Source organism: Myxocyprinus asiaticus, chromosome 37, assembly GCF_019703515.2.
Source record: "Myxocyprinus asiaticus isolate MX2 ecotype Aquarium Trade chromosome 37, UBuf_Myxa_2, whole genome shotgun sequence".
NCBI classification, from domain to species: Eukaryota; Metazoa; Chordata; class Actinopteri; order Cypriniformes; family Catostomidae; genus Myxocyprinus; species Myxocyprinus asiaticus.
The window spans coordinates 20026496-20170674 of NC_059380.1; the positions used below are offsets into that span (position 1 = coordinate 20026496).

General features: G+C 40.4%; 2 protein-coding genes across 3 annotated transcripts in view; one reads left to right on the top strand and one right to left on the bottom strand.

The window, feature by feature from the left end:
- The first annotated feature begins 372 nt into the window (after positions 1–372).
- Positions 373–70834, top strand: LOC127427951 (calcium/calmodulin-dependent protein kinase type 1-like). 2 transcript variants are annotated; one of them, XM_051675925.1, is made up of 12 exons: positions 373–506; positions 13158–13268; positions 40500–40631; positions 51920–51994; positions 60484–60622; positions 61401–61527; positions 63507–63582; positions 63747–63859; positions 64580–64658; positions 65572–65659; positions 65808–65949; positions 69551–70834. In XM_051675925.1, the coding sequence occupies exons 2-12, from the start codon at positions 13183–13185 to the stop codon at positions 69646–69648; spliced, it is 1155 nt and encodes a 384-aa protein (XP_051531885.1). In that variant the 5' UTR covers positions 373–506; positions 13158–13182; the 3' UTR covers positions 69649–70834. The 2 variants fall into 2 exon arrangements, with proteins under 2 accessions (XP_051531885.1, XP_051531886.1); XM_051675926.1 differs by lacking the exon at positions 373–506 and adding an exon at positions 6787–6960.
- A 63341-nt stretch (positions 70835–134175) lies between these two features.
- Positions 134176–144179, bottom strand: part of LOC127427952 (coiled-coil domain-containing protein 3-like) — a 26733-nt gene continuing 16729 nt past the window's right edge. Inside the window, exons 2-3 of the mRNA XM_051675927.1 lie at positions 139464–139638; positions 134176–135928 (exon numbers count right to left, since the gene is read on the bottom strand). Of these exons, the coding sequence (XP_051531887.1) occupies positions 135644–135928; positions 139464–139638 (460 nt within the window). The 3' untranslated portion in view covers positions 134176–135643. The remainder of the gene's footprint in view (positions 135929–139463; positions 139639–144179) is intronic.

Genomic DNA, 144179 nt, shown 5'->3' on the forward strand with positions numbered 1-144179 from the left:
ACTTATCACATCTTTAAAAAGTGTCTTAAAGTAAAATAACGTTTTAATTAATCAATAAAAACGATGGATGGCTATTTTCTAAATTATTTTGTGTTCGCATATGGGCACATGTATATATGGAGTATATCAAAACAGACTTTTACTTCACTGGGCAAAGAGTGAGAATGAGGAAGAATTTATCATAGTCATGGCAGAATCATATGCCTCTTACACAAAATTCTTCCGCACATCCTGAGCTCTGTGGAATAAGGATGTTAGATGACTACTAGAAAATACAATTCTATGAATACCAACTCATTCGTAACCCCGCCCCCATCACCTGAGAGTCAGCGGTCTCTTAGATCTGATTGGCGGAGAGCTTTAGAGGCGCAGTGACGTTAGAGGGGCGCTGAGACTGGTTCAAGCAGATGAACCAGATCGCAGCGGCGGAGGCTACTACTATCGTCCAGCGTTCATATTACACAGACGGCACACGAGACGCGCCTCTGCACCTCTACGATACACAGGTATGAACATCCACCGCATATCAACTTTCACTTTATTTAAAACGAAAATGTGGATGACAGGTGTGCGTGGTCGATTTATTGCTGTTGTTCGCAGGTAACGAAGCGATTATAACCTTGGAATAGCCTATAATGCTGGCATTATATATTAGTGTCCTATGATGTATGATTAATATACATGCAAAATGTACAGAATAACCTACCGGCTCTTGGGAACCTAACTTTTTGTTTATAAATACTGAGTATGCTCTTTGCAAATGTATCCTAGACCCTCAGATTAAGAGATTACAGTCTGTTTTAATTTGCATTAGTGCTGGTTGTCTGTATTATTAGTGGCAATCCCAGTTGATTTTATGACGAGCTATGAAGAACATCTGCGCGTGCTGTTCGGAGGAGTCTTTTTTTGCGTAGTGTAGTGTAGTAAGTGTAGTGCGCGAGGGAAATCTCGTGTCATTCAAGAGGGTGGATGTGGTTTACCACTAAAAATTCTGTAAAGGGTTAGAATACACTGAAAATTTGACAGCTGAGGGGTTGATACAATCTTGAAAGAGTGAGATTAGAAACGAGAGATGTCTTTTATCCAAAAAAATAAAAATAAATAAATAAAATAAAAAAGATGAATGATATGGAACTAAACTACAAAAATGGTTAAAAATATGAACTTCTGCAATTTTGCTAAATAAATATAACTTACTAGTAAATACAAACACATACTGTAATAACTATCCACATTTGTTCAGAAACTTGGCTAGCCTAGTCATGGTGAGGTAATAAGGAGACAGCTGGATAGAAACTATTATTCCTAAACACCAGAAGGACTAATGATAACAGTAAAATAGGGAAAATAAGCCAAAAATTGTGCTGTCCTGGCTGTGTGTAGCACCTGCCACTCTGCATATCCTTCTGAAGAATCCCAACATTAGAAAGGAGTAGCTGAGGTTTTTTCTAAACAAAATCCCTGATCGTTTCAGTGTGATTTGAATAGTTTGAGTGGCACATTTAAGTATGAATTGTTTTGAGAACCTGTCACAAGGTAATCACTGTTTTTTTGAAGGACGGAGCAGTTCTAGATTGTATTGGACTCGAGAGAAAACCAGCAGCTTGCGAGTAAAGTGCCTACATACTAGAGAAAGCTTTGAGGGAGCGCTTGACTAATAGCAACACGTAAGATTCGTTTTTAGGGTGTACACCAAATTGGTTTTCCGAAAGCGCAACTGGACCCACCTCTGAAATCCTCATTGTTTAACGGATGTCTACATCTGAGTGCATTGAAGCAAAAGTTAAAACTGTTGCATTTTCCCTCCATTTCCTTGTGATGCAAGCAGCATCCCCATTAAAATCAATGGATGTGTTCTCAGACGCAACATTAATTCTAGTGTATAGGCCCAAAAAGTGCACCAAAGCACTGTATCTCATTTCACATGCAAAGGAAGTGTTTACATAGACATCTTAAAGACACAGAAGCAGAAAAAAAGCCCTTTTAATTTTAAGGGTCAGAGAGAAAATGGAAAATGGTCAACATTGTTGTTTCTTCAATGTTCTCTTATATCTCCACTTAGCATCTGTTGCTTTTTCAACCAGTCAGTCAAGTTGAATGTGGAACCAATGTGTGCCCAAGTCAATCAGCATTTATTTCTTGCAATCTTGTGCTGTTTCCTGTCTTTCTTTTTATATGCTACTGCTTTTACACACAGACAATGTCATTATTTAGCACACATTGGATGTTTGTATTTGCTGCAACATTTTTTCGAGATGAGACATTTTTAGCAGTTAATAAACTCAGTCATCATGGGATGTAGTTAATAGATGATTGTTTGCTCAGTTAAGCTGGTGGGACTAATATAGATCAAGCTGCAGCCGTTGTGAGCTTTCTGACAGTCAGAATGTGTCAGTGATGTGTAGATAGACAAGTTAATATTAGGGCTGGTTATATGTAGCATGCTTTCAATCTTTCTCATTTGTTTATCATCTAGTTTGTACAGTCATTTGTGCAATTCACTACTGTAGAAGGAAATAATGTTGCAACTGCATTATAAGTGTTCTACAACTGCAACAAAGTAATAACTGGACTTCCTTGTGCTTTCCCGCAGCATTCACTTCCCTCTTGATTCAAGTTGACCGTGCAGTCGTAGGCTTGAATGGAAGCCATTAAAATTGCCATGCAGATTATTTTAAGAGCTATGAAAATGCAAAAAAAAGTACAATATTTTGTCAGTAAACAGTATCAGTCAAAGCCATTATGGTACCGTAATTAAGATCTGAACTTTAAACTGTCAGAAAACAACATGTGGAGGCCGCACTTGATGGGGTGATTGTCGCAAGCAGCCACATGGCATTTGTGTCTTGTAAACATCTTGCCCATGCTTAAGCGATCACTGCGAAAATAGCTCACAACATAAAAAAAAGCTGGTTTAAAAAAGCTGCTAGCTGGCGTATGTGACTCGATTTCTGATTTCAATGTGAATTTATTAGTGTTTGTATGTATTCATTTGCCAAGTGTAGTTCTAGCACACATCCATTTTTGTACATTTGGATAGACACTGACTGATATGTACAATATCAATGTAATGGGCCCTAAACCAAAAACGACTTTTATAAATATCTTTAGAGATTAAAATATGTTTAAGAATTCTTTTAGGTTTATAGTATATTAAATGGATGGAGTTAATTGGTTGATTTTATTGTATTTATAATTAACCCTTTGACGGTTAATAACTGGGCCCTGCAGAGTAGCGTCACACATATGTGTTTCTGCAACAGCCAGTTACGTTACAAGCTGCCAGATTAAAATCGGCTTTCACGCTGACACAGGCTGCGCTGGTCAAGCGTCTGTTATTTATATTCGCTCAAACAGTTACTCATACAGTCTTTTAAACCACAGAGTAAGTTTATTTTACATACATACATACAGCTCGTCACCAAAGTACCATGATAAAAAGTTTACAGCTCTTATAGGCACAGTCAATACATCAAACGTGATCATCCTCTGATATGTGCTGCCATTTGTTTGCATTAGTAGTGGTTGTCAACAAACAGCTACTCAAAGAGTCTTTTCAAGCACATAATATGCTTATTTTATGTAACAAACAGACAAATTGTCACCAAAGTACCACGATAACAGTTCACAGCTTGTATATGCACAGCCATCATATAAACGTGATCTTCCCATGCACCCAGCCACGTCTACTTATTAGGTGCAGATGCGGTTTTCATTAACACAAACAGAAACTCAAACAGTCTTTTCAGGCATATAATACGTTTGTTTTCTTAAAGAGACAGCCAAACTATCACAAATGCACCACGATAACAGTTTAAAACTTGTATACTCAGAGTGAAAACATGCTGATTGAGAGCGATTATCCATGCACGCAGCCAAGTCTATTTACATTAATGCTTGTCACACACACACACACACACACACATACACACACACACACAATATCTGAGATGTCAAACAGTGCATAGGCAAACCGGACAGCTGAAATTATTTGTTCATTTGTTTTTTTACAGCTATAAAAACAAAATAAATAAAACAAAAACAGTACAGCAGACATAACCCATTTGTTCACATTTACTATATTATATACAGTATTTTTTATGACAAGAAATAAAAAATTTAAATGAAATAATAATTTGAAATAATATTTTGACATTTTGATTTCATTCTGTTCTGTTCTGAGCTATGTGATTTCTTAAGACTGGTTGGAACCATTGTGACAAGACACATACACAGATCAGTAAATGAGTGAAACACATGGTAAAGCTCTAAAGTTGTACATAGGTACATTTTACATTTTAAATGCTGCCATTATGTTGATATTGAATATATCAGTGTCCATCCAGTCATTCAGAAACAACTTTATGTAAGAATACCTACAAATTCAAATGAGATCACCCTGCTGATTTAGTTGTGATGAATTGTTATTTTTGGAACAGGACAAGCATTAAGGGTGACAGTCAATCAAAGCCTGTAGTGAAGCTCTTTTTAGGGTGAGAAAAGACTTGCTACATATGGTTACTGTGATGAATACAGGTGCATCTCAATAAATTAGAATGTCGTGGAAAAGTTCATTTATTTCAGTAATTCAACTCAAATTGTGAAACTCGTGTATTAAATAAATTCAATGCACACAGACTGAAGTAGTTTAAGTCTTTTGTTCTTTTAATTGTGATGATTTTGGCTCACATTTAACAAAAACCCACCAATTCACTATCTCAACAAATTAGAATATGGTGACATGCCAATCAGCTAATCAACTCAAAACACCTGCAAAGGTTTCCTGAGCCTTCAAAATGGTCTCTCAGTTTGGTTCACTAGGCTACACAATCATGGGGAAGACTGCTGATCTGACAGTTGTCCAGAAGACAATCATTGACACCCTTCACAAGGAGGGTAAGCCACAAACATTCATTGCCAAAGAAGCTGGCTGTTCACAGAGTGCTGTATCCAAGCATGTTAACAGAAAGTTGAGTGGAAGGAAAAAGTGTGGAAGAAAAAGATGCACAACCAACCGAGAGAACCGCAGCCTTATGAGTATTGTCAAGCAAAATCGATTCAAGAATTTGGGTGAATTTCACAAGGAATGGACTGAGGCTGGGGTCAAGGCATCAAGAGCCACCACACAAAGACGTGTCAAGGTATTTGGCTACAGTGGTCGTATTCCTCTTGTTAAGCCACTCCTGAACCACAGACAACGTCAGAGGTGTCTTACCTGGGCTAAGGAGAAGAAGAACTGGACTGTTGCCCAGTGGTCCAAAGTCCTCTTTTCAGATGAGAGCAAGTTTTGTATTTCATTTGGAAACCAAGGTCCTAGAGTCTGGTGGAAGGGTGGAGAAGCTCATAGCCCAAGTTACTTGAAGTCCAGTGTTAAGTTTCCACAGTCTGTGATGATTTGGGGTGCAATGTCATCTGCTGGTGTTGGTCCATTGTGTTTTTTGAAAACCAAAGTCACTGCACCCGTTTACCAAGAAATTTTGGAGCACTTCATGCTTCCTTCTGCTGACCAGCTTTTTAAAGATGCTGATTTCATTTTCCAGCAGGATTTGGCACCTGCCCACACTGCCAAAAGCACCAAAAGTTGGTTAAATGACCATGGTGTTGGTGTGCTTGACTGGCCAGCAGACTCACCAGACCTGAACCCCATAGATAATCTATGGGGTATTGTCAAGAGGAAAATGAGAAACAAGAGACCAAAAAAATGCAGATGAGCTGAAGGCCACTGTCAAAGAAACCTGGGCTTCCATACCACTTCAGCAGTGCCACAAACTGATCACCTTCATGCCACGCCGAATTGAGGCAGTAATTAAAGCAAAAGGAGCCCCTACCAAGTATTGAGTACATGTACAGTAAATGAACATACTTTCCAGAAGGCCAACAATTCACCAAAAATGTTTTTTTTTATTGGTCTTATGATGTATTCTAATTTGTTGAGATAGTGAATTGGTGGGTTTTTGTTAAATGTGAGCCAAAATCATCACAATTAAAAGAACCAAAGACTTAAACTACTTCAGTCTGTGTGCATTGAATTTATTTAATACACGAGTTTCACAATTTGAGTTGAATTACTGAAATAAATGCACTTTTCCACGACATTCTAATTTATTGAGATGCACCTGTACATAAGCTCACTTCCTGAGTGAGTTGTGTTGTGGTTAAAGCATTCACCTTAAAAGAGGAAGTACAATTTGTGGTTAAAAAAGGCCATGACAAACTCTATCAATATAAGCTGTTCTTTGTGTGACGCTGTTTAAAGTCCAACCTGCCAGAAGGTTTAGCTGTCACTCTATATCTCTTCTGTCCTTTTCTGAGCAGCCATGGGAAACCAGTGAGTATTTCCACCTTCTGTCTGATGAACTCAATCCGTTTTGAATGCTGCATGATGATCTAGATGGTAGCATTGTGTATGGATGTGTCTGTTTTAAATCCTTCAAGCTTGCCTTTTGATTCTCCTCTGTTGGTGGGTTAGTTTAGAGATCTTCTACTCTATTTCCTGACCTTTATGTGGCTCCACTTCAACAAATTATGAATTGAAACCCTTTTTATTGCTGGACCTGCATGCGTAGTTATGCAAATACCTAACAGGCATTTGTTATGATATAAAGTGCCCATGTATACATCTCTTAAAAATTCTTGCCTGATATTTGGGATGCCTTTGGATCTTTGATGTATGTTATATTTTGCTTGCCTTGGTAGCAATGGATCAAGTTTAGTAGCTCAAGGATTTGTATGGATGTTCTGGTGTTTTTCAAACTGAAAATGGGTTTTATCCATAGATGGAATGGGACATAGTGTCTTCCCCGTCCTCTGCATGTGTCCATGTTAGATGTCAGCCCGGGCATCTCATCTACTTTCCTGCACTCTTTCTTGGCTGTTAACAACTGTCTTAAGCTTGCCCAACTGTCTGGACTGAACAAGTTTTAAGTGTACAGTCTTAAGGCAGAATTCCAGCATTTAAAGGTATATTATGGGTTCACTACAAGTTCTCTTGACAGCATCTGTGGAATGCTGTGTATTACCACAGAAAATATATCATGTAGACATTAATTTAACTTGTGTTTGTAAAAACATCAGAAATACTCTGTACAATGAAAGACTGTGGGACAACCGCTATCACTGCATTTATATCTGATTGCAGAGTTTATTGGTTTTTATGGACAGCAGTTTGTAGTTCTTTACAATTGAAGGGAAATATTAGTAGTTAATCTGATTTCTTTGTTTCATTAGGCCCACTAAGTCTTACACAGGAAACGGATCCATTTGTATAATGTTAAGGCAAATGGAAGTGTGATTGTAGCATTTATGAACCAATTTCAGTTATTGTGGCAGTACAGCATACTACATTGAGAAATCAATATTTATTGAGTCAATTTTGCTATGCTATGACAGCAAGTGTATTCTAATACTCCATCTCCAGTGGTCTAGTTTAGTAGTCTCATATTATGCCATCAAAACTGCAATGCCTGCCCTGCACTCAATAAGCATTTACAGCCAAACTGCTTGTCCACATTAGCTGCTTCGTCCACTAAACACAATAAAATGGTCCAGGTTCGGCTATGACTTTGCTGCAACTGAACTTTGATAGCAGCAAACTTTGAAGTCAACATGAAACAGCATTTGCAACCCATTTGACTTCCGTAATGTGTCATATTTCAGTGTGAAACAGAATATTCTATGTGAAAAAGATGTAGGGCAGGACTTGATTGTGTCTACTAAGAGAATGCATAAATAGCTCTTTGGTTAATATTATTATAAATTAATATGAATATTACCCAGTAGGCAGCCCTCATATATGCCCCCAATAATGTGCTCTGATGAATCATGCAAGACCAAATGTGAATGAAGAAAGTAAACAGGGTCTATTTTGATTTAATGTGACTTTAAATGTGCAGATGCCGGCCACTGATTAGTGCAGTATGTTAAATCTGGCTGTTATTCTGGAAAGTGTTGCCACCTCATTTGGCACAACTTCTGCTTTTAAAACAAGGAAATGTGCAGATTAAAGAACAATCAACACAAATGAATGCCAATGGCAGAGTACTCCCAAAATACAAATATTCAGACAAAATGTTTAGAGTGTTTACTCAAACTGTCCACCTAAACCACCCAAAATCCCACCGCAGCTGCTCTGTAAGTTTGCCATTTGGACCTGGACACACCAGAGATCACTGGGTTCCCATGGAAACATTGTCAGAACCAGCATCACATAAAAGAATACAGTAGACCACCAATTGTGTTTTGGTTAGAATAGACAGCCAAATACAACACAGTTGATCATTATGGTAAAGGTTGACATTAGGCAACAGAGTTTGACAAAGCATAAAGGGTCTTTGAGTTCAGAGACAGGCTTGTGCTAAAGGCATAATTCACACAAAAATGAAAATTCTGTCATAATTTACTCACCCTCTTGTTGTTCCGAACACATATGACTTTCTTTCTTCTGTGGAACACAAAAGGAGATGTGAGGCAGAATGTGAGCCTCAGTTTTTCCATTCAGTTAAAGTGAATGGTTACTGATGCTGTCATTCTGCCTAACATCTTTTGTGTTCCAGTAAATACAAGTTTTGAACAACATGAGGTTTAGTAAATGAAGACAGAATTTTTATTTTTGGGTAAACTATACCTTTAAGCTGGTTATTTTAGAATGTGAAGCTTCAACCTGTTTTCACAAGAATTCATCACAATAGTACAAGGTGGCAAATTTGTACAAGTTCGTACAGTTCCAATTTGTACAAGTTATTTCATGCAAAATCATACATATTATTCACCCACCAATGAGGGAGACTTTCCTCGTGTCCTTGTAAGTTACCATTGTGGCATTTGTTACGTGTTAATTCACAACTGTGTTTTTGTAACTTTAACCCCTAACAAAAATCCCATCCCTAAACCTAAGCATTAAGTCAAGGGTTAAATTGGGGTGGAATGGTCCAGAACGGCATTTCGGCACCTCAGATTCAAAAATAAAAAAAATATTGTCAGTTTATTCGTCACTTCATTCTATTTCCTGCAGACAGTCTTTAGTTGAGTTTTGGTGGTGTTAGGGTTTCCCCTCCTCAAATATCCCTATTTAACCTCTGCATTTTACCCTACCCAGAGTATAAACATAACCATGATATTAATGTTAAAAGCCCTGATGTGTTATTAGGAATAAGGCGACACTTCCGGGTTCCAAATGCGTGTTCGTGATGCGTATTTGAGTGGTTCATGTATAAGTTGTACATTATCATACGAATGAAGCCCACGAATTGGTACAAATTCACACCTCGTTATTGTGAAAAATTCTCATGAGACTATGTTGGAAGCCCTTTAATTGTTGTCTATGAGAGACGTACAGTGAGGGGGATTGACTGTGTTAACTCTTAGCACGAAGAAATGCCTCTGCACTCTCTAAAAATAGACACAACAAGCCCCCACACAACAGAGAACAAGTCATGAGGCTAACCTGAAAGTGATTTCAGATGATTTCAGACTTCAAGAGTGACCGAATGTGAAATGCTGCATAAATGTTATTTTTGTATTGATCTTGGAATATCCCTACAGCTGTGTGAAAGGAAAAGTGACATTCACAGCTTAGAGTCAAAACAAATTTATGGCTTGTGAATTAGCGATCGACCGATATGGGTTTTTTAATGGCCGATGCCGATATCCAGAGAGCAGGGTGGCCGATACGATGCTGATGTATCACACAATTTAATATAGTAAATTGCATAAACATAAAATTGCTAAAAAATAAATAAACTCTTATTTAGCACTATATTTACTCAATTTCACACTAAACTTTAACTTTGTAAAAAACTATCTAAAAAAATTATATTGTATTTTAAATGGTAGATAGCAGTTTCTTCTGATTTCTGTTTAGTCATCAAATTTTAATAATTTATATACACATAAAGAAATTGTTAATATATTATGAAGAAGGAAATAACAGTACACACAGTAGTCCAGCAACCATGGATGGCATGTCCACGTTAGCAGTCGCATTTTCTCAAAAAATACAGAATCAAGCCAATTGCACATACAGTGCATAGTGAATAAGACATTTACTTGTAGCACACGTGAAACGCTTTTATTTTGAAGTTGCTCTCATACGCTCGTGCGGATCCAGTGCGAGCAGCAATCTCAAAATCCAAATCCAAATCAAATCACTTTATTGTCACACAGCCATATACACAAGTGCAATGGTGTGTGAAATTCTTGGGTGCAGTTCCAATCAACATAGCAGTCGTGACAGTGATGAGACATATACCAATTTACAATAACATCAAATTAACACAACACAATTTAAACATCTGATATACACATAATTACACTCAGCAATATACAAATAATAACATACACTGTACAGTATACAATATGCTGTTTTTTTGTTTTTTTTTTACTATATAGATACACATTATTCAATAAAAATGAAAAATTAAAATATATATTAAAAAAAAGTATATATATATATAGAATGTACAGTATTGTACTGTATTGACATTCAGGCTGTCGGTTGATAGTCAGTTGTTAAGAGAGACATAATATAATAATAATAATATAATTTATGACAGTCCGGTGTGAGATAAAAGAGTAATAAAGTGCAGGGCTGATGTATTTGATCGTGGGAGATCAAAAGTTCAAAAGTCTGATTGCTTGGGGGAAGAAGCTCTCATGGAGTCGGCTGGTGCGGGTCCTGATGCTGCGATACCGCCTACCTGATGGTAGCAGTGAGAACAGCCCATGGCTCGGGTGGCTGGAGTCTCTGATGATCCTCCGAGCTTTTTTCACACACCGCCTTGTATATATTTCCTGGAGGGAGGGAAGCTCACCTCCGATGATGTGTTTGGCAGTTCGCACCACCCTTTGCAGTGCTTTGCGGTTGTGGGCGGTGCTATTGCCGTACCAGGCGGAGATACAGCCAGTCAGGATGCTCTCCACAGTGCAGGTGTAGAACCGTGTGAGGATGTGGCGGTTCATTCCAAACTTCCTCAGCCATCTCAGGAAGAAGAGGCGCTGATGATCTCAATCTCCTGAGAGTTTAAATGGCCTCAGAATCAGAGGAGCTTTTGATCCTGATCCAGGAGAGGATCCTGATCCACTGTGTTGCACACCGGTCTATTATTGTATTACATGATGGCACATAACAACAAAACGAACCATGACTGGTCATTTACATGTCTCAGTTGCTTCACATGCAAGCGGGCGATTCTCAGTGCCCTCAAGAAACAAATCGGCCAAAGGGGAAAATTTATCGGCTGATAATGAAATGAATAAAATAATGAAAAAATTCAGAATATCGGCCGATTTATCAGCCGTGGCGATATATCGGTCGACCACTATTATGAATTGTTCTATTGATAACCAAATGGCGAAACACTATTATTATTATTAAAGGATTAAAAAAAAATATCACACATTCCAACAATGCGATATTTCTCCTTTTACTATTCTAGACATCTCATAGTGTATCTTTCCAGCATAATATTTTATATTTGAGGTGGTTTATAAACAAATATTCATCATTCTCAGCACCTCTCACAGTGAAAAGTGTTTATGCAATGTTACCAGTGAAGATCAATTGGCTCATTCATTCAGTTATCTCACAGGGATTGTTCCACTTACAAAAAACAAACTTAATGGTGAAATTTTAAATTTGATATATAGTGGCACTAAAAAACATTTTGTTTTGTTGGAAACATCAAGGTATTGAACAGGTAAATGGAACTACACTTTTGGGGAAATTTGTTTTTGATAAACCATAAACCTTATGCTTACATATAGTGATAAACTGATATATTGGCTCGGCCAATTAATAGGCCAGTATTTGGCCATTTTTAGATTATCGGCACCAGCCAATAACATGTCCACTTGGCTGATTAACAGAAGTGGTAATTTCCCCATGTGTCAGGTCTAAAATCCAACAACCTTGTTGATGGATGATAAACAATTTTGGTTTAAATGTTTTTTATTAATTTTTGCTTATTTTGTTTTAGCAAATTTTGTACATTTCGTTTGCTATTATTAAACTGTATTATGTATATATCAGCATTATATTGACCAGCCTGCTCCCTAGATATTGGTATCAGCATCAGCCTCTGCCAACCCATACAGTATAGTCAACCTCTACATAAATAAATACATGCACTGTGCTTGACTCTGATGGGTAATGGTGAGATTTGTTAAACTTAATTTATTAGACTACTTTCACCATCCTAGTTGGCTAAATGCAAACAACTTACAGTAACTGTTTGCATAGAACCAACTGTTCAATTTTTAATGTTAAACTCTCGTACTTGTTCTTGAATTAACCTATAAACCGAGTTATGCAAAGACATTCTGTCTGGAAAAGATTGCCTAAGATACCCATGTGGCCACGCATGTGTTGCAATATTCTTTTGGTACCTGCAGCTGACTGACAGTTCAATTTACACTCTAATGTCTCACTGAAATCTGAGCCGAATGAAACAGGCTTGATTGATTTGAAATATTGTAAGTGTGCAGTTGTCACTTTAGAGAGGGGGATCAAGAACTTGTTCTTATTCGGAAACTGCTCCATTAAAAAAAAAAAAATAATGTGGAGGGCATTAAATGCAATAAAAGATGCATTTCAAGTATTTCTTCCTCAAAAGTAAGAATTGTTAATAGAATTGTTTAGGAATTGGAATCGTTAAGAGGAATCATCATTTACTTAAGATTTCCATCCCTAGTTCACTTCATTTGAAATGCCTAAGAAAGATGTCGAGAGCTTGCTGTGAAATGATGGCGAATTAATAGTAATCACAGTTCACGCACACTAATGTGGGAATTCACTAAGAATGAACTGAAGCCATTGATAGCGTGGTAACGTGCCTGCTGTCTGTGTTTTTTTAGTACTTAATTAACCTAAAAATGTATGCAAATTGTTTTGCAATTGGCCAGTGAATTCGCCCCTGAGTATTTTACAAACACATCATGTGTATCATATATAGAGTTGCTCCATGACACCTGTAAATTATGACACAGCCGTGAAAAATTTCCACATGGTGAGATCAAGGTCCAAGTGAATAGTCCTGCAGGTCAAAGTTTTTTAGAATATAGCCGAACTTCCATTAGTTTCAGAGTGGTTTACATTAAAATGTCAGGTTTGGCCGTAAAATATCACCAATCTGTAACTGACTGGTTTTATTTTTCTCTCCCAGTTTCTCAATCGTTGATCATAGCAAAATGCCATTGGGAGAGGATGAACATTCCTGGAAAAAGAAAACATCCAGCATCAAGGAAATCTATGACTTCAAAGAAGTTTTGGGAACGTAAGTAACGGAACATTTCACCACAGCCACAGCTACTGTTTACATTTCAGCTGATGAAAGTCATTTCTTCCTGACATTCATCATAACTGTCTGCATTGAATTACATAATTATTTTGTACTGAGGATTTGTTTGTGTTGGTCCACATATGCACTTACCTTTGATTAGCACACAGTCATGATGGTTGATAATAATAAATGTAGCTTTTTATGGGAATTTTAATAGGGAATACAGTAGATAAGGAATATACATTTTAATTCTGGAAAGAAGGAGAAAAAAGCAAGCTCATTTTAACTAAACTGCTGTTTTAGGTGTAAGAAACTATTATAAGTAAAAAAAATTAAATGCCACAGAAGTGTAGAGAGTAAGCTCCCTTTAAAACAAACCTGGAGACATTTCCATCTTCCCATGCCCAAAAATGCTCTACTGTGGCCGTCATTCCGATATAAAACTGTCCAGGCAATTGTACACAGTGTGTTTGTTGCTAACACAAAGAGCATTGCTCTCAACTCCTCTAAGAGTTTTGGCAGTCTGTTTTTTAAAAACACTTCAACATGCTTTACTCAGAGCCAGTTTAAAGTCTGGGGGCCAGTCTTAGGGGTGAGTTTTGTGGCTTGCTAAGATTTTGGGTGTGTGAGTTGACCCTTGGTTACTGCTCATACAGTGACAGCAATGGGAATGTTTGGGTTCCATATCCCAGGCCTGGGTTCTGTGAGCACAGCAATATTAATGGAAACTTATGTGACTTCATGTCTGTAGCCAGGGTCAGGGACAGAGGTAGAAGGCGAAATTATGCTTTCATTTATTTAAAGAGGAGATCAGGACGGTCTGGTTTCCTCTGCTCTTATTAGTGTGGTTTAGTAAGAATGCAGAAAGTGTTTGCTACTAGTTCACTGTAGTATAAGCTAGGGATGCACCAGTACAAACTGTATGTGCCGAAGCGATATCCGATTATTTAAAACCAAATCTGCCCTTAACAATAGTTTGGTGGTTCTGCTTTTTTATGTTACCTTGTTTTAAATGACTGATAATTCATTCAACAACTATGAAATAATTTTTAAATAACATTTTTTTTTCTCTATGTCTCTACATGTCTTCCATATTTCAGAGTAACTGGCCTCAGTTTTAAACAAAACATTGAAACAAAAAGCACATTATTATTACATATTAACTGAATTATGAATAGCCTCTTGTTAGGCTCACATTAAATTGGTAAGATCTTTTTTTAATTTTCTTAAGATACAGCAGCTGAATTCTGGATGATGAAGCTTGTCCCTTATTAGCTGAAGTAACCTCCGCTTTAGCTTTAACAAACTAGTCATATTCCTTGCTGCGTCAAGCTTTAAGGAGATTAATCAAATTAGTTATATCAAAAGTTTTTGCAAATTGCAACTCTCCTGTCATTGTCACCAAATTCAAAGTAATTCCACTCAAGAAAATTGTTCTTATTCACTATGTACTGTATGTGCAGTTGGTTTGATTCTGTATTTTTTGAGAAAATGCGACTGCAAATGTGGAAATGCCATCCATGGTTGCTGGACTACTGTGTGTAAAAAAATATGTTTTACACACAACACAAGGTTTTCTGCCCTTTTTTCACAGCAAATAATCTGCTAATTTTTAATAAATCTGATGCAGTCAATACCAATGTTTGGCCGATGTATTAGTGCATTTATAAAGTAAACGTTAAGTTGAAAATAATGTCTTGCAGCATTTTGTGGGACAAGCTATTTAAGGAATAGTTCACCAACAAATGAAAATGTTGGGCCTTATTTTAAGAGTGCAATGTGCATATGTGCTGTATCAAGTGCAATTTAATTTGAAGGTTCTTCTCTGGGTTTTCCACCATCTGCGTCCTATTATATTGTACATACCCTGTCAAGCACCAGTGATATAAACAAAGACAGCACATTCATAAGAAGTTGGTAGTGTAAATGGACTGTATGCAATAAATTAGAAGACTGAAAATTACGTTCTTTTGTGCATTAACTGCATCCTTAATGAATGCCAGGCAGATTTCTATGACAGTGACATGCTCCTTTTATAAGCATAGAAAATGTGATTCTCATCAGAATTTAAATGAATTTAAATTTAAATGATAGAGAATGTAAGTATTATTAATCATTTTCATCTACTGACACACAAATCATGGCTAGTATTAACAGTAATCAATTAGATCACAAATACAATTGTAAATATAGCTGCAAGCATCGATGATGGGCCCAAGCATCATGGGTCCATTTCCACCCAGTGGCTTTCGGAAAACAATGCAAGGTGGACACATGCATTTGACATTATATTAACATAATGTTGTCTAAATGTGGTGACAGTCTCATGAATCCCCTAGGAGTATTATTTAAAAGTTCAGAGCCTGCGATTTTCAGAAAATCCAAAATGGCCGACTTCCTGTTGTTCGGCTTGATGAGAACAATATATGTACCAAGATTGGTGACTCTAGGTGAAAATGGGGGTGCTGCAGAGACCCCGTTACATGCCCATTTTAAAGGATTGCTAAAGAACCCCCCCTACATATCCATGTGTAAACATTTTCCCAGTCCTAATGGCCGACAACTCTGATGTATGAGCAAAATTTCATGAAATTTTAAGCATGCCAAGTGCCTCAAAAACACCCAGATATACGAAGAAAGGAATAGTAACAATGCATTGCCATGGCAACAGTATTTAAGTTATCAAATATTCCTTTACAATTTTACATCAGCAGTGTCTTGACATTATTCTAAAGAATTTTGAAGCAATTCATGTAAACACAAGAGGGCTACTTCAATGTCTTTAAAAGTGCCATACTCACTGCTGCCAGTTGGTGGTGCTATGATCGTGACCCATAATAGCCACATCAATATGATCATCCCCCATTACCAAACACACAGCTGAATTTTGATCAAAATCATACAATGCACACAGAAGATATATGGCACTTCATGTTTGTCATTTTTTGCCATAAATTTATTGCTTTGCCATGGCGACACCGTTCAAAATATCAAAAATCTGTTTGCAATTTAGCATTTGCAATGTCTTGACATGATGTTGCACAAATTTGGTGCCAGTCACATGAATCCCCTTGGAGGAGTATTTAAAAGTTCAGAGCCTACGATTTTCAGATAATCCAAAATGGTCGACTTCCTGTTAGGCATAGCTAATGACTGAGTATGAAAGTTGTTCAGCTTGATGAGTATGATATATGTACCAATTTACATATATATATTACATGTACCACAACTTTGCCCGGCCCTAATGGCCGATGACTCTGATGTGCGTGCAAAATTTCAAGGGTTTTCACGCATGTTAAGTACCCCAAAAATACCGAAAACCTTGAAAATAATAATACTAAGTATAGCTGCAAGCAGCAATGATGGGCCCAAGCACCATGGGTCCATTTTCACCCATCGGCTTTTGGAAAACAATGCATGATGGACACCATAACAACTGAACATTCATGTAAATTTTGACCCTAATCATACAATGCGTAATAGATATATGCCACCATTCCAGTTTGACTACAACACCATGTAATTTAATCCATTGCCATAACAACACTATTAGAGATATCAAGGATACTTCCACAATTTTCCATCAGCAGTGTCTTGCTGCGATTTGGGTAAATGTAAGAGGATTATTTCAAAGTCTGTTTTAGGTGCCACACTTTCTGCTGCCAGTTGGTGGGGTTATGACCGTGACCCACAATAGCCACATCCTTGCGATCATCTCCCATTATCAAACATGCAGCTCAATAGACATTTTTCACAGACTGTGATGGCATGTTTCCGCCTCATTTATCAACGTAAATCTCAAACTTTTTTTATATTATAAATTTTTTTTAAATATTGAGTGTAAATTTATAACATTATGCTTTGTGTTATATTACCCTGGAATTAGTTTTAAAAAACAAATTACGACAGCTGCGAGGGTTTTTTATTGCAGCTGCTGAGAGAGTGACAGTCAATTTGGCATCTTCTCCCACTTTACAGTCTTAATCCACCGCTCTCTATTTTTTTCCTCTTCTGGAAAGTCATTCAAACATAGTAGTGGATTTTTTCTTTTGGTCTTGGAGCAAATGGGTAAGTGAAAATAGTATTTGCTGTGATCTCCCATTCACTCCCATTCACCTCTGTCGAAGTTTACCCTGTAAACCTTTACTTCCGCATTCCAAAACCCTTAGTGTGAAAAAGGTCTATTACATACATCTAAATCACACAATGCACGCAGAAGGTATGCTAATGTTAAATGCCAAATGCATGTGTCCATCTTGCATTGTTTTATGAAAGCCACCGGTTGGAAAAGGACCCATGCACTTGGCATTTAACATTATTCTAAAAAATTTTGAAGTAATTTGGGTAAATACAAGAGTACTATTTTAAAGTCTCTACGGCTGTGTCCCAAAATAGTCATATCTATGTGTTTAGCCCCCAAAACTAAACATACATCTCAATTTTGATCTAAATCACACCTTGCACACAGAAGATTTGAGGCATTTCCTGTTTCCCATTCTCATTCATTTAATGCCCCACCATGGCAACACCATTCGATATATCAAAAATCCATTGCCCACATTTGGTACCTGTAACATGAATCCCCTAGGAGAAGTATTTCAAAATCCAGTGCATGCATTTTTCAAGCAATCAAAAATGGCCGTCTTCCTGTTGGGTGGAGCTTATCACCGTCAACATGAAAGTTGTCTGGCTTGATGAGATCTATATATGTTCAAAGTTTGGTGACTTTAGCTCAAATGGGATGTGCTACAGACACCCCAGAACATGTCTATCTTCTACGTGGTGCTACAGTGCCCCCTCTACACGGCCATGTATGAACTTTTGCCAAGCCCTAATGACCGACGACTCTGACTGGTGTGCAAATTTTCATGAGTTTTTGAGCATGATAAGTGCCCCAAAAGCCCCCGAAACCTTGGAAAAAATAAAATAATAATCCTTAGAAGAACAATAGGGCCTTCGCACTTTCAGTGCTTGGGCCCTAATAATAATAATAATAATAAGAAGAAGAAGAATCTTTAGAAGAACAATAGGGCCTCCACACTTTCAGTGCTTGGGCCCTAATAATAATAATAATCCTTAGAAGAACAATATGGCCTCCACACTTTCTGTGTTTGGGCCCTAAATATAAACACTGGAAGAGGTATTAGGGAGTCCAGCAGAGGGTGCTCACCCTGCGGACTGTGTAGGTCCTAATACCCTAGTATAGTGATGGGGACACTATACTGTAAAAAGGCACCGTCCTTCGGATGAGACGTTAAACTGAGGTCCTGACACTCTATAGTCATTAAAATCCCAGGACACTTCTCGAAAAGAGTAGGGGTGTAACCCCGATGTCCTGGCAGGTAAATGAGTAAATTATTTTCCATTTTCAACTGTTCCTTTAAGACTGTTTACTGTAAATGTCCACAAGATTAATTTGTCTTTCTCATATCTGAAGATTTAAAAAATCCCCCCACACACTCCTTTTTTAAATAAAACAATTACAATTGCAGCTGTTTGTATAATAAATGATTATCAGTAATGGTTGCATTTGATTATATTTTAAGAGGTGCAGTTTTCTTCTTCTTGCATCTTCTGGCAGTTTTATGTCACTTTTTTGTGCAGGCTTTTTCCATACACAACATGAGAGGTGGTGCAAAAGGTGCCTGAACACAATGATGCCAACAACTGCTTCAGCTCAATAGAGAGTGAAACCATGTACCCTATCTCTGAATGAGGCAATTACTGTACATACTGTATTCCAAGTTCAGTATAAGTGATAATTAATAAAACTAAGAAATGTAACTAAATAAAATGGTAAACTTGTAGTACTCCATGAGTGTGTTATTTCTCGATAAAATAGATTAACCACAAATAGAACTAAGCCTAAATATGAAATCGCTTTATGAAAATGATTGTCACGCAATGCACTATATAGGGAACAGGGAGCAATCAGTCAGATCAGACTGTGCTTAAGCGAACTGAATAAGAGCTAAATGCCAGCTGATTAATCTCTGTGAGATGGTCTGAGAAGCAGCAGCAGTGAAAATATCAAATATATATTTTATACGATAAAATATTTTCATCTTGTGCAGTGTGTGCAGTCATGCAAGATCCGTTCTGCAGTCTTGAGACACATTTCTCCGATTGAAAACACAGAACCCGTGGCTACAGAGGAACTATGTAAAACCGCCTCTCATTACTTAAAGATTTTAGAATGACTAGAAAGGAGAGGATTCACACTGAAAAAATAATAAGCTGCTGCTTTCTTTAAAAGAAAAGAAAAGAAAAGAAAAGAAAGGAAAAGAGAGTGTAAAGACACTGCAAAACCTGTCAAGTGCACTTCAACACCAAAGGAAATGAACAGCGGCCGATCAAAACAAAAATTTGATTGACCGTTCCACAGATATCAGACATAGGCCTGGATTTACTGAAGGTTTGCATATATAAAAACATTTGCAAACATGATAGCATGCTAAAAATGGTCCAAGCTGATCTACTAACTAGTCTTTTAAAGATTGCGTCTTTTTAGATGCGCAAAATAGCACGTCTTTGCAATTTTTGCGTGTTTCATCTAAATGAATATACAATTTAGAGGCATGCCTCCAAATGTGCATAATAAAGGGCGGTCGATACACACCTGTACGCTAAACAGGTTTCAGTTATTTGTGCGATTTTTCTTAGTAAATCACCCACAAAGCGCCCACACCGCGCACACGCAATTTCAAAGATTGCACAAGCAAATTAGCACCCGTTCTTTGAGATCTTAGTAAATCTGGGCCATAATTGGCAAACGTTAACTGCACCGAGGTTGATGCAATTAATTCGTTTTTATTACCATAACACTGTGCTTCCCTTGGTGCTAGAATCTCCCCATCATTATGATCTCCAAAGCGGCCACGGGACACTGCCTAAAGTAGAACATGTGACTCAATTGGACTGACAAATTTTTGGCATGTGAATAAAGATTTAATTTACTTATCGAAGGTACAAATACTTTTAATTTTTTTTTTTAATAATCTATTCAAAATCCTCTTGGCTCAAAAATTTAAGGGGGCACGTGCACCCTCAGTCTGAATGGGTATGATGATTCTGCTAGAGATTATTGTTGTATGTTCTCCAGGCTTGTTTAGGGATAGATCAACAGCTCTCTACATCATTCAACTGTGAGTTCATTGTGGGTTGGTTGTCTTGGCAACAGGAGGAGACACTTTTCATATGGACTATAACTGTTGCTATGGAAACAAAGTTTTTATTTTCTATTAATAATCTGGCGGGTAAATGTGTAAGCATTGAGAGACTCAATGTTCAATATAGTGGAAAAGATTTTTGGGAGATTTTGTCTAGCTGTGTTGGTCTGTTAAAATTCCACAGGCTTTCCTGGTTCATGTTGTGTAGCAGTATGTGCACCACGACTCACTCACACTTTGAATAACACAGTTCCCCATTAAGCCTTTGACTAAATAAACTCTTTAATCATATTGGGGGGGATTCACAAATGACTTGTGGCCACTGAAAGCGTCATTTATTTGCACATGCTGACTACGTTTTTGTCTAGTTTCTCAGGCCAGTTCTGAGTGCTATTTTGAGGCGGTTGCAATCTGGCTTACTTTGCTGGGACTGTAAAGTAATGCTGGGTATCTGTACAGATTTTCAGATTAGATTCGATTCTGCTTTTGTTTCATTTGGTTATATTTCATTTATAATGTCCATTTTGCTTAAATATGAAAGAAATGATCTCTCAGCTAATGCCGTTATTTATACAGGGAACCTTCTAACCTCCCAAATTACGAAAATATTAATTAATTATTTTTTTTACAAAAGGGCCTAAACTATGCAGTTCAATTGCTGTTTATTTAACAGATATAATAATCAACAGTGTTGGGTAACGTTACTTTTAAAAGTAACTCATTAGAATGTTGTGTTACTCCCTAAAAGAGTAACTTAATTAAAAGTAAATTTTTATGGAAAGTAAAGCGTTACGTTACTTTTGCATTATTTTTGCGTTAATTTTTTCTCACAGCCACTTTCTCTTCTGCAATGCTAGGCATTCCAAACAAATAAGCCATGCATTGCATACAAGAGACATTACAGGTCATGCTAGCTACTGTACAACACTCATGTCAAAACAACATAGTAAACATACAGATATTTCCAAATTAGGTCTTCACATCATATTTATAATAAAGAATCAATAACATGAATATGCATGATTTTTTTTCCCATCAAAATGGCAGCCAATATGAATAATGAAAAATAACCACTGTCTTAATTAAAGCAGCAAAGTCCAACACTTGAATCTGCATCAGATATGTCATCGTGTGCTGTGCCCATCGACAATGTCAGAGTCAACTTAAGAAGGTTTTCAAAAGTCAGGATAAAATTCAGTGGGGAATGCCAGCCTAACATGTTCAAGGAATGTGTCTGATAATAAAATAATATTTTTCACTTAGGTCATCTTAGTGCACACTTGTTTTGAGTTGATCCACGGTGCATACAGACAGCACTGGTTGATGGCATACACCTTCAAAGGCGCATGTTGATACAACTTGAATGGAATCATTTTTATTGCTACCAAAATGTCATAAAAACGGCTTGTTTCATGAATCAAACTACTTGTTTATTATAAAACAAAAATGGAGAATCTTTTTAGAAACTAAGACATTTTCTCTGCATACACAATCAATGTAGATCGTTGCACAGAGCCACTGATCCAGAGTCAGCTTTTCTCATCCCATTCTCCCAGTTACGGGGAGCTGTAACACAGAGCAGTTTGACTGCATAAGTCAGTGAACTGAGTGAGTATTTCACCCCGTGTATCATGTCGTGGCTAGTGGAAGACTAGTCTTATAATCCCTCGGCCTAAACGCATTTACTGAGTTTTGTATTGTGTGTATTAACACATGAATCAATCTCGTTTCACTCAACTGAATTTTGACCTCATATTATGCTAAAACATGCAATTTTCCAGGCTTTTATAGCTAATGCGCATGCACGTTAGTTAGTTGATTGACAGGCGATGTCTGTGTCTAATTGGTGATTGGCTCTTTTACCTGCAAGGCAGTACTTCCTTTCTACATCCATTGACTGTTGGGTGCTAGAGCTTCTTGGTTGGGTGTTCCAATTTTTCCCATTCATTTAAATAGAAGTGACTCGTCTCTGGCCTCACACTATTTAGAACTACAATACCCATCATGCACTACATCTCCTCCCCGAAGGTTGCACACTTTTACTCCTGATTTCTCGCAATACAGGGAAAGTAGAGATGTACAAAAGCAACGCATTACTTTATTTAAAAAGTAACTAAAAGTAAAAAATATTATGGTCTAAAATAAAAAAATATTGCATTACTTGTTACACGAAAGTAATCTGATTACGTAACGTGTGTTAATTGTAACGCGTTACCCCCCAACACTGATAACGCGTTACCCCCAACACTGATAATCAACAAAACCAAAACTGAAGCTAACTTGTTTAAAGTAATAGTAAAAGATCGATCTTGGGCTTTAAAGGATCAATATAGGGAAATGTTTAAATAAAGATCATGATTAATCTGAAAATCAATATTTATTTTTATATTTTTCCCATTCCTACTGGACAGCATCACTTTAGTACTGTGATTCAGACACCTGATTAGAGTTTTTAAATGGCCAAAAGTGCACTTGTCCACACTGCAAGTCTAGATATTGTCCAGTTATAACACTTTTGCCCATCATTTGACGAATTACTGCAGCCACGATCACTAGAAAAATGTATACAAACTTCTCTTTTTAATAAAATTTGGTGTTCCGCTTGCTTTCTATGGGCAGTAATAGTTCAATGTTAATTGCGGCAGGCAATATTTAGCCAAGCTGTTCAAGCTGGAGAACATGTCGATAAAACACTGTTACTATAAACTGTTAATGTGCTTCACTAAACCTGCTATAGGTTAACTGAGTAAGTGAAATATGTGCAATCGGGAAATGTGTATAGATGCTTCTTTGCAAAACCTAAGTCATTTCCTTTGGCATGGAATGGTACAGCTCAGACACAGCAAGATGCTGAAGCAGTTTTTCAATGGGTGCACCAGAAATTAGATGTGAAAGAGTTTGCTGTCATCATTATTACTAATGCTCATACCTGGGCTTAAAGATTTAAACAAGCCCCTAGCTATAATTATTTATCTTTAGTGCGTAACTCATCCAGCACTGTTTATGCTTTGGACATAAGTGATATGCTTGTTGAAGAGAGGTGTAATTTTTCTCTTTTTTTAAGTGATCAGACTTATTATTTTCCCCTGAAGACTGATTAAACATGTTAAAAAATTCAAAAGACAGAGTGAAGCATGAACCCTGGGGATTATTTGGGAGAAAATCATAGAAACTAAGGGGTAGGCTCTTTTGACTTAGGCCAGTAAGCAACCACCCAAAACATATTAGCAAGTATTGGAAATGCCCTAGCAAGCACATACTGTATATAAGACCTCCTAACTGAGAATGTTGTCTATACAGTACGTGTGTCTCTTATGACCCTAGACCTTGGACAACTGCCTGTAAATTATTTCCATACGATTTCACATACATATGCTGTCACACAGTATATTACAAATATTTCAGTATATTGCAGATAGATTATTGTACTTCATGTATTCTGATGCCAGTGCACACACTGTTGTTGTGTGCTCCTTTTGTATCCAAGAGGAGCAGTCTGTGTATTTAGCTTTTGGGTGGATGCTGTTTGTTCCTTTCTGTTTAACAGTTGTTGATACACTGAAAACTGTCATGCCTCTTCACCCCCACCCAGTCCCCAATCCTCATTTCTGATTTGCTCTTGTGTCGTTATCCCACAAACTAAGTTTATCAACACTATAATGACTTCCTTGAGTAAATGTTTGGCTAAGTGACTCCTGTAGACACTCTTTAGATTAAACAGACTGTTTTTTGAGGACATCTTTAATAGGGCTTTGTAATCTTCTGTATGCATATATATATATTATTGCACTGCTCAGCAAAAGCACATTAGACTTAAACTTGTGACGGCGATGTACACAGTTTATGTCACAGTTACAGACCAAACACTTGTCTTTTGGCACTTTGTGTTTCACAGTGTGCGAAATGATACCTATTATCAATGGTCGATTTGAAAAAAAAATTCAAGGGGGACGCTTATGGGTCATTGACAAATAAGGTTGTCTGAGGTGTTAAAAATAAGAAATCTTTAAAAAATCTAGTTTATTTTTTATAAATAACATGAATTTTCGAGTCAAAAATATCAAGACATTTTCTCAAGGTTACACCACTTGACCTGAACAAAATGTGCCTTTTCATAAAAATGTAAAAATTTTTGGCCATTTTTGCAAGTCCGTGAAACTTTTTAAAACTTGCTTAGTGGCATAAGTTTCATGTGAACAATAGGAAGGACAAGTCAACCCATCGTCGCTAAACTCCGACATATCTTTTTGCTGGTGTTTTCAGAAAACCAGCACCTTTTTGCAGTGAGAGAGTTTGCACACTCAAGGTTGACAGATTGCACAACTAAAGCATCAAACTGGCAGAATATTTCTAAACTGTCAGTGTTGCTAGGGGTGTTCGATTTCGAGTTTTTTGGAGTTGACTCCAATTCCCGACTCAAAATTCCTCTAAATTTCAAAATTTAGAGCCGTCATGCTTGTCAGGCATGAGCGGAAAATCAATACAATTTAAAAAATCATAATTAATTTTCACTCATAAATAGCTTGCTGAAGCCACTGCTTAGTACGTCAAAATGCTGCTTTGTAATTTAAAGTTTTTCTGTAACTCCTGGTCAGTTTGTCCTACCCAAATCATAACCCTAACTGTTAGTGGGACGGGAGAAGCTGACTCTACATGTCATCCATGACTATGGAAAAACAAATCACATTATTTTAGCCAATCACAACATCCTATTCGTAAGTTACGGAGTCGAACAAAAGAGTTGATTCCTGTATTAGAGTCGACTCCGATTCTAGGACGAGTCAGAGTCGACTCCCCATCACTAAGAAATACATTGAGCTCTGTGGAGTGAAGCATCAGCTTCAACGTTAACCCCGCCCCTGCATTGTGCTTCCATCATGCGTTGCGTAACTCAGCGCTCAAAGTTCAAACAGTTTCAGTAATGGACCCAGTTGCTGCTGAACTTTTGAAGCGACAGTAATTGATTACTACGCAATTCTGATAACGTGTTATTGGGTAATGCTAGCACTAAAAACAAAACAAGACTTTTTCTGCAGCTGTTTTCATGTGGAGGTCAAAGCGGCCGTTGATGCTGCACGCGAGTCACGTGGAAGCACCTTTAACATAATGGTTTTTAGGAGCAAATTGTTGCTATGGTTACCTCCTCAAGCCAGTGCAGCATTAGTTTGTGAGCATTAATTAAAACGCTGTTCGCTGCCCATTTTGCTTCTGTATTGTAACATTTTTCTGAGTGAAACGGATTTTCAGTAGGAAAAAATATAAGGCGGGACTTGTTTTTATCCGTCAGGATTGGAATAGGTCAGCCGAAAGTAATTTTAGAAGCATTTTTTATATGCACTTTTGTTAAATAATGAATTCTTCCTCTCTGTTTTTGTCTATTTTCTGCTTGGATTCTGATCTTAAGGCCATTTCCCTGTATCTGATCATGTAATTAACTCTTATCCATATTGTAATGAACACTTATGGGACAAGTGACACAAAAAGTTCTTGCATTGATTTTGTCTGGTATTTACAGCATGCTTTTGTGTTGTTGTTAGCTTGACAGCCTTCTGATATGTGCTGTCCAAAACTTTTTAAAACAGCAATTTGAAATTGATGTTCCAAAATAGAAGATGTGAATTGGAAAACTGTGAATGAAGCAGTTTTGTGTTACCTAAGTGTGAGCTGCTGGCCAGTAGCTTGTGAGCTATTTTAGGTTAATAGGACAGAGTAGGATGGGCAGTTTTTGTATGAGTAATCAAAATATTTATTGACACAGCATTTTTATATAAAGGGATGCTGTCCAGGGCAGATATTTTTATAACCACCTATAGAGTTGGTGATGGAAGCAAAGCAGTAGATCTAATAACTAGATTTTTACTTTTATTTTTAAGAAAATGTGAGTCGTGCCTTCCTGTGCAAAACTCGCCACCACAATACTACGGTGTTGTGGGTGGTTGACAGGGCATTACTATGTGGTTGATAAGGTGTTCTGTGTTGTTGCTAGGTGGTCACTTACCGACCTGCACTACTGTTCAAAAGTTTAGGGTCATTTACTCTTTATTATTTATTTTAGAATAATAGTTTTACATCTGAAAGTCACATGTGGTGCCTGTTTAGTTTCACTTTCCCATCTGAAAGTGAATGTGAAAGTGGAGATTTATAGTAAAAAAGAACTTAAATATTGTTCTCACCCACACCTATCATAATGCTTCTGAAGATATAGATTTAACCACTGGAGTTTTATGGATTACTTTTATGTTTTCTTTATGTGATTTTTGGAGCTACAAAAGTCTGATCACCATTCACTTGCATTGTATGGACCTAGAGAGATGAGATACTCTTCAAAAAATCTTTGTTTGTGTTCTGCAGAAGAAGGAAATTCATACACATCTAGGATAGCATGGAGTGAGTAAATGATTAGAAAACTGTCATTTTTGGGTGAACTCTCTTTAAGCTTTAAGCTGAACTTTAAGCTTGTTTGCTTAGGAAAATAACAGCACACCTCTCCTTAAAAAGCTGCATACTTTGCACATCATGTCTGTAGCACAATGTAGGCTATAGTTTGTTCAGTTCTCTAACTCTTAGTGTAAGCAATAATAATGACGTTAAAACACCACCAATCCTATAGCTACAACAGTACAACAGCTTTGTAAAACCAGAATATATCATGCTGTATTTTAGTGGGTTAGCTTAATGTATTTGACTTTGTTAGCATGTTTATTTATTTATTTTTTTTTCTCTAGTGTTTCATTCTGTTTCACAACAGATCACAAGCACAACCTCATAAAGTGGCACTGCAAGAACTATTGCACTTCCCAGCAGGCTTTGCCCGGTTGGGTGGGTGGTTTGGAAGCACTGGAATAATCTAAAATCAATGCACAGTATAGATCGCCTGCACACTGATGTATTTACTGCTGATGCATTGTGCTCATTTATACTTTCATTACAGTGATTGATAGACAGTGAGAAGGTAGTTTTCAAAAAAAGTAGAATTTTTGTCAGATCAGCATAGTTGTCAGTACTGGCTAGTTTTATAGGCCTCTGGACAAGTAAGTCTGCAGTTTTCCTATAGAGCTGTCCAAAGCTGGGGCTTCTCAGGAAGATGTGTGACCCTGTTTTCAATAACATGACTTACAATCTAAAAAGTCATTCCAGGGTACAGCAGGAGATGGCCTGTTTATCTTTAGGTCTACAGCTCACAGTGAAGTGTGCTAAAAAGTCTTAAACATGTTGTGACTTTCAGCTCGAATCTATTCAGCTGCTATCCAGTGTCAAAGATCAATTAAAACCCTTTTGAAAAATAATATTTTTTTAGTCAAATATAAATGTTAAATTTAAATGTTAGCAACCCTTGTGTCATATGACAAAATTTATTATTTTATTAATGTATATATCAAACAAATAAAATAATTATCAACACAACCAAAATACAACTTTGATTATACTGAATTATTTGCTTTTTCTTTTCTTTTTTCTTCTTCTTCTTTTTTTTTTTTTTTTTTTAGAAATTTCAGTATTTTATAGACTGTTTAGAATATTGCATTACATATAGCGCAATATAGAGCAAATATAGCACAACTTTAATGGCATGTTCACAAGGTGCTTTACTCATATTGACATTGAGATTATTTCAAGTTCATCAGTGCATTATTTTCATTCAGTGAAAATGATGAAATCATTAATTTGTGTGGGAGTTTGCCACTTTTATTTTTAAGGATGCAGATAGGACAGGAAATGATGGTGAGAAAAGGGGCTCACAGAATCAGGTAATGTTACAATGTAGCAGGATTCAAACTTCGCCTCCATTAGCACTACGGCTTAGTGTGTTGAAGCATGTGCACAGTGTTCTAAGTGGTTTTTAGCATGTTTCTAGCATGCTGTGGTTGCTATTCTGAGTGGTTACTAGGGCATTTATAGGTACTTACTGTATTCGCTAATGTTTTGCTAGGGCGTTGCTTGCTTAAGTTTGCCTAGAAATGTAATCAAGAGTAATCAAGCCTCTCCTCAACCCTCAACAATTTGATGTACTTTCAGTGTCCCTATCATGAATGCTACAAGACATTTGCTACAAGACATTATACACGAGTTTAAAGGGATAGTTCACCCAAAAATGAAAAGTCTCTTATCATTTACTTACCCTCATGCCATCTAAGATGTGTATGATTTTCTTTCTTCTGCAGAACACAAAAAAAGATTTTTAGAAGAATATCTCAGCTCTATAGGACATTCAATGCAATTGAATGGTGGCCAGAACTTTGAAGCTCCTAAAAGCAGATCAAGTCAGCATAAACATAATCCATCAAACTCCAGTGGTTAAATCAATGTCCTCTGAAGTGATCCAGTTGGTTTTGGGTGAAAACAAATAAAAATGTAACTCCTTTTTCACTGAACATCTTGACAGCAGTCTCCTTGGTGATCATGATTTCAAGCTCGATTACACTTTATGTACCATCTAGCGCTCTGTGAATGCGTCAAGCACTAGGAAGTGTAATCAAGCTTGAAATCAAGATCGTGCCTAGAGATTTTGGATGAAGTATCCCTTTAATACTTAGGTTTACGGCTTTGTTCGATGATGTGCTATACTGGAATATCCATTTTGAAACCACTGTTTACTTCAGGTACTTGATTTGATTATAAAGAACCCATTGTAGAGAACCCTCAGTAGAGCCTCCGCTGGACCAAAACAGAGTCCCTTTCAAGGCAATCAGTTCACTCTGCAACCATCTTAGGAATGCTCTTGGGCATGCTGGGCAGCTATTGTCAATGTAAACAAACGGCATAAAAGTACAGCCCCTATCTACTTGAATGGGGAAAGATCGAAATCTCTGAAACGGTTGGTCAAGATTCCGATCAAAGAACATATTTCAAATCAGCAGTAAAATCTGACAATCATAAATTCTTATTCTTTAGCTTAGATCACACTAAAAAGCCCCACTGTTTATAGACTGGTCCAGCTATGTGCGTGCGCGTTCTTGAGTTGACTGACAGACTATGTCTGTATCTAAAATGTGATTGGCTCTTTCACCTGTGAGATGGGACTTCCTTTTCTGGTTTAACCAATGGCAATTCGGGCATGGTGTGTCATCCAAAGTGTTGTCAGAGACGTTTGGGTGGCACCACAAATATTTAAAGTGGAAGCCACATTCTCGCTATTATTGCCAATTTGGTGGTGAGTGATATGGATTATTGTTTGTTTTTCTCTGTACCTACTTGAAAAATCCAGTTTAAGCTGGTAGCTGTGTTTGTAAACATGGTAACTGGTTTCTAGCTGGTCTAAGCTTGTCATTAGCTGGTTCAGGTTGGTAGACCAGCAAGAAACCAGCTAACAGCTGGTCATACAGTATAGCTTCAGGTGGTCAAACTGGTTTTGGGAACTTTGTGGCCAATGACCAGCTTGGACCAGATAATAATCAGTTTGGACCAGCTAGAAACTGTCACCTGTCATGTTCCATAACACAGCTGCCATCTTAAAACTGGATTTTCTAGGATTGTGTTACAAGTTTTTAGTATGGTGTGAAGTATACAAATAGCAAATTTTATTTACTTATATAATTGGGTTTTAATCATTTGTTATTTGCGAGTGGAGTTGTGAGCGGTAGCAGGAAGTGTATGTGTGTATGTGTGAGAGAGCAGGTGTCTCTACCAGGCTGGTAAACACCATGAGGTGTCCCTGTGCATTTATTATTCAGTCACCAATTCTTGTGCACACACACACACACACACACACACACACACACATGTTGGTGCGGCTATCCTTATGAGGACTCTCCATAGACATAATGATTTTTATACTGTATGAACTATAGATTATATCCCCTAACCCTACCCCTAAACCTAACCCTCACAAAAAACTTTCTGCATTTTTACATTTTCAAAAAACATTGTTTTGTATGTTTTTTTTAAGTGATTTGAATTATGGGTACACTAGAAATGTCCTCATAAACCACATTTAATAGCATAGTACCCTTGTAATTTCCAGTTTGTAACCTAAAAAAAATTCCTCATAAACCACCCAAACCCAACCACACACACACACACACACACACACACACATGTACACTCAAAAACACGCAAACACCAGTTTCGTTCACACACTGGAGTGGAATGTAGGAGTGTCTTCTGTTGCAATATTACCTGGAATCTTAAGTTAATCTCTTGATTGCTGTATCTCCCCTTGTATATGACTTTCCTTCTTCAGCAGAACCGAAGTGAAGATTTTTATAAGCAGATTTCAGCTCAGTTTGTCCATACAATGCATGTAAATGGGTGTCATCAGGCTGCTGGCTGTTTGATGGTCCAAAAGGCATATTTAGGCAACATACAAGTAATCAACACAACTCCAGTCGATCAGTTAATGTCTTCTGTAGCAAACCAGTAGGTTGTTGTAAGAAATAAATAGATAATTAAAAAGGTTTTAACTTTAAATCATTGCTTCTGCCCAGCACTGTATTGCTGTTTGAAATGAACTAACTCGCCTGACGTTCGTTCCTCTGTTGTATACAAAGCGCGTGCTTCCGACTTCTCACACGATAGTGCCATTGCGTTTATGTCACTGATGTGTCGACTGCTGGCAGAAGCGATTTTATTAATCGTTAATGAGGTTTTAATTATAAATTTAATTTTTACACAAAACTATTGATTTGCTTCAGAAGACTTTAATTGATCGACTGGAGTCGTGTGGATTACATTTATGCTGCCTAAATATGCCTTTTGGACCGTTAAACAGGCATTGTATGGACAAACTGAGCTGAAATCTGCTTATAAAAATCTTCGCTTTGATTCTGCTGAAGAAGAAAAGTCATACACATCTGGGATGTCTTAAATGTAAGTAAATCATGAGAGGATTTTCATTTCTTGGTGAACTAACTCTTTAACAAATGGGTTTAGCAACGGGATGTGCCAAAAAAATGAAATGCCTATAACTATGATTTACATTTTTTTTTTTTTATGCATTTGGCAGACGCTTTTATCCAAAGTGACTTACAGTGCACTTATTACAGGGACAATCCCCCCAGAGCAACCTGGAGTTAAGTGCCTTGCTCAAGCACACAATGGTGGTGGCTGTGGGGGTCGAACCGGCAACCTTCTGATTATCAGTTATGTGCTTTAGTCCACTACGCCACCACCACTCCACATGACTTGCCTATTCATGTTGACCTGTCGTGATTGCAGGCTAACCTCCGGGCTCAGTCGACAACCAGGTATGAGGTTGCAGCACCTGTTTTGGAAACAGGAATATCCCAGGGGAACAATCAGTGCTGCTGTGTGTGCGTATTTGTGTGTGATCCTGATTGACCACATTCTAAGTGCTCATACACTAGATGGATAACTAGTCTGAATAAGAAATTAATTCACCTATTCAACTATTAATGTCATTTATGTGTTAGAAACATTCATACAGCAACACTAACACAATGACTGAAGGGAATGGGATTAGCATATGAGTGAAGAGGATTTCATAAGAGTCAAAATGATCTTTTTATTGTTCCTCTGGATAGTTTTGCCTTTTGTCAGACTACTTTTGATGAGATTGCTTCAGCTGTCCTTTATTTTTATGTTTTTCAAAGAGTTTAGGACAGAGAAACAGACTAAAGGGTATTCTGTTTTTGCCTATGGATGGAGTTTGTTGGCTTGAATAGGAGATTGCTCCATAGCCTTTGGGTCTTATATAATTGCATTACTCTACCTGCATTATTACAAAATGATTTCTTGCATGGCTTGTATGTATCACAACAGTTTCCTGGTAAAATAAACACTAGACTTTTATACACTTTCACACAAATCACACGTAAAACGGTAGATTATCAGTTCTTAAACACTTACTTTTCAGTCTGTTCCTCACACAATGATATCTTATGACATCAAAACCCGTTTACTATGGTGCATGACTTGTATGATGATACATTTTAATGTTTGCATTACATAGCCAACTTCATGCTTTTTCAGTTTCTATCAAGTTGGACGGTAGCAAAGAATTTGGGTATGAGTCCAGAAGAGCACGCGAGTTGACACGTGAGTCAAAAGTGTAATTGAAGCACCACAAAATGACGTGGTTGCTTTAGCGATAGCATTTTTCAACACACATTCGCTTTTATAACACTATCGGTTAGGTTTAGGTTTAGGGTAGGGAGGTTGGTTTTGTTGATGTAAAACAAAATAGAGCAATAACCTTAAAAGCCTCTGAGTGGGTGAATATTTAACTCTCTTTAAGCACCACACAGTGGACATTTCACCCCAGAACTACCGCGATGTGTGTAATAAACTATGTAAGCATTTTGCAAAAATGTTGCCACAGTCACGTCATTTTCATGAGATCAGGCTGGTCTTTCCCTATAATCCCTCCAGTCACAAAAGCCAGGTTTAGTGTAGTGAAGGACTGATAATACAGCTGGACCGATAATCGTGCCACCTGTTAGGTCTCCCTTGTGTCAGTTTCAAAATCCACGGACAACCTTGTTAATTTCGTTAAATTCATCCTGATTTCAAGTCTTTTATATAAACATTATTATTATTATTATTATTATTAATATTAACATTAATATGAATAAAATTACTATTATTAGTAAATAAAACTATTTATTGAACAAAATAACTGTAATACACACTGCCTTTCATGCCTTACTGCTTTTTTAAATTTCAGCAATATACAGTGTATGCATTATATCTGCCTCCCTGCCTTTAGATATCAGCATCAGGCATAGGACAATATCAGTTGACCACTATTTTGTCAGTTAATAATGTTAAGAAGTGACATGTAATTATAAACTTATGCAGAGAGTCTGATTGGAGCATTCACTGTGAGGTACTAAACTATGACCTTTAAAGACCTTATTCAGATCAGCCGATTAGGGCAGCTTGCACCAACTCTGGAGCAGCTATTAAAGGTAACCTAAGTAAAACTAAGATACTGTATATGGCATCTCTCCAGAGACACTGGCTGTGTCTCATCTGGAAGGCTGCGTCCTCCGGAGGTCGCATTTGTCGGCCACATACATCATCGAGGCTGTCTCGTTTCAGAAAAGCGAGTAGGACAAATGCAGCCTTCGAATGCGACCTTCTTTCACGGGAATACGGAGGATGTGTGAGGTGTATCCTTCGTGGGCACTCACAACCCACAATTCTTTGCTTCAACGGAAATGTCTAAAAACAATTACGCCAATTTGCCCATAAATATGATGTTCATACGCAAGGAATGTTAATTCCCAAGTTGAAGTACCTCAGTAGATGGGTGCAGATTATATAATATGTATAATTATATTAATATATAATTAAAATAAAGTATTAGACTAAAAGTACACTTGTAAAATCTATTTTCTTTTCTCTTTACATCATTATAACTCTCCTAAAATGTACCTCATGCATTCCCTTCCAGAGGGACTTTGTTTCCTTCTCACTCAAAGCATTTGCGCTTGTTAAAGAGTGGCATGCTGTCATAGCAACCATGTTACGTTCCGTTTCCGTTTGTCCTACGAAGGTCATCTTGTTTAAACGAGGCTTGTTTAAAGGAGGACACTCGGTATACTGCACCCTTCAAAGGACGCATCTTACCTAGCACGCAGCCTTCGAAACAAGACACAACCACTGTCTTGATTCACTGGATTCGGTCTCAGTCTGGCCTGCAGCACATGGGCTGCACCTGCTTTTTGTTTATTTTCGGTAGCGTTACATAACCCAATCAGCAGAAATTACGGTTCTGTGACGAGTCTGTGGAACCTGCACTGAACGGAATTTAGGAATGAAGATGTCTTGTGGTGTTGGTCTCTTGAGAGACGAATTATTAAATTGTCTGTAGTATCTAATTACATTGGATTAATTGTTTTCCAAAGAATGTCACACCCCCATATAATTTGTTTGCCTGGTGCAGTTTTTTCAGTGCTCCAATATGAAATGGATGAGTTTAAAGTCAAAGAGAGTCTCTTTTGTGCTGTCTTAACTCCTCTAAAGTGAGATGTTTAAGTTTTACAACACTGACTGCAAGCCTCTCTGCCCTTCTCTGGTCTTGACCTCCACTTCCTCTCAGGAAAACCACAATTTCTTATCAGCTGCTAAACCCAGCAAAACTCATTATAGACTCCCAACAGAATTGGTTTAATGGGATGTGAGAAAGAAAAAGAGATTATGTTAAGAGAATGTTAATGGCAAAAAGTGCTTAATGAAGGGAAAGAAGAGATAAAAAGAAAGGGGGTGACAGGAAAGCGGTTATACACGCTATGAAATAAAGAGAAACATAGTAACTTTGTGTGTGTCTGTTATAACACCTAGTGAGATGCCTACCTAAACAGCATTTTAAGGCATCATAAACAGATTCTAGAGACAAAGGCTGTTCCAAATAGTAGCAACATTATGCTGCAACATTGTACAGAGAAGGCACACAGAAAGCATTGCGGTGAACTAAGGGACAGAATTCATCCAAGATGGCGGTCAGTCGAAATGTCAACTATAAATATACTTTTTTTTTCATTATCGATAAAAATACTTAAGACAAATAAAAAATTGACTGTTTACCAAATATTGTGTGTGCTATGTATTTTTATGCTTATTAAAATACCACATTGTTAGCTTATCAGCTTGCTAACGTAAAATGCAAATCAGGTTTCATTTATGTTAGGATGCTGCCTTAACACGTCAAAGCTTCAGTACACCTATCAACACAAGCGCCACTTTCACCTCCACATGAAAAGCTTTGCAGATAGTGTCACAGAAGGGTGATTTTACAAGGTTGCTATGTAGCAAGAAAGCAGGAAGTGTACACAGTAAATCGTGAAAATAATTAAACAAATTAAAAGAGGTAGGCTAACATTAGAGATTGACTGATATTTTGGAATATGTAACCCCAATGTAAGCCACACTAGTTTTTGGAAAAGATATAGATGCTCGTACTAAATGAGCAAAACAATGAGGAACAGGCAAAGTCCTTTTCAAGGCATGTCAGTCCTCTCAGCAGTCAACTTGGAAAACAAATCCCGAGGCAGATACTTTCTGTGACAACAACTGGCACAAATGTACAGGTCCAAACTACTTGAATGGGGAAAGACCAAAATCCCCAAAACAGTGGGTCAGGATTACGATCAAAGGATTATGATTACGAACATATTTCAAATAAGCAGAAAAAACTGATAACAGTGGTATGATAAATTGTGCATCTGTAGCTCAGATCACGCTGTTTTTCAGGTCAGTCCAGCTAATGTGCATACACGTTCTCAGGTTAACCGACAGGCAATATTTGTATCTAAAAGGTGATTGGCTCTTTTACCTGTAAAATGGGATTTCCTTTTCTATACCCGCCATATTGGGTGCTCCAATTTCTCCCATTCAATTTAATACAAGCGCTCCATCCTGGGCTAAAAAGCCTCAGGAACAGGCGAGAAGAGGAGATGCAAGTGTAAATGAAGATCATGACATGGATCATGGTTAACGTAAACCAAAATTATGATAGTTGGTCAGGGCTGACACTAGCTGATTCCAGATCATGTTTTGGAGTCGGTCTGTGCCCCCTGTAACCCTTTCTCTTTGTCTCTATGTCATTGGGGAAGTGGAGTTTAATCAGGAAGCCACAGCAGACAGGCCTGTGTTGTAATCTAGTCCACATCCCCAGCTTCTACCAGATGGCTGTCCTCTTGTGTTTGTGACCGGACAAGAATGTGCTGCTTTGCTATCTTTCATCCTACAATCCTCTTCTTCAAACCTTCACCCTCACTGAAGTCGTGTGTCAGCATATATTCACTTTTAGCTGTGTTTTCCAAGGCAAGCATCACTATTACTCCTGCTCATATTGTACATACTAAGAATTTGAACAAACAAAAAGTAATAAACTTTGATGCAGAACTCATCCCTCATACACAGACAGACAAGAATAATACCTCAAATCATGTGGCTTGTTGTAGAGAAGTGCACTGTTACTTTTACTTACTGTTACTCAGACTTGAAACCACAACCACATACCACATAACAATGCACTAGCAACCACATAGGAATGCCTTTGCAACCACCCTCAACACCCTAGCATTTTGCACAGGCAGACACCACTCACGTGTTCAGAAAATCTAAAAATCCTTTTTTATCTAAATCTAGTGGGGGTTTTTTATCATATGAAAATATTGTAAAAGTATTTCCTGAATACATGCATTTAAAACAGTACTAATACTTTATATCTTGTGACATCCGTGCATGGGGTTACTATTTTTTGTGAGATAACATTTTTTGTTTTCATTTTCTGTTGTAGTTATGCATTTCCTGTTGTGGTTCTACATGCTTAAAGGTGCACTAAGTAATTTTGGTGTTTTGACTTACACTGACCTCTAGGGGCCTGGATGCTGCATCATTCAAAATCAGTAGTTTTTAGTTACTGATGCCATTGTAAAAATTCACTACTCACATAGAGCCATAATTCATTTAATCCCTGAGTGAAAGTGTCCAATAACAGGGAGTTTACTGAGATTAAGCGAGTAGTATTTGGCTGGTCATGTGATCTTAAAATGGCAGCCCTTGAGGGGACCCTCTCCATGTAGAATAATACTGATTTTATAAGATGACTGAAATGACAGGAGTCTTCATCTTATGTGGGTGTCTTATGATTTTATACATGTTTCAAAATTACAAATAATTTCTTTAAGAGTAAAAAAATGTATTGAGGAAATATTTACTGAGTGCACCTTTAACTGGGCATGTATAAGACTAGCATCTATCAGTGCGTTTACATGCACAGTTATAATCGAGCTACAGCAGTTTTTGTGTATTTGAACTACAGTCTTAATCTGTCTGTCCAAGTATACATAATACAATGCGAAATCTAATATTTGAAGGAAGGTCGTCAAATACGGCGGGTTAAATTTACAATGTGCATTGGTGGCCAACATTCTTCCAAAGAAATAGCTATGGGACATTTTATTTTGCATTCACTTGATTAACAGGACATTCTGAAATGTGAAAAATGCTTAATGTGACTTTAAGTATGACTAAAACAACCTGGCAGAACCCAATTTCTCCCAAACTTACTATCCTTTGCCAAAAGAACGAAAGATGGATAGTGGAGAAAGACAATATTTTTCAGTTAAGCATTTTCTTTTGAGAAAATTAAACATGTTAATCCATTTCTCTTCCATTTTTTTAAAGATTGTCCATTTTTTTATGTTTCAGGTGTTTCAGGGCCACTTTCTTAGCAAACATGCCTTATAATGGGTTTTCATGGGATAGAAAACGCTTATGTAATCTAATCAACATTTTAAGTAACCTAAATATTCCCCCTCTGAAGACTAAAGTGGGGCAGTCACTTTTTTTCAGACTCCAACATTCAGTGCGCTGCACTCTCTGAATGAAAGAGAAATGTATTTATGATGTCAAGTTTGATATTGACAATGGAAATTCGTTTTCTTGGATTTAAAAACAAATCAGAAAAATATCCTAACTTTATATTCACACAATGCCGTGAATGAGAAAATGTCAATTGTATGACAACCGTGTGTTTTATAACCAATGTATACTGTGAAACCATTACATCTCTAGTCTACAATTATAATACTTTCTCCTTCGCATGATAAATAAGTCATCACTACAACGCACACTCTTCCCGTTATTGGCTCTGCCATTGTTTACACAGACACATTCTGGGATTGATCCCAGCAATGTTATTAGGGTCTGAACCCAGAAAAACATTTCTGGCTTTCCGGCTGTATATGCAAAGAAGGCTCCTCAACTAAAAGCATTTACATGACACAAAAAGATGAGTTGTTGTTTTAGTCCGACTGAAAAAAACTTTTAAAGTGCATGTAAGCATATTTGTGTGTGTGTGTGTGTGTGTGTGTGTGTGCAGTGTGCAGTGTGCAGTTCTCCGCAGCGGATTTCAGTTGTTGAGATGCATGAGATTCTCATTTGATGAGATCTCAACACTGCTCACTACATGACTAAAACAAACATGTCTAACATATGCACACTCTGCAGTTTTCCACCGTTCATATCAAGTCAGTGTGCCGCATGTTTAAATGTCATGTTTAGTTGTGCGTATAGGCACTAGTTTGGCATTTCTGTACATGAGTGTGTGCATGGTACAACCACCGGGCTGATAAGATACGTCCCATATCTGTGTCCTCAAGGCTCAGCTTTGCTGGTTTAGCCTGCAGTCTTCTCCTGTCCTCTTGTCATGTGTTGAGGATGGACACACACACACACACACACATGTTGGTGCGGCTATCCTTATGAGGACTCTCCATAGACATAATTATTTTTATACTGTAAGAATTATAGATTCTATACCCTAACCCTACCCCTAAACCTAACCCTCACAAAAAACTTTCTGCATTTTTACATTTTCAAAAAAACATCATTTAGTATGTTGTTTTTAATTATTTGAAATATGGGGACACTAGAAATGTCCACATAAACCTCATTTATAGCATAATACCCTTGTAATTACCAGTTTGTAACCTAAAAAACATGTCCTTGTAAACCACCCAAACCCGCCCACACACACACACACACACAGGCTTAACTATGTATCATATCAGTGTTTGTCCTCTTGTGCTGAGCTCTGTAGGATCAGTCCATCTGCCCGGATCTGTACCACTGAGGAGCTATAATCACATCCTCTTTAATAATGAGTGTATTCTCTCTCTCTCTCTTTCGCTCTGAATATCATTCCATTCTCAAATATTGAACAGACTGGGTGGTTTACTGATGGTATCAAATCTTTCAGAACTTGTTTTATTGGTTTGATTGTGGCCAATTCAGTAGATCATCTTTTTAACTGGTTCAAATAATATTATATATATATATATATATATATATATATATATATATATATATATATATATATATATATATATAGACCATTTCAAGTATGTAAACAATAACAAAGGAAGTTGAACACTACTGATCCTGGAGCACTTCCGGTATTGTTAACGGATCCTTTAAATAATAATCAGAGTAACATATTTTCTCCAAGAACATCAAATGTTTACCTGAATTGACTTATCAAACGTGTTGTTGATATTAAGCATCTACGCGAGAGAGGCGATTAAATTGTATCGTAGCTTAGATGCTCACAATTATTTCCTCAGCAGAGAGATCGGGAATATTGGATCGCTCCTATTATAATCAGTGAAGCCGTTCAATGAAACTGTCTGTATGACCTGTGGGCAAGGTAAGGATTTATTTATTTTAATAAAAAAAAAATACTTTTCTTGTCTCTTTCTTCTGGATAGGAGTGTCTGCTCAATGACTAAATCTAAAAGTAAATAATTTGCTGAACTTAAATAATCTGCTGAGCGATAGTCACTTTTAGAGCTCTACCTATCAAGCGTACTGTTATTTGGCATAAATGTCATTCATCTACCAGAGATCAGGCTTGTGCAACAGTTGTTAATACTGCTCGTATCAAGCTCTCTCTCTTCTGTCTTTCCATTGATGAGAGAGATCAACAGAGAATGGCCAGACTGGTTTGAACTGACAAAGTCTACGGTAACTCAGATAACTGCTCTGTACAACTGTGGTGAGAAGAATAGCATCTCAGGTTGGCACTGTTTTGGCGGCACGAGGGGGTCCTACACAATATTAGGCAGGTGGTTTTAATGTTGTGGCTGATCTGTGTATATATATATATATATATATATATATATATATATATATATATATATATATATATACATATATATATCATTATATCATAATATTCAAATATATACAAATATTAAAGTTGATTGAGAATGTAGGATTTGATTCGTCAGTGCTGTATGTGTGTGGGGGGTCACTGTTGAGCTCTGTTGCCATCATTCCCATTGCATGGTAACAGCACCTTTTCTGATTGGTGGATCTGGCTTCAGGATTATGGGTAGTGTATTTCTGTACCAGAAATTTGGTTGGTGAATAAGTAGAAATCACACTGACTTATGGCTTATATTTTATCGCTATAAATTAATTTATCTGTGGAGAAAATAAAAAAATAAAATAAAAAAAATGTTACATCTGGAGCCATACTGTTGCGCTCTCTTACATATGCCAGTTTCCCCAACCCCCTTTTCTCAGCCAGAAAGAAAAGCAGTGTTTTTAAATTCTCTTAGGTTTTCTGGATCTTGTGTTTCAGGGGGGCTTTCTCTGAAGTGGTGCTTGCTGAAGAGAAGAGGACGAGAAAACTAGTGGCGATAAAATGCATCCCGAAAAAAGCTCTGGAGGGAAAGGAAAACAGCATTGAGAATGAGATTGCTGTGCTCCACAAGTGAGTCATTGAAACAGCTGTTTCTCTTCAATTACGGATGTATGCCACACTCACATTAACAACACCTACAAGCTGTAGTCACAGTGAAGCCCAGAGATTTAAAGTCCACAAAGTTCACAGTATACACTATCTGTAACAGCTGTGTTATCTCAGAGAGAGAGAGTACAGAAAGTGATTTGTGCGTGTGTTAAGAATCTCATGTTTAAACCGCAGAAATCGAAAAGCTCTGTGGGAATGTCAGGGGCCGAAGCAGCCAACGCTATTTTTAGTGTCTGGGTTGCCCGGGTTACCACAGCCAAAGAGGCACAGCATTCAAAGAGAGATTTGAGCAGACATGTGAATGAGGAAGCACTCACAGCCCACTACAAAGTCGCATTTCTCAACAATGCTGCTGTCACCAGTGGCGGGAATTTTAAACTAGGGTGTGCCAATGATTCTACTGCACTGTTTGTATAATTTATTTCTGTTTCTAACCTAGTGAGCTGCCCACCTAGACAGCATTTTAAGGCATCATGTAGGCACACTCCCCATGCGAACACTGTTCATTATGCTAGATTTGACTGTAAGAGACCTAGTTTTGGCCGGAATCTAATGTATCGTTCACAGAGAAAGAAATTCCTGAATTCATTGTGATGAGCAGCACTATAATATTTGTATTTATAAAAATTAAATCTAATTAGAAATTGCCTTTTTTGACCCAAAATCTGTGTGTGACTTAGAAGGCAGCTACCCACGTAGGCAGTAGACATCAAGGCAGCTTTAGGTTTTAGAATAGATCTACAGACTGTTTGCTCTCTAACTGTGAAACAACTCTAACTCAATTGAGCAGATCATCTGTCAAAAACTATGCTTTCATCCAAAGCAATTTACGATAAGTCCACCTCTAGATTAGCCTGGTGTTTTGTGTCTTTGCCACCGACAGATATTGTTCAGCAGCAATGTGATGTCACAACTGCCAGCACTGTGTAAGCAGTTCAGATTGTCATGGTAAATCCTGCAGGCCGTCCTCAAGCAAAGCCATACTCACTGACCTTACCTTGCAACCAGAGTACAGGACACTCAGGACAGTTTAAGGGCCATGCACAAATCTGCTGTCAGCAAGTACTAGATCTGTCAGGCAGGGTTTCACCGAAGGGGGAGATTGTTCTACTTTTGAGTCATGCTATATCTGACTGCCCACAGTTGTGTGGGTCTAGATGCCGTGGAGTTTAGAAAGAAGCAAGGACAAGGCCACCCGCATGCCTGAAAGGGGAGAGAGAGCATGTGCGAGGAGGGGAGTGGGTGGGTAGGTGGACGTGTCACTGAAAGGAAAGAAAGAATGAGAACATGTGGAAGAGAGACTCTCTGAGTACAGATGACTCACTCAGGTGCCTCTTTCGTATCGTATTGCCGTCGAGAGGCGTGTGGGATTCCACCGTTTCGCTGAATTAGAGCCCACGCATGTGATGCACACTCACGCTCGTGCTCACGCTCACACAGCCCATATGCAAGTCAATGTAAACTGGCTGGGCTGTTGATTTCTGTGGGGGCAGTGAGGACCGAGGTGTCACGGAAAAAGATGTGTGACTTTATATATTCTTCTTTAACTCTTCTGTATTATGCAGTCAATTAATACCAAATCCACCCCCTCATAGGGTTTAGTCAGAGACGGCATATTTAATTTGACATGAATGAAAACGAGAATGCATGGGCGGGAAGTACATGTCCATACATGTCATACTGTTGTGTGCCTGGGTTAGAGTAATTGGAAAATATGCATTTTCACAAATCTTAAGTGGACAATAACTCATTGGTTGGGAAAATTATGCCCCATTCACACGGATGGCGATATTATAACTGGATGGCGCTAGGTCACTGTACTGTCAGTCACAAGTAAGCGTCAATTTTTTTATTTCTTTTGACAAAAATTCCCTTTAAATTTAGTCAGTATTTCATCATGTCACAAGAGACGAATCACATCTGCTTGGTTGCTTCACTGGACACGCTCGCATCCCGTCAGCAATCGCCACCTCTCATTGAAAATGAATGATCTCTGGTGCTTGAAGAAATGGTTCACAAGAACCAATGTTTTTTAAAACCTTTGATTTTTTTCAAACACATAAGAGGTTGTTTTAAAGAATGTTCATGCACAGGGTTTGAAATTTACACCCGACAACCCGCCAAATGCGGGTAACTTTTTACTAGCCACTTTGGCGGGTGACGTTTTGAGGGTTTTTCCTGCATTCAGAGGTGGGTAGAGTAGCCAAAAACTGTACTCAAGTAAAATTACAATTACTTAAAAAAATAATCACTCAAGTAGAAGTAAAAGTGCTAACATAAATAATTACTTGAGTAAGAGTAAGAAAGGATCCAATTAAAAGAGTACTCAAGTAGTGATTAACTAGTTACTTTCACAAATTACATAATGGATGTTAACTCCCTACATTCCATTACATAATACACATTTAACATGCATTACAGAATGTGACGAGGAGGAGGGCCGTGAGTGCGCATGGCTGGCCCCCAATCGGGCTAATCAGCCGATGAGAGGGATAGGGCCAAGCTGGATGCTGCAGTTCAGGAGAGAGAGAGCCACACACAGCTGCAGTGTGTGTTTATGTTTGTGTCTTTTTAAGTTTTCATTAAACATTATTTTGACTGTTCAGCCGGTTCCCGCCTCCTCCTTGCCCATCTTTTAATACCAGTTACACAGAATTATTATTATTATTATTATTATTATTAATGGAAATACTGTCATCATTCACCATCATGTTGTTCCAAACCCCTATGACTTTCTTTCTTCCATGCAACACAATAAGGAGATTTTAGACAGAATGTTAGCCTTGGTCACCATTTGCTTTCAGTGAATGTGTTTTTTTTTCCCTCTATATTTTGAAAGTGAATGGTGACTGAGACTGTCAGTCCCTAACATTCTGTCTAACATCTTTTGGGTTCCACAGAATACAGAAGGTCACATGGGTTTAGAACAACATGAGGGTAGGGAGATGATGACGGAATATTAAATTATGGCTGAGCTATCACTTTAAAGGGGTAGTTCACCCAAACTTAATCATTTAATCACCCTCATGCCATCCCAGATGTGTATGCCAAAATTTTTATGCTCCAAAGAGCAAATGCAGGCAACATAAAAGTAATCCATATGACTCCAGTGGTTAAATCCATATCTTCAGAAGTTATATGATAGGTGTGGGTGAGAAACAGATAAATATTTAAGTAATATTTTGCTAGAAGTTCTTCTCCCAGCCCAGCAGGGGGTGATATGTAGAGAAGAATGTGAATCACTCCACTCTCTCCTGAACCCTTGATGATTGGTTCCTGGGCTTTGGGCGCCGCCCACGGCCACACCCTGCCCCGTTTCCTTTCTTTCTGGAAGTGCATGAGGAGCTGACAAGATCGTGGGAGGCTTTACTGCCCGGTCCCGGTCTTTCAGCTCCCCTGCTCTCACTACCCTCGATGGTGCAGCGGCCACGGGGTATCCGGTGATCCCCCAGGTGGATAAGGCGCTCGCAGTGCACTTGTGTCCGCAGAGTGCCGCCACCAGGCAGGGCGCCCAAAGCTCCCGTCCAGGGCTTGTAGGTTTACGTCGTCCCTGACAACTAGGGCATGCAGTGCCGCTGGACAAGCCACCTCCACCCTGCACGCCATGGCAAACCTGCAAGTACACCAAGCCAAGTTGCTAAAAGAGCTGCACAAGGGTAGTTCTGACCCGGGATTGATGCAGGAACTGCGCTCAGCGACTGACCTCGCTCTCCGGGTGACGAAGGTCATGGTGCGGTCTCTCGGGCAGGCGATGTCCACCCTGGTGGTCACGGAGCGCCACCTTTGGCTCAACTTGGTTGAGATGCGAAAGGCTGACAAGGCAAGTTCCTTGACGCCCCCATTTCCCGTGTTAGCCTGTTCGGCGACACTGCCGAGGACTTTGCCCAACAGTTCTTGGCGGTGAAGATGCAGACAGAGGCCATACAACACATCCTGCCCCAGCGCCAAGGGTGTCCTCCTGCAGCAACAGCACCGGCTCCGCCGCAGCCTGCCCCCGTGGCCCGGCCCCGCCGTGGAGCCCAATGCAGGAAGCAGACACCACCCGTCTCACGGCTGCCACCAAGAACCCGAGGAAGGCTTCGAAGCACTCCTGAGACGGGCGACCCATGGGCGAGGAGACCTGCTTCTCTGGAGCTGGTGAACAGACCACTCCATCCCCTCGTGGAGGGCCGGGAGGCTGTGCACACACAGGAACCTTGTGCTCCAGCACCTCAGCCGACTGGGGCTTCGGGTCAACTGGGAAAAGAGCAAGCTCTCCCCGGTTCAGAGCATCTCTTTTCTCGGTTTGGAGTTGGACTCAATCTGGATGACAGCCGCCTCACGAACGAGCACGCACAGTCAGTGCTGAACTGTCTGAAGGCATTCAGACGGAGGACAGCGTTTCCACTGAAACTTTTTTGAGAGGCTCCTGGGGCATATGGCATCATCAGCGGCGGCCACGCCACTCGGGTTGATGCATATGAGACTGCTTCAGCACTGGCTTCAGACTCGAGTCCCAAGATGGACATGGCACCATGGGACACATCGCGTGGCACCGCCTCTTCAGTCCTTGAACCGACCTTGCATTTCTATGGGCAGGGATTCCCCTAGAGCAGGTCTCCAGGCACTTCGTGGTTACAACAGACACCTCCAAGACGGGCTGGGGTGCCATATGCAATGGGCACACAGCCAAAGGCTCCTGGACTGGACCATGGCTGCGTTGGCACATCAACTGCCAAGAGTTGTTGGCAGTACTGCTCGCCCTGCGTAGGTTCCTGCCGTTGATCCAGGGCAAGCACGTATTGGTCCGGATGGACAACACAACGACGGTAGTGTACATCAACTGTCAAGGTGGTCTACGCTCCCGTTGCATGTCACAACTCGCCCGCTGTCACCTCCTCTGGAGTCAGCAGCACCTCAAGTCGCTACGAGCCACTCAAATCCCGGGCGACCTCAACACCGCAGCGGACGCGCTGTCACGACAGGTTACCCTCAGGGGAGAGTGGAGACTCCAGCTGATTTGGAGTCGATTCGGTCGAGCACAGGTAGACCTGTTTGCTTCCCGGGAATCCTCCCACTGCCCGCTTTGGTACGCCCTGACCGAGGCACCCCTCGGTATAGATGCGCTGGCACACAGCTGGCCCCCTGGACTACGCAAATACGTTTCCCCCAGTGAGCCTACTTGCACAGACCCTGTGCAAGGTCAGGGAGGACTAGGAGCAGATCGTCCTAGTAGCACCCTACTGGCCCACCCAGACATGGTTCTTGGATCTCACGCTCCTCGCGACAGACCCCCCCCCCCGGCGAATTCCCCCGAGCAAGGACCTTCTTTCTCAGTGACGGGGCACCATCTGGCACCCGCAACCAGACCTCTGGAATCTCCACGTCTGGCCCTTGGACAGGATGCAGAAGACCTAAGTGGCCTACAACCCGCGGTGGTAGACACGATCACTCAGGCTCCCTTTACGTGGCGCCTGTATGCCTTGAAGTGGCATCTGTTCGCTAAGTGGTGTTCTTCCAGACGCAAAGACCCGCAGAGATATGCAGTCGGATCGGTGCTTTCCTTCCTGCAGGAGAGGCTGGGGGGCGGCTGTCCCCCTCCACCTTGAAGGTGTATGTAGCCGATATTTCCAGGCTATGTGCCCAAGGTGCCCACGACCCCTTTTAGGGATCAAGTGGTGAACCTGCAAGCACTGCCCCAGGAGGAGGCAGACCCAGCCTTGGCATTGCTGTGTCCGGTGTGAGCTTTATGCATCTATTTGGATCGCACACAGAGCTTCAGAAGCTCCGAGCAGCTCTTTGTCTCCAAACAGAGGATCGCCCACTGGGTCATTGACACCATCGTGATGACACCACAGGCTCAGGATGTGCCAACCCCTGCGGGGTTACGAGCCCACTCTACCAGGAGTGTGGTGGCCTGCTGGGCCCTGGCCAGTGGCGCCTCTTTGGCAGACATCTGCAGAGCAGCGGAATGGGCAGCACCCAACACCTTTGCGAGGTTCTACAATCTCCGGGTTGAGCCGGTCTCGTCCCGTGTATTGGCAGGCACGAGCAGGTAAGTTCCGGGACAGCTGGCCGGGTGTACCGCTTGCGCATAGTGCCTTTCCCCTCCCTTGAGATGAAGACGTGCGCTCTTGACTCCCAGTCGTGTTCACAGACCGTGATCCCTGGATGACTTTCCTCCTTAGCCCTCTGGCAGTTGAGTTTGCGGAGAAACTGGCTGCTGTCCCAGTACATGAGCTAATGAGGCCCTGTACTGAAGTAAGTGCTCCACATGTGCTGGTTCCCCGAAGGCGACCCCATGTGATATCTTCTGCAAAATCATTTCCCTGTCGATAAACTGTGTCTTCCTTGGGCAGAGGCCCCTTTGCCCCTGGTCGCCATGCTTTGTAGAAACTCCTCCCCCTTTCGGGTAGGACCTACCATGGGATCTCTCCACATGACATACTTCTGAAAAGACTCGGTAAGACCATGTGACGTATTCCACTCAAAATACTCCCCCCCCCCCCCTTTTGGGCAGGGTGTGGTCTCCGCGGTGTCTTCCCCTTGGGAGGGACACCCCCCCGACGTAGACACTTATGGCTCCCAGTTGGTTAACAAATTCCACTCTATTTGGGGAGAAAAAAGAGGAAAAGAGGCCTCGGCTGGGCTAGGCTGTCCCTATTGTTGGGCAGTCGAATTGTTTCTGAAGGACCGTTCGATGCTCATAAGAGCGTTGGGGGAGGTTATGTGACGGCTTGGTGTCTCGGCTCCTCAGCACAAAACCGGAATGAGTGGTTGCATACCAGCTCCTTTTATACCCGTATGTCTGGGGGAGTGGCATGCAAATTCCACTCACCAATTCCCATTGGCCTTTTTTCAAAAAAGGTTTCACTCCCAAGAGTGACCCCTAGTGTCACTACATCGACACAACGTCTCATTCCCTCCATCAGGGAATGGAGGTTACGAAAGTAACCATGATGTTTTCAGTATCGATAGAATTTAGATTATTAGTTCTGCACTCCCTAAACGCAGAATATGCAGACTGCGTAGAGCACCATGTGTAGAAATGCTGTCTGTTGTCAATAACGCGATCGGCAGAGCAAAAAGCATTTACACTTAACATGGTTGTTTACATGGATTTATACTGTTAAACATCCCGAAGTAGTTTCAATAGTTTCCAGTACACCTACGAGGGTGCGGGTTAAATGTGTAAATACTGCTTATGACATGCAGGATGCAGGACAAAGCGCACTAATATATTGCTGGACTGATTTAAAAATGTACACTTAAAAACTGATGTCTCGAGCCCATATTTACAGAATCAACATGAAAATTACCTTCATCATGTCACAGAAAAGCCTGCGTTATCAATAGAGCCAAAACTTACCTCATCGTGCTGCCTTAAGTCGGAGCTGCAATTTTAATCTTGAAATATCCATAAGTAACCAAAATTTAATTAGAAATTTACTTGAGTGAGAGTAAAAGTACCCACTTTTAAACCTATTCTAAAAGTGAAAGTAAATGTAGCGCATTACTACCCACCTCTGCCTGCATTTAAATTTCTATAAAATTCAGGCGACTTGGAGCCATGCTGCCAAAACAAATGTAATGGTATTCATGCATCTCATAACTTACAAACGCATCTCTGTGGGGCGAATGTGTGTACTTTCGCGTGATCACTGTAGAGCACATTCGGAGTGCTCCAAAGATAAGATTGCCAGAGCTCGGGGACAGCATAGAGCGAAACTTGCATGATTCAGTTCATGCAGGAATTCACTTGATATCGCGGTGGCAGGTGGAGACCACAAAACTTACAGTATGTGACCCATTTGAATTCTACTGAGAGCATTCTAGTATCCACAGATTTCCTGAGCAACCACTGGGTGGCGCCATGATGATTCTAATTGCCTGTTCTATATCTGGTCTCGAGACAAAAAAGTAAAAACTGCCAAAACGAGCAATCCAGAGGAGAACAACAACCATTTAAGTGTTATTTGTAGCAAAAATAAAGTTCAGGCTCAACTTGAGCAGTTGTTGGCTGTCATAATAACTCAGGAAAAGTGTAAGATATCAATGTAACTAATCTCGGACCATTGCTTCATGTCATCTACACACTCTGGTGAGGCACTGTCTTTCAAAAAACAGTCATCTCGACTCTGTGAAGTATCGGCATGTTTTTTTGACAATTTTTACAGATGTAATGCCTTAAACATTACATTACCCACTAAGAATATACGCTGATACGACTGAAAACACCGGAGACCGAAAATTTAAAACAGTGGAATCGTGGAACGCTTCCGCGTTCAGGAAAAAGGTGGATAAATCTCTATGTGGAGAAAGTCAAACTTCTCAAACTGATAGGCAGCCCCTACATAATCAACAGCACTGACGAGGTAAAGAGGAGACAAATACACATCAGTTTTTAAAACAAAGATCATCATCTTTACTTTACTTTTTTTACTGCAATAACACTAACTGGTAACTTGTACAGATTCTTATTAAATCTATTAGAGCAAAACTATAAGACTTTATTTGTATTACAACTGTGAAAGTTGTAGTTAAAGGTTTCTAAATGTGTTTAGACTATTAGTATTATTTTTTTTATAACAAATGAAAAAAAAAACTGTAGTTTATGTTTTTGAAAAGATTATCAACATTAACCTACCACAGTAATGTGGAGCCATCCATGGTCTTACCTTGGGTAATGGCCTTATCATTACAAATACTACTGTTAAACAATATAGAAATATGGTAAATTTAATGAAGGGGTTAAAACGTCCATGAATTATGGACAAATTATTGAACTGTTCTGTCCTACTCCTGTTCTAACTGGCCATGTTTGCCATCAGATATCCTAAAGGTGACTTTAATCATTAGGCCTGTGTCCTGCTAAACTAATATCATTCTTGTTAAAAAAAAAAAAAATAAAAAAAAATGCATGCAGTTACAGTCTCCAGTTAAATTCATCCTTTTTTGTGGGAGGGAGATTTTGGCTAGTGAAAATGCTGAGTGGCTAGTGACCTTAGAAACTACTAGCCACAGTGGCCAGTGAGCCAAAAAATTAATTACAAACCCTGTTCAGTGGACTCTTTTCTATCCAGCTTGTTTGCTATATTGTAAGTCTTTTGAAGTCATAAAATAATTTATACAACAGACTGAAATGTAAGTTATTTTCTCTCCAACATAGCCCTTAAATCACACTGAAATTGGAAACAGTAGGCTGACTTATCTTTAGCTAAAAATCGGTCTGTGCTTAGCGAAATGCGAAACACTGCCCCCAGTGGCCAAAATGTAAGTGTTGTTGGGCGTATGGGTACGTATGTGCTCCAATTTCTGGGTGTAATGCCCAGAGAGAGTTGCTAAAATCAAGTTATTTTCAGCTGTATAGGCAGTAATACATTGAGGAGGAATGCATATTTTATAAACTGTACACCCCAGCCCAAACACCTAACCTGAACCTAACCATCAGTGGAGTAAAACTTTAATGTTAGAGGGGAAAATGCAACCTCCGAAGCATGCTCTTCACTATCCAAATGCGATTTTCTCCGCCTGTCATCCTGCTACAAGTGTCTCTCCATTCCAGACGTTCTGCAAATATCACATTATGCTGTTGTTAGTCACATGTCTTACAGTATGTTTGTTATAGGCATAAGAAATTTGATGGAACCTAGACAGCAAACACACTCTCTCCCTCCTCTCGCTCTCTTCTGTTGGAGTCAATGCACACACACCTGGTTTCATATTTACGTTGCATCTCAGGCTATAAGTTGTAGGAAGCCTGATTCCAGGTCCGCCCCTTTGGTAAATATTTATGAAGCATCTCTGGATCAGTTTAGCAGTCTAGAATATTGTGGCAGAGATTCATCTGGACCAGGAGAGACCTGGTGTCAGATCAGTTCTCATGAAGACAGATTCATTAGGGCTGTTAGAATGAGATGTGAAGTTTCAGTAATACAAACACTAATCCGATGCATCAACACATTTGCACATATTTTGACACTTTTGGCTCCACCCAGCAGGTACTAAAAACTGAATGTTTTTCATTACGGTTCGTTCTGTGGAAAAAAAGTATTTTTTCGTTCTGGTTCAAACGTTCTGCAGCCTCCTTTCCAAATGGTTACTGGTTAGAACAAAATAAAAGTAATAAAAGTAATATTGTTCTTTCTAAAATGACAGTACTCTGCGCTAAGGGGTGGGGGAAATACCAGTTGTAGCGTTGCCAGATCTTACAAGAGAAGCAAGCAATCTCTGGAAAAACAAGCTCAAAGTAAGCCACTTGCCTCAAAATAAACAAAACATTTGCAATTTATCACAAATGAAATCATAACAAGCATACAGTTAATTAACAGTTAAATACATTTTTTATTAAAGATCTACTTCTGAGTCAAAACCTGGCAGCATCAAATCTGTATTAATGCATCATATCTACCAATAATTCAGTAAAGACTTGGAAACAACTGAGAAAAGTAATAATAATGTTTTCCTTGTATCTGAATTAGCCGTGCATGTATATGTAGTATTTATACATAGTTGTTAAAAAAGTCTTCATTCAGAGAATGTGAACGGACAATTAGGCAAAGAAATGTGTGATGCAGCAGTTACCTTTAGGTGCATTTTTTAGGTGAAAAAATTTTGTTTGTTTTCCACATTCCATGAACCATTTTTAGTCCCTGCCACCCAGACAGTTTTGAATGTGCATAACGCTCTAGTGTTTAGGTTCCTTGCCTAAACATGCAACGAGATCACAGGCACAATGATTCTCAGAACTGCTGAGCTCAATGGCACCCTACTTACAATTAAAACTGTTAAATTTTTTGTGTCAAATTAAAATGATAAATTGCATTCTGGATTTTGTTTTATTATATGAGACAGGAGATATATTGTTTGTTTCTGCAAGACCAATAAGAATGCTCTAACGTCTGAAACATCTGAATAAAATGCCACATTGAGATTTTTGGGAACTTGTCAAGTAATGAGTGATAACGCACCAAATCTTTAAGTTATGGATGGATTCATTGAAATTGACAGTTTTAAACACATGAGGAAATAAAATAAAAATGAGTCTATTGATGCAATCCTTAGGAAACATAATGGCCAAATCTAAAGCGCATTAAAATCATCACAATATTCATGATTTTGCTTAATTTTACAATGGACAGCAAAATCATCATAAATATACAGTGAATATGTAATTTGTCCCCCAGCCCTAGTGCTATGCTCAGATATTTTGCCCAGTTCCTGAGCTGACCTGTTTTTTTGTTTTTTTTTTACCTCTCTCTCTTTTCTAGGATTAAACATGCCAACATAGTTTCCCTAGAGGACATCTATGAGAGTAAATCACACCTCTACCTTGTCATGCAACTGTGAGTGATTGTTCTGTTCTCTCTCTTCTATCTCTTTGCATTTTTTTGTGCTTTCCACACAGCGCACACAAGCCTGACCTTCAAAAAATTAAGCTACTGTCTATTGCAGCTGCCGTGTGCTGGATGCCTTTTTTAGACTTTTATCTGAAACTAATTCATTTTCCTACACTTGAAAACTCTCTAAGTTTAGAATGTGGTGTGGCTTTTGCATTGAATGAATGTCAATATGTATCAGTATGGTTAAAAATGGAATTTTACACACTAAAAAGCTGTTTCAGAAAGATTTAAACTATTGTAGTCAGCTTAAGGAGCTGTTTCTACCTGATCTAACCCTTGTTGGTGTAACCTAATGTATTCAGGTTGATTCATTGATGTTATTATTATTATTTATTTTTTTACTTCAATAAAACCAGTTAATTTTTTAGGTTAACATTTTTGTGTATTTGCGAACAGTATGTTTCTAGCCTTTTAGTCACCCCCAAAGCAGCACTGCCCAACCAAATGCAATAATATGACTAGAATTACATGTCAAAGGTGAGTCAATGTAATGAAGCAAGAAGAGTTCTTATCACTTCCTCTGAACTTAAGATCTGCTGATAGACCACATAGAGGCAGAGCAGAATGACCATATATGGGCAAATGCTAGCAGAAGAGAGGTCAGATTTAAAGGTAAAGTGTTTGTTTGTTTGTTTTTTGCACCACTAGAGCCAACAAAGCCACCATAAAGAAATGTCAGAACAGATTCAGATAAAAAAAAAAATAAACCCCATCCCATCTTTTGAAAGTATTCACACTTTTCAGGGATGTCAAACTACAAATGGCTAGTTTACCCCAAAATGAAAATACCATCATTATTTACTCACCCTCAAGTTGTTCCAACCCTCTCTGTCTTTTTTTTATTTTTTTTTTACTTATCTTTCTGTGTAGCATAAAAGCAATCTCTTACATACAATGAAAGTGAATGGTGACCAGGAACTGTCAAACTCCAAAAAGGACAAAAAAGCACTTTAGAAGTATCATAAAAGAAGACACTTGTGCTATATTCCAAGTTTTCTAAAGCCATATGATAGCTTTGTGTGAGGAATACTGTAGATTGATGAAATTTAAATCCAAGTCATTATTCACTGAAAATCTTTCCTTTAGATTCTTGCATGGCAGTTGTGGTCACCAGTCACTTTCATTGTATGGAAAAGAGCAGCTTGGACATTCTGCTATAAATAACTTCTTTTGTGTTCCACTGAAGTCATACAGGGTTCTTTTTTTAAAGGTGCACTTTTGTTCGTGTTGTCTTGGAATTACACTGACACCTAGGGGCATGGATGCAGCATCATTCAAACATGCTTGTTTTCATTTAAAGATGCCGTTGAAGAAATTCACTATTCACAGTCAACCATGATTAATTTAATTCATAAGTGAAAGTGTCCAGTAACAGGTTTGTTACTGAGATTAAGTGAGTAGTATTTGGCTGGTCATGCAATCCTAACATGGCAGCCCCCATGAGGGGGCCCTCTCCATGCAGAATAAAACAGCTTTCATAAGGTTTCTCATATGACTTGAGTCTTCATCTAATTTGAGTCATCATGATTATATTCATATGTTTCATAATTGCATTTAATTTCTTTATTAGTAAAACTTTACTGAGTGCACCTTTAAGCTGGCATAGGAACACAAATCATCTATGTAGTATGACAGACTGGTTAAATTATCATAGGAACCCCATAGATGTTACACGACACAATACTTGGCGCTATCATGTGTCTTTCCAACAGGCCCCATAGAGGTACACAGGAACAGGTAATGCACAAGTGTGTGTGTATGTGCCAGAGGGGCTGGCTATTGTCTACTCCACTGAGAAATCAAGGAATAGGCTAAACAAATGCAGATAAACACACAGATAGGCACTCATAGCCCACTGAGCAGGGCTGGGAAAATATGCTCACACCTACCATCTGAAATGTCAGTGGAGAGAGAGAGGTAGTTGTGGATCTAAAGAAGAGAGACAGGTTATTTTACAAGTTACCAGTGATGAAAAAGCACAAGGTCATTTTCCACAAGAGCTGTGTTAACAGAGATCTAAATGAAACTAAAGATGAAAGAGATGTTCATTGTCATTTTTTGCGTTTGCTGGCAGCTCTCTCTGCTCAGACAGTGGGGCTTCAAGCCTGGCAGGACTTTAAACTCAGCGAGATATAAACTCAGCATGCATGTATGTGCGTGTGTGTGTGTTTTCACCCACAATCTCAATGTTTCAAATACCACAGTCTGTGAAATCCCAACCTCAACGTTCCCTCCTTCCTACATACAGTACACACACAAAGCACAATCTGCTGAACAAAGATTAATTGTTTATAAGCATACAATGTAAAAAAATGTTTTATCTGGAAACCAGAAAATGTACTTCATGTGGTAACATCTAAATTTACTGGTTTTATTCAAGTCAACAATAAAATTTAATTGGACTAAATCAACCTGACAAATTATGTTACACCACCAAAATTCATTTTTATGTGTTTGATCAAATAGAAATAGATCCTTTTACAGGTTACCACTTTTTTAAGTTAAGAAGTTAAAAGGTAGTTGTCGACCGATTTAGGTTTTTCAATGGCTGATATAATTGTGATAAATACATAGTAAAATTTGTGATGGTAAATTATATGTATTAGAAATAGCTGAAATTAAATGTTTGTAGTTACTCGAAATTCACAAAAAATGGGGGCCTGGGTAGCTCAGTGAGTAAAGACGCTGACTACCACCCTTGGAGTCACGAGTTCGAATCCAGTGCGTGCTGAGTGACTCCAACCAGGTCTCCTAAGCAAACAAATTGGCCCGGTTGCTAGGGAGGGTAGGGTCACATGGGGTAACCTCCTCGTGGTCGCTATAATGTGGTTCTCGCTCTCAGTGGGGCATGGGGTGAGTTGTGCGTGGATGTCGCGGTGGATGGTGTGAAGCCTGCACACACGCTAGGTCTCCACGGTAACGCGCTCAACAAGCCACATAAGTTGTGTGGATTGACGGTCTAAGACACGGAGGCAACTGAGATTCAACCTCCACCACCCAGATTTAGGCAAGTCACTACACCATCACGAGGACTTAGAATGCATTGGGAATTGGGCAGTTCAAATTGGGGAGAAAAGCAAAAAAATAAAATAGAAAAATAGAAACTAATTGTTTATTTTACAATTGAAAGGCTATCAGTAGATTTTAATACTTACAGCCTTATCTCAAAATGACTAAATATCGGCAATTTAATCAGTCTGGGCAAAATATTGGTTTATCACTGTTAGGAGTCAACAGAGATTTCAAATAAACAGATGTTGTCTCGTCCAACTGCAAATGGGTGAATCTGATGATGAAATGAGTCATATTTCACCATAAAATCAAAAGAAAAAGTAAAAAAGAAATTAGCATACATGTTTTGCATAAAGAAAACCATTAAGATTTTTTACTTTGTGACATTGTTTTCATAACATTTTAAAACAGTTCTGCCCAAATTCTCATTACTTTAGTGCAAAAAAAACAAAAAGAGAGAGATGCTATCAAATGGTAATAGTACAACATGTTAATGCCATGGTACTTTGGTATCCTGTACACCACAGTACTTTTTATACTTTAATTGGTAATACTTTACAATAAGGTTGTATTTGTTAATGATAAAGTTAATGCATTAGGTGTTATGAACTAACAATGAACAATATATTTTTTTTACATTATTAATGTTATTCAATGTTAGTTAATAAAAATACAATTGTTAGTTCATGTTAGTTCTTAGTGCATTAACTAATGTTAACAAATGGAACCTTATTGTAAAGTGTTACCCTTTCATTTAAAATAGTATATACAGTTGTAAAGGTTGCAACAGGAAGGAAGTGGGAAGCGGGTTGACAGTCCAGGTAAATCAGCTTTTATTCAAGCGTTCAGCTTCACAGACAAAGTATATGCTTTTCAGCTTCATAAACAAAGAGCAGGTTTTTCAGCTTCATAAACAAAGAGCAGTCTTTTCAGCTTCACGCAACACAAAACAGTCTTTCGGATACAGATGTGGCTTTTCAGCTTCACGCAACTCTCTCTGCCTCACTGGCGTTCTCGGCAGCCTTTTCAAGCACATCTCCGTTGTTACTGTAACGAGAAACAGGTGTTACGCATCATTAATCACCAGGTGATGGCCCTTACCGCTTCCTCTCTCCCCAGTGACAGACACACAACCATGTCCCGCTCCACGTACCCCCACCACCCGACTCATGCCTGGGCCACGTCTGGCCTGCCAACTCCCCCCCCCCCATTCCTGGAGAGGAAATCAGCCACAACCATCTGCGGCCCTGGCCTGTGGACCACCTTAAATTTGAAGGGCTGAAGTGCCAAGTACCAACGAGTGATCCGCGCGTTGGCATCCTTCATGCGGTGGAGCCACTGAAGCGGGGCGTGATCTGAATGGAGGATGAAGACCCGCCCCAGCAGGTAGTAGCGGAGGGTTAGGACCTCCCACTTGATAGCAAGATACTCTTTCTTGATGGTGCTGTACTTAGTCTCTCTCTCAAAGAGAGCTTACGACTAATGTACAGCACGGGGCACTCCACACCCTCCACCTCCTGTGAGAGCATGTCCCCCAACCCCTTCTCTGATGCATCCGTCTCTAAAACAAAGGGGAGAGAGAAGTTAGGAGCATGTAAAAGCGGCCCACCACAGAGTGCAGATTTCACTCTCGTGAAAGCTTGTTGGCATGCCTCCGTCCACTGGACCGGATCTGGTGCCCCCTTTTTAGTGAGATCAGTCAAGGGGCTGGTGACATCAGAAAAATTAGGAACAAACCTTCTGTAATAGCCAGCCAGCCCCATGAACTGTCTCACCTCCTTTTTGGACTTAGGGTGTGGGCAGGCCGCTATCGCTGCGGTCTTATCAATCTGGGGACGTACCTGCCTATGACCCAAGTGGAAGCCCAGATACCATATTTCCACCCGCCCAATTGCGCACTTTTTCGTGTTTGCCATGAGCCCCGCCTGCCTCAGCGACCTCAGGAAGGCTCTCAGATGCTGCATATGCCTCTACCAATCATTACTGTATATAATGATATCATCTAAGTAGGCAGCGGCATACGGAGCGTGTGGCCGGAGCATCTTATCCATGAGGCACTTGAATGTGGCAGGAGCCCCGAACAAACCGAACGGAAGAGTGACGAATTGGTGTAATCCGAACGGTGTGGAAAAGGCCGTTTTTTTCTCAGGATAATGGAGTTAAGGGGATCTGCCAATATCCCTTAGTTAAATCCAATGTCGAATAAAATTGAGCCGCACCCAACCGATTGAGCAGTTCGTCAATTCGGGGCATTGAGTACATGTCAAATTTAGACACTGCGTTGACTTTCCGGTAATCAACACAAAACCGGACTGACCCGTCACTCTTAGGTACAAGAACAACCGGGCTCGCCCAATCGTTGAGCGAATCTTCTATTACCCCAATCTCGAGCATTGCCTCTAATTCGTTCTGAATCACCTTTTTCTTGTGTTCAGGTGATTGCAAATGGGCGGCCACCTCACTCAGCGTAATGGAGCGGAACCACTGGCGATGTTGTTCGGGGGTGCGGCCCACACTTTACAGGACAGCGGTCTTCAGTTTCACATAGTCCAGGCGGTCCGCAGCTGGCAGTTGTTGCGCCGTGAGTTGGGCCTCCCCGGAAAGCAGCAGTAGCAAGTGGAGTGCCCACTGGGCTTGAGGCCAGCCGGAGGCAGTGGCTGAGTGCTCAAAGAGGCCCAGGAATGCCTCTGAGACGCCCTGAGGGCCCATCTTCGTCAGGAGGAGGTGCGGCTTCATCGCTGCCTCCGGGGTCACGGCGGAGGATCCACCTGGAGCTAACCAGCTCCGAAGAGCCTGCCGATCCTCAGACTGGATTGGAGGAGCTCCTGGAAATGACGCTCCTGTGCGAGCAGGGCTTGGTGAGAGGCTCGAGGAGCGGAGCAATGGAAGGTGTAGCAGTGAGAGGCTCAAGGGGCAGAACTGGGGATCTTAGTGCCCGGAGTGTAGCCGAAGGCTCGAGGGACCATGGTTGAGCCGGGGGCTCGGAGGTCCAAGGTGGAGCTGGGTGATTGGAGGACTGAGGCGGAGCCGGTGGGACTGAGGACCAAGTGAATCTGGAGGGGAGGAGGTCCCTGGTGGAGCCAGGTGACCGACGGACCAAGGCAGAGCTGGAGGGACGAGGGACCCCGGTGACACTGAATGGCTGATGGCCCACGGTGGAGATGAGGGGATGTAGAACCGAGGTGTTGATAAGGGATCGGAGGGCCATGGTGGAGTCCAGGGCTCAGAGGGCCAAGGCGGAGTCAGAGGGTCGACAGATCCCCTTGCCTGTGAAATCTCAGGGGCCGATGGTCGAGCCGGTGACTTGGGGGGACCCAGCTGTCCAGGAGGAGGAGGAGGAGGTGTCTTGAGTGGAACCAGCGGACAAGGAAGGGCCAGGGTACTGGATCGAACCAGAGTGTCCATTAAGCTGGCTGGAACCAGCGGATGATGAAGGGTAGTCAGGGTGGGAACCAGGGCGGGGAGCAATTCCAGGTCTATTAACCTGGCAAGAACTGGCTCAGGGGCGGTAGAGGCAACAGGTATTGGCACTGGGATGGTCAAGGCTACAGGCAATGGCTCTGGGACGGTCGAGGCTACAGGCACTGGCTCTGGGATGGTCGAGGCTACAGGCACTGGCTCTGGCTCCTTGACCATGGCAGGCGTGGGCACTGGCTCATTGATTGTGGCAGGCGTGGGTGCTGGCTCCTTGACCGTGGCAGGCGTGGGCGCTGGCTCGTTGACCATGGCAGGCTTGGAAGGAGGAGTCGTGGAAGGTTTGGAAGGAGGAGCCGTGGAAGGCATAGAGCAAGGAGCCGTGGAAGGTGTGGAGAAAGCTGGGAGAGGAGTTACTGTGGTAATAGAAGATTGCTGGGGATAATGTATGTTCAGTTTAGCTAGGATATAATCTGCTAGAGAAAGATTCTCTGCCTCCGGAAGCGCTGTACGGTCCTTTTGTATAAATATCCTCTAGTTTTGCCCATTCCTTTGTCAGTCCTTGAAGTGTTATACCATAAATGGTTTTGAGGTACATGTCTGATATGGGGGTTGAAGCAGCAAGTTGGATGAACTTGGTGGAATATTCCAAGAGGGGAAGATCCTGCCTGAACAGTTCCATATATACACCTGTTAGCTCCATGCTCTGTGATGTGCTCGTAGAGGTCCGGCTTTCTAGGAGAGTGGGATCGCTGGAGTAGAGGAGGAAGTTAGGATGAGCAGGTAAGTGAATCCGTATTCTTTGTAGGTCAGTCCTTCTGTAACGCTGGGTACGTGGAGTGGAAGAGGAAGAGAGGCAGGAGTAGATACTTTAAGTCTTTTTAATAACAAACGCTGGAGTGGAACAAAACAATAAAGCTAAACATTATACCACAACATAACACTTCAACACAACGTAACACTTCAAGGACTGACAAAGGAATGGGCAAAACTAGATATTTATACAAAAGGAGCTAAATGAGGGAATGGAAGACAGGTGAGGATAATAAGGAACAGATGGAAGTGATGAGGGCCGTGAAACATGGGAGATGTTGTCCGCAGGACAACTTCAAAATAAGAGTCCTTGAAGACGTGAGGGAGACAGCTGTGACAGTGTGCAGCATCTACCTGGATGATGCGATGACAGCCATAGTGCACCAGTACACTCACCACACACCAGCTACTGGTGGAGAGGAGTGAGTATATATGTATATAGATACTTTAATTTATTCATTATTATATTTTTATATTATGGTATTTACATGGTACTCTAAATGTATTTTATTTTGTGTAATTTTTTTCAACCAAGCACATTTCTGCCCAAATTTTCATTACTGTCATGCAGGAAAATAGTATCAAATGGTAAGGGAATCATATGGTAATACAACATGGTACTTTTCATACTATAATAAAAATGTGGTACTTATTTTTTTTTATTAGCTATTATATTCCTGTATTCATATACTATGGTTTTTAAATGGTACTCCAAAGAATACCATGGCATTACCATACTAAACCACCCAAAAACATTTTATTACCATTCTACATGCCCGAAAACCTTGCTATTCTCATGATGCATGTCCTAAAACAATATTACCATTGTACTGTTAGGTTAATTCATGAGAATAACAATTAATGTATTGGTATATGTAGGTAGTGTCACCATTTCTGAGGAATAATATTGTCTTACTTCTACAGAATGAGGATGAGTCACCTTTGAAGTTTACTTAACCACAATCTGTGTGTGGATATGTGTGAAAAAGAGAATGAAATACTGTACTACCAAGTCCTTGAGCATTAAATGAGTAAAAGAGCTTCATCTGGTGATAATGACACGGTACAGCATCACCATGTGGTTCTGCTGTGATCCTGCTGTGCACCAGTCTGTCTGGAGAAAAATGAGAAAGAGAGAGCATGGGTGATGGTGTGTGTGAAAGACACTCATCTCTCTGTTTTTCCATTGGCAGGGTTTCCGGTGGTGAACTCTTTGACAGGATTGTGGAAAAAGGATTTTACACAGAGAAAGACGCCAGTAAGCTCATCCAACAGATCTTGGACGCTGTGAAATACCTACATGACATGGGCATCGTGCACAGAGATCTGAAGGTGAGACTTGGTGGGCCTGGAGGGAGACAGGTCTGAATGAGCAGATTAAAGGAGCTGATTTCAAATGAAGATATTAATAGTAGAGTCTGTGTCCCTAGAGTTCATGAAAGTAGTTCTAGGTAAATGGATCAATCAAAGGCTCCGGTCCCATTTTTAAAGTTTAAAATAAAATCAAGGTGAAGAGTTGTTCATTTTTGCTTTTAAGTTTTGCCACAATTTTTATTTAAAAGATTTATTAATTCTAAATAATATAGATATAGATATTCTTTTGATAAAAAAAATGCATAAACTTATTTGTATAAACCATATTAATTCATTATTTTAGAATTTTAAATTGAATTAAATAATTGTAAATAATAAAAAAAAGTATTTATTATTTATTATTTTGCTCAAGCTGTGTTAGTGTACGCAAGAAGTCATCACTCACACAGTATAATACACACATATTTTAGCCATCCATCAGAGCAGTTAATCAGCACATTAAATAATGCTACAGAGTTACTGATTATTGTACATCAACAAATTGTCCAGCTTACGGCTAATGTGAGTTCTGTCAGTCTCTTTGCCATGTTTGTTTATAGCCAGGAATGGATGATCAATCCAATTCTTGCTCGGACTAATTATGTATGTCTGCTGACACACGAATAGAGACAATCAATGTGTGTGTGTGTGTGTGTGTGTGTGTGTGTGGTAGTTCACTTAACCCATTGTTTAAGAGAACATCTTTGGCCATAGTCTCATAGTAAAGTTGTTTTGTGTGTCTGTATTTGTGCTGCAGCCAGAGAACCTGCTGTATTACAGTATGGATGAAGACTCCAAAATAATGATCAGTGATTTCGGCCTGTCAAAGATCGAAGGTTCGGGCAGCGTGATGAGTACAGCGTGTGGCACACCAGGATATGTGGGTAAGATACGCCTCCATGCACAAATAAAACACATCTTTCCTTAGTGTGACATACTATACACAACTAAAACTAGGGTTGTCATGATACCAAAATTTCAGTAGCCGGTACCAAACCAGTAAAATGTCACGATTCTTGATACCAGTTTTGATAACACAAAAAACAAAACAAATACATTATATGCTATTGAACACACTCCTTTTGCATATTTAACAAAGTTAAATGTATCAATGTAATTAATTAATTAAAACAATTACATGTGTCCTTGAAGAGTTTCTTAATTATGTGAGCATTGTTTCAGGTTGTTTTTAAGAAGGACCCTGTGAAATCAATTTAATTTTTATTCTAAATTCCATCCAAATTGTTTTCTGTTCCATGTTTTAAAGTCTTTCAATTTCATCATCAAAACAGTGTCTAATCAAATGAATTAATCACACTTTAATCTAGTGAAAATAGAACAATTACTTTTCAACAACCATTGAATTTTTTAATCAAATTAAGTGCTTCTGTGAAGATCCTCACAGCATAATCCACAACACAAAATTGGTCTTTTTGTTTTTTTTTTTTTTTGTAAAAAACTAAAGTGCTGCACAACAGAGCATCACAGTATAAATGAAAACATTGATTAAAACTTCTGTTCAGTACAACAGCACTCATGCTTGTGAACTATTGCTTAAATAATATTATTACTATTACAGTAAATACTACATTATACTGTACAATAGTTATATATTTCTGTACCAATTCTCATTTCAAGCCTATATTTTTAATTGAACTTTTAATTTGACATGAAGGCTTTTCCATCTGTTTTTGATGGTGGTTTCACATTTCTAGTTAAGGAGGTGGTTATATGGCCCAATGTGATTATTAAAGTGCAAAATGCTGTGATTTAATCATATAAATATATACTGTGCAGGTGCTGCGCGCTTTACAGTAAATGTGCGCTTTCTGTGTTTTCAGCTTATAATCAGCTTCACACATTCACGTGTGTGCTGAAGCGTGCAGCACATACAGACTGTATTTAATTAAATTGCCGGTTTAATAATCACTGTTTAATAATCACACTTGGACATATAATTATTTTAATTTGATGAATTGTCTATTTCAGTGTTAAAGGAGTAACGGCACGCGTTAATAAGCGTGTGAGCATTTAAAAGCTTCCAGCAGTCTGTCAGTCAGATAGCGTGCGGGTGTCGTTTTGAGTCGGTGCTCGGTACTGGCGGTAATGCTGAAACAATGGTATCGTTACATCTTTTTTATTTTTGTAACAACTTGATATCGAAGTACCGGTAATTTTGCCTTCACTAACTAAAACTATTTAAAATGCCATTTTTCTAAATCTAATGTTGATTCAAATTGGTCGGTCAAATTGCCAAAAAACATTAAAGGGTGACCAGTCAGGGTCACCTTAAATAAACACTTTTCCTATAAATATTCCTTATATATAGATTTGAATCTAAAATCTCGATGTAGACACAAACAGTTCATGTCCATTTTATTTGTTAACTACCCATAAACATAAAGAGTATATTATATGTTTTGTTGCAGCAATGTTTTCTGATTTTCTAACATTTTTCAGGTTTTCAGAATATGTGTGTGTTTTGGAACTTTTTGTATACCATTGGATGTACTTTTCACTTGGAAGATTTTATGTTAAGCACTAACTGCACACTGCAGTTTTCATGAAGCATGTTCTGTGTGTGTCAGGGAGTTTAGATATGGGTTATTCTGAAAGAGAAGTGAAGCTTGGTATAAAAGTATCATAATCCCTGAATATGTAGATTCATACTTAAATACTCATAGCATGAGTTTATGTCTGGACATATTTGAAAATCCATTCAAATTACCATAAATTAAATAAACAAGATGTGATTGAGAATGGGATGTGGAATTTGTTTCTGTGACAGTACTTGATGTTTTGTACTTGATGAAGGGAGATGGCAGCTGTATTCATTTACGTTTATTTGTGTTCTGATCTTCAGCTCCTGAGGTTCTGGCACAGAAGCCGTACAGTAAAGCAGTGGACTGCTGGTCAATCGGAGTCATCGCATACATCCTGTGAGTATAGCGATCACTGCTGCTTATAGTTGTGTGTATATTTTTCCATCTTCTTTCCATCTTCTCTCTGTATCCTGTATCTTCTGTATGCCTGAACTAAATGAATTCTCAATAACTCAACTGACAAGCATGTAACGAGTTACCATTTCTCTGTCTCCTCACAGTTTATGTGGATATCCGCCATTTTACGATGAAAATGATGCAAAGCTCTTTGAACAGATTCTGAAGGCAGAGTATGAGTTTGATTCACCATACTGGGATGATATCTCTGACTCAGGTAAGTTTCCTCCCAAGGGGGTCTATAATATGTATAGAAAACTATCTGTTAGCATTCCCATTCTCAAGGGCAGCCTCAATTATATTTGCTCAGCTGGTGCATGAATTCTGCTATCTTTGCTCATGGGGACTCAATTCTGGGCACAGCTGTTTTTTAGCCAGTCACCTGATCCATAAATGACATGTGACTAATCACTTTGGAGCCACAGGGAAATGGACACTTAATCATTAATCTTACAGTTCATACGCCATCCTTTATTTTTAAACATTGCCCACCAACATTACTTACATAAAACAAGTACTAGACATAGATAACTAATATTGGCATCATAATTAATGCTGTATAGCTAGAGGAAAACTGGCTTGGGTAAAGCAATGGAATGCTCCGGAAGGAGTTTGAAGATGGCATCAGAGTGACATTTAAAATATGGACCAAGGGCAACATTTTAGTGGTGAAGACAAAAATTCCCCCCAGTGACATTTTTTGTCACTGGCTTGCAAGACATGTCAATGTGTCTGTCTTCTTCTTTTTTTTTTTTTTTTTTTTGCTAAAGAGTACTGATCAAGACTCCTTAAAAGCACATTACTTTACATTATGTCTGGTCATCGCTAATGAAATCTAGATTTAAGCCAAGTTTCTTTCTTTCATTTTTTCTTTTCTAAAGACACTATGGAAAGAGTTATGTCATGCAACTTTAACAATGTGCTGCTCTTTTCTCAGCCAAAGATTTCATCGTGCATTTAATGGAGAAAGATCCCAGCCTGCGTTACACATGCGAACAGGCTCTTCAGCACCCCTGGTAGGAATTCAGATGCAAACACTTAGACTGATCTTTAACAATTCTACTGTAAATCTCACATATAGCAATTTAATGCCTTTAGCAATATAGTCTTTCATGCTGCAATTTAATGCATTACAGCTCACATACAGAAATGTATTGCTGTGAGTATTACTGTAACCAAATGTCGTGGTTTTACTACTTGAAAAGGGCTACAAACATTGTGTCATAAGCCATCACCTTTCAACATTTCAAACATCTGTCAAAGGATGTAAGAATATTATGAGTAAATTTCACATGTAAGTTTCAGATGATGTTAAGGTTAAAATGATAATTCTGTCATAATTTACATATCCTCATGTTTTTACAAACACATATGATTTTCTTTCTTCTGTGGAACACAAAAGGTAAAATTTTAAAGATTGTTCATAGTGTTCTTTTTCATACAATGTCAAGGACAACAAATCCTAAAGACATTACTGTAAAGTAGGCTTCAGAAGACTTAAAATATATAGCACACGATTTGTGTGGACTGTTTTTATGGTACTTTTATGGTGCTGCTATTTTGTCTCGAAAGCCCTATTGAATAGAAAATTGCAGCGCAAATATTCTGCTTAACTTCTATTTTTGTGTGCCACAGAAGAAAGAAAGTCACACAGGTTTGAAATGATAAGATAGTAAGTTAATGATGACAGTATTTTCATTTTGGGTGAAGTATTGTTTTAAACTGAATTCTTACCAACAACATCTGAGGCTAAGTAAGCCTAAAAAAGTTTAGACAAAAACTAAATCCAGAACCAGGCATTTAAGAGCTCATTGAAAATTTAGATTAGCTAAAAAGAATGTATGTGCTGTTGCTTTCATTGACCCAGATATAATCAGATAAGACATCAGAAAAGGAAACTGTATCATGAAAATCTTTTTTATGCCTCAGGATCGCTGGAGACACAGCACTGGACAAGAACATCCATGAATCTGTCAGCGCCCAGATCAAAAAGAACTTTGCCAAAAGCAAGTGGAAGGTAAAGCCGTGCATATGAAGCAAATCTGTTGTTTGACATCAGTGAGAGGACTTCAAATAAGAAATTTCATACTTTCAAATACTGCAATATTTCAGGTGAAAAGCATGTTTGCTGATTTTAATGACCTCTTTATTTCTCTCATACACAGCAAGCATTTAACGCCACAGCAGTAGTTCGTCACATGCGCAGGCTGCAGTTGGGAACCAGTCAAGAAGGCCAGATGCAGTCCACCCTGCCCAGCCCCTGCCATGGACACCTGCTGCTGGCCGAAGGAGATGAGGAAGAGAGCTGTCAGTCTTGAAACATTTCACATTTACATTTCCTCTTGTAATTTAGCATATCCTTTCACTCAGACACACACTATTGTAAACATTAAGTTATGTTTAAGCAAAGCAAATATTTACGCGTTCTGAAGTTGTAACCACAGTGGTGAACAAACTGTGTATCTACATCTACATTGTGTGTGTGTGTGTGTGTGTGTGTGTGTGTGTGTGTATATATATATATATATATATATATATATATATATATATATTCTTAGTACGGTAATGCAAAACATAACGATTCAATAATTTTTTTAAATATTTGCATACATTAATTTAGCAGCCAGACTATAACACTGTACAGTATGTAGTACTATATAAGTGTACCGCATATATATCAAAATACTGGTCATTAGAAAGGTATACATTATAATCAAGGTACAATATATAGGCAAATATATACAGTATTACCTTAAATTCACCAATTTGAAAGTAAATGTTATAGACAAGAGTAAACATTGTATGACCATTTACACTATGTACAGTGATCACAACATTATCTATTGCACTTTTGTTATATCAAGAATCAGAACCCCTTGTAATGGAATTACACAGAAATGTAAACTGTACAAATGTATTTCAAATGTGTAGTTCATCCAAAAATGAAAATTCTGTCATCATTTTACTCACACTCATGTGTCTTCCATCTTCTTCAGTGGAACACAAAAGAAAGTGCAGTGAAAGTGACTGAGGTTGTCAGTCCTTAACATTCTGCCTAACGTCTCCTTTTATGTACTGTAAATGATAACAGAATTTTCATTTGTGGGTGATCTGTCCCATTAAGTATCAAGTGAGCAAAGAAATCTCATTACAGTAATGAGAACTGGGAGGGGGTGCTTAATCGGCATATGTCACAATGCAATATTAAAGGTGCACACAGTAATTTTTTCCTCATAAAAAAGTTTTACTCCTAAAGAAATGAATTGTAATTTAGAAATGTATTTATAAAATCATGAACACTCACATAAGATAAAGACTCCAGTCATATCAGTTACCTTATAAAAGCTGTTTTATTCTACATGGAAAGGGGTCCATTATGGGGGCTGCCATGATAGAATCACAAGACCAGTCAAATACTACTGCTTTTATTTCAGTAACCGCGCTGTTATTGGGCACTTTCACTCTTGGATTAAATTAATCATGGCTTACTGTAATAGTAAATTTCTACATTAGTATCAGTAGCTGAAAACGATTGTTTTTGAATGGTGCTGCATCCACACCACTAGGTTTTAATGTATATCCAAGATGACAGAAACAAAAAGGTTACTGATTGCACCTTTAAATATTAAAAATAGGCTTCATTTTCTTTATACAAAATATAATTTATTTATATTTTGGGTTAAAAATGACTTGGACGTGCTCGACTGGTTTTGTGTGTACTGTGTCCGCCAAAGCGTTTTTTCCTGAGGCCAGCGTATTTTTTCAGTTGTTTGCAATGGGAGAGCCGCCTATTTAAAAAAGCCAGCAAAGTGACGAGGCACTTAGCGTCTATTTCACATTGCGCACTTGCCGTTTTTTTTTTTTTTTTTTTTTTTTTTTTCTGGTCGCGAGAGTTGGCTCGTCACTGTCACTTTTTACCCAGCAGTCCAATCACAGTGGAGGAGGGGCGAGACAAATACCACACCGACCAACCGCCATATCCTACTTGTACAACGACTGAACAACAATGGAGAAGTTTGCTGGTCTCAGTATTCATGTCTGTAACAGATGACATTCCCCGACTACCACAATATTAATATGAAAGAATAATGCTTAAGCCTTCCCTTCATCCAGAGCAAGGGCCAGAGCAAGTACTCTTCCTTGTGCCGACATTTTTACATTCAGTACTTAACACAAACTATCTGCGAAATTAGGTACTTGCAACACATTACTTCCGCGGATATTCCGTATCATAGCAACCAAAGCGTCTCAGCTGACAAAACGCTGCGCCTTTCAAGCGCTCCCAGCTGGACGTTTCAGCTGGCAAAAAAACGCTTTGGTGGACACAGCCTTATGGAGAAACTCCCCAGTAATCTCTCTCTCTCTCTCTCTCTCTCTCTCTCTCTCTCTCAATAAAATTAAATTCAGCTTTATTGGCATGACAGTTGGAGTATAGTATTACCAAAGCATTTTAATCTTATGTAAATACAAACTGTTTTAAATAAGATAATAATACAATAATAAATACAACATTAGTAGTAATGATGGATTCATTGTTTCAAATTTGAGGAAAAACATGTCACTCACAGTGTGGTACTTGGGACAGATGAGAAGAAAGTTTCTCATCCTCTATTTGCTTTGGGTCACAGTATCTGCATATTCTCTGCTCTCTCTCGTTGTCCAGGCTTTCTTATATCTTCCTCTCTCTATTTCTAGATGATGATCACTTAATCTGTATTTTGAGAGGAGTTTTCTCTCTTTAAATTGTTTAATTGATAGGTCAAATTGAGTTTTTAATGTTTTATCATGAGTATCTTTTAGATTTGTTTCAATGTCTTTAATAATGATTTTAGAGTGGTACCTGGAGTCAATCACGGGTTGAGTTTCATTAACTAGTTTAAGAGCCAGTGTAAAAACAAAGAGGATGAGACACTGGTGGGATCTCATTGGCGAGGAGGGCTTTATATTTTATAGACTCGGGCTCAGACTGATGGAGGTGATGCCAGAATTGAACAGATCTCTTCTGTATTTCAATGATTAGGGGATACAAGCCTAATTCAGTCCTGCAGCTGGTATTGGAAGTGCCTCCATGTACCCCCAAAATATTTCTTGCAAATTTCAACTGAATTTTTTCTATAGCAGTTTTATCCCAATTTTGAAAATGTAAGACCGGCCCCCAAATTTCACATCCATATAATAGAATTGCTTTAATGATTGAGTTGTATAATTTAATCCATGTTTTAATTGGTAATTTCATATGGCCAAATTGAGATTTAATTGCATAAAATGCCCTCTGCCTTTTCACTCAATGCATTTACAGCCAGAACGAAACCCCCAGATGCACTGATCGCAGTGCCCAGGTAATTGTAGCTGGTGCTGTGCTGTAGGACCTCTCCTCTGTAGGTGAACTGGTATTTGTTTCCCTGAGATCTGGTCTTCTTCTGGAATACCATGTCTCTGGTTTTGTCCAGGTTGACTGTAAGGGCCCACTCCTGACAGTACTCCTCCAGCAGGGACAAGCTCTGCTGAAGACCCTCTGCTGTGGGAGACAGCAGGATTAAATCATCTGCATACAGCAGACATTTGACCTCAGTGTCATGTAGAGTGAGGCCAGGGATACTGGGCTGCTCCAGAGCTGCTGCAAAAATATATTATATAGATGTTAAATAGGGTTGGACTCAGACTGCATCCCTGTCTCACTCCGTGTCCCTGGTGGAAGAACACTGTTCTGTGATTTCTCATTTTGATTGCACATTTACTGTTTGCATATAGGGATTGTATAATATCAAATGTTTTTCCGCCAATGCCAATTTGAAGAACTTTGTAAAATAAACCAACGTGCCAAATTGAGTCGAATGCTTTTTTAAAACATGCAAATATTTTTCTTTGTTTGTCTCTCTATCTTTCTCTCTCTCTCTCCCCCTCTCAGCCCTGCAGAGGGAAAATAGTGGCTGTTCCGAGGATGTCAGTGAAGGAAACGACACCCAAAACTGCACCTACCACGTCCATCCCACCAGTCGGGTCTGAGTGTCAATTATCCTACAGTAACCAATGACTGACTGTCCTGTTTTTCCATTGGTGTCCTGCCACACCCCAGTCTGACCAGGAATACTGAGTAACTCCAGCTTCCTGCCACAAGGAGGCACGGCAGTGTAAAGAACCTAGGTGGGAACAGGGTCACTACTATTCCAATGAAAGGATTCTGTTTAATGAAAGGAGAGTTCAAAAAGAAAAGAGACAAGAAGATTGCCAGAGGTGCTTTATGCGTAATATATGCTATTGTGGGAGCTGGATAGTGTTTGGACAGTGTTTTAACTAATTTTTAAAACATCTATTTTTATGTAATTTCCTGAACTAGGAGTATAGTGGGCCTATATCTGTCTATGTCTGTCTTCTTTAAAAAAATGAGTGCCACGTTTTGCCTAAAGGTTGTTTTCTATGGCTGTTGGTATGTGGCCTAATTCAGTCCACACAATAGTTTTAGATCTGTCAAGATTTTACAAGGTTGCAGAAATATTGAATTTTGCAGGGCACACTTCACAACAGGTTTCACAGCCATGAGATTTTACAAGATTCCACATCTCGATTGCTCTGCACTTCCATAAGAGGCACTAATTAAGTCTAAATTACATTTTGATTTGTCTTTGGTTCACTTTTTAAGGTTGTGTTACACCATGTCTACTCAACAAATCTTTAACTCATTGTCAGTATGCTTAAGAGCCTTTTTGTGGCATCGGATGTTTTCTGTCGTGCCTTCATGGATTCAGTATCAATGTTGTATTTTTTTATTTGTTCACAAATTTCTTTGTTCTATTTTTGTCTTATTAGTTGGGAATGTTGTAAGCTGTACATGTTAAAACGGTTGTTTACTGTCAAGTTTACCTACAAGGCTATAGCTTTACTATGTCGGTAGACCCTTTGTAAATGTGTAATGTGTGCTGCCATCCTTGTAAATACTGCAGAGCTTTTGTTTCATCTTCATATTTTGTAAACCCCTTTCTATTACAGCGTTAAAGTACTCAGGGGAGGAATAGAAATCAGAGGATTTTGATATATTGAGTGGTCGTTTTACAAGGGAAAAAAGCTATAGGAAACTGAAATACACATCACTACAAGGCTATGCTTCTAACTATATTTGACATTCTGGATTCTTTTCGATGTTGGAACCTGTATGAAACTAACCTCCATTAAAGGATGTGAATGTGTGACTTTATTGTTTTGTTTGTTTCCATTACTTCCAGACAGAAGTTGTTAAAAAATGTTAATGATGGAATTTGTTTTTTTTTTTGTTTTTTTTTTAATAGTTACATAATAGGATTCTCCAGATGTTTGCAAAAAGTGCTGTAGTTTCCACAAATGTGTTGGAAGTCATTGTGTTTTCCACAAGGATTTTTCCATTAACACAAGCACAAAAGGCTTTTTTCACATTTTTCTTTTTGGGTAAACTTACATTTTTTTATGCTATTAAGGGTGAAGTGAGTCATTTTTGTACCACTATGTCAGATTTCACAAAATTATGTCTGTTTCCAAACAAAATTCCCAAACACAACCCCTATCTGCCATTTGGTCAGACAAATATTTAAGTCTCATACCAACACTTTACAAGCAGTTTAATAGGTCATTTAGTCATTACATAGTCCAAAATGGTTGCTGGAAGATTCTTGCGTACAATACATCATAATGCAGATAGAATCGTTGAGTTAAACTCTTAAAGGAATTCCGGGTGCAATACAAGTTAAGCTCAATCGACAGCATTTGTGGCATAATGTTGGTTACCAGAAAAATTAATTTAGACTTGTCCCTCCTTTTCTTTAAAAAAAGCAAAAATGGAGGTTACAGTGAGGCACTTGCGATGAAAGTGAATGTGCAATTTTTAGAGGATTTAAAGATTAAAAATGTTAACATGATGTTGATTCTGTGTGAGAAGGTCATTATGTAAGAGGATGTCCTACTTTAAAAATGATGCCCAATGAGTGACGTGACAGAGCTTTTGCTTCAATGGAAAATCAAACCCCCACCCCTGAAAAAAAAATAAGAAATGCTAAAAAGGAAATGGACACAAACTGGTGCTAAATTGAAATACAAGGAACATGTATAGATTTTTGGGGTTCCCTTTCGATTCAGTCCACTCAGCATTGTTATGGGGAAAATACTTTCCTCGACAACCTAATTGAAACCCTTGTAAAATAACGCCAATCTTCTGATTCACAATGATGTTTGAGCCCCGCCCATTGAGGCATGCAGTAGGCATATATAAGCTGGTGCGCAAGCATTATTAAATTTTTCCTTCACAACTACGAACATTTGACTTCCACTAGGATACCCTCTACTGCTTCGCCATCGGGATACACAATTCAGCGGACAATTCTTCTCAGCGAGATGCCAGCAGGATGACTCATCACCTGTGCTCCTAGCACATTCAGTGAGAAAGTTTACTGCTCCCCTGTGTGTTCCGGTGAAGTTTTGTCCACCTCGCCATCGAGGACACTTATCGGTAACGGGTTCTTCGCTTCAGAGGCTTGCTGTCAAACATCGCAGCGCTTCAGCGAGACACCCGCTTCCTACAGTGCTCCGGCAGGAGTTAAATGTATCCTTACAATATCCTTTATATATATATATATATATATATATATATATATATATATATATATATATAAAACCCTAATTCTGAAAAAGTTGGGACAGTATCAAAAATGCTAATAAAAACAAAAAGGATTGATTTGTAAATTATATTCACCCTTTGCTATATTGAAAGCGCTACAACTAAACATTATATGATGTTTTACCTTGTGAATTGCATTGTTTTTTTTTTTATGTACAATAATTTCAAATCAGATGATTGCAACACACTCCAAAAAAGTTGGGACAGTCGAGAGTTTACCACTGTGAAACATCACCGTTTCTTCTAATAACACTTATTAAGCATTTAGGCACTGAAGACATAAGTTTAAAAAGTGGAATTTTCCCCCATTCATCCATTATGCAGGTCTTCAGCTGCACAATTGTATGGGGTCTTCATTGCCGTATTATGCGCTTCATAATGCACCACACTTTCTCAATTGGAGATGGTCAGGACTGCAGACAGGCCAATCTAGCACCCGGACTCTCTGCTTATTTGGCCAGTATGTGGTTTGAAGTTGTCCTGCTGAAAATGCTGGGACATCTCAGGAAATGAAGGTGCTTGATGGCAGTATATGCTGCTCCAAAATTTGTACTTATCTGTCTGCATTAATGGTGCCCTCACAGATGTGCGAGTTACCCATGCCATGGGCACTGACGCACCCATGGCCCATACAAACACTGGCTTTTGGAAATGTAAGTGCAGTGTAGTTCTAGTGGGAAGACTAGCAGCTGTACATCATCGCACCATTAGCTAGGTAACTCCTAGACAATCACATGGAAGCCACTGCCTTATAAGTCTGCTCACAATCTATCACATTGCTGCACGGCAACCTCCACCACCCCACCACCACCAGTTGAATCCTGTCCTGCATGGAGGTGGGCTCCTCGCCCCTGCCTGCTATCTCCGGCAGGATCTGATGGTTCCAAGTACAACAACTTCGGACTGCCAGACGGGGCTTACGCCAAAGAGAGACATTGCATTTCCTGTTTTATATTCATCAAATAAATGTAATCTAAAACTTTACTCAAATCTGTGAGTCTTCCTGATAGAACTGATGCTGATAAGAGCTTGGATGGTCCTTTTCCTCTTTGGCCCAGAGAACACAACGCCTATGTTTCTCAAAAACTATTTGAAATGTGGACTCATAGGACCAAAAACATGGTTCCTCTGTTCTACTTTCCATCTAAGATGAGACCGAGCCTAGAGAAGTCAGCAGCACTTCTGGACAGTGTTGATGTAGGACTTCTGCTTTGCATAGTAAAGTCTTGCATCTGTGGATGCAGCGACGAATGGTGTTGACTAACAAAGGTTTAATAAAGTAATCCCAAGCCCATGTTCATGATATCTATTACAGATGAATGTTTTTTAAGACAGTGATGTCTGAGGGTTCAGAGATCACGTGCATTCAGAAGTGGTTTTCATCTTGCCCTTTACGCACCAAGATTTGACCAGATTCTTTGAATCTTTTAACTATATTGTGCACTGCAGTGGGTGAAATGCCCAAAATTCTTCATCTGTTGGCAAATTGACAAGTCTTGAATGATTCTTGCTCTTGAAGGACTAGGCTGTTTTTGGAGGCTCCTTATATACTATGACATGATTGCCTCACCTGTTTAACATATCCTGTTTCACATTGCCTGGTTATTTTAACTTGTCAAATTGTTATTAATCTTAAATTGCACATCTCAGCTTTTTTGGAGCGTGTTGCAGTCATCTGATTTGAAATTACTGTACATAAAAAAAAAATAATGAAATTCATGAGGTAAAACATCTTATGTTAAGTTGTAGTGCTTTCAACATAGCAAAGGGTGAATATAATTTACAAATCACTCCTTTTTGTTTTATTAGCTTTTTGTATACGGTCCCAACTTTTTTGGAACTGGGGTTGTATATATATATATATATATTGTGACAAGGCAGGCGAGGAATATACGAGGGAGCAGGGAGCAGAAGATACAGGTTTTGGCCCGGGGTTCCCACCATAATCCACTGTGTAAAGGGATCCGCAAAGTTCCAGAGCCTTCTCCACGTATTCGCAGAGCGTCCAGTGAGGATCAGCTGGAGGCATCAGTTCCTTCAGTGCACTACTCAGACCGGTCCGGAAGAAAACCACCAGAGAGCGGTCTGGATAGCGCACTAAATTTGCTAGTTCTAAAAACTCACGGACGTGATTGTCAACTGGACGGTCCCCTTGCTTAAGAGGCAAAATTCTTACAGCTGCTAGATCCATTTTTTGGTAATTCTTTCTGTGACGAGGCAGGCGAGGAATGAGGATCTAAATGCGGCTTTAATGAAAGCAAAAGATGAACAAAGTAACTCCGAATGAAATGAAACAAAAACACGGGAACCCAGGCACAGAACATGACAACACATGTCAAGACTGACGAAACCAGGGGAAACAAGGGCTTAAATACACATGGGCAAACAAGGAAACGAGGAACACCTGGGGAAAACAATCAGAGGAAAACCAATCATGAAAAGAAACTACAAAGGACTACAAAACGAACAGGAAACAGGAATGAGGAACTAAACAGAACACAGGGAATACGTGACAATTGGCATTATATTCATGATGTTAGCCAGAGGGGAACTGGCCCCCACAGTGAGCCTGGTTTCTCCCAAGGTTATTTTTAACCAACATCTTATGGAGTTTTGTGTTCCTTGCCACAGTCGCCTTCGGCTTGCTCACTGGGTTTCTAAATACAATTATTATTTAATTACATATTTTTAAACACAATTCATAATCGTATTTGACCAAACTACACAATGATGACTCTAAGACATTATAGATATTACAGTTTCATTTTCTGTTAATGCAAGATTTTCTGTAAAGTTGCTTTGAAACAATGTGTGTTGTGAAAGGCGACATACAAATAAAAATGACCTTGTTTAAATATTTTTACTTAAAAACAAGACAAAAATACTCCATAAGAAAAATATTTTTTTGCAGTGTGGTAAAACTAGTTGTATTTGTATTAATTAGCATACCTGGAACCAGCGTTCAAATACCAATCTGAATGGAGAAAATATAACTGAGCTTGACATCAGTTTTCATGTACTTTTGTTGTATGGAAAAGAGCATCACATATTGCAGAATAACTCCTTTTGTGTTCGGCAGCCTAAGTCCCCATTCGCTTTCATAATTGAAAAGACTGGCCAGTACATTCTTTAATATTCCTCCTTTTATGTTCCATGCAAGAAAGAAAGTCAAATGGGTTTGGAACGACAGAATTTTCCTTTTTTGTATGAAGTAGTACTTTAAGTGTGGCTTAAGTGTCCAAAAACTTTTTGGGGCCTTTGTAAATTACTTAAATTTGTATAGCTTTAGTAATATAAAGCTGTATTCTGTTAGCATTTAGCAGACTCAATTTAACAAGAGTTCAAAACTTCTTCTTCTGTTGTATGTGGGATTGTAGAACTCAAGTTGAGCCTATATACACAGTACAGTCTGGTTGCGACAGTGCACAACCCTACACCAGCAATTCTGTTCCGTTTTGTGTCTGTCAACACCTGCTACAAGAGGGTGATGAATACTTTTCGGCCATATTTCTTCCAATCGACTCGTTCCCTCCTTCCCTGCTCAGTGTCGTTCCCAGGAGGCTACAGCCGGTGTTTCTAACAGTTATTTGAGGCTACCAGACCTCTGCACAACCGCTTATCTTCATGTTTTACAAAGGGAAGAGAAGCCCACTCTGTCTGAATGGAGACCACCCTGTAATGACCATAACATATTACAAGCGTTCTAGATCACTGGAACACATCAGCCCACTTTCTAATTCAATTCAATGCTCTACACTGTAAAAACAACTTCTTGTTTTGTGTTTGCAATCTTCCCCCTTGTCACCACTGTTCTAATCTTAAACAAACTTAAAGTTATTTGTCAAAAAAATACCTTGCTGTAAATAATAATCATAACAATTTTAAAATAATAATAATAATAAAAAAATAAAAAAAGCACATTGTTTTTCTTAGATTCAAAGTAAATTCAAAGTCATTAATATGTCTTAATATCTGGGATTAAAAAAAAAAAAGATAATTGACAATGTTATATATATAATTTTATGTATTTATTTATTTTGTACCTTTTTTTTTTTGTTGTTGTTTTTTTTTGGAGAACATTTATAAAAAAAAAATTAATTTTTTTTTTTTACAGTGCTCCCTCTCTCAATTTCTCATACAGTTTCCTTACGTTTCTTTTCTTAAATCACTCTCTCACTGCTCTCTCCTAAACCACTGAACTCTCAGTTTCCTGTTAGAACAGACCACTAATATGTTCTGTGATGCAGGCAAGCTGAAAAAATGAAAGACTGAAAAAATGTCTTTGGTCTCAAGACTTCCACCTCTCCAACCACTGCTGCAGGGACAGTGAGCCAGTCTGCAAGAAAACATTCTGCCTGCACCAGCATAATAAACATTTCAAGAGTAGTTAAGCAAAAAATAATTTACTCACCCCTCATGTCGTTCCAAACCCAAATGTTTTTCTTTCATGAAAAACAAAAGGAGAATTTAAACAGAATGTACTGACTGCTGTTTTCCACATAATGTAGGTGAATTGGAACTGGGGCTGTTGAGCAATAAAATGATACAAAGGCACCAGAAAAGTATCAAAAAAGTAGCCCATACAACTTGTTATATTACAAGTATTTTTGAGCCATAAAAAAGGTTTGGGTGAGGAACAGACCGAAATATTGTGCATATGCAAACATGGCGTGATTGTTCACAGGACAAACAAGAACTAATGGCATTTGGCATCATTAACGTTAGACCTGATGCAATGCAACTTCAAGCAGCAAGATTGAATATTCGAAAGCACAAATCAGATTTGAGAGCCACAACAAAGGGGCTGAATTTAAGATTAAAATATTCTTCTCAGCTATAGCTCTCAGATCTCATTCACACTTCTGCATTTATCTTTAAAGCTGTTGTAACCATTACACTTTAAAGGAATAGTTCACCCCATTTTTTCTATGTTTTACTCACCCTTATGCCATCCCAGATGTTTATGACTTTCTTTCTTCTGTAAAACACAAACAATGTTTTTTTGAAGAATATCTCAGCTCTGCAGGTCCATACAATGCAAGCAAATGGTGACCAAAATGTTGATGCTTCAAAAAGTATATAAGGGCAGCATAAAAGTAATCCATATGACTCCAGTGGTTAAATCCAAGTCTTCAGAAGTGATATAATCGGTGTGGTTTTTAAAAAAAAATTTTTTTACTATAAATCTCCACTTTTGTATTTTTGGTGATTTGCATTTTTTGTGCATGTGGCCATCTATCTACTGGTCAGGGGTGGTCAAAGGTCGAAATTTATAGAAAAAAAAGGACATAAATATAAAAGTTTAAATTGAACTTTCCTTTTTAGCATAATCTAATTGTTTTAGCAGACACAGCACTGTATTCAGATATGATTGTGTTTGTAGGTGTATTTTGCAGGTGTTCGGCCACAGAATAAAAGAGTGTATATGTAGATCTGTCTGGATTCTTTCCATAGTCCTCTGTCTTCAGTGTTTCATAGCGTACTGCGGTGAATGTTTCCAGAATTAATGAACGTGCACAACACACACACATAAAGCACATTAACCTTTCAACAGCAGCACATTGTGTGTCAGTCATCAAGAGTCAGTGCGGATACCACATCCATCAACATGGAGGTGAAAACAGTCTAACACATGGACCAGTGCCCTCAGTCAAGAGGTTGCATCTCACATGAGAGTCTGAAAAAAAAGGCTTTATTACTGTGTTTCTGTTCCCATATAAGTGAGAGAGAGAGACCTGCAGGTGAGATTTTGAGATCAATAATGAGGTAAGAGAATCAGAATCAGAATGAGCTTTATTGCCAAGTGTTCACACGTACACAAGGATTTTGTTTTTCTTTTTTTCTTTTTTTTTTGGTGATAGGAGAAACAAGTGCAAACAACATTACAGTGAGACACAGAATATAAAACAAGGTAAGAGTATTAATAGACAGACAAATAATAGGACATATAACAGTGTGGCGTATGTACACGTGCAAGTGGTTATGTATGTGCAAGGTAGGGGTATGTACAGTTATTGAATTAAATATGTGTATTTACATATGTACATGAGATAGGTATTTACATTATTGCACTATGGGGGAGTCCTGAGGCAGTTTAATTGTTCATGAGGAAAGTGGCCTGAGGGTAAAAACTGTTCTTGTGCCTGGATGTCCTGGCGCTCAGTGCTCTGTAGCGCTGGCCAGAGGGCAACAGTTCAAAGAGGGAGTGGGCAGGGTGTGTGGGGTCCAGAGTGATTCTGCCTGCACGTTTCCTCAATCTGGAGACATACAGGTCTTGGAGGGTGGGCAGGGGGGCACCAATAATCCTCTCAGCAGTCCTGACTGTCCGTTGTAGTTTCCTTCTGTCTGATTTGGTGGCTGAACTAAACCAGACAGTTATAGATGTACACAGGAAAGACTCAGTGACAGCCGAGTAGAACTGTGTAAGCAGCTCCTGTGGCAGGTTGAACTTCCTCAGCTGGCAAAGGAAGTACAACCTCTGCTAAGCCTTCATCACAATGGAGTCTATATGGGTGTCCCACTTCAGGTCCTGAGAGATGGAAGAGCCCAGGAACCTGAATGACTCCACTGAAGTGGGGATTTCTCTTGAAGTCCACTATCATCTCCACTTTTTTGAGCATGTTCAGCTCAAGGTTGTTGTGACCGCAACAGACAGCCAGCTGATCAACCTCCCATCTGTATGCAGACTCGTCACCATTGCGGATGAGGCAGTTGACCGTGGTGTCATCTGCAAACTTCAGGAGCTTGACAGAGGAGTCCTTTGCAGTTTAGTCATTCATGTACAGGGAGAAGAGCAGTGGAGAGAGTACGTATCCCTGAGGAGCACCAGTGCTAATAGTGAGGGTCCCAGTCTCACTAGCTGCTGCCTATTGGTCGGAAAGCTGATGATCCATTGACAGACTGGGGTGGGCACAGAGATCTTGGTCAGTTTGGTTGAGAGAAGATCAGGCATGATGTTATTGAAGGCTGAACTGAAGTCCACAAATAGGACCCTTGCATAAGTCCCAGGTCTGTCGAGGTGTTGCAGGATATAATGCAGTCCCATACTGACAGCATCACCCACAGACCTGTTTGCTCAGTAAGCATGGGTCCAATGATGTCCTTCAGGTAGGCCAAAACCAGTTTCTCAAATGACTTCATGACCACAGATGTGAGAGCGACAGGTCTGTAGTCATTAAGTCCTGTAATTTTTTTTTTTAATTATTTTTTTTTTTTTGTGGACCGGAATGATGGTGGAGCACACTTGAAGCAGCAGGGAACTTCACACTGCTCCAGTGATCTACTGAAGATCTGTGTGAAGATGGTGGCCAGTTGGTCAGTGCAGACTTTCAGACAGGCAGGTGAAATATCATCTGGCCTGAAGCTTTCCTACTCTTTTATTTCCGAAACACCTGGCACACATCCTCCTCACAGATCATAAGTGCAGATTGAGTAACAGGAGGGGGGAGGAGGTGGGTTCCAGGAGGTGTTGGTGTGTGTGTGAAGTGAAGATCAGAGCGGGGGAGGGGTGTGAGAATAGGCTTTTCAAACCTGCAGTAAAGCACATTCAGTCCATCAGCCATTAGTTGACTCTCTACAGAGTGAGGTATCTTGTGCTTGGTGATGCTTTTCAGGCCTTTCCACACAGATGCAGGATCATTGGCTGAAAATGTTCCTATAAACCATGGTTTATCGTTATTGAATGATAAAAATGTCCTAGTAGGGATGCACATATCCTCACAGAAACTGATATATGATGTCACAGTATCTGTGAGCTCGTCCAGGTCTGTGGCTGCAGCCTCAAAAACACTCTAATCAGTGCAGTCAAAGCAGGCTTGTAGTTCCAGCTGTGCTTCATTGGTCCATCTCTTTACAGTCCTTACTACAGGCTTAGCTGATTTTAGTTTCTGCTGGTAGGTCAGGAGAAGATGAACCAGACATTGATCAGAGAGTCACAAAGCTGCTCGAAGGACAGAGCGATATGCATCCTTTACAGTGGTGTAGCAGTGGTCCAGTATATTTCTGTCTCTGGTGGGGCGTGATGTGTTGTTTGTATTTTGTGCAGTTCACGGGTGAAATTAGCTTTATTAAAATCTCCCAAAATAATCATAAGTGAGTCCGGGTGTTGTTGCTCCATGTCTGTGATGTGATCAGCCAGCTGTTGCAATGCTGCGATCATGCATACTTGTGGCAGAATATAAACACTCACTAGAATGAACGAGGAAAACTCCTGCGGTGTGTAGAAAGGCTTACAGTTGATGAAGAGCACTTCTAAATTAGGACAGCACATCTTCTTCAATGCTGTTACATCCGTACACCAAATTTCATTGATGTAAAAGCATGTTCCACCACTTCTCGCTTTCCCCAATGATTCCACAATGCGATCCGCTCTGAACAGCTGGAAGCCCAGCAGATGAAACGCGTTGTCCAGGATGGCTTCATTCAGCCAGGTTTCCATAAAACACAGAGCAGCAGAGTTAGAAAAGTCCTTATTTGCTTGAGTGAGCAGAAGCAGTTTGTCCGTTTTGTTGGCGAGGGAGCGGACATTCGCCAGATGAATACTCAGCAGCAGAGTCCTAAAGCCACGTTGACGAAGCTTGACAAGTGCGCCGGCTTGCTTCCCTCGCGTGTGTATTTTGGATCACTTTGAATCCAACTAAGATATCTAATAAAATGTCAAAATAATCAAATACCGGCAAAAAATTATCAGGTATGCTTCGCCGAATATTCAGCAGTTCATCCCTGGTGAAACTGATCGGGAAAGAGTGACAAAAAACATGACAAACAAACAAAAGTAACAAAAATGCTAGAGAGCTCCACACCGAAACAGCCAGCCATGGCGCCATCTTGAGAAACGCCATTGGTCAACTGTCAATGGTACATGTACAGTACATGTGTGTAAAAACATGTGCAACCTGACTCTCACAAAAGTCAGCCAGTAAGATTTTGAGAACTCTCTTGCCATTTTTGTTAGCAATATGCATCAGATAGTCTGTGGGTGTTCCTTGGAAATTTAGGGGTTGGAACTCCAGGGCAAGGTACAAATTGCAACCAGGTCATATCTCATACAGATTTATGCTAATTGGTGACTGCTGACATACAGTGATAAGTTTAAAAAGTAGTAAATCAGTCTTGTTTTGTTTTGGCCAGAAAAAAGGCAGACTAATTGAGTTGACACATGCAAAAGTATATTTGTGTAAACATAGCACCATTAAAATGTTCTATGCAATATATTTTCTATGCTATAAAACAGCAAGTGTTCTTGAACATAAAGCCTCACTGGAGTATTCTTTTAGAAGCTTATTTCATATGTCCAGTCACTTAAAGTCTCCAAAAAGCCAAGAGGTATTTTGAAGGGTCACAGGGTACTGGGTTACAGTCCAAAATTTTAGATGAATCTCAAAAAGACTGTGAGCCCAATGGGGTGATTATTGCTGTTAGAGGAAGGACTGGTTGCGGGAGAGAGGTTAGTGATTACCTTTGTGCTTTCTCCTCTTTTTCATCCCCCAAAATACTTATACATCAGCTCTCAAGCACCCTTCACCCCCCAAAAAAAGGTTCCATATTTGAAAACACATTACAAAATTTGGAAGTGAAAAAAGATATCATTCTTTCATTCTCTGATCTGTTTGTGCCTGTTTAGGTGCTTTTGTGTGCCCTAGATATTTGTTTGTGGTGTATACTGTGTATGTTGGATAAGGAGCAGGGAATTATGAGTGTGAGCACTGTATGCAAGCCAACACTTTACAGTTACATAGGGCGGTCAGCAGTCTGGGTCTATCTGGAACTGCTTAGTGATACTGTCTTAGGTTTGTTTCTGTTGTATTTTTATATGTCCTATAAAATTATGTCAGAAAGATCCCTGATGATGGTTGGTCACAAAGCCAGAAGGAAATCATGGATATTCACAATGAGATCGAATTAAGAATTAAAGGCTTTTCCACACTCCTGACTCTCCAGTATATTTCGTGAATTTTTTTTTCTTCCAGAATGCTCTGAACAATCGATCAAAGGGGATTTCTGCGGCTATCTGGTTCCAGGGCGTTATGAGGCCATAAAAATATGGCACAGTCTATACAGACCACAAGAGGATTCTTCCTTTGACTGAACATGCATTAAATACAGCAGCCAAAGCCACTAAGACACTCATATTTAGATAGCAGCTCACTTAAGGCTTTTTCACGTGAGCAGTATTGCATACTTTGAAAATGTATCTTCCCAAGCCACAAGCTGCTTTTAAGTTAAATTACATTCAAGCTACTAAAAATTGTAGTTGGCTTCACAACATGCTACTAACAAAAAGTAGCTATTGCAACTACACTGAAGCTATTTAGTAGGGCAATATCTTTAAAAAAAAAAAAAAAACACATCAGAAGATCCGAATTAATAAAATTCTGAAGATTTCATTTATTTTCTGCAATATTTAGCAGTGTTACACAGCTCTTGTCTCTACAAGTCCCTGTTTCTGGTGGGCTCCTCCCACCTCTTAATATTTATGTCCAGCGTATGTACCGCTTAGAGACATCTTTGAAGCAGAGTTGGGTTCATCCACATGCTCGCTTTCCAAGGACAACCTCCACAAACAACAGGTACTTTGGGATCCTTCCGTCCTGCATGTAGTAGACATGGCCAAGCCAATAAAGTCTGCACTGCTGGAGCAGTGTGTAGATGCTGGTGGTTTGGACACAGGCAAGGACAGGGTCCATGACTTGCTGCCATATATCAAGGTGCTAAGAACACAGACTGTATAGACAGCCACCTTGGTATGTGTTGTCAGTTTGCTGTTATCCTAAACTCCCTTCATGTCTGTGTGGAATAACTGGACCATGCAGAGGAGTTTTGGTGGACATTCAATCTTCACAAGAACTTTAAAGAGGCCATCTCGTCTGACAAGGTCGAAACCCTTGGTCAGGTCTGCAAAACTGATGTACAGTGAAAGCCTCTGCTCTCTGCATTTTTCCTATAGCTGTTGTTGTGAGAAGATTATGTCAATCATAGAGCGTTCTGATCTGATAACGCACTGAGATTTGGGATAGACCCTGTCTGCTAGTTGTTGCAGTCTGTTCAGAAGCACACTGGCGAAAATCTTGCCAATAGTACTCAGCAGTGATATGCCCCAATAGTTGTTGCTGTCACTTGATCCCCTTTGCTCTTATACAGAGTTACTATGTTGCAATCTCTCATTTCCTCGGGTACTTTTCCCTCCTCCCAGCACTGGCAGAGGAGCTAAAACAGGTAGCTCAGCAGAACACCCCTAGCACAACTGATGACTTCTGATGGTATTCGGTGCTTTCTGAGTTGTTATTCTGTCGATAACTTTGCTCAACTCATGTAAGGTGGGTCTCTCGCCCAGTTCTTCCATTATGGGCAGGTGCTTGATGGGGTCTAGCGCAGATTCAGAGATAGCATTGACTCTGCCGTACATCTCGGAGTAGTATTCCAACTACCTTTGCATCTGTCTTCTTTTTTTCTGTGCTTGTTTCACCGGTTACATACTTAATTGGTGCTGTTTTGTTCTGTGTCGGATCAATGGCTTTCTTAATTCCATTGTACATCCCACGAGTACTGCCGATGTCTGCAGTTAACTAAATGCCCTCACATAATTCTAGCCAGAAATCATAAGCACCGTGTCTAGCTATTTTCCAGACTTTGCTTCTCGCTAACCTCAGAGCTTGCAGTGTTGACTGGGTTGGATGTCTTTTGTGTTTCAGCAGCGCTGCATGCTTTTCCTCCATGACAGTTGTTAGCATAGCTGAGTTGATCTCAAACCAGTCTTGAGTTCCACCCTGCTCCTTGCCAAAGATTGTGAAGGCAGTACTGTAGATTGTGTCCCTCAGGTAGTTCCATCATTGCTGGCTTTCCCTTTCTGGGGCGCTACAAGGAGTTCATCATCATTAATGTTCATTATACTAAATTAAAATGCAAACAAAGCTAAAAATTATTATTTTTATAATAAACTTAGTAATCTCCAACCATAGTGCATTATCCAACAGGATACAGCTATAACATGACTCAATGAATCAAAAGAGCAACTTTTGATAACATAGGGTGTGTTCACACTTGTAGTGATACATTTGGTCCTGGTTTGCTTAGCGTTCACACTGGCATGGTTCACACCGAACCTAATGATATAAAACAAAAGGCATAAGGATAAGGTCACAACCTGACTGGACAGCTTTTATGACGTATATTTTGTGACAGAACTTGCTGAACCTGCTGGGCTAAATGCGCTCATTGGATTTATGTATATATGGTGGTATTTTTACAAGCTGAGAACAAATGAAGAGCTAATAAAATGTCAAAACATCTCCTCGCCTGTACAAACAAGGACTTTTCAAACTCTGCTGCCTTGTGCTTCACAGAAACCTGGCTGAGTGAAGCCATTCCGGACAGTGCGTTACATCTGCCGGGCTTTCAGCTGTTCAGAGCGTATTGCATCGCGGAGTTAACGGGGAAAACGAGAGGCGGTGGAACATGCTTTTATATCATTGAAAGTTGGTGTACAGATGTAACGACGTTAAAGAGTATGTGCTGTCCTAATTTGGAAGCGCTCTTTATTAACTGTAAGCCATTCTATTCGCCGTGGGAGTTTTTCTCGTTTATTCTGGCGAGTGTGTATATCGCGCCAAACATGTGTTTGAACACAGCGCTGCAACAGCTGGCTGATCAAATCACAGACACAGAACAACAATACCCGGACTCAAATGCCCAAATACAAACAGCACATTACATGCCCCACCAGAGACAGGAACATACTGGATCATTGCTACACAACAATAAAGGATGCATATCGCCCTGTCCCTAGAGCAGCTTTGGTACTCTCTGATCACTGTCTGGTTCATCTTCTTCCAACCTACAGGCAAAAATTTAAATCAACCAAGCCAGTAGTAAGGACTGTAAAGAGATGGACCAATGAAGCAGAGCGAGAACTACAAGCCTGCTTCGATTGCACTGACTGGAGTGTTTTTGAGGCTGCAGCCACAGACCTGGAAGAGCTCACAGATACTGTTACATCATATATCAGTTTCTGTGAGGATATGTGCATTCCTACTAGGATTTATTTAAAGTTCAACAATGACAAACCGTGGTTTACAGCAGAGCTCAGGCAGCTTCATCAGGCCAAAGAGGATGCTTACAGGGGTGGGGATAAAGTCTTGTACAATCAGGCCAGGAACACACTGAACAGGGAAATCAGAGTGGCTAAAAGAAGATACTCTGAGAAGCTGAAAAACAAGTTTTCAGCTAACGACCCTGCATCAGTGTGGAGTAGCATGAAACAACTCACAAATTACAGGACTCCTACCCCCAACTCTGTGGTGGACCAACAACAGGCTGACGACCTGAATGTGTTCTACTCCAGATTTGAAAGGCCCAATCTCACACCCCACACCCACTCTGACCTTCACACAAACATCAACACCTCCTGCAACACCCCTCCTCCCCCCTCCTGCTACTCAACCTGCACTTAAGATCTGTGAAGATGATGTGAGCTGCGTCTTTTGGAAACAAAAGACGAGGAAGGCTTCAGGCTCAGATGACGTCTCACCAGCGTGTCTTCGATCCTGTGCTAACCAGCTGGCCCCCATCTTCACACAGATCTTCAATAGATCATTGGAGCAGTGTGAAGTCCCATGCTGCTTCAAATGCTCAATCATTATTCCTGTCCCAAAGAAACCAAAAATCACATGACTTAATGACTACAGACCTGTTGCCCTGACGTCTGTGGTCATGAAATCATTTGAGAGACCGGTGTTGGCCCACCTGAAGAACATCACTGGACCCTTTCTAGATCCCCTTCAATTTGCTTATCGAGCAAACAGGTCTGTGGATGATGCAGTCAACATAAGATTGCATCATATCCTGCAACATCTGGACAGACCAGGGACATACGCAAGGATCCTTTTTGTGGACTTCAGTTCAGCTTTCAACACCATCATCCCAGCTAAACTCCAGACTAAATTACACCAACTCTCTGTTCCCATGTCTATCTGTCAGTGGATTACCAGCTTTCTGACGGACAGGCAGCAGCTTGTGAGACAGGGGAAATTCACTTCTAGCACCTGTACAATCAGCACTGATGCCCCCCAGGGATGTGTGCTCTCCCCACTACTCTTCTCCCTCTACACCAATGACTGCATCGCCAAGGACCCCTCTGTCAAGCTCCTGAAGTTTGCAGATGACACCACTGTCATCGGCCTCATCCGAGATGACGATGAGTCTGCATACAGAAAGGAGGTTGAACAGCTGGCTGTCTGGTGCAGTCAAAACAACCTTGAGCTGAACACGCTCAAAACGGTGGAGATCATTGTGGACATTAGGAGAAACACCCCAACACTGACCCCCCTCACCATTCTAAACAGCACTGTGGCAGCAGTGGAGTCATTCAGGTTCCTGGGCACTTCCATCTCACAGCACCTGAAGTGGGAGACCCACATTGACTCCATTGCGAAAAAGGCCCAGCAGAGGTTGTACTTCCTTCGCCAGCTGAGGAAATTCAACCTGCCACAGGCGCTGCTGATACAGTTTTACTCAGCAGTCACTGAGTCTGTCCTCTGCTCTTCAATAACTGTCTGGTTTGGTTCAGCTAGGAAATCAGACATCAGAAGACTACAAAGGACAGTTCGGACTGCTGAGAGGATTATTGGTTGCCCCCTGCCCCCCCTTCAAGAACTATGCACTTCCAGAGTGAGGAAAAAGGCTGGAAAAATCACTCTGGACCCCACTCACCCTGCCCACTACCTTTTTGAACTGTTGCCTTCTGGCCGACGCTTCAGAGCTCTGAGCACCAGAACCGTCAGGCACAGGAACAGTTTTTTCCCTCAGGCTATCCATGTCATGAACAGTTAAAACTGCCCATTGAGCAATAACTATGTGCAATACACAGTTTAGTCTTTCTTATATTTATCCAACACATCCAACCTCTTCTGCCATTTCATTCCTCTGAAAAAAAAAAAATAAATAAAAAATTTGCACTGTAAATAACAGATTTGTATTTGCACTGTACATAACAGATTGTATTAGATTTGCACTACCCATGTGTATGTGAGTATGTATGTATGTGTGTGTCTGTACGTATGTGTATAATTAGTTTTATTTTTTATTATTATCTATGTCTTGCTGCTGTTTTTGTATTGTTTTTGTATTGTTGTACACTGGAAGCTCCCGTCACCAAGACAAATTCCTTGTATGTGTAAGCATACTTGGCAATAAAGCTGATTCTGATTCTGATTCTGAAACCACACCAAAGTTCGTTTGGAAGCGGACCAAGACCCACTATTCAGGGGGTCTCGGTCCGCTTGTTTGGTGTGCTCCAAGGTTCGGATGGCAGTATTCACACTTGTTCAAATGAACTTGTTTTAATCGAACCAAACCTGCCAAGTGTGAACACACCCTTACAATTTACTAATGATCTTTCCTTTTCAGTGTTGGATGACAACATTAAACCTGAACAGGTATTTTACACTAAATGCAGCTAATAAAACTAGAAAATGGCATAATTTATTTAACTTAGCTGAAAAATTGTGATGGCCTTTGGAAAGGAGCTTTAAGCCATCAAAGTTAGTAGCATCACAACTTTTAGTTATGTTCCAACACTGGAGAGAAAAAGATTCACGTAGCGAGAGAGTGAGAAAAGGTGTTTGTGAGAGACAGACAAGGTCTGGACAGAGACAAAGAAAGACAGATACAGACAGGGAAAATGTCCCCATCTCTCAAACAGGCTGAGTCCTTTCCCTCTGGGCACAGCAACAGAGATGGGAAAGACCTCTCTCAGCTCGAGTCGTCTGCCAACCCTTACAGAAGGGACAATTTATTTTCCATTCAGGCCCCATAAAATCACACACATACACGCATTCACTGAAGGTGAAACAGAGAAGTTCTGTAATGCAGAAAACAGGAATCAGGGAGAAAGAATGTGTATATTTGTGTTTTTAGGAACTAGCAGCAGAAATGAGGGCTCAGTGATTCTGAAAGAGAAATGTTTCATAGGAGCTTATATTATGATATTACCTGATAATGTGGGCCCTAACCTCTTTTACCAAAATATCTCCTTTCTTTTCATTTTCTTAGTATCTTTTTCTACCTTACACAAGTACACACAGGTTTATTTGCATTGTGAAGACCTCCCATTGACTCTTATTGTTCTTAAGGTTGAGGTGTTTTATTTTTGTACCGTTATCATTACCAAATGTATTTACAAAAATATGTACTGTTGATAGGAATTGATTGCTTGGATTTTAAAATAGTTAGCATTTGATATCCATAGTGAATATGTGCTTTTAGTGTGAACAAACCTTTATGCATTTTTAAATGATTTAAGATTAATTAAGAATAAAGAATTAGTATTAAAGATGCAATTTCACTTTTTTAACTTGTGAGAACCATCCTCAAAAGCTGAGGAAATTTTCAGAAATGTGGCCTTCAAAAGTATAAAACAAGTACACACACAATTTTGTATTCTCTTTTTCTTTTGCACAGTCCTTTTCTTTCTGTCCTTCTCCTTGACTCACACAAATTCACTCATTCTTCTTTCCTTCACTGCTTGAATAACTTTCCACATCTTAAGTTCCAGTTCTCTTTTGAGCCAGAATGACTCATTGAAATTTGCTATCACCATTAGGAACTCTATAACAAAGGGTGTTTTGTGTCAAACAACAACTTTGATTTCATCTCAACTTCTTTTTGCCTCCTTCCCGTGAGATCAACAATTTAGAGGGATCAAAATGCACGCACACACGCACGCACACACACGCACGCACGCACGCACGCACGCACGCACGCACGCACGCACACACACACACACACACACACACAGATATACATTAAATGTCTTTTTGTCATTTCCTCTCATGTCCAGAATGGATCTTACTCTTTCCATAACAGCTATATGACTAAGTGACATAAGTGACCGGATGTTCTGGTCAGGTTCATTGGGTCGGCTTTAGGTACTTAGTTGTATTTAAAACATTATAAGGATTTGATTAATGATGACTTCATCTTGGTCTAAAGGATAAAGTAACTGGGTTGAATGAGGCCTCCATTGGATTTTGCACATTTGTGGGACTCCTTTTGATAACTGCAGACAAATGTGAAGTTTTTTGGCTTTCAGTATATGTCTAGTTTTATGGTCATCTCTAGGGTAGTGTTCACTTAAAAGTTTGCAAAATAACTATGACTTGCACAAATATGCAATTAAAACAGTATTTCAGTTAGGACATTTGACCAAATACATTGATGACTTATAAAATGCTCACTAGAACAATAGAGAGTCCCACTCCCCCTAATCCCACCTGCCACATACTAGCACTATCAAGCAGCAAACAGGGTTCAGGGTTTAGCACCTGCGGGTAAATTGTGTAACTACACCATTGTGTGGGCAAAAATAAAATTTCTCCATTGACTGCTATTCAAAAGTAGCCATGTTTTCTGAATATACTTTATATACTGACAGCATGCAGGTCGTGTACTTCAAGGGCTGAATGCGCCAACCAAGCAACTGCAATGGAACTAATTTGATGACCAGAATTTCAGTGACAAGATTGGAACAGTTAAAAAAGATACTTGAAGAATGTTGATGCTGCTCTTCTTTCCATACAATGTAAGTAAATGGGGACTAAGATTTAGATTGTCAGTCTCAGGCAAAAAAATAAATGTGGTAATAAAAGCAATACTAAGAAACAAGGAATGGAGAGACAAGCTGACTTTAAAATGTTAGGAAAATACAGATAACAAGCAGTGCATGCAGGCTACCTTATTAAGTCCAACTGGTAGCAATTAAAAGGCGGACAAAAACAAAGTGTTCCTAGGGCCTGTTATTCGACTGTGATTTATCAGACTCAAAGTGTTGACTGGAACACATATTTGGCACACACAACTTTCATATAAATCTTTAGAAAGTTTATACATTACTTTATGTTTATACATTGTCTTGTGTGTTGGAACTTTCATTATATGGGCTATGTTCAGAGTGGAATACTAGCTTACTGCATACTGCACAGTATATCCTACACTGAATACTGCCGACTATTTTTTAAAGGATATATGAAACAGTATTATGTAGTGAAAACATTTCCAACAGTAATATGCAACATTGTTGTAACATAACTTTATATGTTTGTCACATGACCTCATTACACACATTTTAAATTCCATAAGGAAATTTAGTTTCTAGTTATCATTGGATACATCTTTTTGCTTACTGATCAAATAATGAGTCAAGGAAGAGATGTTAAAAATCACACCAGATATTACTATGGATACTTACAGGCCTGTTTTGTTCACCCACTGATTAATGGTGCATGTGAGATGTGTATGTATTCTGGCGTAAATCATGTAGTGGGTTGAAAATTTAAATGCAAAGGATTTAAATGCCTCGATTTTTTTGTTTGTTTGATGAATTCATTAATTACTTTCATTTATTTCATTGATACATCAATTGATTACTTTGTTATTATTAAGGATATGGGTACAAGTATCTGATTTGTTCTTAAGTGCAAGTTGAATTGCTGTTAATAATGCCTCCTGTAGAGGGCGCTTAGCACTGCTGGGAATTAGGTGCTGCGCAGGTCTGACCAAAGTCAATTAAACACTCTCAGAGCTTGCACCCACATCCCTTGTCTCACTGCATTTGTTCTACAGTTTATGTAAATATTCCACATTTAAACTACCCACTCTGGCCTGCTTGGTCTAAGGTGGGTAACAACTTGGGGGCTCTTCCAGAATTAGCGCCTCCTGATGGTCAGGTGCAAATCAGCAAAGAACTACAGTAAATAAACTTAAGTAATCCTAGACTAGCACCAGCATTCCAGTCATGGATACTCTTTGAGAACTCTGTTGGAACATTGAGAAACAACTCCGCCTGTTGGTATTATGCCCCTTCTATGGGGTAAGTGTGCAATAATAGGTTTTGGGTGGATTCCTGCCCCAGACTTCAGACCAAAAGAGATAACACAGGGTTATAGAGAAGTTTTGAATTTATTGATTTAAAAGAATTAACGGAGCAATGGCTTCAGGGTGGCCAAAGGCCAAAATAATAAACAGAAACAACTCAACCAAAACTCAGAATATAAATAATTTATTTTAAATGAAAATAAAAATACAAAAGGCCTTCCCTCACAAATCAAGTTTAGCAAAAATAAACGGCAGGTCACCCCTTCACTCCTACTTCTCTAATTAAGTTTTAGTAGTAGTTGCAGAGAACACACAAGTCAAGAAATAAAAAGTATCAACACAGGCTTGACACTTAACACATTTCTCCTGACGACTGGAGGGAGAATCCATGAAGCTCTCAGACACGTGGCCCGAATCTGGAGCGAGCTCCCCATCTAGTGATGACCTAGCCTTTTTAAAAGCACACGCTGACTGATCCACCCATCCCGTGCTTGCAGGCAGGCAATCTGGAACACACCTGCACAAAGAGAGAGAGAAAGAGAGAGACGGCTCAGGCAGAACACAAAATACAGAACCACATGCAGGATGTAACACCCCAACCCTCCGAAATCTGTTATATGTTGATTACTTGAAACAAAATGAATGAGACAAGGCATCTGCTAAAATGCTGTCTTTCCCCTTTTTATAACAAATTTCAAGATTGAAATCCTGAACAAATAAAGACCACCGCTTAATATGCTGATTGGAATGGCTCATTCTGGACAGAAAAATCAAAGGGTTATAGTCGGTGTATATGACAACGGGCAACGAGCTGGAGTCAACATACATTTTGAAATGTTGTAAAGCCAATAACAGAGCCAACGCTTCCTTTTCAATTGTGCTGTAATTAAAAAAAAATTTTTCAGGAACATTTTCAAAAAATAATTTATAGGATGTTCAACAACATGAGAATCATCCTGTATGAGAACAGCACCAGCACCAGTAGCACTTGCATAAACATCAAGTTTGAAAGGATGCGAATCATCAGGAGCAGACAAAACTGGAGTGCTACACAGAAGTATTTTTACAGACTCAAAAGCGATCTGACAATCATCAGTCCACACAAACTCTTGGGAGGAATAGAGCAAATTAATCAAAGTGAGAACTACATCTGAGAAATTCTTGCTGAATCCCCTGTAAAAACTTGCCAACCCCAGGAATCATCTAAGATCAAGTTTGGTTTGAGGCGCTGAAAATTCAGCAATAGTCCTTTAAAGCCTCAGCCCAAAATTCCGAAAATTCCATTCTGTGCCAGAATATGATATTCATATCCATATTCATATTACATTCATATTCATATAACATCACACACCTGAATTGTATACACCATATTAAAGAGAAGAACTAGGGCTTTCAAATTATATAAATATATGTATAATTATTTAAGGCTAATCATACTTTATCAATAAGATTTCACACAGCAATTTTTACAAAAATCTTCTCCGGCCACCATACTTCATCAGACAACTGCATTTTCAACCATTTTATTTACAAGCTAGAGGGAAACTTAGAGTGTATGAAATATACATAGTTTTGTGGGCAATGTAAAATAGCAGACAGATTAGAAATATAACCGTCAAGGTTACTTGTGTAACCTCCGTTCCCTGATGGAGGGAACGAGATGTGTCGATGTAGTGACACTAGGGGTCACTCTTGGGAGCCCGAGACACCTCTGGTCTTTGATAAAAGGCCAATGAAAATTGGCGAGTGGTATTTGCATGCCACTCCCCCAGACATTCGGGTATAAAAGGAGCTGGTATGCAACCACTCATTCAGGTTTTATGCTGAGGAGCCGATACAAGGTCCGGCCATTTCAGCGGGTAGTTCAGCGTTGTGGAACGGAGGTTACACAAGTAACCATGACGTTCCCTATCTGTCACTCACTCGACGTTGTGTCGATGTAGTGACACTAGGGGTCCCTATACGAAACGTCACAACTGGCTGAACTGTGTTACGTGAACTGGCAGTGTGTGGTGGGCAGACTACTGTGTGCCTCATAGCCAGCACACCAGGTCGACACGTAACCTCCCCCAACATAGTTATGAGTGTCGAACGGCCCTTTTTGGGGACAAGTCGACTACCTAAAAGCTAGAGACAGGCTTAACCCAGTCGGGTTCCACTCTAGCCAACGCTTGCGGCTGCCCGGGAAAGCATGTCGTCATCTCCATGTCAGCCTGTGACTGGGAAATCGTCCCCGAAGGGAGGAGCCCAGCTGAGGCTTCCGACTGGACAAGCCCGCCCTCCGATGCTGCGCTTGAGAGCTCATCACTTTCGCGGGCTCCAATAAGAGGTCGAACTTGACGTGAGACGAGCCGGCGGACTCATCCGGAAGATGAACGTGCTGGGGAATGGGAGGTCCGCGGGGGGATACCCGGCAGAGGCGGTCCCATTGGGGTCTCCAAATCGCCCCCAGTGCTAGCCGCGCTGGCCTCATACCCGTGGGTAAAAGGACCGAGGCGGGGAGCCTCTGGGGTGGCTTGCTTTCTTACGAATGCGAGCCGTGACCGCAACGTTGCCATGGACATGTCCTCGCAATGAGAACATGACCATCCACGAACGCTGTCTCCACGTGAGCAGTGCCCAGACACGAAAGACAGTGATCGTGACCGTCAGAAGGCGAGAGATAACGAGCGCAACCAGGAATAACACACAATCGGAAAAGCATCTTTAGAAAGACACGTCTTTAAAAAGACGTTCCGTGTGTGTGCCGCTCTTTTAGAGAAATATACTCTTTTAGAGAAATATACTCTTTTATTTCTGCCGAAGCGCCCAGGGGCATTCTCTGCAGTGCACCAGTGCAGAGGGGGGAGAAGCCGCTGAAATGTGCCGTCAGATCCAGCAGAGGTGAATGAACAGTCGTGGGAATTCAGCTCAGTGAGCGTGACCGTTCGGCTCCGAAGAGAAAATCTGAGTGGTTGCATACCAGCTCCTTTTATACCCGTATGTCCGGGGGAGTGGCATGCAAATACCACTCGCCAATTTTCATTGGCCTTTTATCAAAGACCAGAGGTGTCTCGAGCTCCCAAGAGTGACCCCTAGTGTCACTACATCGACACAACGTCGAGTGAGTGACAGACGGGGAACTATTGTTTAAAAGTTATGACCATTCTAGTGATTAGTGGGAAAACGGAATAAAACAAACATTTAGGATGTTAAGATACATTTCACATGACCACTCCTCAAATACTCCTTTTGAGCACCTGTAATAATAAATTAGGATTGCATCTGAATTTGAAGGACACAAACACTGAAATATAAATTTTGTGTTCAATAAAACACACACTTTATTTAATTTGAACATTAGAATTACACACGAATTACACAGCAAAACATACAAAATCAAACTTTCGAACTATCTACAGTAAATACATTTTTTATAAAGAGTGCAGGAACAGAATATATATCCATTCATAAATACTCAACAACTGCAATACCTGTGGAGAAAAGAGAGGGAGAAAAGAGGGGAGGGGGAGGACGACAACACCAGTAAACACAGCCCAACCTAGGCCTCTTCGCGAAACTGGTCACACTCAGCTGAGTGCCAAGACTGAAAACAGTTCCTATCGCAAACCAAGCAAAGTCTTGTGCCATTACATTCCGGCACGCAACAAGCTACTTCAGTTTTATTTTCAGTCCTACTTTTCTGATAGCATAGCCAACATCTCTTAGAGGACTCTTCAAATTTAGGGACATTGGCTGTTTGGAGTGATGATGAAGGAGAGACTACAGGCTTTAATGTATGCAAAGGGAAACTTGCGTGAATATCGATACCTCCCAGCTGACGAGCCAGGTTTTCTCTGAAATCTATCTGGGTTAAGTTCACCGGTCTACGCTTATCACCTGGTGCCGCATGAATGTGTTGCCATTCCTTAAACATTATGAAACTATTGACGACGGCAATGTCTATGAAGTGGAAAAAAAGAATCTTCCACCACTTCTGAGTTTTTTGTAGGATGTCGTAAGATTTTATCATTTGGTCTGTCCTATCAACACCGCCCATGTTTTTGTTATAATCGCTGATGACAGTGGGCTGGAGGACTACTTCTTTTGTCCAGTCGCCATTATTTTTTACAAACCTAGTAATTTCGGTTGAGCCATTCGCATTGTGGAAATTGGAGAGGCATTTAACTGCATGCGTGTCCTTCCACTGAATTACAAGTATACTCCCCTCAATCCTAGACCACCTCATATTCCCACGAGCTGTCTTGCGTTCCCATCTTTTGATGTCTTTAAATTCTGCAGGAAACAATTTACGATTCACCCTGCATGTCCCACAGGCATTAGTTCCCATTTCTGACAACTTAACCATAAGAGCTGGGGACGTGTAAAAGTTGTCAAACCAAACATTGTGGCCCTGGTCTTTGAATGGCTGCAGTAACGATTCAACTACTTTGGTGGCCAAGTCAGTGACATGCCCATCATGACTACCTGTGTAAACATTAAAGTCGAGAGTATACCCTGTGTCTGATGTTGCAATTACCCATAATTTAAAACCCCACTGAGTAGGCTTGCCCTTCATGTATTGTTTAAATCCTGACCGAGCTTTAGACTTGACCATACTTTCATCTATTGTGAGATTTTGGTTAGGCTGAAAGAGCTGCTGGCATTTTTGTTTGAGGTGGTCCATAAGATAACGCAACTTATCCTCTGTGGTAGGGTCTACAACATGTAGAGCTGCTAAAAGAGCCTTGTAGTGGTCACGTGACATAAATCCACTCGCCCACGAGCCCTGAAGTGACTTGGTTCCACAATGACGATGGGAATCAGGGAGAATTGAAAACCCCATGTAAATAAGCAACCCAAGAAATTTGTAAAATTCATCAGGGGTCACCTCCATCCAAGCTCCTTGGTAGCTGGAATATGATGGACAGTTTAGGACAAGCTCCTACCCTTGATGGTTTGTAAAGCTGCATATCTCAGCAACTACAGCCTGAGTAAAAACAGCATGAAAAAGTCAATTTCTCGCAACATCATATTGGAGGTTGACCGCACAGCCTGACGTACGCTACCTAAGTCAATACCGAATGGACAGCTAGGTTTAAATAGGAGAGGTTTTGGTGCCTGTGAATCGATGTCAGAGTACGAGGGATGAGAAACTGAGTCAGGGAGGCATTTCCTTTCTAGCTGACTTGGGACCTGTGCGAGAATGGCTAGCCATACCCAAAATAATAAGAGTAACAGTGTTAGTGTTACTGTGAGTATCAGTCATTTAGAAATAGAAACAAACAATACATACACATTCATATATACCCAGTTGATGGTCTTGGCTGGGGATCAGGTTCCATCTCATCCTCCATCTCCTCATGGTCCGGGTCTTCCTGCATTAGTTCCTGGTCCAGCAGACCTTCCTCCTTCGTGCTTATGCCCTCATGAGCCATATCCTCCTCTGCTATGAACCTTAGCTCATCAGCAGTCAGCTGCCTCCTCCTCTTGAGGGTGCTGAGCAGGGAGCCAAAGTCTCTAGCCATCTCTACAACAGAAAAAAGTACAACAATTGGTAGCCAGCAGTGTGTTCTTCACAAATCCATACACTGAATAGTCACCAAAGGCTTGCAGACTTTCCTTGTGAACAGGAAGCTACACACAATCTAAAGTGAAGTCTGTGTGATGGATGGGCAAGGCTATCTGCTAAAGTATCGAAAGATATCTCCCATTTTTTTATTACATGGGGAAATCAACAAGCTAGATAACTTATCTAACTTGCAGGCCAGTTTCCAGGCAGGTCTGAACATCGTCAAAAAAAAAAAAAAGGTCTGACTAGCGTCTGCTCTCTGCCTCACATTACTTCAGGCAGATTTTTCACAAGCGACAAAATTGGCAAAAAAAGTAATTGATATTTAGTTAAAAATGTACATAGTATTGATAGCTAATGTTTATTTAGCAAGTTTCACAGAAACTGCCAAAAAGAGGTTGATATAAAAAGAGGCTCGCCGATGACGGTCACGTCAATATTTCCAGAAAAAAACTAGCTAGCGCTACTCTTACAAATAAATACTTCATAACTAAAAAGGTTTGACTATCTTCCACAAGCGACAAAAAAAAGTTATTGATATTTAGCTAAAAATGTACATAGTATTGCTTGCTAATGTTTATTTAGCAAGTTTCACATAAATTCATCCGATGAACACAGATGGTCATGTAAATTTTTCCAGAAATAACTAGCGTTACTCCTACAAATAAATGCTTCGTAACTAAAACATTTTGACTTTCAATAGACAATATTGACAACACATGTTAAATAATTTGTCTTACCTTGAAAGATCACCTCAGTTTTCAATTTGAAGCAGTAAGTCCAACACTGGAGGTAATCTCCCGGCGTATCCTCTCTTGCTCTGCTCAGGCAAATGGAGGATGACGCTAATGATGATACATTTATTATTCATGCCCAGTAACCCCTTAACCTATCATACAGGTGCATCTCAATAAATTAGAATGTTGTGGAAAAGTTCATTTATTTCAGTAATTCAACTCAAATTGTGAAACTTGTGTATTAAATAAATTCAATGCACACAGACTGAAGTAGTTTAAGTCTTTGGTTCTTTTAATTGTGATGATTTTGGCTCACATTTAACAAAAACCCACCAATTCACTATCTCAAAAAATTAGAATATGTTGACATGCCAATCAGCTAATCAACTCAAAACACCTGCAAAGGTTTCCTGAGCCTTCAAAATGGTCTCTCAGTTTGGTTCACTAGGCTACACAATCATGGGGAAGACTGCTGATCTGACAGTTGTCCAGAAGACAATCATTGACACCCTTCACAAGGAGGGTAAGCCACAAACATTCATTGCCAAAGAAGCTGGCTGTTCACAGAGTGCTATATCCAAGCATGTTAACAGAAAGTTGAGTGGAAGGAAAAAGTGTGGAAGAAAAAGATGCACAACCAACCGAGAGAACCGCAGCCTTATGATTGTCCAGCAAAATCGATTCAAGAATTTGAGTGAACTTCACAAGGAATGGACTGAGGCTGGGGTCAAGGCATCAAGAGCCACCACACACAGACATGTCAAGGAATTTGGCTACAGTTGTCGTATTCCTCTTGTTAAGCCACTCCTGAACCACAGACAACGTCAGAGGCGTCTTACCTGGGCTAAGGAGAAGAAGAACTGGACTGTTGCCCAGTGGTCCAAAGTCCTCTTTTCAGATGAGAGCAAGTTTTGTATTTCATTTGGAAACCAAGGTCCTAGAGTCTGGAGGAAGGGTGGAGAAGCTCATAGCCCAAGTTGCTTGAAGTCCAGTGTTAAGTTTCCACAGTCTGTGATGATTTGGGGTGCAATGTCATCTGCTGGTGTTGGTCCATTGTGTTTTTTGAAAACCAAAGTCACTGCACCCATTTACCAAGAAATTTTGGAGCACTTCAGGCTTCCTTCTGCTGACCAGCTTTTTAAAGATGCTGATTTCATTTTCCAGCAGGATTTGGCACCTGCCCACACTGCCAAAAGCACCAAAAGTTGGTTAAATGACCATGGTGTTGGTGTGCTTGACTGGACAGCAAACTCACCAGACCTGAACCCCATAGAGAATCTATGGGGTATTGTCAAGAGGAAAATGAGAAACAAGAGACCAAAAAATGCAGATGAGCTGAAGACCACTGTCAAAGAAACCTGGGCTTCCATACCACCTCAGCAGTGCCACACCATGCCACGCCGAATTGAGGCAGTAATTAAAGCAAAAGGAGCCCCTACCAAGTATTAAGTACATATACAGTAAATGAACATACTTTCCAGAAGGCCAACAATTCACTAAAAATGTTTTTTTTATTGGTCTTATGATGTATTCTAATTTTTTGAGATAGTGAATTGGTGGGTTTTTATTAAATGTGAGCCAAAATCATCACAATTAAAAGAACCAAAGACTTAAACTACTTCAGTCTGTGTGCATTAAATTTATTTAATACACGAGTTTCACAATTTGAGTTGAATTACTGAAATAAATGAACTTTTCCACGACATTCTAATTTATTGAGATGCACCTGTATGTGCTTTTAGCTTATATTGTCATGAATATTGGCAGTTTTCAGAAATAAAATCGGTGATTGGACGGCGAAGATACTGAGACAGGAACCATGGGAATAATTCTGTCACAAAATGAATCCCTTTTTGTCATCTTTCTGTGTTCTGAGACTTTTATGGTGATGTTTTCCCCCCAAACTACATTTCTCATCATGCACCTTCCAGATACCCTCATCACACACATCTGTTCCCAGTTCCCTCTGATCGTTGTTCCCAGCCATTCCTTGTTATGTCTTTAGTTCCCATTTGTATATAAAGCCCTCATGTTTCCCTTAGTCTTTGTTGGTTCTTGTTCGTTTGTAAGCATGTTATACTATGAATGTTACATACATAGTTAGCCAGCAAACTGCTGTTACGTTTGATAACTTTTGCTCAAGTGCATTATTTTCATCATTGTTCTTCATCTTCTGAGTACAATAATAAATAGTTCTGCATTTGAATCCACACTCTCTCATCTCGTCCTTCCCAGTAGCGTGACAGTATCTTTCCTTAAGCATAAAAAATATGATATAGTTTTCCTTTAAGAAACACACCTTTCTTCACAGGAAGCTGAAAAGCTTGGTAGGGCATGGAGTTGGTATGCGTTTTGCAGTGCTGGTTCAAGTATGAGCAGGGGAGTCATCACACTGATAAGTACAGTAAGCATTTACAATTTAAATGTCTCAAACAGATCAAAGATAATTTAGGAAGAGTCATTATTTTTTGGCTGAAATACAGGAGCAAAATCTTATATTGGCTAATATTTATGCACCCAATGCTGATAATCAGACCTTTTTTATAGATCTTGAGGTAAAGTTACAATAAGCTTGGATCCTTTATGATATGGTTTTGGGTGGAGACTTCAATCTGTTAATGGATCTGGTCCTTGATCATAGTGATGCAAAAGTGTGTAGACCTTGTGTGTAATCTTGGTCTTACAGACATTTGGAAACTTCTGAATCCATGTGGGAGGGATTATACTTTTTTTAAAATCAGTTTATAAGATTTACTCTAATCATTTACTCTTAAATGTCCAAGTATCTAGCCAAAAACACACTTGATTGAAAGTAAAAAAGTTTTCACTTTAAATTGTACTTAAGTATTAAAAAAGTAAAAAGTTACTTTTTTCCTAGCTAGAATGAAATCAAAAGAGGAGATTGTTTGAGAGAGGATTTTGTTAAATTCGTTTGGTTTAAGTCACTTTTTTACACATTTAAAAATATCATTTTCATATTTCTCCCCTAGTAGCATTCACAACCTGGTCAAAGAATCATGTTACAATAACTAATTTTTTGCAAAATTATTTTTATGTGGCCTGTTGTATGTAACACAGCAATTTCCTGGTGAAATGAACACTAGAGGCGCTAAAACAACAATGATTTTATCCCCTTTCACTCAAATCATGAGTAAAACAGCAGATCAGTTCATAAATGTTTTTCACTCTGTTCTATCTTATGACATATAAACACTTTGACTATATAGCATATGACTCATTTTAACGTTTGCATTACATAACCAACTACTGTACATTTACAAACTTGTTTAAGTATGATCAAATTGCGTGGTAGCTCAGCTGATAGAGTGTTGCTTTTGCGATACAAAGGGCCGGGGTACAAGTCCTGAGTCCATGTGAGTCGGCACGTGAGTTGAAAGTGTTGTCAGAAATTGTGTTTTTCACACAATTTGCTTTTTCTGACACTATTGGTTAGGTTTAGGTTAGGGAGGTAGGTTTTGTTGATTTAAATCTCAATAGAACATTAACCTTAAAAAACATTAAAACATTTCACTCGCTTTTAGCGGCACACAGTGGACATTTCACTTCAGAACTGCCCTGAGACGTGTAACAAACCACATAATTTTATTTTGTAAAAACATTGCCATGTTCGTTGCATGGGAGAAGGCACTCACAAAATGCGATGTTAGTTCACCCAGCCACTTGAGGCAAAGATGTAAATGATGTTTTGAAGAAAGTTAGTAATGCTGTTGGCTTTGTGAATTGTTTGGCAAGTGTAGAAATAAAGGACATGTACACATTTAATTACAAATGTAATTTAAATATATATTTGCAACGTGAATTATTATTTTTGACTTCATAACTGTCCATCTGTAAAAGTAGCAGGTGTTTAGAATAAAGTTTAGGACAAAAACCGTCAGTGTTTCTCACTTCGTGCTCATAGTTTTGAATAAATACATCACAGTCAGTCAAGTCACATATGGTCTATCTCACAAATATTTCAGCATATCCGAAACTCAAATCAGATCCGAAATTCCGCCTCTGCAGATGGTTGGAACTCCACACAGCCACCGTGCGACACTCCTCTGACCTCTGGTCTGTCATTTGGCAGATACAGTAAAAAGGCGGCTTCAATCCAGTAAGATGAGAGAAAATGATCTGCAAAAATGCAATGAGTACTTTTCAAGTTTAAATAAAATTGTAAAAAGTACTGTTTTTTCTTTGAAATTGTAATTAAGTAAAAGTACAAGTATTCCGTTTTACTTGCACTTGAGTAGAGTACAAATCCTAAAAAATAATACTTAAGTATTTTTACTCAACTACTTTACACCCCTGCCAATAAGGGTATTAGCATTTTCTTAGAGCAATAAGATCTTCTAAATTGACAAATGATCAAAAAAACTCTCTAGACTATTACTTTGGAGGAGCTTGTTGAGGTAATCAAAGCCTTGCCAACAGGTAAGGCACCGGGGCCAGATGGTTTTGCTGCAGAATTTTTTAGATCTTACGTCACAAAACTGGCTCCACTTATGTTAGAAGTTTACACAGAGTAATTAAAGAAAGGTGAACTACTGCCAACCATGACACAAGCCCTGTTCAGTCTCATTTAAAAAAAGATAAAGACCCAAATGAATGTATAAGTTATTGTCCAATTTCGCTGATTCAGTTAGATGTAAAAATATTGTCTAAAATTCTGGCTAATCAATTAAACAGAGTTATTACATCTCTTATACATATAGATCAAGTGGGGTTTATTCGTGGTTGCAGTTCTTCTGATAATATTAGATGTTTTATAAACATTATGTTGTCAGTAGCGAATGGTCAGACCCAATCTCACTTTACGCAGAAAAGGCGCTTGATAGGGTGAAATGGAAACTATTTTTCTAAGATTTTGGAAATGTATGGGTTTGGGAACACTTTTATTAGGCAGATTAATTTACTTTATAAACATCTGCTTGCGCCAGTGCAAACTATTGAATTAATTCCAGATTATTTCTCTCTTGGTAGGGGAACCTGGTCTCTTAAAGCTGACCACATTTACATCCATATCACCAGTGAAGGTAACTGCATGGTTTAACGTTTATCCCCAAACAGTTTAAATGCCCCAAAGAGGTTTAAATGCTTGTAAATCTCTTCAGAATATTCCTGCACACGGAGGATTGCGGAGAAACCAAAACATGAAAATTTTTTCCTCTTTTCTCTTCTAGAAATGGATGCTCGCTCTTGCTGTTTATTCCACTGCATTTCACTAATTCTGCACATTATGTTCAAATATGTGCACACAAAATAAGCCTCAAGTGATATAGATTTACGGTGCTTTCACCTGTTTATAGGCTTAATACATTTTTTCTCATTTTTTTTAATGTTTGTATTTGTAGGCTATTTAATATTTGCTGCAAAATGTGTGCTTGACCTTTCACAATTGCTTGACACCTCGTGCCTCCAGAATAACATTGTTATACTTGCACACTGCACAGACATAGGCTAAATGAAAATTCTGTTTCAGCAGATATTAATGTCAGAAATACCAGGAGAAACCCATTAAAATCACATTCCACATTTAATGTAGCCTACATATCCAGCTTCATCTGGTGAGAAAAAATAAAGAATATATCAATAATATAATTAAATATTAATAATAATTATTAGGCTATAATAATAATCATAATAATATATAAGTATGCCCATTCTAGGCAAATGTAATATACAGAAACTATAAATGTAAGAGAGTTACATTTTAAAATTAGTACTGAGGCACTTCCGGTTTAAGCCACGTCCACATCCAGTTCTAGCCAAATACAGAAACAGATACAAATAATATTGTCATAGTAACAAATACAAATACAGATACAGATAATGGCTTCGTTGCACACCCCTACTGGCAATGCTGTCCTCTCTCCCCTTTATTGTTTTGTCTTGCCTTGGAACCATTAGCAGCCGCAATAAGAAAAGAGGATGATTTTCCTGGTGTTGTAGCAGGAGGTGTGGTGTATAAACTTCTACTCTACGCAGATGATATATTATTATTTGTCTCTGACCCTAGAAGATCTATGCCTACCCTCCATAGAATTATTAATTCTTTCTCCAAATTTTTAGGATACAGGGTGAACTGGTCTAAATCGGAAGCTCTTACTCTGACAGCATATTGCCCTACCACAGCTTTCCAACCTGGCACCTTTCAATGGCCCAAGCAAGGCATTAGGTATTTAGGCATTTTATTTCCAGCAAATTTGAGAGATTTAGTTCAAGTTAATTTGGACCCATTAATGAAAATGTTTGTGTGTGATGTTTGTACATAGGTGGGCTTCACTACATTTGTCTATGGCTGGGAAGGTCAGTGTTATAAAAATGAATTGTATCCCCAAATTAAATTATCTACTACAGTCTCTCCCTCTAGAAGGTCCTCTTTCTTATTTTAAACAATTTGATAGAATATCTAAGTCTTTTATTTGGAATGTTAAATGACCTCGGTTGCATTTCAGTAAGTTACATAGACCAATTGACAGAGGAGGTTTAGGCCTCCATAAAAAAATATATTATTATTATGCTTTTAACCTTAGACACCTGGCCCATTGGTCTCTTTCACCTGAGAGAACCCCTCCCTGGTACAACATTGAACAAGCGGTCTTTGCCCCAATCTCAGCATTGCAAAGTCTTTCTATTAAATTGCCTATATTAGTAAAAATGCATCCTATTATTTCACATTTACATTCAGTATGGACAAAGTTGTCTTGTATGTTCAGTTCTGATACTTACCTAAATGCTTCCTCAAGTATATGGCTGAACCCCAAATTAAGTATGAACAAGTCCCCCTTTTTCTGGAAAGAATGGATGGAGAGGGGTGTTGCTACAATTGGTGACCTTTATGAAAATGGAGCTTTGAGATCAGTTGAAAATAAAATGCAGCAATTTGGGATTTCTAGGTCTCAATTTTTCAGGTATTTACAGCTGCGCCATTTACTTTGTACTATTTTTGGTGGTAGTACACAGCCCCCTAAAGCTGAAGACACTCTCTGTATGGTGCTCACCGAATTTGGAAAGGGTAACGAAGCATCAGTGTGAAATTGTTTTGGACTGTTTTGGTTTGTGAACGGCACAAGTTTCTCTTGTAAACAATGATGTGCTTCCTGACTCCACTTCCACATGACGCGTGACCTTACCAACGAGCTTACGTCATCCCTCTTATGAGCGCACATCACAGAGATGTACGGAAGCGAACATTTGTAGTTAAAAAGTATATAAGTATTGTTTTGTTTCTCAAAATAATCAATCGTTTGAGTTCAGAAGAACTTTAGTTGTCGACTGGAGTCGTGTGGATTATTTTGATGCACACTATATATGCATTTTGGACCGTCAAAAAATGGAGGACATTCACTTGCATTGTTTAGAGGAGGAGGCCTGAGGGTGAGTAAATTATCAGCAAATTTTCATTTTTGGGTGAACTATTCCTTTAAGAGTTTATGGGAAAGAGATTTGAACTTGGTATTGGAGGATGGGGAGTGGGAAAGAATAATAATAAAAAAAATTTAAACTATGTCTTGGGATGCAAGGGTACACATTATTCAGTTTAAGTTTTTGCATCGTTTCTACATACTGGACTCCCTCTAGATTGTATAGGCTTGGTTTAAAAGATACACCTACCTGCTTGTGATGTCAGCTGGAGGATGGAGACATAGCCCATGCTCTGTAGTTCTGTGGTAAGATTCAAGAAATCTGGGTAAGAGTCCAGAATTTTATCTGCGAGGCTCTAGACACTCAAATATAATTCTGCCCCAGACTATGTATACTGGTTGATGGGGCGGTTATAAAAGTAGGTGACAAATATACAAAAAGCTGGGTCCAAACAAGTTTAATGATTGGCAGACAGATAATTCTTTGAGGATTGAAGTTAAAAGGCGCTCCCTCATTTCAAGATTGGTTCACCGAATTGGGCAGGGTGGAGGCATTTGAAAATATGCCATATAAACAGCTTGGTAGGTTAGACATCTGTGGTAAGAAATGGGACAAATACTTGACCTTTCTGGAAGGCTCTTAGTGAGAACCATGTGGAGAGAAACATGATTATGGTCGAATTTGTAAATTGTATCCTTTGTGGAATTCTTTCTTTTCTCCTCTTTATTTGTTGATTTTTTGTTAGTTTGTTTGTTTGTTTATATGTGTGTAACTCAGGCTTTGACCACAGGGATATTTGTTGAGGGTCAGGGTGGGGTTGGGGATTAGGAGAGGGAAAGGGTGTAATGGGGGTTAAAAGCAGAGGTGGGTAGAGTAGACAAAAACTGTACTCAAGTAGAAGTAAAAGTACTAACATAAATAATTACTTGAGTAAGAGTAAGAATATTTCCAATGAAAAGAGTATTCAAGTAGTAACTCGTTACTTTCACAAATGACATAATAGACGTTTAGTCCCCTATATTCCATTACATAATACACATTGAACATATACTACAGAATTATTATTATTATTAATGGAAATTCTGTCATGTTGTTCCAAACCCGTATGACTTTCTTTCTTCCATGCAACACAATAAGGAGATATTAGTCACTACAATAGAGTCACTATTTACTTTCAGTGAATGTGTTTTTTTTCTCTATATTTTGAAAGTGAATGGTGACTGAGACTGTCAGACCCTAACATTCTGTCTAACATCTTTTGTTCCACATAATACAAAGCATCACACTGGTTTGGAACAACATGAGGGTAGGGAAATTATGACAGAATATTAAATTATGGCTGAGCTATCACTTTAAAGAAATAGTTTACCCAAAAATGAAAATTCTCTCATAATTTACTCACCCTCATGCCATCCCAGATGTGTATGACTTTCTTTCTTCTGCAGAACACAAATTAAGATTTTTAAAAGAATATTTTAGCTCTGTAGGCCAAAATGTTGATGCTCCAAAAAACAAAAGTAATCCATAAGACTCCAGTGGTTAAATCCATGTCTTCAGAAGTGATATGATAGGTGTGGGTGAGAAACAGATCAATATTTGACATTTTTTGCTAGACAGCAGGGGGCGATATGCAGAGAAAAATGTGAATCACCAAAAACACAAGAAAAAGAATGTGAAAGTGATCTGTTTCTCTCTTTCTCATTCACACCTATCACTTCGCTTATGAAGATACTGATTTAACCACTGGAGTCTTATGGATTACTTTTATGCTGACTTATGTGATTTTGTTTAGCTTGAAAATGTTGCCACCCATTCACTTGCATTGTATGGACCTACAGAGCTGAGAAATTCTTCTAAAAATCTTTTCAGCAGTCGAAAGAAAGTCATACACATCTGGGGTGGCATGAGGGTGAGTAAATAATGAGAATTGTAATTTTTGGGTGAACTATCCCTTTAAGGGCTCTTGTCAGATCTGGATGAGTTTGTCAATAAGAGAGGTTTGGAAACATTTCTAATAATTATTACAGTGAAAATGTGAAAATGTCCCACAAGGACAATATATATAATGCTGAAATATAAACCAAAGCAAGATCATGCTTTATTAATGCCTTATTTCACTATTTCATAGCTTTTAAATTCCTGTGTTGATTCTTATTTCAGTGTAGTTACAGTTTTCAGTGTCGTAAGTATTTAGATCATTAGTTCTGTACAGTAGTAACACCGCTCTCTAATTGCATATATGCAGCCTAGTGCGTAGGGCACCAACCCTGGCCGTGGAACACTCACTGTGTCTGAAACCGCCCCCTATCCACTATATAGTGCACTATTTCGGGTGTCTGCCATTTTGTAGGAGTGTCTGAATTCTGAGTGAGCCACACATTCCCTACTTTTGTTCACTCATTATTACCGACAATGCACTCTAATTTCGAGTGAACATTTGACGTACACTCGACGACGGTTAATTGCCCATAATCCACCACGGGGAAGACGTACGAGCTGGGAGTTTACTGCTTCCTTCACTCCTGCAATGTTTTATTTCATGCTGAATGTAGTAAATTACTTTTTGACAAATCATTACTTGATTAAAATAACATAATAACATATAGAGAGACAAGACATACAGATACATTTTAAAATTTACTCTTTATTTGATAACATGTGTTTACTCTTTATATTAACACACAGTATATATTAGAAATGACAAACAGAATGAAGATTTATTGTATTCATATATTATTTACTAAGAATATCAAGTAAGGCCCAAGTATTTTAGAATTTCATATGTGACGTTGTTTCTGCGTCAGCCCCAGAGCTCCGACACTCGGTGTATACGTCAGCGTCCGAATTCACTTATTTCATTCACTTACTGCTGAGATATAGTGCACTAATTGCCATTCACTGTATAGGAAATAGTGAATGAGTGAACGATTGCAGACACAGCCACTCTCTTCGCCATTACGATCGCCTCGTGCCTGCACATCTCACACCCGCGTGCCCCGCGCACCTTGCTGTGCACGTGCAGAAATGCTGTCTGTTCGCGCTTCAGTTGTTGATCATGTGAATGGCAGTGATTTACACTTAACTTGGATGTTTACATGGATTTATACAGTTAATCTGCCTGAAGTAGCTGCGATAGTTTCCAGTACCCCCGCGAGACATGACATGCGGGACGTGGGACAAAGCGCACTGATATATTGCTGCACTGATTTAAAAATGTACACACTGTGTCATAAGAGCCCAGTTACATTATCACCCTAAAAATCTCATTACACAGAAAAGACCACGTTAGGATTACAGCCAGAATTTACCTCAGCGCGCTGCCTTAAATTGGAGCTGTGATTTTAATCTTGAAATATGAGCTTGTCTTGGTGTTAAATGAAGGCATTGCATGATGAAACTATTATTTTTTCTTTGCGGAGTAAAGAAATTGTTTCACTTTAAAGAGTTTGATGCTGCAGCAGTGATTGAGTAACAGTCTGTGACAGCGGCTCAGTGAACTTCAGCTCTCGTAAAAGTCCCATTCAATAATCTCTCAATAAATTACATATTAGTTAAAATTAAACCCAGTAGTGTAACGACAGGAACACCACCCATTGTAAAGAAGTAAAATCATTCGAAATTTACTTGAGTGAGAGTAAAAAGTACCACTTTTAAACCCACTCTAAAAGTATTTTTTTTTTTCAAAAAGTTACTCAAGTACCTACCTCTGTGTAAGACTCGGAATACACCCAGAATAAAACGGATCACTTCAGCAGTGCAGGATGTGTACAAACAGACTAAATAGACAGATAAACAACAATTAAAATATTAACCACTGTGAATAAAATCATTCCCCAACATATGTCACGATGAGAAAACTGTTCCCCAACATATAATTAAACGATGCCAAAATTCTGATGCCCATCGCATCAGTCAGTTGACATCAAAGGCTTCTCATTGAAATGAATGCACTTGCCGGATGCGACAGAAACTGATGCCAGAAGGCACTTTTGGCATCTGTAGATTGACGTGCTGGGCTCTTGCTGTCATCACCAATGCGTTCCACAATTCGATATACTTCTTTCTCCAAGTAGGCACGTAGTTTTCCTTGGCCAATGTTGCAATCTGGTAAGCTTGTCTCATTCTCGATTCCCACTTTTGTGCAAAGATCTGATGGTTTCAGCTCTCTGTTTTGTTTTTCAGGTTGAACATTCAACAGGCTATCGTGGTGATCTTAATGTGTTAATGTGTGAGACCCATATCCAATGACACAGAGTCTGTTGCCATGACCTTCATTTGAAGCATCAGTGTGTAATATAAATGGTAGGTCTGAGTAAGTCAGTATTTGCAGGCTGGTCAAAATGTCCACAACTTTGGAAACAACATTCTGATGTTTGGCTGTCCAAGTGATTGGTGTTCTGAAGAAAGGTTACCCCTTCTCTTGCTTCTTCGCTCTACCCCGACCACGGTGAACCTGTGGTTCCTAGGTACTTCTACTTGCCTCAGATGGAATTTGCAGTAGTGTAAAGAGATGCTTTGCCAGTCTGGAGAAGTATTGGATAAAAGATCTGTAGCACCTAAGGAATCCAAGCAGCATTTGAACTTCTCCAACTGTTCCTTGAATTTCAGTGCCCAGACTGCTTCCAAATCTGGGGGGTCAATTTGAATTCCCTCTCCTGATACTAAATGGCCAATGTGTTGCATGTACTTGTCTTTTAAATAAGTCACATTTCTTTGGACGAAGTTTGATTCCATGTTTTCTAATTTTATGTAACACTTTTCTGAGGTGGTCAACATGATCACTAAAGGTCTTTGAGCAGTACAGTATGTTGTCCACATATGGAGCACAGCACTCATCTGTAATACTCTCCAACACTCCTTCCATGCATCTCTGAAACACAGCTGGGGCATTTGTCAACCCAAAGGGATTGCGCACCCATTCGTATAACCCCAACAGAGTGCTGAACGTAGTGACATGTCTAGATTCCTCACTCACAAATCCATGATGGTAAGCACTGCCTTGATCCAGATAAGAGCATTTGAACTTGAACACCATTCAAATGGAAAGTTATCATACAGTGACTGCCAATCAACTGTGCAACACGTTTCTGTCTACTCACTTATGTGCTTCTCTGTGAACCCTGTGTTAGAGGTGTCTCAGCATTGTTTGTACTCACAGGCCGGGACACAGGGTCTTCTGCGGTCACTGGTGGTCCCTCCCCATGTGCGTAACTCCCCAGTTACGCTCTTTGATAAGTGGTGTCAGTCCAGCAAAGTCATAGTTTTGGACAACTTCGTGAACTCGTTTTGATTGTGGTTTTCAAAAACTCGCTGCCGGAAAAAAATGTGGTTTACCTGAATGAACAAAAAGATTCCACCCTTGCTGAAGCTGCAGTTTGCACAGAAGAATTTGTGTTGATGCACAAAAATGTGTTTGTTTTGCCCTCTCGTCATGAACAGTCTCATTCATTTGGTTCAGAAAAAAATTCTAAAAGTTTAAAAACATCTAAACAATCGCCACAAAAAGAAATGTGCAAATGTTATTACTGCCAGGTGTTCAGATATCTCATCGCTGGTTGTCCAGTTTTGAGAAAGCAGAATCATTTAAAACAAACTAAAAGTGTTAGTTTTGTTCGTTCAGTAGATGGGAAATCTAATTCAGAAATTGACACAGTTTACGATCTGTTTGTTTCCAAGGGCATGGTCTCACTCAGAGGCCTAGAGAAAGACCATGTCCCTGTTATGATTTTGCGAGACAAAAGTGCGGCCCAATAATTTCTTTGGGATAGTATTTTGCCTTTTCTGAGTGAAACATATTGTGGTTCTGATATACTTGTTCAAGGAATTGAGATTATTTTGAAAGTTCCATTGCATAATGTGCAGATTCGTTCTGAGTTAATAACTGGCTATGTGAAAGTGGCTGTTCATTTTCAATTACCTGTAAAAGGGATCACATTCATTCTAGGGAATGATTTGGCTGGTGTAAAGGTAATCCCCCTTCCAAAGGTTATTAACAATCCATTATTTGAGCCATCTAACTCTGTTGATCTTGTCTCAGAATTTCTGTCCATGTTCCCTGCCTGTGTGATTATGCGAGCTCAGTCATGCAAGTTTGGTGAGAGTTTTTTAGTTGCATATGGCAGTCCTGACTTCCCTGTAGTTCACCTGTGTCTGAGACGCTATTCACCATTGGTGGTGCTAAACCTGACTTATCTCACCTGTCGCTGTCCATTAACAGAGTTCTGATTGCTAGAGAGCAAAAAGAGGATCCCTCCCTTGCCCGCTGCAGGTTTTCCAGTTAACACTTTTTATTGATTCTCACAAATGAAACAGAACAAATCAAAACATATATACATACACTATATTGCCAAAAGTATTCGCTCATCTGCCTTTAGACGCATATGAACTTAAGTGACATCCCATTCTTAATCCATAGGGTTTAATATGACGTCGGCCCACCCTTTGCAGCTATAACAGCTTCAACTCTTCTGGGAAGGCTTTCCACAAGGTTTAGGAGTGTGTTTATGGGAATTTTTGACCATTCTTCCAGAAGCGCATTTGTGAGGTCAGACACTGATGTTGGACGAGAAGGCCTGGCTCGCAGTCTTCACTCTAATTCATCCCAAAGGTGCTCTATCGGGTTGAGGTCAGGACTCTGTGCAGGCCAGTCAAGTTCTTCCACACCAAACTCGCTCATCCATGTCTTTATGGACCTTGCTTTGTGCACTGGTGTGCAGTCATGTTGGAACAGGAAGGGGCCATCCCCAAACTGTTCCCACAAAGTTGGGAGCATGGAATTGTCCAAAATCTCTTGGTATGCTGAAGCATTCAGAGTTCCTTTCACTGGAACTAAGGGGCCAAGCCCAGCTCCTGAAAAACAACCCCACACCATAATCCCCCTCCACCAAACTTCACAGTTGGCACAATGCAGTCAGACAAGTACCGTTCTCCTGGCAATCGCCAAACCCAGACTTGTCCATCAGATTGCCAGATGGAGAAGCGTGATTCGTCACTCCAGAGAACGCGTCTCCACTGCTCTAGAGTCCAGTGGCGGCGTGCTTTACACCACTGCATCCGACGCTTTGCATTGCACTTGGTGATGTATGGCTTGGATGCAGCTGCTCGGCCATGGAAACCCATTCCATGAAGCTCTCTACGCACTGTTCTTGAGCTAATCTGAAGGCCACATGAACTTTGGAGGTCTGTAGCGATTGACTCTGCAGAAAGTTGGCGACCTCTGCGCACTATGCGCCTCAGCATCCGCTGACCCCGCTCTGTCATTTTACGTGGCCTACCACTTCGTGGCTGAGTTGCTGTCATTCCCAATCGCTTCCACTTTGTTACAATACCACTGACAGTTGACTGTGGAATATTTAGTAGCGAGGAAATTTCATGACTGGACTTGTTGCACAGGTGGCATCCTGTCACAGTACCACGCTGGAATTCACTGAGCTCCTGAGAGCGGCCCATTCTTTCACAAATGTTTGTAGAAGCAGTCTGCATGCCTAGGTGCTTCATTTTATACACCTGTGGCCATGGAAGTGATTGGAACACCTGAATTCAATTATTTGGATGGGTGAGCGAATACTTTTGGCAATATAGTGTATAATCAACTTTATATATAGTTAAATAGAAAACAGGAATGAAAATAACGAAATATGGTAGAGGCTAATGTCAAAAGAAAACACAAACAGAGCATTAGCCCACCCATTTACTTCAGCATACATCACCTCAATACATGTTTCTCACATCTCTAACATGAGAGAGTGCCGGAAAGTGGATGTAACAACACTCTTAAATGGGCCACGTTCAATTTATGACTAGAGTTAAATCACATGAAATATCTCCACTTGGCTACATAAAATGCAGTTTTGCTGTCTGGTCACCCAACTTCGAACAATATCTCATGAATTATTTCACTAGAGAAACACTTGTATTCTCTTCCCAAATACTCACTTCTGTCTCTCGCCCAACCTATTTTAAATAAATATCTAATTATTTGTAATTATAAATTAAGTTTGGATATACATCAGTATTCCTACAATTCAGTAAATGGCAAAAACAATGTGTTGTGTTAGTCCGAGGAGGAGGGCTTCCCAAGCTGAGTCTGGTTCCTCCCAAGGTTTCTTCCTGATCTATGCAGTATAACATCTAGGAATTTTTTCCCTACCACTGTTGCCCTTGGTATGTTTAAAGGGGGCTTGTTCATTTGTTCACAAGGCACTTTTTTCATATCTAATGTAAAGCTGCTTTGGAACTTGGATTGTAAAAACACTATACAAATATAACAATTTGCTCTGTCTGTTTTTTGTCTGTGCCAATGTAAACAAATACTGTATCATGTATCACTACTATCTTGCAATGTACACCTACCCAGAGCTATCCAATTAATTGGTGCCTTTCCATTACTGACAACTGCAGCGAGGTATCGTCACTGTAAATTGCAATAGAATTCTCGATTGCATTTGCTGCCATCTCAAATAGAAGATCGTCCTGGTTACTTGCATAAACGTTGTGTCGATGTAGTGACACTAGGGGTCACACTTGGGAGCCCGAAACACCTCTGGTCTTTGATAAATGGCCAATGAAAATTGGCGAGTGGTATTTGCATACCACTCCCCCGGACATACGGGTATAAAAGGAGCTGGTATGCAACCACTCATTCAGGTTTCGTGCTGAGGAGCCAAGACAAGGTCCCAGCCATTTCAGCGGGTAGTTCAGCATTGTGGCAGGAGGGACAGCAGAGACCACACCCTGCCCAGAAAGGGGGGGGGGGGGTATTTTGAGTAGAAATACGTCACATGGTCTTGCCGAACTTTGTCAGAAATATGTCATGTGGAAAAGTCCCATGGTAGGTCCTACCCTACGGGGGAGGAGTTTCTACAAACATGGTGACTGGGGCAGAGGAGCCTCTGCCCAAGGAAGACGCAGTTTACCAAGAAGGAAACGAATTAGCGGAAGATATAGGTTGCATGGGGTTACCTATGGGGATCCACCACATGCGGAGCACCTACCCCAGTACAGGGCTTAGTTAGCACATGTACTGAGCTGGCAGCGAGTTTCTCCACAAACTCGTCTGCCACAGGGCTTGGAGGAAATCATCCAGGGAACACAGTTTGTGAACACTACTGGGAGTCAACAGCGCACGTTTTCATCTCAGGGGAGGTGAAAGGCGCTATGCGCAAGCAATACACCCGGCCAGCTGTCCCAGACTTACCTGCTTGTGTGTGCCACTACACGGGATGAAACCGGTTACACCTGGAGATTGTAGAACCTCGCAAAGGTGTTGGGTGTTGCCCAGCCCGCTGCTCTGCAAATATCTGTTAGAGAGGCGCCACTGGTCAAGGCCTAGGAGGCCACAACACCCCTGGTAGAATGGGCTCGTAGCCCTGCCGGGGGAGGCATGTCCTGGGCGTGATATGCCATTGTTATGGCATCAATTAGCCAGCGGGCGATCCTCTGCATGGAGACAGCGCTTCCTTTCCGCTGTCCACCAAAGCAGACAAAGAGCTGCTCAGAGACTCTAAAGCTCTGTGTACGATCCAAATAGATGCGTAAAGCATGCACCGGACACAGCAACGTCAGGGCTGGGTCTGCCTCCTCCTGGGGCAGCGCTTGAAGATTCACCACCTGGTCCCTAAAAGGGGTCGTGGGAACCTTGGTCACATAGCCCGGTCGGGGTCTCAGGATCACGTGAGAGTAGCCCGGATGGAACTCCAGGCACATTTCACTGACAGGCACTTCCGGGAAGAAAGGAACTGTGGCGGGGCGTGGCTGTGAGTGGCACCGTGAGCCCAGGAACCAATCATCGAGCCGCGAGGGTTCAGGGGAGAGCGGAGGGATCCACTCTAGCCTGACGCTCATGGCTGCCCAGTAAAGCATGTCCGTTATTTCCGTGTCAGCCTGTGACTGCGGACCATACCCGAGGGGGGGGGAGCCCAGTTGAGGCTTCCACGTCCGACTGGATGAGCCCGCTCTCCGATGCTGCGCTCGAGAGCTCAACAGCTACGCGGGCTCCGAACAAGAGGTCGAACTCGCCGTGAGACGAGCCGGCGGACTCTTCCGGAAGCCTGATCGGGGCAGACGAGTGTGCTGGGGAATGGGAGGTCTGTGGGGGGATACCCAGCGGAGGTGGTCCCATTGGGGTCCCCAAATCACCCCCAGTGCTAGCTGCGCTGGCCTCATACCCGTAGGCAGAAGAACCGAGGTGGGGAGCCGCTGGGGTGGCTTGCTTTTTTACAAAAGCAAGCCGCGACCGCAACATTGCCATGGTCATTTTCTTGCAATGAGTACATGATCCATCCACGAAAGCTGTCTCCGCGTGGGTCGCGACACGAAAGACAGCGATCGTTACCATCAGAAGCTGAGAGATAACGACCGCAACCAAGAATAACACACAAATGGAAAGGCATCTTTAAAAAGACGCATGTTTAAAAAGACGTTTCGTGTGTGCCGCTCTTTTAGAGAAATATACTCTCTTATTTCTGCCGAAGCACCCAGGGGCGTTCTCTGCAGCGCACCAGTGCAGAGGAGGGTGAAGCCGCTGAAATGTGCCGTCAGATCCAGCAGAAGTGAATTAACAGTCAGCTCAGTGAACATCGACCGTTCGGCTCTGAAGAGAAAATCTCAATGAGTGGTTGCATACCAGCTCCTTTTATACCCATATGTCCAGGGGAGTGGTATGCAAATACCACTTGCCAGTTTTCATTGGCCTTTTATCAAAGACCAGAGGTTTTTCGGGCTCCCAAGAGTGATCCCTAGTGTCACTACATCGACACAACTTCGAGTGAGTGACAGATAGGGAACTGGGATCTACAGGATAGTTAGAGAATGAGTAAAGTGAAAATAGGTGGAAACACTGAAGAAACAGTGGTGGTTTCTGCCGCATAGAAATTAGCTCTCTGTAGAAAGGAGCTGCTGTTGCGTTGGAGGATTCGTAATGCCCGTGGCTGGGAGGCTGCGCCCCACCACCTCTGGAGGAAGGGTTAAACCTCCCATTGCCCAACGGGTGTGGGGCTTGGCTGCTGCTCAAGTGGATGAGCCCATCCTGTGATCGAACGGGAGCCCTCACTGCTTTCAAATGGGGGAGTCCACACAGCGATACGAACAGGAAAGCCCACAATACATATAAATATGAGTTAGATCACAGTATTCACACGGGAGAACCCTCACTGCGATTCGAATGGGAGAGCCCTGGAATGCATGCAAGTGGGAGGGCCTTCACAGCGGTACGAGTGGGAGGGCTTCCAGTCTAGCCGGGGGGGCCTCGCAGCATCCGAATGGGAGGGCCCTCCATGTGTATGGGTGAGGCTGTTTGGCTTGGGAACCTCTGTAATGCAGGTAATAGGTGAGTGATTGAAAGGGCTGGATGGGGGTTGGTAGGTTGAATGCCTTCTTTTGGTTTGATCTGTTTTGCTCAATTTAATGTGGTGTCTGATGATATTGTTGTTGAGGATGTGCAAATCGGTGATAGTGGGATGAATTCTGGAATAAAATTTTGCTGTGGTGGTGAATTCAGAGCAGCAGAGGAGACCGAAAAAAGCGAGTATGAACATTGCATTGAGGGTTTTGGTGGTGTTTTCTGAAATGTATCCCCTATGGAGAATGGTTAGGCATCTGATTAAGAGATCAGTGGTTAGAGGCTGTCTGGTGTTGATTCTGGTGGGTTGGGCTTTTTGGATGCCCTTGACTAGGAGTGAGATTTGAGGGTAGTTTACTGAAGAAGAGTTTTTGCCAAAAATTATTTTATGGAAAAAATGGATGCAGCTCAAGGACCCCTTGTAGTCTTGATGTACCTTTGGATTTGTTGAGAAGTCTGAGAAGGGCAGTTTGTAGGTTTTGTGATTTTTTTTTAAAACATTACCAGGATGTCCAGTATGTTTGGAGGGTTTGTGGAGAGATGGCATGGAGAATGGAGTCCAGAGATGCTTGATGGAGGATTTTTAGTGGGGAGTTTAGTGGAATTTCAGCTCTGAACAAGGAGGAACTGGGGTTGTAGTCGGGTTCACCTCTGGAGCCAAGGTTCTGAATCTCTGGAAGAGAAAGTGAGAGAGAAAGTCAGTGATCATGTGCTCGGCCTTAATTATGAATTGTTGTGGATGGAGATCCATATTAGGCGTCTAAGAAAATGTGCCAATTCTGGAGATCGGGATCTGCCTTTGTTAACGCACTGGATGGTGTGGTTAGGTTGTCGGAATGGACTAAAATGCTTTTAGTAGTCCATTCCAGCCACCATAGGGCGGCCGCTACCACGATGGGGTAAAGTTTGGACATTGTGGAGGAAGCTGAGTGAGGGCCAGGTGGACATGAACCAGTGGCCCTGGTAGAATCTTCTGAATCCGATGGACGGGGCTGCATCCGTGTACAAATGGATGTCATATGGGGAGGAAATGAAATCATTATAAAAGAAGGTGAGACCGTTCCAGTGGTTGAGAAAATGTAGCCATAGTTGCAAGTCTGCAGAGCATGATTTGACTAGGGTTACGGGGTTGTTTAGTGAATTTATGGATGAAGCATTTATTTCTTCTGAGATAGGAATCTCTAAATCGGAGAAGACTTTCTGCACAGTGCTTAGGTGAAGAGCCAGAGGAGAATTATGTGGTGAGATGGTGAGGAAATCGTTGAGCAGGTGTGTAAGGTAAGGCACGGAGTGATTGTTTGACAGCATCCAGCAGATCGCTTCGAATAGCATGTCAAATTTGGTTTGGCTGCTTTTGCATCCAAAAGTAAGGCGAACGGCAAAATAAATAGTTCCAGTGGATGCCAGAGCTGCCAGAAATCATGGTGCGTGGGCATGATTTTAAAAGCCGAAGTTATGTCGACCTTTGTGAGCCATGTGCCTCTGTCTACTTTTTTGATCATTTGGATGGCTTGGTCGATGTTGTGGTAACGGAGAGAGTATTCATCGATTGATATCACACTGTTGATGCTAGGGTCTGGTCTGTTATGGGGGGCGGAAAGGTCTATAATAGGGCATTTTTCCCTGAGAATTTCCTGGTTGCCACCCCGATAGGGCTGATGTGAAAGTCCTCAAATGGGGGGGGGGGGGGGGTCAAAGGGGCCTATCATGAAGCAGGATTTAACTTTCTTACTTAATAGATCATTGACTACCTTGGGTTCGGCAAGCGCTGATTGTAAGTTGTGACAGATGAGATTTGAGGTAGGAAGACTCTGTAACCCGGGGTTGAGCCCAGTCAATAAAAATGTATCAGGATAGTTAGCCAGTTCTGTGGCTAGGACAGAAATAATGACAGGAGTGTCGAGGTACTTTTTGAGATCTTTATTTTTTTTTAAAATTTTTAAACAGGGCATATGGAGCAAGTGTGTGCACCGCCACAGAAATTGCAGTTGTGCAGGAAATGGCATGGAGCCGAAGTTGTTGGTATTGTTACAGATTTGTTTACCTGCTGAGTAGCTCACTGGTCTACCTTTGAAATCATTGAAAGAGGAAGACGAAGGGCCACTGCTGGGCTGAGGGACATAATTGGTTGGTTTCCTCATAACCAGGATGTCGGAGCGAGGGGGCTTAATTGTGAAGCAGGACTTGGTTTGGTGTTCGATAGACCTGCAGACTGTGCACGAAATGCTCCTGCATCCCAGGAACACCCTGTTATGTAAATCTAGATCTAGTGCTCCCCAGTACTGACACTGATTCCACTGTGCTTCTTTCGCAGCGCATTTTTCTGAGAAGAGCCTATGGTAAGTGTAAAAATGACTACCACCAAAAGAGAGTGAGAGTTTGGCAATTATTGACAGGTAGTCATTCAGCTCCTGCCATCTGTGTGGAAACATTAAGAGCAAACGATGTAGCGTCTGAATGCGATGCAGAATTCGGCGAGAGTGAGCGTGCGAGAACAGCTGGGCGATGGGTTTTTGAGGGTAATAGAAAACTTACCGCAGTCTATGGATTGGACCACAGTACTGTGATTGGAGACTGGCAGAGGCTCTGTAGCGGAAGCATTTGGTGGAATGGTGAGAGGTATGGCTGTTTGAAGTGTAAAAAAGGGAGGACGAGCTGGAAGAGGAGTTTCAGGGGAGAAAGAATTTGGAAATACAGTCACTTGTGGAGGCAGCCTCATGCTAGGATCGGTTCCAAAGAGAGGAACGTTGGCTTGTTAGTTAGAATGGGGGTATAGTGTAGAGGGGAATGAGTCAGGAGTGGTAGTCTCCGGCAGAGGCAGCCTCACGCGGGATTTTGCTCCAGTAGTCCATGGATAGGGAGGGATAGAAGAAATAACATTGGTAGAAAGAGCAGGTTACACAGAATAAGCAGATACATTTAGAGGGAACGGTCATAGAAGAGAGGGAACGATGGCCAGTATGTGCACTGGAAAATCCTGAAGACAGATGATGAGCTGATTGCGTATTGGGAGGTAAGTTTACTGAAAGCTCTGCTGTTGAGCGAGGATTTGCACTGGGAGGTTGGAGAGAGGAGGGAGGAGGAAGCTCGGCAGGGGCGGGGACAGTGATGTGTGCTCCGCAACTGGAGAGTCTTCGCATGTGCCGCACTTCTGTGTTTACTTCGGGAGAAATACTATTTCCACCAGCGCTGGTTAGTCGAGACAGAAGGATTGCGGGTGTTTTTCGGATGTTTTTTGGCTAGAAGCAACCGATTTGGAGCACTTGGAGCATTTACGGGGGTTAGCGGATGGAGTAGGTGTTGACAGGGTGAATGAATCACCGCGTTTTGCTGAGATGTACAGATCATAGACCTGTGTTTTGTTTGAACGGCGTGAGAACGGGATTTCTGCGGCTGCTAAAGCGTGATGCATGCCATTAACAGTCCACTTGGAAATGTTAGGAATGGCTGGGTAATCGGACACGTTGGAGGCAGCAGTCGTGGAGGTTTGAGAAAATCTCGAGGGAGGAGGAGAAGATGTGTTCCTGCGGCAGCGCCTGGGAGTGGATGATTCCAAATGAATAGCTTGGCGACCCCAATTCGAGGTCAGAGGTTGAGAAACAGTGTTAGGAGAAGGAGAGATGATCCCGGACTCATCGAGCTGTTGTGGAGAGTCAGGGACAGTTGAGAATTACTCATCGAAGGTGAAGAGTTCGAGGGACATCTTCAGGTTAGGGAGGGGTGTTTGATTAGGGAGATATCCAAAATGGGTAGTGTTGGGGCCTCCAGGAACAGGGTTGGGAATCACTGGTCTACACTATAATTATATAACTAGCAGAAATGTCAGAAAACATGTACCTTTGAAAAACAGCACAGAACTGCAAAACGCTAAATAACTAGCCTAATTGTTGCAATTTAATGCATGTAGGTAGCTGGCTTAAATTAATTTCTTACCAGTGGTCAGGCTGCATTTCTCCTCTTCCTTTTTTCTTCTCTCGACTTCTAGATGCACTTCATGATGATGAAAAACCCTTTGAGTGTGTGCGTGCCTCTTACAAATTGGCTGTGTCCAAAACCAGGAAAATTCTGCCTGGCTGTATATGGAGGTAGGAAAGGATCAATAAGGCACGTCCGAATCCAGTGTTTGTGTCACATCCTGTCTACTGAGATACCTTTATCTGATCGATTTTTGAAAGCAGCATAGATGCATCCCTCGCTGCCTATGAAATCCCATAATCCTGCGTGCGCGGTTGAGCTGAAGAAAAAAAAGGCGACCGAAGAGGCAGTTAAAAGCCAATTTGTGTATAAATGTACATATTTTCCCACTATTTTCAACTTTTGATTCCATTTCTAGAGAGAAATTAGTATTACTGTTATGAAAAATACACTTGGTTATCACCAAACCTATCTTGATTTTGTTCTAGATTTTAGACCATTGTGTTTCGGTTGGCTGAATGAAGCGATAATTGGTTGCTGGTATCAAAGCAACGACATGACATTATGTTGCCTCAGTAGCCTGTCCAAAACCAGTTTCTGTTGTGTCATTGACTGATAGGGCAGCGAGGCAACAAGGCATCTACCTTTAGTTTAGGACGCAGCCCTAGCTACAAGTCTCTCCTTTTAGTTACATTCTCCTTTCCCTCCCGGGCCACAAGGGGGCCCCCTATAACTGTCTAATTGAGCCATAACAAACAAAAAAAAGTCTTACAGCTTTTAGTGTATATATATATATATATATATATATATATATATAAAAATAATAATAATAGTAATAAAACAACCTTGCTTTGCAGGGCCACCAGTTGGCTCAGGGGCCATACGTAGCCGCTTATACCACTTATAGCTAGAAACAGCCCTGAATAAACCAACCATTGTTCATTTGAGATTGGCGCCAATGTCTACAAAAGCTATCAGTTTATTTGATGCAAAAGTAACTGATATTACAGTGCTACAATAACTAGAGATAGATTGTTTCCATTCACATTAGCATTTGTAGTCCCACTACACTTAATTCTGGGGTGAGAAACTTGCTCCTACTGCATCAAGACCTGGGAAATTTTTTTGAAACACATCAGCTCTTAGACAGCTCTTAGACATATTATTGCCAGGATTCTTGTCTGTCTGAGATGCTCTTGGCCATAAAACATGCCTGGAATGCTGCATCTTTAGACTATCTTCTGCACACACACACAAACAACCACAAAACATTTGCTAATCACATGTGAAACAGGCCAATCCAGAAGGTTTGCTTTCTCACATCTGCAACTGAGCAGTCTGGCATTTGTCCATCCCTTCATTTAGTCTTTAATTAGATGAGTGCTAGTGTTGGCTTTTTTATGCCCGTGGCTCCGTGTTTAAAATGCATCTTGTTCCACTGCTTTTCTTGGCAGTGTGATTGTTTTGCTGTCTTTTGGACAGAGTGAAAAAGCTTCAGATAGCTTTTAATTACACAGATGAATTCAGATGTCTTGTTTTAAGCTTAGCTTTTAAGACTCTGTAGTTAAAGGACAAAATCTCTACCCAAGGACTATAGCTTCCTTTAAGAGGCGTTTCATGGGAATATAGTTAAAATAGGTTTACTCTAGAAAGGGTGAATGAAATTTATTGATTGCCATAGCATTTGATTAATCTGATATGAGAACCTTCGGTCTTGTCCGAAACCAAGAGAGCTGTATCACGGCCTTGTGCCTACATAGAATACTGCCTTAAGGCAGCTGCCTAACAGAGATGGAACCCAATATCCCCATAAACACCGGTTTAGAATGCTTTACATGGGCAGCAACTCTGTGTTGCACACAAATACTGTAGAGCTCCTCATTAGAAATTCAACTTACATTAATTGCAAGAGTTTTGCATTAGCAATTTGCTAAGCTAGCTATCTAGAACCTGTTCAGACTGTGAGACATGGTCCTCTGTTTCTCGATGACCACACAGGGCTGTACAGATTTGACCTTTTATGGAATCTTTTAAAACTGGGAGCTCTGAGAATGTTTATGTGCAGCCTACAAGACCGTTTTAAAATTTTTTACCCAACAGTTTAATCCAGGTTTACACATACTTTAGAAGACCATTCCATTATTATTGTAAATATGATTAAATGTGTGAAGAAGTTTAAAAGCCAAGAAATCCCTACCATCAAATGAAGTCGCTTAGATGGGTGGCAGAATTTGCTCAACAAACAAACTGTGCGTGCTATGTACAGAAAGTTTACATAATAATCTGATAGGTGCTTATTTCACCATATTTTTTTGAAAATACAGTTTATGTAAGCAAAACATTGTCAGTAACCAATAAAGTGATTTGATTTTGATTGATTTGAAATTTTTACCAAAGTCCACAAGTTCATACGTCACCAACATTGTGACAGCATATATCATAAAAGCAAGTGATTATGAGGAAAGTACAGAGGAGAGTCAGATGGAGACCAAAGCATTTATCATATTTCATATTAAATAAAATAAACACAAGAGAGTAAGGGGAGGCTTTTGCAAACCGTAAGGCTCAATATTAGGTTTCTGAATAATCATAGCCTTGCCATAGCCTAATTATAGACTAGTTAGGAAAATTGAAAATTGTTCTACTTACCACATACCTGAGGTCTACCTCCCATTTTGGCATGGCTACAGTTTAGTAGTTGGGATTTAAGGTTAGGGTTGCCTTTATGGTTTGAGATGTACCATGGTATGTCAACTTTGATTGGTGCATGGTGTATGATATATGAACCAAATGGCTTACTTATAGTTGTTTTTTGTATATGCAGAGGGGGTAGGAAAAAATATTGAAAATTACTTACCGTAAGCAATTATGTACTGTACTGCGAGGGAGGGTGTGATGGATGCTAACACAATGGGGTGTTGGTTACAATACAGAGAAGAATCTTTATTGGGTGGTGCTGGATGTTGGTTTGGCATGTACAAGACAAATGCAAACCTTTACTGCAACCTGCAACTACTATTGGGATGTATGGATTCTCAACAAATATTTAAACAGAAAAATTACTCACTTCACATTTAACTGTGTACAACTTACAGGGTGCTGCGTGATACAACCACATCTCAGGTGGGGTTGCCAACTTTCTACCTAGCAAATACGGGACATTCCCATTTTTTTTCAGAAGGGCTCCTGTATGAGACACTGCACAACCATTTAAGAGGTACACCTAGAGCTTGTTTACGTAGGATGACAATCGAAAAACAGCATGAACATAAGCAAAAATGCTTTCGGTGTGAACGGCCCCAAACGCATAAAATGAAAACCGCTTTAATACAACCAAAAACAATTTATGTTCTTTCACTCTTCACTTTTAATAAGCGATACTTTTGCCAGAAGAATGAAGCTGCTATTAATAGAGACAATATTTTTCTGTTAAGTGTTTTTGTCCCCAATTAAGCTTATGCCTTTTCCATTTTTAAAGCTCAACGAACCAGCTTTCCATTTAAAACTGAGCAAGGTAAAGTAGTTTTTGGTTCAATATTCATTGGATATTCAGTTTCTCTTACCTGTGCTCTCTTTAAAAAAATTTTACAATTAAATAAAAATCATTAAAATTCACCAAAATGTTATTTTCACATTCCAGAGGTTGTAGCAAGTTCCCAGTGGATATAAGTACAGTATTCAATTATTTTAGAAAAAAAAAAAAATCTAAACTCTAAAATAATTGAATACTGTACTTAGATAATTGGACATACTGTAATAACAACACCTGTAGTAATGCTGCCTTCATGTGCTAATGGAATTATGGTAAATACAAATTTTCCACCCGGAAGTTGTACATGAACGACCCCTCAAGTAGTAATTTCGACTGGGAAACTCTTAGATAATTTTGATACCCGAGTTTCTGAGATAGGAGGAGTCCTAAACATTCAACATGGTGGGGGAGAGTACAGTTTCTGTACTGAATGACAGGTTTTGTTCATTTTTGTAAATACAGCTAATATTAAGCGCTTGCCTCTTTGGTCATATTCATTTGTGTATATAAGCAACCATTCTAAGCATGTTGTACATTTTTAAACTGTGAAAATAGTTTGTATTTGACCAAAATTCCATTGTCATCAGCAAGCTAATGTCATGGTTAGTTGTGTAACCTCCGTTCCCTGATGGAGAGAACGAGACATTGTGTCGATGTAGTGACACTAGGGGTCACTCTAGGGAGCCCGAGACACCTCTGGTCTTTGATAAAAGGCCAATGAAAATTGGTGAGTGGTATTTGCATGCCACTCCCCCGGACATACCGGTATAAAAGGAGCTGGTATGCAACCACTCATTCAGGTTTTATGCTGAGGAGCCGATACAAGGTCCGGCCATTTCAGCGGGTAGTTCAGCGTTGTGGCAGGAGGGACACAACGTCTCGTTCCCTCCATCAGGGAACGGAGGTTACACAAGTAACCATAACGTTACCTATCTGTCACTCACTCGACGTTGTGTCGATGTAGTGACTGTAGGGCTTTGCTGGTTGTTTAGATCATTGTTACTATCAGAAATAATTAATAATTTTTTATTTAGTTATTAATTAATATTTAAATTAATTAATTTAATCTAACTCATTAAAACCTCATATGGGGCTCCAGTAAATGTAGTGCGGTACTTTTAAGATTGGGTTTTGTTATTAGCAATAATTAATAATTATCAAAGATAATTATTAATTATCAAAGATAATTATTAATTATTAAAATCAATAGAACATTGATGAGAATCAATGTTAGCTTTTCTAATCCTTTAAATCAACAATTATCAAAGATAATCATTAATTGTTAACATCGATGAAACATGAATTAAAATTAACTAGCTTATTGATCATTCAAATTCAACAATCATCAAAGATAATTATCAAAATTCAATAGAATATTAATAAGGATTAACATTGACGGGGCACCACCCTGAAATCAGGGACTAATAACCAGATAGTATAACAGTCTCAATATTAGATTGTTATCTTAGGAAAATCGACATCCGAAGAATATCGATTTTCGGGGAAAAAAACAATGAATGAAGGCTTGAATCCGAGCATTGACATCCCGTCAGCATGACACAGATGTATGCAAAACAAACCAAAACACTTCTCTTTGTAATATAACAAAGTATATTTATGCAGTAATATCAATTAATAATTAATACAATGCAGTCAATAAACTTCCGACTTACAACTACAAACTAACAGTGATATGATTAGATATGGAAATCAAAATAATCCTATAACACATGAGGGTGTGTGTGTGTGTGTGTGTGAGCGAGTGTACAAGCAATAACCTTGGTACACAGGAATAACACACTATAATATTCTATCTCTGCCCAAACGTAAACCTCTTACTTGAATCTCATGAGGATGCAGAATGTGTGTTCATCCGTCCTTTAACTCAGACTTGGTTCCTCAAGGCTCGGGTGATGACGGGAGGCCATTTCCTCACTCTGTACGGCTGCTGATTCTCGGCAGGCTGGCGGAGAAATCAGCGACGTTGACTTGATTGAAGAGGGAAGAGAAATCTTTTCTTTTCACTTCTGCAGGCAAACGGATGAAGATGCGGATTGCTCGGCGGTCTCCTTCGGATCCGTTAGAGTGTTCGGTGGAACACAGAGTAATCTCAACTCGTCCAGCGAGATGGAGATTGTATGGCCACAGTTTCAAGTCAGATGTTACTTCCTTGTGCCACGAGGCTGCACCTGAGGGCAGCGATGAGCTGCATCTACACACGGCGAGCAAAGTTGCTGGAAGCAAATCCTGGAAGCATTTTAGAGGTATTTCTACTCCTGATGATGTCATGGTTGAGGTGCGTTCTGTCATGTGCCTCATCCAATAGGAGTTGAGAGTTCGATCCTTTAGTGAGCAAGGCTTCGTGGGATTTGTAGTCTGTTTTGGACTCCCTTTGTTTGATTTTGGCACGATTTTTATCAGTATAATTTATGACCTGGTATATGGGGGCCTGAGTTAGGTTTTACGACTGTGTTACGCCTGCCTTTGTCTTCTATCTGAATACATGAGGCCCAACATGACACTAGGGGTCCCTATACGAAACGCCACAATTGGCTGAACTGTGTTATGTGAACTGGCTGTGTGTGGTGGGCAGACTACTGTGTGCCTCATAGCCAGCACACCAAGTCGACACGTAACCTCCCCCAACATAGTTATGAGTGTCGAATGGCCGTTTAGGGACAAGTCGACTACTCAAGAGATAGAGACAGGCTTAACCCAGTCGTGGCCTCTTTCCCCCTTCTCTTTTTCCACTCCCTAAAAAAGAAGGGGGATTATCTGACTGGGCTGCCAGGTCTATTCGGGGGGTGTCCCTCCCAAGGGGAAGACACCGCGGAGACCACACCTCGCCCAAAGAGAGGGGGGATATTTAAGTGGAAGAATACATCACATGGTCTTTCCGACCATGTGGAGAGTCTTCAAGGTAGATCCTACCCAATGGGGGAGGAGTTACTACAAACATGGAGACTGGGGCAGAGGGGCTCTGCCTAAGGAAGATGCAGTTTGCCAACAGGGAAACGAATTAGCGGAAGATATATATCGCATGGGGTTAGCCTTACAGGGAACCACCACATGCTGAGCACCTACCCCAGAACAGGGCTCTCAGTTAGCTCGTGTACTGAGCCGGCAGCGAATCTCTCCGTAAACTCGACTGCCACAGGGCTCGGAGGAAGTCAACCAGGGAACAAACTTGTGAACACTACTGGGAATTAATGGCGCACGTCTTCAGCTCAAAAGGAGGTGGAAGGCGCTATGTGCAAGCGATATACCCGGCCGGCTATCCCGGGCTTATCCGCTTGTGTTGCGTGCCACTACATGGGACGAAACCGGTTCCACCCGGAGGTTGTAGAACCTTGCAAAGGTGTTGGGTGTTGCCCAGCCCACTGCTCTGCAAATGTCTGTTAGAGAGGCACCTCTGGCCAGGGCCCAGGAAGCCACTACACCCCTGGTAGAATGAACTCATAGCCCTACCGGGGGTGGCATGTCCTGGGCGAGATATGCCATAGTTATGGCGTCAATGAGCCAGTGGGCGATCCTCTGCTTGGAGACAGTGCTTCCTTTCCGCTGTGCACCAAAGCAGACAAAGAGCTGCTCAGAGATTCTAAAGCTCTGTGTGCGATCCAAATAGATGCATAAAGTGCGCACCGGACACAGCAACGACAGGGTTGGGTCTGCCTCCTCCTGGGGCAGTGCTTGCAGCATGTTCACCACCTGGTCCCTAAAAGGAGTGGTGGGAACCTTGGGCACATAGCCCTGTCGGGGTCTCAGGATCATGTGAGAGTAACCCAGACCGAACTCCAGGCACGTTTCGCTGACAGAGTACCCTTGCAGGTCACCTACCCTCTGATGAAAGTGAGCGCAATCAGGAGGGCAGTCTTCAAGGAGAGTGCCTTAAGCTCGGCTGACTGCAAAGGCTCAAAGGGGGCTCTCTGTAGACACTGAAGAACTACAGAGAGGTCCCATGAGGGAACGAGGCGCGGACTGGAGGGATTCAGCCTCCTGGCACCTCTTAGGAACCTGATGATCAGGTCGTGCTTCCCTAAGGACTTACTGTCGACTGCATCATGGTGTGCTGCTATGGCGGCAACGTACACCTTCAAGGTGGAAGGGGACAGCCTCCCTTCCAACCTCTCCTGCAGGAAGGAAAGCACTGATCCGACTGCGCATCTCTGGGGGTCTTCGTGTCGGGAAGAACACCACTTAGCGAACAGACACCACTTAAAGGCATACAGGTGCCTCGTAGAGGGGGCCCTAGCCTGAGTGATCGTGTCTACCGCTTAGGTCTTCCGCGTCCCGTCCAGGGGCCAGACATGGAGATTCCAGAGGTCTGGTCACGGGTGCCAGATGGTGCCCCGTCCCTGAGCAAGAAGGTCCTTCCTCAGGGGAATTCGCCGGGGGGGGCTGTCGCGAGGAGCATGAGGTCTGAGAACCACGTCTGGGTGGGCCAGTAGGGTGCTACCAGGACGACCTGCTCCTCATCCTCCCTGACCTTGCACAGGGTCTGTGCAAATAGGCTCACTGGGGGAAACGCATATTTGCGCATGCCAGGGGGCCAGCTGTGTGCCAGCGCATTTATGCCAAGGGGGGCCTTGGTCAGGGCATACCAGAGCGGGCAGTGGGGAGGATTCTTGGGAGGTGAACAAGTGCACCTGTGCCTGTCCAAATCGACTCCAAATCAGCTGGACCACCTGAGGGTGGAGTCTCAACTCTCCCCTGAGGGTAACCTGTAGTGACAGCACGTCCACTGTAGTGTTGAGGTTGCCCGGGATGTGAGTGGCTCGCAGCGACTTGAAGTGCTGCTGACTCCAGAGGAGGAGACGGCGGGCGAGTTGTGACATACAACGAAAGCGCAGACCGCCTTGGCGGTTGACATATGCTACCGTTGCCGTGTTGTCTCTCTGAACTAACACGTGCTTGCCCTGGATCAATGGCCGAAACCTCTGCAGGGCGAGCAGAATTGTCAACAACTCGAGGCAGTTGATGTGCCAATGCAGTCGTGGGCCCGTCCACAAGTCAGCAGCTGCGTGCCCATTGCAAACAGTGCCCCAGCCCGTTTTGGAGGCGTCCGTCGTGACCACGACGCACCTGGAGACCAGTTCTAGTGGAACACCTGCCCGTAGAAACGAGAGGTCGGTCCAAGGGCAAAAGACGGTGACAGACCGGCGTGATGGCCACGTGACATGTCCCGTGGTGCCATGTCCATCTCGGGACTCGAGTCTGAAGCCAGTGCTGAAGCGGTCTCATATGCATCAACCCGAGTGGGGTGGCCACCGCTGAGGATGCCATATGCCCCAGGAGCCTCTGAAAAAGTTTCAGTGGAACAGCTGTTTTCTGTTTGAACACCTTCAAACAGACCAATACCGACTGGGTGCGCTCATTCATGAGGCACGCTGTCAAAGAGACTGAGTCCAACTCCAAACCGAGAAAAGAGATGCTCTGAACTGGAGGAGCTTGCTCTTTTCCCTGTTGACCCGAAGCCCTAGTCAGCTGAGGTGTGAGAGCACCAAGTCCCTGTGTGCGCACAACATGTCCCGAGAGTGAGCTAAGATTAGCCAGTTGTCGAGATAGTTGAGAATGCGAATGCCCACCTCCCTTAGCGGGGGAAGGGCTGCCTTGTGAGATGTGAGGAGACAGGGACAGGCCGAAAGGGAGGACCTTGTACTGATATGCCTGACCCTCGAATGCAAACCGCAGGAAGGGTCTGTGTTGAGGAAGGATCGAGACGTGGAAGTACACGTTCTTCAGGTCTACCGCAGTGAACCAACCTTGATGCCGGACGCTCGCCAGAATGCGTTTTTGCGTCCGCATCTTGAACGGGAGTCTGTGTAAAGCCCGGTTCAGTACTCGCAGGTCCAAGATTGGCCACAACCCACCGCCTTTTTTCGGTACGATGAAGTAGGGGCTGTAAAACCCCTTCTTCATCTTGGCCGGAGGGACAGATTCTATCGCACCCTTCCGTAAGAGGGTAGCGATCTCCGCGCAAGGTAGCAGCATTTTCGTCCTTCACCAAGGTGAAGTTGATGCCGTTGAACCTGGGCGGACACCTGGCAAACTGAATCGCATAGCTGAGTTGGACAGTCCGGACCAGCCAACGCGACGGATTGGAAAGCGCAAGCCAAGCGTCCAAGTTCCGCGCACGGGGGACCAAAGGGACAACGTCGTCGGACGTATCGGCTTCGCGATGGGGCAGAGCTCGAGGTGCCACACCATGTCATGGCCGTGCTGAGTCTAGGGACATCGAAGCACTTACCTGGCTACTTGTGACCACCCCCGGAACAGCCTGGGACGGGGGAGGAAGAGGCCTGTCCTAGTGAACCGTGGAGACTGTCACATTGGGGGCGGATTTGTGCCACAGCTGGGCACTCAGGGGCGGGAGACCACCGCTGGAGTGCCAAACCTGCCAAATAGAGTGGTGGACGGTGGTCATGATGATGGCCATGCACACCGGATATGTGACCCTGGGAACAAGGAAACTGCTCTTGTTGAACTCTTGAGTACTGCAGCCACTTTGGCATGCAGCGCAATTAAATGCAAAGGTAACAAAAAGATGGAGAGGTCTGCTTGCCAGCTCCAGAGCAGCGGGTTTCGTCATCCCGGGGTCGCCTGTCTCAAGGGCGCTTTGAAGCCTTTCACGGGTTCTTGGCGGCCGGGAGATGGGTGATGTCTGCTTTCTGCGGTGGGCTCCACGCCGGGGTTGGGCCGAAGGGGCGGGCTGCAGTGGAACCGGTGCAGTCACCACAGGGGGAAGCCCTTGGCCACGAGCAGATGGGGTGCGGGATCTTGAGCCATGCCGGTGCAGGATATGCCAGATAGCCTCCGTCTACTGTTCCACCGTCGAGAACTGCTGGGCAAAGTCCTAGACGGTGTCGCCGAATAGGTCAGCCTGGGAGATGGGGGCAGCAAGGAATCGTGTCCTGTTGGCCTCACCCATCTTGACCAGGTTGAGCCAAAGGTGACGCTCTTGGACCACTAATGTGGACATCGTCCGCCCGAGAGACCGCGCCGTGACCTCCATCGCTCGGAGAGCGAGGTTGGTTGCTGAGCGCATCTCCTACATCAATCCCGGGGCGGAACTACCCTCGTGCAGTTCCTTTAGCGCCTTGGCGGACTTGAAGGAGAGCCATGGCATGCAGGGCGGAGGCGGCTTGTCCAGCAGCACTGTAGGCCTTGGCCGTCAGAGACGACGTAATCCTACAGGCCTTGGACGTGGGCTTTGGGCACCCGCGCCAGGTGGCGGCGCTCTGCGGGCATAGGTGCACCGCGAGCACCTTTATCCACTGGGGGATTGCCGAATAGCCCTTGGCCACCCCACCATCGAGGGTAGTGAGGGCGGGGAAGCTGAAAAGATTGGGACCGGGCAGTAAAAAAGTGCCTCCCATGACCTTGTCAGCTCTTCATGCACTTCCGCGAAGAAAGGAACGGGGGCGGGGCATGGCTTTGAGCGGCGCCGCAAGCCCAGGAACCAATCATTGAGCTGTGAGGGTTCAGGGAAGAGCGGAGGGTTCCACTCTAGCCGACGCTTGTGGCTGCCCGGGAAAGCATGTCATCATCTCCGCGTCAGCCTGTGACTGGGAAATCATCCCCGAAGGGAGGAGCCCAGCTGAGGCTTCCGCAACCGACTGGACGAGCCTGCTCTCCGATGCTGCGCTCAAGAGCTCATCACTTTCGCGGGCTCCAAATTAGAGGTCAAACTCACCATGAGATGAGCCGGCAGACTCATCCGGAAGCCCGATCGGGGCAGACGAGCATGCTGGGGAATGGGAGGTCCATGGGGGGATACCCGGCGGAGTTGTTCCCACTGGGGTCCCCAAATCGCCCCCAGTGCTAGCCGCGCTGGCCTCATAACCGTGGGTAAAAGGATCAAGGCGGGGAGCCTCTGGGGTGGCTTGCTTTCTTCCGAAGGCGAGCCACGACCGCATCATTGCCATGGTCATGTCCTCGCAATGAGAACATGACCATCCATGAACGCTGTCTCCGTGTGAGCAGTGCCCAGACACAAAAGACAGTGACCATGACCGTCAGAAAGCAAGAGATAACGAGCGCAACAAGGAATAACACACAATCGGAAAGGCATCTTTAAAAAGACGTTCCGTGTGTGCCGCTCTTTTAGAGAAATATACTCTTTTAGAGAAATATACTCTTTTAATTCTGCCGAAGCGCCCAGGGCCATTCTCTACAGTGCACCAGTGCAGAGGGGGGAGAAGCCGCTGAAATGCGCCATCAGATCCAGCAGAGGTGAATGAACAGTCGTGGGAATTCAGCTCAATGAGCATGACCGTTCGGTTCCAAAGAGAAAATCTGAATGAGTAAACCAGCTCCTTTTATACCTGCATGTCCGGGGGAGTGGCATGCAAATACCACTTGCCAATTTTCATTGGCCTTTTATCAAAGACCAGAGGTGTCTCGGGCTCCCAAGAGTGACCCCTAGTGTCACTACATCGACACAATGTCGAGTGAGTGACAGATAGGGAACCGAGTAATATGTATTATGGTGTCAAAAAGTTCCTCAAGAAATATGTATGAATTAATATGGCATCATCCATGTTACATGTTCTTTCCGACAACAAAGCACTTGAAAACAACATACTCATAATTACCACTTCAAGAGTGGGAAGTAGTAATTCCGATAACACATGAAGGCAGCATAGGTCAGTCTATCCACTGGAAACTTATTACAACCTTTGGAGTGTGATATCTGCTACAGAAAACATGCACTGATTGCCATTGATCTTTTCCTCGGCTGCTTATGTCAAGTGTGGCATCTGTGTTACGTAACATACAACATCTCATACAACTCAAGCAAAAGTAGTGTTTCAGGTCCATTCTATCAGTTCATGAAACATTCTCAGCAGTGTGAGACGCTAAAATATGGGACAAACGGTATAAAATCCATAAGGGATGATTCCGTATTATATGAGACTGTTACAACACTAATCTCAGACAAAATCAAATCAGTTGTAGTTTTCTGCACAAGCTTCCAAGCTGGAAGTCTGACATCAAGTGGGGTTCTATTGCACCTTTCCAAGTGGGAAATTCAGACTTTCTGAGTGGAATGGAATGCAGCATTCCGTTGAAGATAATCAATAATGCACAAAATGAAACAAATAAAGTCATGCCTATAATTAGCCTAAATTCTCTCAGGAAGACTATCTCACTAAAGCCACATTGTCAAGACATCTGTTTCACAGCTTGCTCAAGAACATGGTTTATGCTGAAAAGGCAGCTTTTGTATATCTTCTGTGGAGCGTGTTCATCCTGTAATGTCAGATTGCTGAATGGTGCAGCACTGCTATGATTTGTGCTATATGAAGAAGTGAATGGACAAGGTTTTTCAGTGTCTGCATTGCATATATGTTGAACACCAGTTCTGTCTTGTTGTTAATGGATGTGTATAAAAAGTCCATAAATGTCTGTCATACACACATTTCTAAGCTTCATACGTTCACCTCAGTATCACTTTTCTCAGTTTATTGCAAAAGTGAACACATTGTAAAGATGTTTAAAGCTCAGTCGTTCAAAGTTAATTTTTTTTCTCCTGTTCAGGAAACGCAGGCACACACATATGGAAAAGATTGAGTTTGAAGTGTCTGTTGGAAACAGACTCGCGCAAAATTAATCAAACGATTGTTCTGCCAAGCAAATTCCTTGATCAGGTTTACAGTTTCTCTATGAATATGCTTCATAAAGTCATAAGTCATAAACAGCAGTTGGATTGTGATTTGTTGTTTAATTTTAAACCAAGGAGAAACACAGATGGGTCTTTATGATCACTACAATGTCCTCTGTAGACTTAATCCTACTTTTAAGCTCTAGAATGATACTTATTCCATGTTTGAGTCAGAAATTTGGCTAACAGATACAGTATATGTGTTTGGAAACAATGTTCCTCCAAGGGCATAACATTTCTGAGATGTGACATGAGAGGAAGTGGGATATTGTTCTCAGGCTGCAGAAGCCTCATGGAATAAATTTCACTTGAGCTGCCTGGTGACAGGTCTTGGAATGTGGGGATGCATTGTGAAAACTAAAGATTAATCTAAAGACGAATATCAATTTGGACACCATTTCAAACATAAAACAGCCTAAGATTGTAAGCCGGGCCAAGCTGGTTAGACTAGTCTCTTTTGATAGCTTCAGAAGGGTTTGGGGCACTGTTCAGCTGGTTAGGCTAGGAGACAAGTTGGCCAACCAGATAAACCAGCCAAACACCAGTTTGGCCAGGCATGGGAGACCAGCCAAACCAACTTAAACAAGCTTAGGAAGTAAGTTGCGTTCACATAATCAATGATGAGTGTGATTCGGAGGTCGCATTTTCTCTCTAAAATTAAAATTTTACTCCACTGATGGTTGGGGTATGGATTTGGGGATAGAGTTAATGAAATATGAAAAATGTTTTTGAAGAACATAACAGAAAATGGGAATAAAGTCAATTTTCATTGTTCCAGAGTGAAAAGATTATTTTTTAAATGCTGTGCAAATTGTGCTCAGAACGAAATGAAAAACATTTCATTTTTAGTACCTCATTATGAGTACATACGTACTAATGAAACCTATAAAAACTCTGAGGGCAAATATTTAGTGAAAAACAAAGTTTATTTCATTGGCATATATGTGAATGTGTTAAACAGGTAATGGTAATACCTACCCTTGTACATCAATAACACCAGCTTTAAATCACGTCAGTAAACAGTTGACACAAATGGTGAAAATGTACGCGAGAAAATATGTTTTAGGTTATGTATATCAGGCGCTCAGCACCTTGTTTGCAACTATAGAACTCATATTCACTCAAAGTATAAAAAACATTTACAAAATATTAAAATCAAGATTGGTAACAAATGGAAAAAGGAGCGCTTGCCAAACTAGCAAATTAATGTGTACTGACTCTTGAAAACATATTTTTTACCAATAAATGGTCATAGGTCATTTAAGTATGGAACCACTTCTACACAATGTCCCAAACCAGATTTTTGGTCTGTCTTGTACAGACAGATAGATGTTTCTTGGGGGTTTATGCTGAAAGACTTTTACAGTAATGGATGATTATTTGTAATTTTTTTTTTTTTGGTAGACTGGAAGTCAGTATCATTGCACTGTTCCAAAATATAGTTCCCACTGCATAACTCCATATAATCACATGGCAAATAAATTCACAAAACACTGATCTTTAGCTGTGACCTTGTCAGGCTCTGCCTGATTACCAACAACATCAGGCATAAAAGTCGAGCCTTTTTTTTACAAAATTATTATTGACTGTCATTGGATTGTATTGGCCTAGACCCTATGAAATCTCCTGACGAGTGCAGTTTTCTATCCTGTGTTGATACATTTCCTATTAATACAGTTTGTGCTTGGGCAGGACATATGAAAGGACTTGCCCCTTTATTTATTTATTCAAGCCAAAATGCTAATAGGCAATAGGCTTTAGTTATGCCATAGCCATGAACCATAATTTGCTTCTTGCAAGTGGTATAAGTGAGAGGGACATTCTCATCTAGAGAGCATTTGATTGGACAAAAACCTGTGTAATGCAAGATGAGTCATCGTTTTTTGTACACTTGTATATCTGCAAATGGTTATGTCAATTTTCAGGGAGTAGACTAGCACATAGATGGCTTCAAAGTTAATAGACATGTAACTATAGCCACAAAACAAACATTTTGTGTTTATGGGGACTGAATTTTTTTTTAATGTTCAGTCTATAAATAATTTCAGATTTTATGGAGGATCATGATGAAGTGTTGATCAATATAAAGTAAGAATATTGTTTGTGTGTATTTTTTTCTTGTTTTGCATTTTAGTGATATTATATAGTCTGCTATATGAAAATTGTTTGGCTAAAATGCATGGAGTCTGTAAAGAACAACTGAACTAGTTTAATGACACTTTCCAAGATGGATTATTTTGTTCATCAATGATAATTTACTGTAGATGGTTCATCATTCCTGTGAACCTTTCAAAAACAATGCTACCTTTATTGATACCTGTGGCCTTTCATCTAGATTTGGCAATACACTTTGACTACAATCTTCATTTCTCCCATGGAGGAACGTTAGTTCTTGAGCTTTTTGGGCAGGATTTTCTTGAGAGCGGGTTTCTGGTCCTGCGTGGTGTCCTGCTGTGGATGGGACAGCTCAGGTTCAGCTTCGTGAAGCTCTTTGAAGCTTTGAAGTGACTCCTTAGTCTCCCGTTTGGCCTGCCTCAAGAGACGTTTCATGTTCTTCACCTTGTCCTTCAGGTGGTTGTTGGCCTTCTCCAGGGTCTTCACTTTCTGAGAGAGAATTTTGACTCTCTCTTCCTCCTCAAATAAGGCCTTCTGCACGTTGGAGCACCATAGCTGAAGGAAAGAAAATGGAGTAAACATGAAGTGAGCAGAGGTACAGTAAGTAATAAATCTAAATAGGACTGTGCTGTGTGCCTTGCTCGCTTTGCAAAGATTAATTAAGAAATTCTCAAGTGAAACATTGACCATAAGTTGAAAATTATATATTGTAATACACTAGGCATCTGGTTGGCTCCTTTAACAACATGTTAAATGTAGCAAATCTTCAAGTAAATGAAGATGCAGTCTGTTTTATGGCATGATGTACAATTAGATTTTTACATTTTCTGAAGAAAATGTGTGTGGTGAGTGCTTGTACAAAAGTTGCCACAATGATGCTATGGTGTTTTGGGTGGTTGCCAGGATGTTACTATATGGTTGCTAGGATGTTCAGTGTGGTAACTAGGCCATTGCAAAGTGATTGCTACTGTTTTATCATAGCTCTCCTCAGCAATTGATATGATTTAAGGCATTATTCATGTCTGTAGCACAAACAGCACAGGACGAGTTTTGTGATCGTTTATACTTGGGGTTAGTTAATTTTCATCAGTAATTTTCACTGAAAGTGAAAATGTTTAGCAAAGTCTCAAAAGGGGAGCCATTCAGAACATAGCTATTCAATGATAAAATTTGCAGTTTAGTGGAGTGGGATTTTGAACCACACTTACAGCGACTGGTTGCCAAGTCGCTAAACTGTCACATGTTGCCTCAAATTGCCAACTCCCATAGACTTTAGGTCGCTTTATTGCTGTTACAGTGAATGCCCCCATAACATGGTGATTTATTGCTTTATGCTTGTCAATTTATTCCACTGTGCCTGCATAGGACAGGGTGTAACCATAAACCCTAACCAATCAAGTTTGTTTGATAAGAGCTTGTAACACAAGTGTAGCTTAATGAAAAACGTAGCGGGTATAACATGTTCTTTGATTTGACCCTTCAAATATGTGCATTCTTGCAGCTCCCAAACACACAAAAATTGCTCTTTGTGTTGCTCGACCTACAGTATGTGAGGCATGTTGATCAAGGAATAAGGAGTATGACATAATGAGGAAATGTGACTAATTGGGATGTATTATAATTAGGCTTTGATTAGAAGCTGGAAATCAAACCAGCTGAAACTAATCAGAAACTTTTGATAGCATTTTTTGTACTTGTTAGGTGATGGTAACATCACAAGCCTGGGGAAAGCCAAGTATTAGATGCTTGCCTCCCACATGTGTTCTTGAGTCTTGCCCCGAAAAGATTGTACATCTGGAAATTAGTCACAGCTGAGCCAGCTAGCTGGGCCCTTTCTGTAAGTGTAGATTTCCTGTAGATCTAACAGTCATACTTGCACTTGAACCTGTGTGTAGGTCAGATGCCATTGTAGAGTTATGTGATATAAACACATAACAACTGGCATCAATATGGAATATATTACGGTATCTACCCTGAGGTCATGAGAACCTATGTCTGGCATTAGTGGTGATATATACAAAAGATACCAAGTTGGCTAATCCAACCACTGTTGTCTGAACACAGCTTCCTGTACATGATTATTAATTAAAGGAGACAGGCTTGATTTCTATTGGCTGCTACTTCCAATTCCTATGTGTATCAAACTTTTGTTGACTTTGTTCTCACAGACATCTGGGAATGTTATGGGAAAGATTATTGCTTAACTATTTCATTCTTTATGTTTCACATAAAATGCAGCCAGAACTGCTTGTTTGATGACAGTTTAAAAGCAGAAAGAGACATTGAGAGTGAGCGAACTTGCCATTCACTTTCTGGACATACTTCGCTTTACTTTTACTCTGACTTTTGTTCCAATTACTGATACAAGCAGAAATGTAGTAATTAATATCATCCTGACACATTCTGATTACATTACCATGACTGAATCCTTTCATGTGCATTCAGGACCTGACTGAACAAGCCCTCAGACAAAGGTAACTGAAAAGAACACTGGAATGTACAATGATTTATTAATTTAAAAAAAGTTGACCATGTATAATTCTGCAACACATTGACATAGCAATACGACACTGAAGCAATTGAGATGAACCATAATGAAGTCATGCACAAATGCTTAGACTCCATCTGGTATAACAAAAATCGCTCTACAAAAACAGTGTGAATGCATGTAACGCAAGGCTTAGATTTCAAACATACCACTACCATTATGAGAAACACATTTTCCCAAGGCAAATGAAAAGCTAAAGGAGAAAAGATGACCAGAGAGGAATGTTAATATCCCAGTAATCGTTACTCTCAATTCTCCTGAGACTTAGACCCTACACTTAAGTGTGAGCACAAATTCACTTTGCAAAATATAGGTTTGCACATTTCAGCTGGTTTGGATCTCAAGAAAAGTTGCCTACTTATTCTTGCAGGATATCTGTGGCAGACAAGCTAATGTTTAAGCATGTCTTTCTTGCAATGTTGTTTTTTATGTTCAACATGCAAAGCCACAAACAATCTGTCTGTTCTCTGTCAGCATCCTTTAATCCCTCTTCACAAGCCAAGAGAATTGTAGGACACGTCACCTTTAAGGCTGAAGTGTGTAACTTTTTCACTGTTAAAAAAATGTCTCCTATCCCAGCTTGCAGAGACAACAATAAGTAAACCATTTGAAGGCTAATTTTCTCAAAAACTGTAAATATTGTCTCTGTGGTGCTAGAAAAATGTGTTTCAATCTGTTTGTTTTGAGCAACCTGTGGGGTGCGTTTCACGTACAACAATGTAACCAGTGCTGGAAAGAGTACTGATTTTTTACTTAAGTAAAAGTACTGCTACTGAAAAAATAATTCACTTGAGTACAAGTAGAAGTACTGAGAAATATTATGGCTCAAGTAAGAGTAAATAAGTAGCTTGCCAAAAAACTACTCAAGTAATTATGTTACAAGTTACTTTATGAAAATTTAATTATATATAGTATATACGCTTCCATTTCTAGAACACAAAGACATTTTTGTTCTTAAAAGAAATTGATGCTTCCTTTCACCAAGGATGCATTAAATTGATAAAAAATACTGCCAAAATCATTAATTGCAAATTATTATTACGGTTTGAAATAATTGTTTTAAGTGGTATTTATTCCATTGTACATGCTTTACACTTGCAAGTCAAATTCTGGTTTTACAATTAAGCAAAAAGAAACACATTTCTCCTGAAATTCTATTTTCTCCTAAAGTCTATTGTTTTAGAGAGATGAAGGCTATTCCATGCATTATCTTTTTGTTCGATCAACAGAAGATGGGGGTGTATTCGGAAGGCTGTTTGAAAATATTTATTTTTGCAATTTCGTTTGGTGGTGCAGAAATTACAAATTAATTGGTACAGCTTTAAGATAACTGTCATACTGAAGGTGTTCCTTTGGCATTGGTGGTACTTGAATAGATCTGTAAGCTTTTATATGATAAAAAGGACAGACTACTGTCTGTTTGTCCTATTTACCTGCCTCAAAACTAAGGAAATTAGAGAACCGTCTGGGAGACAAATACAAGTAAAAAGAGGTTTCATCTACTGTTATTTTGCTGGTATAAATGCACTAAAAGTCACTCACCCTGTTGTCCTCCTGCACCTCCCAGTCTGGAGTGTACATGTGAACCTGTGTGCCAGCTGTGCAGTTGGAAAATTGGAACAAGCTGGCAAACATGCGATGGTTCTCTGGGGTGTCTGGGAAGATGGGGTCCTGGAAGTTAACGCCATGAGGAATGATGCTGTAGTTTTCATCCATTCTGTGAACAAATGCAACACACAAAATATTACTATGCTGAATTATCATTGTGTATGGATTAGGCCTCATTCTAGAATAAGAATATATTTAAGAATTTCAGTGGAAATTCTAATAAGTGGAGATCATCATGCACATTGGTGCAACAGACATGAATAACACCTCAAATTGGGTAACTTGTTGGGTAGAGCTGTGCTGTTACTTTTCAGTGATTGGATTTAAATTCATCTGGGGGATGATAAAACAAGCAATAAAATCCTATAGATTTACATTGAAGGAGGGACTCAAGTCATATATCGGGACAAGAATATCAGATAGCCTCTATTGACTCTTTTGGGCCAGTAAGTAACTACTTTGCAACGCTCCAACAACCATCCAGAATACCCTTGCAACTACAAAGAAATATTCTAAAAGCTATTTAAAACACCTTAGCAACCACATAGCAATGTTTTGGCAGCCATCCACAATACCCTAGAAAAATATTTACAAATCTACTTTTAAATGTATAATTTATTTATTTAAACTAATTAATTAGAGAGAGTGGATTTGGATTCAGCTTGTTACAGTGGTCCTATGCTTAGGAAATGCCATAAAAATAAAAACAAAAACAAAATTAGCGCAGCAAAATCATTCGTTTTCATCATATAATGCCACAAAGTCACTGCCAGGCAGTGTTGTAGTCAAGACCACCTAAACCGAGACCAAGTCAAGACCAAGACCAGAGTGTATTGAGACCAAGACAAGACCAAGACTTTGAGGGGTTGAGACCAAGTCAAGACCAAGACCAAGACCAAGGCAGGGCGAGACCGAGTCAAGACCGAGTCCCACACTGCATGAAAAACAATTATGATAAAATGTGGAACATGCAAACCATAGGCACTCCTCAAATTAATCTGAAAGATCAACATTCCCATAAAAACACCCACAGAAAACAAATGAAGATTCCTCTTCATTCACCTCTTTTATTGCCATATATATTTCATTTTATTCAACACTCTTTTCCAAGTTTTATCATCCACCTAAAACAATAAAAATTTTTGTGCAAGCATCCCATCAGGTTTTCTGGATGACTTTTCCCCTAGAAAACATCATTAAGTACAGAATATATCAAACAATTATTCAGTAGCCTACTTAAGTCTTCATTTTTCTCTGTCTTTTCTTAAACAATATAATACGTTTTTTTGTTGTTTTTGAACCAAAAACAAGCCTTATATAAACGTGTGCAGTTTGCTAACCACATAGCTAAATCTAGAAAATAGAACAAAGAATGCCAAACATAAGCAAAGCAGCCTATTTAAAATTTAAATTTTTCATATAAGTGGAGGTGCATTACTCGGTCTCTACTCTCTGCTGTCACATCTCTAGCTCTCTCACCGTTACTGTGGTGTGTAACGTTTATATCAGAGCTGACATTAGCTAACGCTGATTTAACATAACTTTATATACATTAGCTACATAGCTTTATGTGGCCTGTCTCATCATTGTTTATAACAAGCAAAAACGGAACTTGGGAACAACAATTTGTCTCTACATGCCCTTTCCTCTCAATCTCTCACAAAGTTAACACTGCATTAGCTACATCCCTCAATATATGTTTAATAAATTAGGTAGCTGTCGCATCTAGCTAGGTGGCAAATAGCTGGCAAGCAACTGAATCTAGCATGCTAAAAACAGTAAATAAATAGGTAGCAAATTTTTATAGCTAATACTCGCTAAATCTCTTTGGGTGAGGGGTGAAGATGAGTTTAGGTACAGATGCTGTGTTCCATTCAAATCGGATGTGGGATATTCCACTTGATATCTCCGATCTCCGACTAAAGGCATTTCAATGCCAGATGCTCGGAAGATGACGTTAAAGGAAACAAAACTGCAATGCTCCTGTTAGTGTAGCAGGTGTTTGACTGTCATCAGAGATGTCTCCTAGCAACTCAATTCATTAACTATCTGTAACGCTAGCATTTGTGCTACAGGTGTACGATTATTAAAAGAGAGTATCATTTACCATGTTTTGAACACCTTCTACTCTGCTAACGTTTGTTGAACAAGCTTTAATATAATGTAATGTAGGAACTTTGACAAATTGATCAATATTATTTAACAAAAGTGAATGTTTATCACTTATTTTGTGCATCTTTCTGGGTGCCGACAAGATTGTGTGACGTCACGCACCTGCATCTCGGCAAAATCAGAGTTTAAAATTTCCACAAGACTTTCCAAGTTGTAATTACGACTTCAAGTTGCGTTCCATTGACTTTTCCCAGTAGGAAGTTGGAAATCCGACTTTCTGAGTTGAATGGAATGCAGCAAGAGGCAGATTGCTAACGTTAGCTAGCTAGCTTTGCTAGCATCACTGAGTTTACCTTTCCTCATGCTTCTTTTTAAGTGCCGATAAAATTTTGACGTGGCCTCCATTCACTGGTTCAGATGTCAACCATGCTCCATGAAGATTACAGTACCTCAGAATCTACACATCGTATCACAGTGTTTTTGGACTTGTTTAAAATAGGAGAATTTGCTTTTAGTAATCATATGTAACAGTTTCTCATAATCTTTTTATGTTTCATGAGAGAAACGTGACAAGTAAGCCACATCTGTTCATAATATCTGTAACTCTATGCTGTGCACAAATAAACAGCTTTAAGTCTTTGAGTAAAACAATACACCTGTTGTATTCTGTTTATTTATTCGGTTCACTTACTGAATGTTTTTACTACAAGTGTGATGATGAAGCATAATTTTATGGGCATGTGAGGAGTTGCGTTTGACAGTGGACTAGAGTTTGTTAGAACAATAATGTTATGATGGACAAAATATTTAAACTGGTTGCATAAAATACTTTGTAATGGAAAATATAGTGAATTGGCGACTTTAAAACTCTTCTACCATCTCTATGCCTTCACTAAAATTCCGTGAAAAAATTGTATTTATTTATTTTGAGGAATTTGATAGTTTTCCATGGCACACCTGACAATCTTTCATGGCACACTAGTGGGCAGAGTCAGGGGGTAGTTTCCAGGGGGGATGGGGGGGAGGTAACATGTAAATGAAAACAGGTAGGTGCTTCATGCTACAATCCCCCAATATTCAAGCCAAATCTATGCCCTTGGGCACAGTGGTTGGGAAACACTGGTTTAGGTAGCCAAATTGTATTACAGTCTCTCTGACAACCACAGTTTCATCTCCTGTCTCCCGCATTCACTTTCTTGGAGTGTGTGTGAAGGGGGGTGGGGAGGGGTGACAGCCGTTAACAGTGACAACAATTTCAAATTAGAAATGAGTCAAGTTATTGCTTGCATTTGAAGCAGGAAGTTTTAAATCCAATCACAGTAATGATGTTAACAAATAAATCAGACAATGCACAGGCAATTTAGTGATATCCCCGCAGTTGTGGTCTTGAAATTAAATCCAGAGTCCTCTTTGTCTGAGACCGAGACAAGACCGAGACCTTCAAAAAGTGGTCTTGAGACTGTTCTTGAGCACTACAACACTGCTGTCAGGGTATGTAAAGGGAAGAGAGGACAGAGTAAGAATCTGAAAGCAGAACTTTAATTGTAAACAAAAGAAGAGGGTACAACGACGAAGGTAAACATTCGAAAAAGAAAGTAACAAACTTTACAGTAGTATGCTGGCTAATAATGCACCACATATAAACAAGAATTGACACAGGAACAAAGAACAAGAGGGTATATATACACATAGGCTAACAAGAAGACAAGGAACACCTGGGATACAATTAGGACAATGAACAGGAAGACAAACACCACAGAAGATATACATTTCAAACTAAGAGTTTCATAAATATTTCAAAATAAAGGTCTCATGAGTTTAATGTGTGACAGAGATTATATTTTAGCGGCTTATTTTTAGAGGTTTTTGGTCCAATAATTATTACCTCTGTTTTGTCGGAATTGAGTAGAAGGAAATTTCTGGCCATCCACTCCTTGATTTCATTGATACACTCTGCTAATTTGGAGAATTGTGAAATTTCATCTGGTTTAGAAGTATAAAGTTGGGTATCGTCGGCATAACAGTGGAAACTTATTCCATGATTCCTGATAATATCTCCCAGGGGAAGCATACAGTATATAAGGAGAAAAGCAGAGGCCCTAAAACTGATCCCTGTGGCACTCCATACTTAACTTTTGTTTGATTTGACAATTCCTCATTTACACATACAAAGTGGTAGCGGTCTGATAAATAGGACCTGAACCATGCTAATGCAAGTCCACTAATGCCAACATAATACTCCAGCCTATTCAAGAGAATGTCGTGATCTATGGTGTCGAAGGCAACACTATCTAAAATCTAAAAGCACTAGAAAAGAAATGCAGCCGTGATCAGATGATAAGAGCAAGTCATTTGTAACTCTGATAAGTGCAGTCTCTGTACTGTGATGAGACCTAAATCCTGACTGAAATTGTTCATATATACCATTTCTCTGTAGAAATGAACATAGTTGGGAGGACACTACCTTTTCTAGTATTTTCGACATAAATGGGAGATTTGAAATCTGTCTATAATTAGCCAATTTGCCAAGATCAAGCT

Coding starts and splice junctions, on each gene's coding strand:
- LOC127427951 (XM_051675925.1), top strand. CDS start 13,183: ATGCCATTGGGAGAGGATGAACATTCCTGGAAAAAGAAAACATCCAGC. Junction 40,632..51,919: donor GAGATTGCTGTGCTCCACAA/GTGAGTCATTGA, acceptor TCTCTTTTCTAG/GATTAAACATGCCAACATAG. Junction 64,659..65,571: donor CAGGCTCTTCAGCACCCCTG/GTAGGAATTCAG, acceptor TTTATGCCTCAG/GATCGCTGGAGACACAGCAC.